A 144,179-nucleotide genomic window follows, 5' to 3' on the forward strand; every position below is an offset into this window, starting at 1 on the left:
GCTCTATATCTTTCTTCCTTATTTCCTGTTTCCTCCGCATTTCTTTCCCCAGTTTCAATCCTCGGGGCCTTTTTTCGCTTGCTGCCGCCTTTCTTCTACCTTTCCACCTTTTTTATTCCTTCCGCTCGGATCATGACTAGTTCTTCTCATCCTGAAGACCAGTCCCTCGGCCCATGGTACACCACCATGCAGTCCCTATTCGACCAGCGTGATTTTGATGTTCTAGGGCCACACAGGCCGCCGCGCGGAGCCTTCTGTGTCTTCCGCGACCAGTTTACCGCTGGTCTGCGTTTCCCTGTACATCCTTTCATTATCGATGTTTGTAACTTTTTCGGTGTTCTGCTCGGCAGTCTAGTACCCAACACTTTTCGCCTTCTTTGCGGGGTTGTTGTTTTGTTCAAAATCCACAACATCCCCCTCCGACCGGACGTCTTTTTTTATTTCTATTACCCCAAGCAATCCGAACCGGACACCTTCATGTTTCAAGCTCGACCCGGCTTAGTCTTGTTTAACAAACTGCCTTCTTCCAATAAACATTGGAAGGATTTTATATCCGTATGTCCAAAGCAGTTTACTGGACCAAGTGGCGTGTCGACACCCCCACTCCCGAAATGAAGAAATTCAAGACCGGCGGACTACCTCCATGTCCTGAAACATGCTAGGCCTCGCCGACATCAATAAGCTTCTTCAAGTGATGTACATCTTCGGTCTGAGTCCCATCGGACTCCTCTTCGAGTGAAGAATTTTACTTGGCGGCTTGCTGATTGCTAATGATTTTTCTCCTCTTTCTGGCTGGACATCGTCATGGAGGTAATGGCCAGCACCAAGAGAAAAGCGGGCGGCTCAGCGGTAGAGCAAAGGAGATGGGCGCCGGCATCGGCTCGCGTCGGGTGATGGGAAGCGCAGGCTTTAACACAAGATGTGGCACGGAGGACAAGCGCTGAAGAAGAAGGTTCCTCGGAAGAGGACAACCCGCCCGAGAGGAACTCCACCTCCCTTTCGCTCGCGTTCCCGAACGCGAGCTCCCCGTCGAACAAGTCATTAAGCGGTTGCCTCGACCGGACGTACCGAATGGGACGAGTCCAACCCTATTGAGGCTATTGCCAGCACCCCCTCTTCCGCCACCGGTCAGCGCGCTCAACCATTCATTCTCACCGCGACAGTCCTCTTGACCACACGGTCTGATGACCCGACCATGGCACTATCTCTGAGTCTCTTCATCTCCCGAAGAGTGCTGCCGATCGTCCAACCGTGCCGGCCACGCCATCACAGGGCCCCTAGCTGAAATGTGGGTTGGCCGTCTGTCCGCACAATGTAGAGCGTGTTTGTTTTCTTGATTTGGTATGCATTATCTCGCTCGGCCACTAACAACTTCTAATTCTCCCAGATGGGTGGAAGATAGCTGTCTCCAACCGCTGGCGATGGTGAATGGTGAGAAGGAATTGCAAGCAAGGCCCGTCGTCCGTCAAGGCCCCTCGTTGCAAAGCAAGGAGCTGATTGTTGGTTCGGCAGCGAAGAGCGATCAAGCCCATGTTTGGCGAGTCCTGACGTCAAGTCACTGGACACAAAAATATTGGCCACCACTGAAAAATACGGCCATTTCCGACTTGGAGAAGAACGTGGAGGCTCTGGGCCTGGAGCTGAAGGTAAAGGGGGAGGCGGCAGACTTGATAGAGAGAAGGAGGACGCCTCGACGGCGGAGAAATCCAAAATCTGCGAGATTCCTTACGCCTCCCAGCCCCTCAAAGAATATCAAGAGGCCGAAGGCCGAAAACAGAGAGGCTACATCCGCTCGATCTCTGAAAAATTTGACGAGCACTTGCACACTTGACTTAGCTGCCACCACCACGTGTCTCAAGTCTAAGGGTCTTCTTCGAGTCCACTACTATTATTCCGATCAAGTGACGCCTGGACAACATCCCCAAGGACCTTTATGATTACATTGAGTAGAGCGTCTTTATATGTAGTTAGGCGCTAGGCCAAAAATGATCTTTTTGTACTTAAGCCGCTCGGCCTAAAGTTTTAATTTTAATGCAACATTTCCCTTTTCGCCTTTGTCCTTTTGCTAGTTAATGTGTTGTCCGCTCGCCTTTTATCACGTCTACGGTATTTCACATTTCACATAAGTAATTTGGCGTTTCCGCTCGGCTAAATATGTAATATTTTCAATATGCAACATTCCGCTTTGATAGCGTAGCCGATTCGCTGAGAAGTACCTTAAGGTAAGGCGGAGCCAGAAACGTGAGACGTCGAACTATATTATTGCGAGTTTCTTGGGCGATTGCATCCTTTTATTGGCCTCATTCGCTCGGATGATTTATAGGCCCGGCTGCTCTCGATATTTAACGCCGGACTCTTCCGCCTTCCTACTGGAGATGTGATGATTTCATATCGCCGGCTTCTCTCTCATGATTTAACGCTTGAGTCGACGGTTCGCCGGAGGATTTATAGCTCGCTCGATCTCGATATTTAACGCCGACGTCGGTCTTCCGGGCCGATGATTTATGCCTCGGCATCATCGATTTAAACGGAGACGATTTTGCCCTTCTGATGATCGGATATCGCCCGCCTCGCCTCGATATTTAACGCCTGGAGTTCGACGGCCCTCTTCTCGAGTAGTTTATTAACGCCAGTCGACGGCCCTCCGCCGGATGACGATAGACGCCGCCTGCCTCGATATTTAACGCCGGAGCTCGGTTTCGCCTTCCGCTTTGGATGATTTATGTACCGGCCTGCCTCGAGCATTTAACGCTTGAGCTCGACGGTCTTCCGCCGGATGATTAAGTAGACGCCGCTCGCCTCTCGTTATTTAACGCTTTGAAGTTCGATTTGCCTCCGGCCGGATGATTTATGACGCCACTGCTCCTCTCGATATTTAACGCTTCCGGAGCTCGACGGTCTTCTCGCCGGACGATTTATAGACGCCGGTTCGTCTTCTCGGTTATTTAACGCCGGAGCTTTGACGGGTTCCGCCGATGATCGGCAGATCGCCGCCTGCCTCTCGATATTTAACGCCTTGAGCCTCGGACGGTCTCCTACCGGATGATTTATAGACGCCTACTGCCTCTCAAGATTAACGGCCGAGTTTCGACGGGTTCTCCGCCGACGACGATAGACACCTGTCACCGATATTTAACGCCGCACCGACGGTCTTCCGCTCGGAGCGATTTATAGACGCTTACTGCCTCGATATATTTAACGCCTGAGCTCGACGACCTTTATACACATTGTCACCGGCCGTCGGGCGAAGCTATTTGTCATCATTTTTATTTTATTTTGTCGCCACATTACAAGTACATATAGCTAACAAATATAGACAAAAGCTAGTTACATCCGTGCACCTTTCACCCAAATTTCGATAAGGTTGAGATGATTCAAGGCCCACCTACCGTCCGTAATTGCCGCCTGGCCTTCATCCCTCCAAATAATACCGAGCGAGTTTCTTCGATGATTTCCTCTCCGGACGTCAGGCGTCACGTACGGCTCACTTGCAGCACTCCGACAAGGAAGGATATTATCCAGGGTTTGCTTCATCCGATTCGTAGGTAGAGACAACGGACTGACGCCCCTCCTCAGCCTCCTCCTCCTCCAACTCCATGTTCCATCCGGGCGGCCATCATCATCATATAATTTTGGATTGAACTGGGACCACGCCGACCGATAGAATCAGCTTGCGCACACGACGTGAAGGAGGCGGGCGTTCTTCGGGGGTTTGGGCAAGATGGCCCATAAGACGCCGTACTTCATCTTCAAGCGCAGCCCGGGGCGAATCGGCGATGACCGGCTGCTCGGCTTGAGGGACGCATGCAAGCGCGTGCGTGACGTGCTCTACACGCCATGCCATAGCCATAACACAATCTTCGAGCATCTTTCCGCAGCAAGTTGTTGTATAGTTATCTCAGCAAATCGAGGATGCCGCCGAATCGCAATCGAATGTGTTGTTGCGACATTTCGACGCCGATGCCGTGCGCTAGGCCTACGGCCTCCCACACTTGGAAAATAATCAGCCGCCCATCAAAATTTTATTTGGTCTATTTATCACTCGCGGCCGCCAAGCGACCCACGACCACGATATATCCCACGATATTCTATTGGTCGATCGAGCAGCGATGGTGCATCAGCTCACTTCTTCACTACGGGTGAGAGAAATTATGATATTTTGATGCACTTGTCATTACTCTGTGCGTCAGTGAGTCTATCAGGTATGCAAGCCAATTGATCGCTGTCAGCGGCCGCTATGACGATCCAAGAGGAGAAAGAAAGCTTATGGAAGGATGATCGGCGGCGGGCCTAGGTACTCATGGGCCCGCGAACGCAGGCACGGAGGAACTGGTTGTGTCCCGGAAACGCCCTGATCGACGAGTGTGGCTCACTCCATCCGGCCGACGGCCGACGTGGGCCACAAACTTGTTGATCACTGATCAGCGTACGACGGAGTTGATTGAGTCGCGGTGTAGCGAGCTGGTGCGGCTCCATCTCCTTCCACCTCACCGTCGGCATTCTTGGCTTGATGGCCGCCTAGCTTCACAGCAGCCGCTAGCAAAGGGCTCTGTATCTGTACGTTAGTTCTTCTGTCAAAGCTCGCCCTACATGCGAAAGCTCGCTGCCATCTGGCGCATATTGAGCTTCACTACTACGACATTTATTGTTTCTGTATACTTTGGAATGTTAAGCAATAGCATCTGAACCGCGACGATACATGGCGGCCTAGTATCTGTGGCTTCATTATTAAGGCTATCGTTTGAGGACGGACGGAGATGCTGCTTCATTATTCGTAATATAACACCAATAAGCGCCCGATCTTCTTTGGTACAAACAAGGGCTGTACGTGCATCTCGAATGGTAAGCACTGGATGTCGCTGCTGCGCTGCTTGGTGAACACCACGCCAACTCAGGGCTGGTCCACGCTCGGCCGTCTGTATTCAATAGGGTGGGCTATTGACGAATTCCAATAACATCGTTTTATGAGTAGTCCGGACCAAACACTCTTCCGCCTTTATGTACGTCCAAATGAGCTAGTATTCTCTGACGAGGAGTGGGCGATACATGACATGATAGAGGCTTCGAGCTGTCTTATCTTAGATCTCAAAATGAAGATAAAGATCAGTAGATAAGTGAGGCTCTGGCTCGCCCTTACCCAATCTGAGGTCAGGCTTTCGTACCGAGAGAATTTAGAGTCTCGAATACATTTGGCGGCTGGTCACAGGGTTCGAACTTGGGATCTTGAGCCGATTAGTGTGAAACTTGGTGGCTTTACTTGAATTTTTGAAAAAAGCGGGAGCTCCGGTCGGCGGTTTTAGATGAATACAGGCGAGCGATTATCCAAGCCGGTCAGCTGTTGCACTTCCCTCAGATTTCTTGGGCTATCTTGTAAGGCTTTCACTTTGCTAGATTTGCTTCGATGCCCTTCGGTCACTATGTAACCCAAGAAACACCTCCTCCTTGTCTGCATACAGCAGGTTAACTTGACTCTATATTTCCGTAGCGTTGGAAAGTCTCTTCCATGTCTTCAAAGAGATCGAGTCGGCCGCTCGAGGAATGTCGCTCACGATATTTCCAGATTTCACCGATCACGCTTCTGAACACTTTGTTCATCAATCGTCGCCAATGAATAATGTTGATCTCGCCTGAAGTATTACTTCTATTTTCTTCTTCCCGGATGTGGACCGTTTCTAGTCATTCGATTCTCCCGCTCGAGAGAGCGATGCCGTCGGGAGTATGTTGTTTTCTCCTGGCTCGAGTTTGATCGGCTTCAGAGTTCTCGTCGCCATCGGATGAGGGCGATCGACCACCACTTCGGGAAGCGGGATGAGCAATCAAGGGAAGACTTCGACAATCCCTTGTGTTGTGCGTATTCGTCCGGTGGAAGGAGGCAAACATTGGGGTCTATTTCTTCTTTGAGCGGCTACCTCTTGCGTGGGACCTAGCACGGGGGCGGATTGCCACTCGATCCTCTGGGTGGTTGAGCGTGCGGCTTAGCTGTGCAGAGGAGAGCCCGCTCGGTTGGAGTTTCTTTTTCCGGGTTGGGCTTCCTCCACGTTGATGTATTCATTGGCCCGGTGTAGCATGTTTGTAGTCTCGGGCGCTTCCAAATGAGTGATCGGAAGAAATCCCATCCACTAGGCCTTGTGTGAAGGCATTCATCATGGTCTCCGAGGTGGCCGTTGGAATATCCATGGCCACTTTGTTGAACCGTTGGATGTAGGCTGGAGCGATTCGCGAGCTTCTGTTGATGGCAAATACACTAGTCTTGATCCACTGATAGCCCCATGATGGGACGTTCGGAAGTCTTTGAAGCTTGAGATAGATCCGTCACAATCTCGAAACCACCGGTTGAGCCGATCAGAGAGGGTGAGGAAACCCGACACTTCACCCCATCCGTATTGATGCAGGGTTGCCGTGGTTATCAAACTTGCCCGAATGATCATCCGGATCGGTGGTTCCATTGTATTCGCCTATCGTGGCACGTAATGCTTAGGGCGAGGGTCTCGTGAATAGCCTCGAAAATTGGCGATTTAGCTCGGGAATGCCGCGTCAGGGGCTTTCCTTCGCATCGTCTCGTCTAGGCATTTCATCCAAGAAGATCCCCAATCTCGATTAGTTCTGCGGCTTCATGGGTGTGGAATAGGGCCCGATGGAATCAGCGGTGGCCTATGGTGCTCTCGCGCCACGGATCGCTTGCTGCTTCTTTCCGCGGCCGCTCGTTGCTGCTTTTTGCTCCATAAGCTTGGCCTTCAACTCGATCAGGCGTCGAGTTCCTCCGTGGAAGCGTCACCGTGTTGTCCTCGGCTTCGTCCATTGCTTCCTCTCGGATGCGCGTTCCGGCGGCTCAAATTGATCTCCCGTCAATCAGCGAAAAATCAACGGACGAGGCGCTGGCTCGAAGTCGGACGTGGATCTCCGACCGACGGTCCTCGGCGTCGGCCGAAGGAGGTTCCCGGCGACCTCCGACTCAAGTCGAGTGCAAAGCTCAACAAGAAAGTGAATCCCAGGATGTAGAATGGTACCTCTGCAGGATGAGGCCTTTATAGGTGGGGGCGGGTGCACACATACCGCCGTGTCCTCATCCCATACCCCAAGCAGGGTCTGCTGAGCTTACGACCCATACCGCTAGCCCAAGCCGTCTCGGATGGGACAAGAACCCCCGCCATAAGATTTAGAGTATGGCCCTAAGTAGCACATGCCCGTCGGAGAAAGAGCGTCCTTGTCTTTTTCCCTGGTTCCCGTCATGAGCGTCCCGTGCCTTGACCTACGCCACCGACACATAGTGGGTCTACTTGGGAGATTCTCGGACGTTGCTTTGTAGCCAGATTGTGATACCTCATCTTGACCCTAAGAACATATCATGAGCGTCGGGCGCTGAACTCCCGCTAGCGCTTAGAACGGTCCACGGTAGACGTGTTCGACCAACCCATATCCGGTCGGCCAACTGGCCATTTGACTTCCGCGTGGCGTTGACTCCCCAGAACGGGGGTCCCCTGTTCTTACCGCCGGATCAATCTCCATTTGATTCGTTGCCTATTTCAGTTGTTTGATCGAAAATAATATTGTCAAGTCCTATTTGAGATGAGAATGAAGGAAATTGTGAATCGGGGATTACATGAGATCACTACAACAAAAATGATTTTTCATAGCGCGCAAATTCATTTTCCGCAGCACGCATTGCGCGCTGCACAATTAAAAGCTGTTGAAAGTCATAAATTATCCGCGGCGTGCTTTGTGTGCTACGGAAAATATTTTCCGCAGCGCGCAAACGTATGCTGTTGATGGCTAATTACACTACAAAAAATAATGACAAAAACAACAAATTCAAATTTTCACCATTTAGTGTAGATTAAACCATACAAAATTGTTAAAAGTTATAGTTTTTCATTAAAGACAAAAACTAAAGGTTTAAAACAAGGTATGAAATCTCTGACAAACTAGCAATTTCATAGACAACATTTCATCTTAGAATCTACCTTAATAATATGTCTTCAACAGCTTTAAACTATCTCGACAACGGTGAAAAACCTTGTCTTTTTAGAAAAAAATAAAAAATTAATACACAATTTTCCAATATTATAAATCATTCAAAATATTAAATTTTAAAATAAAATTTAATATACAATTTTCTAACATTCAAAAATAATATTTATAACATTCTGAAGAAATTTCATAAGCAACCAACAAAATTTCATAAGCAACCAACAAAATGATAACACTATTAAAACAAAGGTAGAACAATATAACACAAGATTTTCTACTTAGATGTCGGTGAAGAGGAGGGATTGCAGCTCCTAGTGCTCCTTAATTTGTTAAAGTCTCTTCATTTTTTTAGCTTGTCGGCATTCTTCCCAATACTCTTGCCCAATACTCTTGAGGACACCTAAAAAGAGCAGAATGAAATTATGCAATCCTGTGCACAAGAACTATGTAATTCTAAGTGGTGGATCATGTCTGTCACAAGTTCGCCACTAATTTTTTTGACCATTATGCACAGATTGTAGACAAGCATGAAAATAAGCAGAACCATAAATATAAGCGAATAAAGGATACCTTTCAATCTTCGAAATCTTCTTTTCTGGTTGGCCCGTCTCCTTTTCCTCTCTTCTTTTGTTAACTCTGCATCTTCTTTGATGTTTCCTTTTCCATGAAAAATCTCCTCAGGGGCAAGCATAGCCGCATCTGAGACGGCCAATTGAGCAACCTGCAAAACCATTGTATTTCAGTGACTCGAAACTGTTTTTACCATAAACTAAAAGACAACTCCAAAAGATATTTTTACCTCTTCCATTGCTAGAGCAGGTAAATTTTAGAAGGGAATCATATCACCTCTGAATATGAGGTAGCACAACTAAGAAGGGCTTTCATGTAGTTGGCTTGAATACTAAGAGCTTTGTTGCAATCCTCAACAGCCTGTTCGCACTATCCAAATTGCAGTAAAGAACAAGGTTTGCAGGGTCATACTTGAGTCCTTCCCGTAAGCTAAGCTTGCTTCCATAAATTTTCTTGAGTTAAAGAGTTCATTGCCTAATGCTCGTGCTCGAGATATAGCTCTTGTGTTGTTCAATAATGTATATATCTCCACATTTCTAGGATGAATCTACTTTGCTTTTTGTGAAGACATTTTCAAACCTGAAAATTATTCATTACACATTTTCAATGAACATAAAAATATTGAAAACTACCTTAATATTCAATATAACACTTTAACATTACCTTCCTCGAGTCATGTCCACTTCGACATTGACAGCATACAAGTATGAATTTGCCAGCATACCAAAAAACTTAGTATTTGAGGATGGTGAATTTACACTATCAAGTTTAAACACATTAGATATGACCATATCAGCTTCTTCAAGTTGATGAAGTCAAAGTTACGCTTCACATTTTGAAGCCATTACCTACAATTGTGGGCATTATAAGAATACATTATTGTATTCTCTTATAATAACATTAACATGACATCCAAACTAATGAGATTAAGTGCTAGTATGAGTTTACAAATGATGAAGCATTTGCTCCTTCAGTGAAGGCAGCATCACTCTCCTTAAGGTCACTCTTCCAATCTACAACCTTTCGGGCTTCTGCACACATGTCCAAATGTCTTTCCATTGCTTGAAGCTCCCTAGATTCAACGGAATATAAACTTAACCTAACAAGAGATGTTTCCTAGCATTCTCAACTTAACCTAACCTATTGACCAAAATAAACAGTTTTTTAGAAGAATGTATATTTCAGTATAAGATTTACTCATCAACATCATTTATCACAATGAGTCAAAAGAAAGAATAATGAAATTTAAAAGCTAAAACAAACTAAGCACAAAAAACAACAATTTCTTTTTCTTCTCAAGTTCTTGAGTTCATATAACATGATAAAAAACTTCACGTGTTATTATTTATTTCTCATCACAATATTTGTTGCAGTGTGGTCTACTAATCATATATAGTAAACAAAACAGACACTTGATTGTATGTCTATAATTCAATTAATCATAAGTGCATCCGGAGCAACATTAATATATGGTAATAACAATGTTATTTTTTTTCTTTTCGGCAACACAAGGATATATTTTAATTACTGCAATTAATGGCACTCCAAGGCTATCTACCAATATTGTGAGTTAAAACAGACGAATGTAAGACAAATATATGGGTAGTAATTTGTTTAAAGCTATTCAATCCTTGACAATTCTACAAAAAGATCTCTTTTATAATTTAGAATTGTGATCAAGCAAAATGACTGTAGTAAGGACAAGGGATTGATGTTGCAACTTTGAATAACAAATATAAACAATGCAAAAATCATAAGACAACTCTACCATAAAAAAAAGATGCAACCTTATCAATCAGAATAGAATTTGATAAAATTGAGATAGTTCTTCAATTATACCTATTAATTATGTAATAGAAGTATTCATAAATAAATTACATGTCATAATTAATAACAGCAGTGGGTGACTAGCTCCAAGGAAATGAATCATATGCAATTAAGCAATATCAATATCTCAGCATAACACTAGGACCAGTAGCAATCAATTTGCAAACTTGAATTAGAAAGAATGGAACATTTTTAAAGTGTTATAACCTTATAAGCAACGATGCCAACCTTTGGTGTGCACGCCTGAAAGCAGGATCCAAAACCAATGCCTCTTCACACTCCTTTATATAAAATTGAATTGGTAGTTTAATATGGGAGATGTGCTTATTGGTGGTAAATCTACTGGTATTGCATGCAGACTGATTTATTTCATTCTCATTCTTCCATTCATGTCTTCTATAGCACAATTTAATTACTCAAACATTTATAAAGCCAAGGAGATAGATAAAACAAAACAAAATTGAGCATCATACCTTCTTCAAGGATTTCAGATCTTTGAAGAACACGTCTGAAGAAGAAAATTGATCCTTCATACGTGCACTAGCATGAGCGCAATGACAACAGGCATCAAGACCAACACCCACCATCACAACTATGCCGTGAGAGGAGAAATTGAAAAGGGAAGGGGAACATGTGCCAACTAACAAACAAGGAAAATAGTTAGAAAAAGAGAAGGATGCAGTGCTCGCAACAGATCCTTCGGACGTGCTCCAGCAAGAGCGCTACAAGACCGTGCCATGAGGGGAAGAATTGAAAAGCGGGGAGGGGCAATCGAGGATTAAGACACAAACCTGTGAGAAGATGAATGTCGGGAAAGGAAAGACTGATCACTTTGACTCGGTGCTGCGTGAGGAAAAGGGCAAGCTTCCTACTAGTATATGGAGATGGAAAAGGGCGAGAGTTTCAGAAGAAGATAGCAATGTCGCTATCTTCAGATCCCAAATCAGACAAATCAGTAATAGTTATCTGATTCGTAAAAGAGGCGAAAAAAAACCTGGAAGAGATCTCGCAGGGATGCAAAGAGACGCCTGTGCGGATCAATAAGTGGGTGATCAGCCCATTTCAGCGCGAATCAAACCCAGAGAGAGGAGAAGAGGAAGGCGAGGAGTAGGAGGAGGAGGACGAGAAAGGTCGAGGCTTGAGGAGGAGGAGGCGGAGAAGATGGTTGAAAGTAGAGGCGGCGAGGATGGAGGTGGCGAAGAGGGCGGTGAGGAAGGAGGCGGCGAGGGTGGTGAGGAGGAGGGAGGTGAGAGGCGGTGAGGAGGGAGGCGGCGAAGAAGGCGATGAAGAGGGTGGTGAGGAGGGAGGCGCTAGAGAGGTCAGGAAGTCGAGAGTCAAGAGTAGGGTTTGGGAAAGAGAGAAAAAACAAGGCGTAAAATGGACAAATGACGAAGGAGAAAAAGTGGTGAAAGAAAAAACAATTGCATTTAACAACACTTTAATAGACAACGATTTTTTAAAACCGTTGTCGTAATCTAAAAAAGACATAGACAGCTTTTAAAAAGCTGTTGTCGCTACTTTAAAAACCGTTGTTGTATCCCAAAAAAACATAAATAGACAACGGTTGTTAAAAACCGTTGTCATAGGCCAAAAAAATTACTAAAAGACAACAGTTTTTGTTAAAACCGTTGTTAAAAGGCAAAAAGACAACGGTTTGGTATAAAACCGTTGTCGTTTGAGTGTTGTTGAATGACGTTTTTCTTGTAGTGATAATATTATCCGCAGCATGTGTTGCGCGCTGTAGAAACATCGATGTTTCTTTACATTTATCACTGTTACTTGAATCAACATTAATTCTTTTTGATTCATTTGATTGAATCCCTGGTAATTGAAGCGGATTAATTTCATGAGACGGAGCTTGCATGAAATATTGGTTATTCTGCCAGTATTTCGAGGGACATGTATAAAACGAAGCTCGAGTGTTGCTACTAAAAATTTGGATAACTTTAAAAATTATGATAATATGATGGTGTGTATGGAAAAGATTAGAAATTTTGTAGGTGTTGTGCGGGAAATGGAAATAGAGTTACCTTAACCAATTTCTATGTCAAAGAATCCAGAAATAAATGGTTATTTCTTCTTTGGTTCATCATAAGACTTTTCATTGACATCTAACTGAATTGAAAAGTAGGCTCTCATCTCCTAGTCAAAGAACGATCTAGTTATCCTTTCAAGTGAATAATGCAAATGTTCTAACATACGCTCATTCTAAGCATGAAGTGTAATGGTAGCTATCGTAAAACTAAATGTTTTTTTTACACAACAATATAAAATGTATTAAATATTACAAATATAATAGTTACATTTTTTACATCATCAAAAGGGTCCATAGCTCAGTGGTAGAGCAATTGACTGCAGATCAATAGGTCACCGGTTCGAAGCCGGTTGGGCCCTTTTTTTAAAAAAATAAATATTAGTTTATATTTTTTATTTTATTTAACATCATCAAAAGGGTCCATAGCTCAGTGGTAGAGCAATTGACTGCAGATCAATAGGTCACCGGTTCGAACCCGGTTGGGCCCTTTTTTAAAAACTTTAAAAAAAATTTATATTAATTTATATTTTCGATTTTAGATTCTTAATTCTCATTCTGTTTAATTTTCGTGGTGTAGTTGATTATTACGTTAGTCTAACACACTGAATGAAGGTCTGGTAATGCCAGTTTGTCATATATTCTATTCCTTATATTTTATATTTATAAATAAACATTAATTAAACTTTTAAAAATAATTAATATTAATTTATATTTTAGAAATTAGATTCTTAATTGTTTCTTTCATATGGTTACGTGGTGTAGTTGGTTATTACGTTAGTCTACCATACAAGGTCTCTAGTTCTAAGTGTGGAAGATGCCTAGTTATCATATATTTTATTCCTTATATTAAAAAAAAATTGGAAATTTGAAATGTGCATACCTTCCGCCGTCTCAGACAATTATTCCAATTGCACTCTTTCATCTTTTACCTTATTCTTGCCATCTAGACAATTAATAGGAGTGCATTTTTACTATATATTTTTGCCATTTCAATTTGCAAAGGCAAATTATGTAGAAGGTGAGATGTTGCCTAATTATCATAAAAAGTGATTATGTTCATTAAGGAATTAGGTCAATCATGATAAATTTATATTAATTATTAAAATTTTAAAAATAATTAATATAAATTTATATTTATATTTTTGGTTTTAATTCTCATTTCTCATTCTCTTTAACATGGTGTTGTGGTGTAATTGATTATCACGTTAGTCTAACACATTGAAAGTCTTTGATTCGAGTTTGGGCGACCACAGTTTATCACTTACATTTTATACTAATAATTTTTTTTAAAAAAAATTTGGATTTTAGAATGTGCTTCCTTTGTATATGACATACCTTCCGCCGTCTCAAGTAATCGGCTGACAATTATTCCAATCATATGCACACTTGTAGTAAAAATAATTATCTTCATCCTTTACCTTATTCTAGTAAGTCCGTTCTTCTAACCAATTAGACATCCTTCACAAATAAGTTATGAATCATCACAATGTTAGTGGGAAAGTAATTAATAGGAGTGCATTTTTGCTATCTCTTCATGACCATATTTTGTGTATAAGGTGAGATGTTGTCCTAATTATTAGGGGTGTAAATGAGCCAAGCCGCTCGTGATCTATTCGAAGCTCGATTCGATAAAAGCTCGTTTGAACTCGTTTAGTGAGACTCATTAAGATAAACAAACCAAGCTCAAGCTTCACAATATTCGGCTCGTTAGCTCGTGAACATGTTCGTTAAACTCATGAATCAACTTTTAAATAAAAAAAATAATAGTTTTGATATTGAATTTATAGATTTTACACTCTATTTATAAAAAATATAGACAAATATATTAAATTTATTTATTAGAATAAAATTATAAATTTTAACAAGAATATTATAATTTTTTAAAAATATATAATTTAGTTTTTAATGAATATTTAAATTTATAATTTATATTTATTAAGCTTGTTTAGGCTCGATAAAAGTTCGAATAAGCTCATGAGCCATGAATATATTCGTTAAATAAAGCTCGAGCTCGGCTCGATTATAAACGAGCCAAACTCAAACATCCAAGAGTTCGGCTCGGCTCGGCTCGATTACACCCCTACTAATTATCATGAAAAGTGATTTCGTTCATTTCAGGTATTCTTTACAGCTTGTTATATCAAGGAAGATAAATCATGAGGTAAATTTATATTAATTATTAAACTTTTAAAAATAATTAATATAAATTTATATTTTAATTTATATTTTAGATTCTTAATTCCCATTTCTCATTTATTTTAACATGGCGATGTAGTTGTTTATCATGTCAGTCTAACACACTGAAGGTCTCCGGTTTTAATTCTGGTGATGCCAATTTACTTATATTTATTTTAAAAAATGTTTGGATTTTGGAATGTGCTTCCTTTGTATATGGCATACCTTCCGCCGTCTCAATCATTCGGCTGACAATTATTTCAATGATGCACTCTTGTAATAAAAATAATTACCTTCATCCTTTACCTTATTCTAGTAAGTCCGTTACCTTATTCTAGTAAGTCCGTTCTTCTAACCAATTAGACAACGAAGACATTAATAAGTCATGAATCATCACAATATTAGTGGGAAGATAATTAATATGAGTGCATTTTTGTTATCCATATTTTTGTCCTTTCAACGTTCAATTCACAAAAGGCTCCATGTGTAGAAGGTGAGATGCTACCCATTTTTGTTATCCATATTTTTGTCCTTTCAACAATTTGCAAAAGGCTCCATGTGCACAAGGTGAGATGTTATCCTAATTATCGTAAAAAGTGATTATGTTCATTTCAGGTATTCCTCATAGTTTGTCTCCAGATTATACCAAGAAAGGTAAATCATGGGATAAATTTATATTAATTATTAAAATTTTAAAAATAATTACTATGAATATATATTTTATATTTTAGATTCTTAAATCTAATTTCTAAATTTCTTCAAAATGGTGTCGTGGTGTAGTTGGTTATCACGTTAGTCTAACACACTAATGGTTCAAGTTTGGCCGATGCTAGTTTATTTCTTTTTTTACTTTTTTTTTTAAATGTTTGGATTTTGTAATGTGATTCTTGTAGTAAAAATAATTACCTTCATCCATTACCTTATTCCAGTAAGTCCATTCTTCTAACCAATAAGACATCCCATGAAGACATAAATAAGTCATGAATCATCACAATGTTAATGGGAAGGTAATTAATAGGAGCACATTTTTGCTATCTCTTCATGAACATATTTTTGTCCTTTCAACGGTCAATTTGCAAAAGACTCCATGTGTACAAGGTGAGATGTTGTCCTAATTATCGTAAAAAGTGATTACATTCATTTAAAGTATTCCTCACAGCTTGTCTCCAAGTTATATTAAGGAATGGAAAGCATGGGATAAAGTTATATTAATTATTAAACTTTTAAAAATAATTAATATAAATTTATATTTTATATTTTAGATTCTTAATTCTCATTTTTCATTTTTTTTAATATGGTGTCGTGGTGTAGTTGGTTATCACTTCAGTTTTACACACTGAAGGTCTTCGAGTCTGAGATTCCAGTTTATCTCTCTTTTTATATGGCATACCTTCCGCTATCTTAATCACTCGGCAGACAATTATTCCAATCATATGCACTCTTGTAGTAAAAATAATTACCTTAATCCTTTACCTTATTCTAGTAAGTTCATTCTTTTAACCAATTAGACATCCCACGAAGATGTAAACAAGTCATGAATCATCATAATATTAGTGGGAAGGTAATTAATAGGAGTGCATTTTTGCTATCTCTTCATGACCATATTTTTGTCCTTTCAACCGTCGATTTGCAAAAGGCTCCATGTGTACAGGGTGATATGTTATCCTAATTATCGTAAAAAGTGATTATGTTCATTTAAGGTATTCCTCACCGCTTGTCTCTAGGTTATATCAAGGAAGGTAAATCACGAGAAAAATTTATTTTTATAATTAAATATTTAAAAATAATTAATATAAATTTATATTTTATATTTTAGATTCTTAATTCTCATTTCTCATTCTCTTTAGCATTGTGTCGTGGTTTAGTTGGTTATCACATTGGTCTATTACACATTGATGGTCTCTAGTTCAAATTTAGGTGACACCAGTTTATCTCTTTTTTTACTAATATTTTTTTTGGAAAAAAATGTTTAGATTTTGGTATGTGCTTCCTCTATATATGGCATACCAGTTGACAATTATTCCAATCATATACACTCTCTCTTTTATTACTAATATATTTTTTTTGGAAAAAAATGTTTAGATTTTGGTATGTGTTTCCTCTATATATGGCATACCATTTGACAATTATTCCAATCATATACACTCTTGTAGTAAAAATAATTACCTTCATCCTTTCTCTTTTTTTACTAATATATTTTTTTCGGAAAAAATGTTTAGATTTTGGTACGTGCTTCCTCTATATATGGGATACCAGTTGACAATTATTCTAATCATATACACTCTTATTGTAAAAATAATTACCTTCATCCTTTATCTTATTCTAGTTAGTTTGTTCTTCTAACCAATTAGACATTCCGTGAAGATATATATAAGTCATGAATCATCACAATATTGATGGGAAGGTAATTAATAGGAGTGTATCTTTTCTATCTCTTCATGACCATATTTTTGTCCTTTCTATTAGAGCAACCCTAATGGTCCGTGCGATCATGTATCTTGGTGTTTGGGTAAAGAATTTAAGTTAGGTTTACTCTCGTTATTTGATATGTGTATGTGAGTGTGCAGGTTTGCAGGATACACATATGACTCAACTTAATGGTTTCGGGTCTGGTAAAGAATGGAGCATCCGAGGGACCGTGGATAAGACAGCAAGGACAAGGGCCAAGGGAAGCAACTTCGAGGTATACGCAAAGGATGACATTGAGGATGAGTCACGAGCTTGAATGCATCCGAGGGATGAGAGCTAAAGGAAGTAGGCTTGAAGGCAAGAGGTCAAAGCTGCAAAGAAGAGTTAAGTGAGTCGTGAGGGTCTGAGTGTGAGAGAAATGTACTCGGGAAGAGAAACATTAGGCTTAGAGTTGTACTAGTCGACTGGTATAGGGGCCAGTTGACTAAGGGTGAGTACAGAGAGTTTTTGTGCCCGAACGGTTGGGATCAGTCAACTGGTGTTGGCACCAGTCGATTGGTAAAGAGCCGTTGGAGAGCCATTAGCCAGACACTAGTCTATTGGTGCAAGGACCAGCCGACTGGTAATGGTAAAACATCAGGGTTGTTTCTTCCCAAAACTCTATAAGATGGAGCTTGGGATGACTGGCCATGGTAATGAAATTGAACTTGGTTAAAGTCTAATTAGAGTCTCCAAACTCTCATTGCAATTTGGGTGTTCTTGATCGAGTTGTGGCGAGGTTTCTCTACCGACAAGAAGAATTGTGCTAGTCGGAGTTTCTGGGGACTAATCCATCGATGGATAGAGATCATCCATCTTACGGATAGTCGTGAACTAGGAGCTTAATCTCCGAACCACGTTAAACAACATGTAGTGATTTTCTTTCTTATTCTCGTCTTTAGTTTAACTTTCTGTTTGCTTGTTCTTTCTTATTTCCTTTAGGCTTTAGCTTTCATATTTGTATTTAGTATTAGATTTCCGCTGCACAATTAACAAATACGTAGGAAAGTATCGAGATGGGGGCAATGACTATTCAACCCCCCCTTCTAGCCGGCCACAAGATCCCTAACAATTAGTATTAGAGCCAAGGTTGCACTTCACCGGACTAACCGCCGAGAATAGCAACACTTAAGAAGATGACCGGCTTGATAGAACCGCCGAAGTATGAAGAAGGAAGCCTAGGGGACATCACATTATGGATGATGAAGATGGATGTCTTTTTTGACACGGATTGTGACACCATGATGATGATCAAGGAGCCGTTCGAAGTCCCAAAAGATAAGAAAGGGAAGAAACTCCGACCATGACATTGGATGGAAGAGAAAACCTCATGATCGGAGACAAACTCAAAGGTAATATTAATCTTAATAGATATATTTCCGTCTAATGTGATAAGTGGTGTAGGTGAATATGAGAACTCCCACGATTTATGGAGCAAAGTGAATATGGTTCTAGGAGAAGAACTTAAACCTACACAAGAAGAAGAAGAACCCAAGGAGATGAGTTTAATTGCTCAAGTTGAGGAGGAGCAAATGGAAGTTGAACCATGTTTAACATCTGAAGAGGAGAAGGATGAAAAAAATGTCATCCCTAAGTGTGGATGAGGAAACATCCTCAAGGGTTGAAGAAGAATCCAAGACAAGCGAAGAAGAAGTCTTGGAAGTCAACCTAGTGAGCACCTCCACCGAGGTGAAGTCAAAGGACCACATCATTTGTTTCGGGTGCAATGAGAAGGGACACTACAAGAGTAGGTGTCCATTGGATAAGAAAGAGGTAACTCCTAAACTCAATTCAATTCCTTTAGAATCTAATTTGAGTTGTAGGAAGAAGAAGGAGAAGAAGTACATTAGATGCTTCACGTGTTGTGAGATAGGACACTACCATACAAGATGCCCAAGGGAGGGAGAACTCAAGAAGTTGGAGCATCTAAAGAAATGGAAGAAGAAGAAAAACTCAAGTCGAGGGGGAGCTTCAAGGGTAAGGAGGTATATCCTAACTTGAATGTTAATTCAAATTTAAACTCCTCCATGCATGCTAGAAATAGTTTTCATTATTTACCGATGCAAAATTTTAGCTTTAGATACCATGGTAGGAATACGGTAAATATAGATCATAACCCTAGGAGATCAATTCATGATAACCCTAGACATGTTAAATTCCCATTACCTAAGGGGAAGAAGGTAATGGAGAACCAAGGCATTAATCTCAAGAAGGAGAGATATATGTCTAGAAAAATAAGTAGGTCTAGGAATGTCCAAGGTGGACCTATTGACTCTAGGTTTAGGAACCTAGAAAGAGAAAATCAAGTTTTGAAGGCAAAGCTTGAAAATTTTAAAAAATTCCTTAAGAGATTTAATGTTGGATATAAGGAATTAGGTATGGTGTTGGGTAGCCAAAGACCCAACAATGATAGATTAGGTTTGGGATATCGATCTAGTCCCTCCAAGGCCAAGGAAAGATCATATACTAGGGTGACATATAATATGGCAAGGATGATGTGTCCAAGGTCAAGAAGATAAGGAAATCTTCTAAGGGACATCATTGTGGTTTAGCCTCAATAGATGAGTCACCTAGGATGGTGGCTAAGGTTAATAGCTCTAGGCGAGCTCAAAGAGTAAATTTGGGACCCATGACAAATGGATCTCAAGTGAGTTTTACTTGAGAGTCTAGATTGGGTCATGAAATGTGCCAAGTCATTTTGGAGACGGACTGGAGTCTTAAACCTAGGGAATTGACACAATTGGACTGTGTTTCTTGCATATAAATATGACATTCAGGTTATATTTGCATGATAATTGGTTTTAGATGTATAGATTCCATATAAACCAATGCTAGGGATGCATTGTGGTTTAGTATGAGCAAATACATCAAGCGGAAGTCAAAACTAGGACTTTAGGTCAAGGTTCAATTGAACCATTTAGCTAGTTTTGAATTTTATGTCAATCTTAGGATTGGTGATAGATACATTTTTAAATATATTTTTTCCAAGTAAACATGGGTAAAACAGACCTCTCCATAAAATTTAGAGATTTTTGGATGTCTGTAGATTTTTTGGTGCATTTCTAAAACTAGGTTCAAAATGTTGTCTGGTCTGAAATAAAAGTACCAGTCGACTGATGTAGTTACTAGTCGACTGGTAATAGTATATTTAAAAAATAAAATGCTTCTGTGTGTTGAATTCAATAGAGGCAGTCGACTGATGTTGGAGGAAGTCGACTGATACCAGTCTAATATTATTTTTTAGCATTTGTTTTGACCAGGTCAACTCATGTAGGTGTATGAGATCTATGGGGGATAAATACATGAGTTTAGAGTTAGTTTGATGATCAAGTTCTCGACAATTAAGATATTGTTGGAAACTTTTTAATGTTAGGCAAAGGAGGAGAAGTAAGGTTTAGTTGGAAAAACCTTAAATACCTTTGTGTAGGGGGAGCCTTGTTATAGGTTCTTAAATATCCCTGTGGTAAAATTTCTAGCTCAATGGGGATCTTAGGCATAGGGGGAGTCTTGGGATAGGTTCTAATGTATGTTTTTTTTTTTCCATTCGGCGGTGTAAGCCCAAGTGTGTAGCCTTGGTAAGTCCATTCGGCGGTGTAAGTCCAAGTGTGTTGCCTTGGCAACGTAAGTCCATTTGGCGGTGTAAGTCCAAGTGTGTAGCCTTGGCAATGTAAGTCCATTTGTTATTAGCATTGTTATTTTCTATTCTATTTTTCTTAACTTAAACGTATTGCCAAACATCAAAAAGGGGGAGATTGTTAGAGCAATCCCAATGGTCTGTGTGACCATGTGTTTTGGTGTTTGGAAAAAAGGTTTAAGTTAGGTTTACCCTCATTATTTGATATGTGCATGTGAGTGTGCAGGTTTGCAGGATACACATATGACTTAACTTAATGGCTTCGGGTCCGGTGAAGGATGAAGCATCCGAGGGACCGTGGACAAGGCAGTAAGGACAATGGCCGAGGGAAGTGACTTTTTAGGCATACGGGAAGGATGACATTGGGGATGGGCCGTGAGCTTGAATGTATCCGAGGGACAAGAGCCAAAGGAATTAGGCTTGAAGACAAGAGGTCAAAGCTGCAAAGAAGAGTCAAGTGAGTCGTGAGGGTTCGAGTGCGAGAGAAATGTACTCGGGAAGGGAAACCTTAGGTTTAGGGTTGTACCAGTCGACTGGGGGTGAGAACAAAGAGTTTCTATGTCCGAACGACTGGGATTAGTCGACTGGTGTTGGCACCAGTCGACTTGTAAAGAGCCGTTGGAGAGCCATTAGTCATGCACTAGTCGGCTGGTAACGATAAAATAGCAGGGTTGTTTCTTCCCAAGCTCTATGAGATAGAGCTTGGGATGGCTGGCCATGGTGATGAAATTAAACTTGGTTAAAGTCTAATTAGAGTCTCCAAGCTCTCATTGCAACCCGGGTGATCTTGATCAAGTTGTGGCGAGGTTTCTCCATCGACAAGGAGGATTGTCCTAGCCGGAGTTTCCGGGGACAAATCCACACACGGATAGGGATTGTTCACCTTACGTGCATCCGTGAAGTAGGAGCTTAATCTTCGAACTACGTTAAACAATGTGTAGTGGTTTGCTTTCTTATTCTTGTCTTTAGTTTAACTCTTTGTTTGCTTATTCTTTCTTATTTCCTTTAGTCTTTAGCTTTTATATTTGTATTTAGTATTATATTTCTACTGTGCAACTAACAAATACGTAGAAAAGCATCAAGTTGGGGGAAACAACTATTCAACCCCCCTTCTAGATGACCATAAGATCCCCAACACTTTCAATGGTAAATTTGCAAAAGGCTCCATGTATACAAGGTGAGATGTTTCCCTAATTATCGTAAAAAGTGATTACATTCATTTCAAGTATTCCTCACAGCTTGTCTCCAAGTTATACCAAGGAAGGTAAATCACGGGATAAAGTTATATTAATTATTAAACTTTTAAAAATAATTAATATAAATTAATATTTTATATTTTAGTTTTTTAATTTTCATTTTTTATTCTCTTTAATATTGTGTCATGGTGTACAGATGATTATCACGTCAATCTAACACACTAAAAGTCTTCGGTTCGAGTCCGGGCGATGCTAATTTAATTTTTTAGTATTTTTTTTTAAAAAATGTTTGGATTTTGGAATGTGCTTCCTCTATATATGGCATACCTTCCACCATAACACTTGGCTGACAATTATTCCAATCATATGCATTCTTGTAGTAAAAATAATTACCTTAATCCTTTACCTTATTCTTGTAAGTCCGTTCTTCTAATCAATTAGACATCCCGCAAAAACATAAATAAGTCATGAATCATCACAATGTTTGTGGGAAGGTAATTATCAGGAGTGCATTTTTGCTATCTCTTTATGATCATATTTTTGTCCTTTTAACGGTCAATTTGTAAAAGACTCCATATGTACAAGGTGAGATGTTGCACTCATTATCGCAAAAAGTGATTACGTTCATTTCAAGTATTCCTCACAGCTTGTCTTTAGGTTATATCAAGGAAGGTAAATCATGGGGTAAATTTATTTTAATAATTAAAATTTTAAAATAATTAATATAAATTATATTTTATATTTTAGATTCTTAATTCTCATTTTTCATTTTTCATTCTCTTTAATATGGTGTTGTGGTGTAGTTGGTTATCACATCAGTCTAACACACTAAAGGACTTTGGTTCAATTTTGGGCGATGCTAGTTTATCTTTTTTTAAAAAAAATATTTTGGATTTTGGAATGTGCTTCCTCTATATATGGCATACCTTCCACTGTAACACTCGCCTGACAATTATTCTAATCATATGCACTCTTGTAGTAAAAATAATTACCATCATCCTTTACCATATTTTAGTAAGTTCGTTCTTCTGACCAATTAGACATCCCGCGAAGACGTAAAAAAGTCACGTATCATCACAATGTTAGTGGGAAGGAATTTAATAGGAATGCATTTTTGATTTCTCTTCATGATTATATTTTTGTCCTTCCAACGGTTAATTTGCAAAAGCCTCCATGTCACCATGTGTACAAGGTTAGATGTTGCCCTAATTAACATAAAAAGTGATTACATTCATTTCAAGAATTTCTCACAGCTTGTCTCCAAGTTATATCAAGGAAGATAAGTCACTGGGTAAATTTATATTAATAATTAAACTTTTAAAAATAATTAATATAAATTTATATTTTATATTTTAGATTCTTAATTCTCATTTTTTCATTCTCTTTAATATGGTGTCGTGGTGTAGTTGGTTATCACGTCACTTTAACACATTGAAGGTCATCGGTTTGAGTTTGGGCGACGCTAGTTTATCTCTTTTTTTACTATTTTTTTAAATGTTTAGATTTCGGAATGTGCTTTATCTATATATGGCATACCTTCTACCGTCTTAAACACTCGGCTGACAATTATTCCAATCATATGCACTCTTGCAGTAAAATTAATTACCTTCATCCTTTACTTTATTCTAGTAAGTTCGTTCTTTTAACCAATTAGGCATCCCGCAAAGACGTGAATAAGTCATGAATCATCACAATATTAATGGGAAGGTATTTAATAGGAGTGCATTTTTGCTATCTCTTCTTGACCATATTTTTGTCCTTTCAACGATCAATTGCAAAAGTCTCCATGTGTATAAGGTGAGATATTACCCTAATTATCATAAAAAGTGATTATGTTCATTTCAAGTATTCCTCACAACTTGTCTCTAGGTTATATCAAGAAAGGGAAATCATGGGGTAATGTTATATTAATTATTAAACTTTTAAAAATAATTAATATTAATTTATATTTTATATTTTATATTTTAGATTCTTAATTCTTATTTTTCATTCTCTTTAATATGGTGTTATGGTGTAGTTGGTTATCATGTCAATCTAATACACTGAACACTGAAGGTCTCCAATTTGAGTCCGGGCAACGCCAAATTATCTCTTTTTTATCTATTTTTTTTTACAATTATTCCAATCATATGCACTCTTATAGTAAAAATAATTATCTTCATCCTTTACCTTATTCTAGTAAGTTCATTATTTTAACCAATTAGACATCTCGCGACAACGTAAATAAGTCACGAATCATCACAATGTTAGTGGGAAGGTATTTAATAGGAGTGCATTTTTGATATCTCTTCATGACCATAATCTTGTCCTTTCAACGGTCAATTTGCAAAAGGCTCCATGTGTACAAGGTGAGATGTTGTCCTAATTTTCGTAAAAAGTTATTACATTCATTTTAAGTATTCTCACAGCTTGTCTGCAAGTTATATCAAGGAAGGTAAATCACATGATAAAGTTATATTAATTATTAAACTATTAAAAACAATTAATATAAATTTATATTTTATATTTTACATTCTTAATTCTCATTTTTCATTCTCTTTAATATTGTGTCATAGTGTAGTTGGTTATCATGTCACTCTAACAAACTGAAGGTCTCTGGTTTGAGTTCGGGCGACGCTAGTTTATCTCTTTTTTACTATTATTTTTTTAAAAAAATGTTTAGATTTTGGAATGTACTTCCTCTATATATGGCATACCTTTCACCGTCTTAAACACTCGGCTGACAATTATTCCAATCATATGCACTCTTGTAGTAAAATTAAGTACCTTCATCCTTTACCTTATTCTAGTAAGTTTGTTCTTTTAACCAATTAGACATCCCGCGAAGACATAAATAAGTCATGAATCATCCCAATGTTAGTGGGAAGGTAATTAATAGGAGTATATTTTTGCTATCTCTTCATGACCATATTTTTGTCCTTTCAATGGTCAATTTGCAAAAGGCTCCATGGTTACAAGGTGAGATGTTGCCCTAATTATCGTAAAAAGTGATTACATTCATTTCAAGTATTCCTCACATTTCAAGTATTCCTCACAACTTGTCTTCACGATATATCAAGGAAGGTAAATCACAGGGTAAATTTATTTTAATAAATCAATATTTTAAAATAATTAATATAAATTTATATTTTAGATTCTTAATTCTCATGTTTCATTCTCTTTAATATGGTGTCATGGTGTAATTGGCTATCATGTCAGTCTAACACACTAAAGGTCTCCGACTTGAGTCCGGGTTACACTAGTTTATCTCTTTTTTTTTAGTATCTTTTTTTTTAAATTTTGGATTTTGGAATGTGCTTCCTTTATATATGACATACCTTCCGCCGTCTTAAACACTCGGCTAACAATTATTCCAATCATATGCACTCTTCTAGTAAAAATAATTACCTTCATCCTTTACCTTATTTTAGTAAGTCCGTTCTTCTAACCAATTAAACATCCCGCGAAGACGTAAGTCACAAATCATCACAATGTTATTGGAAAGGTATTTAATAGGAGTGTTTTTTTTTTATTTCTCTTCATGACTATATTTTTGTCCTTTCAACGGTCAATTTGCAAAAGCCTCCATGTGTACAAGGTGAGAATTGCCCTAATTATCGCAAAAAGTGTTTACATTCATTTCAAATATTCCTTACAGCTTGTCTCCAAGTTATATCAAGGAAGGTAAGCCATGAGGTAAATTTATATTAATAATTAAACTTTTAAAAAAAATTAATATAAATTTGTATTTTATATTTTGGATTCTAAATTCTAATTTTTCATTCTCTTTAATATTGTGTCATTGTGTAGTTGGTTATCACACGCCACTCTAACACACTAAAGGTCTCTGGTTTGAGTTCGGGCAATGCCAGTATATCTCTTCTTTTACTATTTTTTTAAAAAAATGTTTAGATTTTGGAATGTGCTTTCTCTATATATGGCATACCTTCCACGTTATATCAAGCAAGGTAAATCTCGGGGTAAATTTATTTTAATAATTAAAATTTTAAAATAATTAATATAAATTTATATTTTATATTTTAGATTCTTAATTCACATTTTCCATTCTCTTTAATATGGAATGTGCTTCCTCTATATACAGTCTTAAACACTAGGCTGACAATTATTCCAATCATATACACTCTTGTAGTAAAATTAATTACCTTCATCCTTTACCATATTCTAGTAAGTCCATTCTTTTAACCAATTAGACATCCTGTGAAGACATAAATAAGTCATGAATCATCACAATGTTAGTGGAAAGGTAATTAATAGGAGTGCATTTTTACTATCTCTTCATGACCATATTTTTGTCCTTTCAACGGTCAATTTGCAAATGGTTCAATATGTACAAGGTGAGGTGTTTCACTAATTATCGTAAAAAGTGATTACGTTCATTTCAGGTATTCCTCACAACTTGTCTCTAGGTTATATCAAGCAAGGTAAATCATGGGGTAAATTTATTTTAATAATTAAAATTTTAAAATAATTATATAAATTTATATTTTATATTTTAGATTCTTAATTTTCATTTTTCATTCTATTTTATATGGTGTCGTGGTGTAGTTGGTTATCACGTTAGTCTAACACACTAAAGGTCTCCGGGTTGAGTCTGGACGACGCTAGATTATCTCTTTTTTAACTTATTTTTTTAAAAAAAAAATATTTAGATTTTTGGAATATGCTTCCGTCTAACTTCATCCTTTACCTTATTCTATTAAGTTCATTATTTTAACCAATTAGACATCTCGCGAAGACGTAAATAAGTCACAAATCATCACAATATTAGTGGGAAGGTATTTAATAGGAGTGCATTCTTGATATCTCTTCATGACCATATTCTTGTCATTTCAATGGTCAATTTGCAAAAGACTCTATGAGTACAAGGTGAGATGTTGCCCTAATTTTCGTAAAAATTGATTACATTCATTTCAAGTATTCTCACAGCTTGTCTGCAAGTTATATCAAGGAAGGTAAATCACGGGATAAAGTTATATTAATTATTAAACTTTTAAAAACAATTAATATGCTTATTGATAGGAGTGCTTAAATTATCACAATATTAGTGGGAAGGTATTTAATAGGAGTGCATTCTTGATACCTCTTCATGACCATATTCTTGTCATTTCAATGGTCAATTTGCAAAAGGCTCTATGCGTACAAGGTGAGATGTTGCCCAATTAATATAAATTTATATTTTATATTTTAGATTCTTAATTGTAATTTTTTCAATCTCTATAATATTGTGTTATGGTGTAGTTGATTATCATTTCACTCTAACACACTGAAGGTCTCTAGTTTGAGTCGGGGCGACGCTAGTTTATCTCTTTTTTTACTATTATTTTTTTTAAAAAAATGTTTAGATTTTGGAATGTGCTTATATGGCATACCTTTCACAGTCTTAAATACTCGGCTGACAATTATTCCAATCATATGCACTCTTGTAGTAAAATTAATTACCTTCATCCTTTACCTTATTCTAGTAAGTTCGTACGTAGGGATGGCAATTTTCCCAGCGGGTTTGCGGGGCCTAGTAAGTTCGTTCGTAGGGATGGTAATTTTCCCCGCGGGTTTGGGGCCCAGCGGGGAAATCCCGAAATGGGGATGGGGATCCCCGATTTTTCGGGGATGGGGCGGGTTCGGGGTGGTTATGGGAATACTATCCCCATCCCCGAACCCGCCCCGAATATTATTATTATTAATATTAATAAATAATAATATGATTTAAAAAAAAGTATTAATAATAGTGTTAATATTAATATTATAATTTTTAAAAATATGATTAATAATAATATTATTAATATTGATATTAATATTAATATTATCATTAATAATAATTATTAAATAATAATAATAATAATATAAACTAAATTTGGGAATGAAGCGGGGATGGGGGCGGGGTTGGTGATTCGATCCCCATGGGTTCGGGTTCGGGGAATCCCCGAACTTGAAAAAATGAGAACGAGGCGGGGATGGGAATGACAAACCCGCCCCCGCCCCGCCCCATTGCCATCCCTATTCGTTCGTTTAACCAATTAGACATCCCACGAAGATGTAAATAAGTCATGAATCATCACAATGTTAGTGGAAAGGTAATTAATAGGAGTGCATTTTTACTATCTCTTCATGACCATATTTTTGTCCTTTCAACGGTCAATTTGCAAATGGCTCCATATGTACAAGGTGTGGTGTTTCTCTAATTATCGTAAAAAGTGATTACGTTCATTTCAGGTATTCTCACAGCTTGTCTCTAGGTTATATCAAGCAAGGTAAATCACGGGGTAAATTTATTTTAATAATTAAAAATTTAAAATAATTAATATAAATTTATATTTTTGATTCTTAATTCTCAATTTTCATTCTATTTAATATGGTGTCGTGGTGTAGTTGGTTATCACGTTAGTCTAACACACTAAACGTCTCCGGTTCGAGTTTGACTTATTTTTTTTTAAAAAAAAAATGTTTAGATTTTTGGAATACGCTTCCGTCTACCTTCATCCTTTACCTTAATCTAGTAAGTTCATTCTTTTAACCAATTAGACATCTCGCGAAGACGTAAATAAGTCACGAATCATCACAATATAGTGGGATGGTATTTAATAGGAGTGCATTCTTGATATCTCTTCATGACCATATTCTTGTCATTTCAATGGTCAATTTGCAAAAGGCTCTATGCGTACAAGGTGAGATGTTGCCCTAATTTTCGTAAAAAGTGATTACATTCATTTCAAGTATTCTCACAGCTTGTCTACAAGTTATATCAAGGAAGGTAAATCATAGGATAAAGTTATATTAATTATTAAACTTTTAAAAACAATTAATATAAATTTATATTTATATTTTAGATTCTTAATTCAAAATTTTTCATTCTCTATAATATTGTGTCATGGTGTAGTTGGCCATCAAGTCACTCTAACACACTGAAGGTCTCCAGTTTGAGTCCGGGCGACGCTAATTTATCTCTTTTTTTACTATTATTTTTTTAAAAAAATGTTTAGATTTTGGAATGTGCTTCCTCTATATATGGCATACCTTTCACAATCTTAAACACTCGGCTGACACTTATTCCAATCATATGAACTCTTGTAGTAAAATTAATTACCTTCATCCTTTACCTTATTCTAGTAAGTTCGTTCGTTTAACCAATTAGACATCCCTCGAAGACGTAAATAAGTCATGAATCATCACAATGTTAGTGGAAAGGTAATTAATAGGAGTGCATTTTTACTATCTCTTCATGACCATATTTTAGTCCTTTCAACGGTCAATTTGCAAATGGCTCCATGTGTACAAGGTGAGGTATTTCTCTAATTATCGTAAAAAGTGATTACGTTCAGTTCAAGTATTCCTCATAGCTTGTCTCTAGGTTATATCAAGCAAGGTAAATCAAGGGGTAAATTTATTTAAATAATTAAAATTTTAAAATAATTAATATAAATTTATATTTTATATTTTAGATTCTTAATTCTCATTTTTCATTCTATTTTATATGGTGTTGTGGTGTAGTTGGTTATCACGTCAGTCTAACACACTGAAGGTCTCCGGTTCGAGTCCGGGCGACGCCATATTATCTCTTTTTTAACTAATTTTTTTTTAAAAAAAATGTTTAGATTTTTGGAATGTGCTTCCGTCTACCTTCATCCTTTACCTTATTCTAGTAAGTTCATTCTTTTAACCAATTAGACATCTCGCGAAGACGTAAATAAGTCACGAATCATCACAATATTAGTGGGATGGTATTTAATAGGAGTGCATTCTTGATATCTCTTCATGACCATATTCTTGTCATTTCAATGGTCAATTTGCAAAAGGCTCTATGTGTACAAGGTGAGATGCTGCCATAATTTTCATAAAAAGTGATTACATTCATTTCAAGTATTCTCACAGCTTGTCTGCAAGTTATATCAAGGAAGGTAAATCACGGGATAAAGTTATATTAATTATTAAACTTTTAAAAACAATTAATATAAATTTATATTTTATATTTTAGATTCTTAATTGTAATTTTTTCAATCTCTATAATATTGTGTCATGGTGTAGTTGGTTATCATGTCACTCTAACACACTTAAGGTCTCTGGTTTGAGTCCAGGCGACGCTAGTATATCTCTTTTTTTACTATTATTTTTTATAAAAAAAAATGTTTAGATTTTAGAATGTGCTTCCTCTATATATGGCATACCTTTCACAGTCTTAAACACTCGGCTGACAATTATTCCCATCATATGCACTCTTGTTGTAAAATTAATTATCTTCATCCTTTACCATATTCTAGTAAGTTCGTTCTTTTAACCAATTAGACATCCCTCGAAGACGTAAATAAGTCATGAATCGTCACAATGTTAGTGGAAAGGTAATTAATAGGAGTGCATTTTTACTATCTCTTCATGATCATATTTTTGTCCTTTCAATGGTCATTTTGCAAATGGCTCCATGTGTACAAGGTGAGGTGTTTCTTTAATTATTGTAAAAAGTAACTACGTTCATTTCAGGTATTCCTCACAGCTTGTCTTTAGGTTATATCAATCAAGGTAAATCACGGGGTAAATTTATTTTAATAATTAAAATTTTAAAATAATTAATATAAATTTATATTTTATATTTTAGATTCTTTATTCTCATTTTTCATTCTATTTAATATGGTGTCGTGGTGTAGTTGGTTATCACGTCAGTCTAACACACTGAAGGTCTTTGGTTCGAGTCCGGGCGACACTTAAATTATCTCTTTTTTAACTTATTTTTTTTTAAAAAATGTTTAGATTTTTGGAATATGCTTCCGTCAAACTTTATCCTTTACCTTATTCTATTAAGTTGATTATTTTAACCAATTAGACATCTTGCGAAGACGTAAATATGTCGCGAATCATCACAATATTAGTGGGAAGGTATTTACTAGGAGTGCATTCTTGATATCTCTTCATGACCATATTCTTGTCATTTCAATGGTCAATTTGCAAAAGGCTCTATGCGTACAAGGTGAGATGCTACCCTAATTTTCGTAAAAAGTGATTACATTCATTTCAAGTATTCTCACAGCTTGTCTGCAAGTTATATCAAGGAAGGTAAATCATAGGAAAAAGTTATATTAATTATTAAACTTTTAAAAACAATTAATATAAATTTATATTTTAGATTTTAGATTCTTAATTCTAATTTTTTCATTATCTATAATATTGTGTCATGGTGTAGTTGGTTATCATGCCACTCTAACACACTAAAGGTCTCTGGTTTGAGTTTGGGCGACGCTAGTTTATCTATTTTTTTCAATTATTTTTTTAAAAAAATGTTTAGATTTTGGAATGTGCATCCTTTATATATGGCATACCTTTCACAGTCTTAAACACTCGGCTGACACTTATTCCAATCATATGCACTCTTGTAGTAAAATTAATTACCTTCATCCTTTACCATATTCTAGTAAGTTCCGTTAACCAATTAGACATCCCTCGAAGACGTAAATAAGTCATGAATCATCACAAAGTTAGTCGAAAGGTAATTAATAGGAGTGCATTTTTACTATCTCCTCATGACCATATTTTTGTCCTTTCAACGGTCAATTTACAAATGGCTCCATATGTACAAGGTGAGGTGTTTCTCTAATTATCGTAAAAAGTGATTACGTTCATTTCAGGTATTCATCACAGCTTGGGTCTAGGTTATATCAAGCAAGGTAAATCACGGGGTAAATTTATTTTAATAATTAAAATTTTAAAATAATTAATATAAATTTACATTTTAGATTTTAGATTCTTACTTCTCATTTTTCATTCTATTTAATATGGTGTCGTGGTGTAATTTGTTATCACGTTAGTCTAACACACTAAACGTCTCCGGTTCGAGTCCAACTTATTTTTTTTTAAAAAAATGTTTAGATTTTTGGAATGTGCTTCTGTCTACCTTCATCCTTTACCTTATTCTAGTAAGTTCATTCTTTTAACCAATTAGACATCTCGCGAAGACGTAAATAAGTCACGAATCATCACAATATTAGTGGTATGGTATTTAATAGGAGTGCATTCTTGATATCTCTTCATGATCATATTCTTGTAATTTCAATGGTCAATTTGCAAAAGGCTCTATGCGTACAAGGTGAGATGTTGCCATAATTTTCGTAAAAAGTGATTGCATTTGATCCTGTCCGAATGCTGAATCAACGGACGCTGGGCACGTGGCGCTCCCGGCTGCTGACGTGGATCTTCGACTGGTTGCACGAACCTCCGGCGAACTTGCACAGAAGTCGGGCCGGGAAGGGGTTCCCGGCGGCGACCCTCCGACGCTCAAGTCAGGCAAGCAAGCAGTGGAAAAAAGTGGCTCCAGAGGTGTTCCACGCGTACCTCCGGCGAAGTATGCGACTCTTTATATAGAGCGGTGAAAGAGCTCCTGCACGTCCACCGAGGTGCATACGTGTTCGCAACCCATACCTCGGTATGTGTCTGTCAGAAAGCTTACCTGACCCATACTGCTACAGTCCAGGCATGTCCTTGATGGGACAGCGGAATCCTCTGTTGTAAGATCTTGCGTATGGCCTGGTCGTTGAACATACCCGCTGTCAGGAGATGTTCCCCCGATGTTTCCTTTGTCCTTGTCTCTTCTCGAGCTCCGCCGCTGTAGCCGACAGCATATACGTCCGACCGGGTGTTCTACCGAGAGTGTTCCACAACAACGATGCTTTATGAGCCGAGCTCGGCTATCCGCGCCAGTGACCTTTTCACTATGAGCGGGAAACCCGCCCATGGTCGGGTTGTCTTCCGTCCGCCCAGATCCTTCCGCTCGCCCGCATCCTTCCGCTCGCCATGCGCTCCGCTGCATCCTTCCGGGCATCCTTCCGCTGCCCGGCATCCTTCCGCTCGCATCCGCCTGCCCGCTTCTTCCTGCTGCGAACTTGGGGTTGACCTCCACGTGTCTTTGACCCTCCACCCATGAGGGTCCGCTCGGCCATATGCCTCTGTTCAACGAGCGTCGAAACCCCTAGTCCCGTCGGGTCGTCTTTGGTTCAGCTGTGACCCCGTTCGGCCGACCGGTCTCCGCTCCTCCCCGTGACGTTGACTTCCCCAAAAAAAGGGGGTCCCCCGTTCTTACCACCGGATCACTTGCCTCCCCTTCAAGTCTAGTCGAAAGAGGCGATTAGTCCGACTGACTGGACTATCAGTTCGGCCGAGCAGCGCCATGAAAATACCATCCGCTCGGACAAATATATTCTGCTTCGACAGAAGAGGTTAATTCACTGGATGTTGGTGAAGTATCTTTGGGTACTGGGCCGAGCGGAACACGTAGGTGGTCGAACGATATTGACGGCGAGTACGAGTCCCCTTGATCGCCTTTTTTCGCTCGGAGGTTTATAGACGCCAGCTCGTCTCTCGATTTTTAACGTGAGCTCTGAGGTCTTCCGGGGCTTTATACGCGCTCGTCTCGATTTTTAACGCCGGAGCTTCGGTCTTCCGGACGCTTATAGACGCGCAGCTCGGCGGTCTTCCTCCGATCGGCGCTTAACGCCGTCGTCTCGATGCCAGGCTCGGCGGTCTTCCGCTCGACGTTTATAGACGCCGCTCGTCTCGATATTTAACGTCGGGCTCGACGGTCTTCCGCTCTTCCGACGCTTATAGACGCCGCTCGTCTCGATAACGTCGGAGCCTGTTTCGGGCGATAGACGCCCCTCGATATTTAACGCTTGAGCGATTACGACGGTCTTCCGCCTCGACGCGTTTATAGACGCCGACTCGTCTCTCGATATTTAACGCCGGAGCTCGACGGTCTTCCGCAGACGCTTATACGCTCTCGCTCTCTCGATATTTAACGCGTCGACGCGCCGGACGCTTATAGACGCCGCCGCCTTCTCGATATTTAACGCTTTCCGCTTCTTCCTTCGATGTATGATCGCTCTCGATATTTAACGCCGAGCTCGCGGTCTTCGCTTCGACGCGTTTACGACCGCTCGCTCGATTTAACGTCGAGCTCGACGGTTCTTCCGCTTATAGACGCCTCGATATTTAACGCGCGGTCTGACGTGACGCTTTATAGCACGCCTGCCTCTCGATATTTAACGTCGGAGCTTTCTTATAGACGCCGGTCTTCCTCGATATTTAACGGTCTCGACGCCTCGCCTCGATATTTAACGCCGGCCCGTCTCGATATTTAACGCCGAGCTCGACGGTCTTCCGTCAACGATGATTTATAGACGCCGACGCTCGCTCTCGATATTTAACGCTTGATCTCGGGTCTTCCGCTCCGATGCTTATCGGCCTGCCTTTAACGAGCGACTTTGCTCACTGATGACGACGCCGCTGCCTCGATATTTCGCGGAGCTCGACGGTCTTCCGCAGGACGCCGCCTGCCTCTCGACATTTAACGCCGGAGCTCGACGGTCTTCCGCTCCTCGCGCCGGTTTGCCTCTCGATATTTAACGCTGAGTTCGATTTTGCTTCCACGGACGCTTATAGACGCCGCCGCCTCTCGCCTCGAGTCGGTCTTCGCTTCCGCCTGCGCCTCTCTTTAACGCGCTTAATGCCGGAGCTGCTTCCGCCGGACGCTTATAGTTCTATATTTAACGTCGAGGTCTTCCGCTGGGGCCGGCAACGCCGCTCATCTTCGGATATTTAACGCCGAGCTCGACGGTCTTCCGCCGGACGCTTATAGACACCGCCTGCTCGATATTTAACGCCGGAGCTCACCGCCTTCCGCCTGGACGATTTATAAACTTATGCACATCATCTCGATATTTAATGCCGAGTCGGAGCGCTTCGACTCTTCGTCCGGCGTTTAACTCTATAGACCATCCACCGTCCACTCCTCGATATTTTTAATGTGGGGCGGTCTCCGCCCGGACGCTATATGCCTGACGCCAATATGGTCTCCTCGATGAACTTACGCGGATCTCCGGATATTTAAAGTCGCTAGCTTGGCGACTTAGTCGGAGCCTACCGCTCGGCGCGATATTGCTAGTTGGGATGCTCCGCTCCGATCTATGATGACTCTCGTCATATATAGAGGGGCCTAATGCACGACGAATCCTTTCGGCATCATCTTCTTCTTCGGACGCCTGAGCCCAGGCGTCGAGCCGGAGTCTCACTGAGGAGGGTTTAGATGCGGCAACTACGTGCCTGGCTCGACGGTTATCCGGCTTCGACGTATCGTTTCCTATTACAAGGACAGGACACCCTCGGTCGCCCATAGGCATAGAACACAAAACATTGGTCGAGACAACCTAGGGATAATCTGCACAAGTTCATCAAGTAACCAGATTACAGACTTCATTTGGGCTGCAAGCCAATGAATTCTCCACTTGGATTTTGAGCTTCACATTCGCCTAATGCAAATAACGTAGGCGAAGACATAGTTAAAACATACTTGCTCTCGAATGATTGCCTGCACCTCATGGTTGATCAAGGACGACCTGCAATCATTTATATTTGCCCTATGTGATTGGGGAATGCGTGCCCCGCCGGATAGACGGAGATCTCCAAGACCGGATTAGGCCGATCCGACATGCGTACATTGCTCGTTGAAAATCATTGTTTGGGATTGGCATCGCGGCCGATAGCCTCATTGGTTGTTTGTTGGATTGCCTCCGATTCCTACGTGTTACCGGCCGAGTGAGTCGTTTCGCTTGATTTAGGCCACCAGATTGCTTAGCTAGCGCTCGACTTCACGGATCTTGGCATCACGGGCCTCCTGGCACATTGCTTCCATCGCCGCAGTGCCCCCGGGTAACGCCGCTAGCGGGATCTTGTCCAGCCTCGGACGAACACACTGGGCACGTCACGTGCGTACATTGGTTCCGGCCGGCCGAACTCTCCCGAACTATCTGCGGGCGGGAAGGGGTTCGCCAGCGCACACTCGGGCAAAGCGTGCAAGCAAGCAAGTGCGCGTGGAAAAAGTGGCTCCGGAGGTGTTCCACGCCCGACTTAGGCTTTATATAGAGCGTGAAAGAGCTCCGTGACGCCCACCCAGGTGCATACGCATTCAACCCATACCCTTTGTGATGTGTCCGCCGTAGCACTCGACCCATACCGCTATACCTGCATGTCCTCGGCGACGCCGGAATCTCCGCTGTAAGATCTCGCGATATTCGCCGCGAACATACTCATTGCTGTGAGATGTTCCCTCTGGCGTTTCTGTCTCCTTGTCTCTTCCTGCCTCACACAGCGGCAGCCCGCTTGCATACGTCCACCGGTGCTACCGAGAGGTTCCACAACAACGACAGCGAGGTTTACCGAGCGGCTATCCATTTCGCCAGTGACCTTTCACCATGAAGGCTTAAACCTTCTATGGCTGGTTGTCTTCGTCTGCCCGATCTCCGCCGCCCAAGATCCTTCCGCTCGCCCCACAAGCTCAGCTCGCCCGCAGATGCTTCCGCTCGGCCATGCATCCTTCCGCGTCAGGCTCCATCTTCCGCTCGCCCGCATCCTCCGCTCGCCCATGCTCCGCTCGGGCGTGAACTTGGGGTTGACCTCCACGTGTCTTTGACCTCCGCCCATGAGGGTCCGCCGCCATATGCCTCTGCTCAACGAGCGCCCGAACCCCTAGTCCCGGTCGACCGGTCTCCGCTTCTCCGGTCGGACGTCGGATACTTTGACCTCCCCGTGGCGTTGACTTCCCCAAAAAAAGGAGGTCCCCCGTTCTTACCACCGGATCAGCATTCATTTCAAGTATTCTCACAGCTTGTCTGCAAGTTATATCAAGGAAGGTAAATCACAGGAAAAAGTTATATTAATTATTAAACTTTTAAAAACAATTAATATAAATTTATATTTTATATTTTAGATTCTTAATTGTAATTTTTTCATTCTCTATAATATTGTGTCATGGTGTAGTTGGTTATCATGTCACTCTAACAAACTGAAGGTCTTTGGTTTGAGTCCGGGCGACGATAGTTTATCTCTTTTTTTACTATTATTTTTTTTAAAAAAAGTGTTTAGATTTTGGAATGTGCTTCCTCTATATATGGCATACCTTTCACAGTCTTAAACACTCGGCTGACAATTATTCCAATCATATGCACTCTTGTAGTAAAATTAATTACCTTCATCCTTTACCATATTCTAGTAAGTTCATTCTTTTAACCAATTAGACATCCCGCGAAGACGTAAATAAGTCATGAATCATCACAATGTTTGAGGAAAGGTAATTAATAGGAGTGCATTTTTACTATGTCTTCATGACCATATTTTTGTCCTTTCAACGGTCAATTTGCAAATGACTCCATGTGTACAAGGTGAGGTGTTTCTTTAATTATCGTAAAAAGTGATTACGTTCATTTCAGGTATTCCTCATAGCTTGTCTTTAGGTTATATCAAGCAAGGTAAATCACGGGGTAAATTTATTTTAATAATTAAAATTTATAAAAAATTAATATAAATATATATTTTATATTTTAGATTCTTCATTTTATTTAATATGGTGTCGTGGTGTAGTTGGTTATCACGTCAGTCTAACACACTGAAGGTCTCTGGTTCGAGTTTGGGCGACGCCAGATTATCTCTTTTTTAAATTATTTTTTTTTAAAAAAATGTTTAGATTTTTGGAATATGCTTCCCTCTAACTTCATCCTTTACCTTATTCTATTAAGTTCATTATTTTAACCAATTAGACATCTTGCGATGACGTAAATATGTCACAAATCATCACAATATTAGTGGGAATGTATTTAATAGGAGTGCATTCTTGATATCTCTTCATGACCATATTCTTGTCATTTCAATGGTCAATTTGCAATAGGCTCTATGCGTACAAGGTGAGATGTTGCCCTAATTTTCATAAAAAGTGATTACATTCATTTCAAGTATTCTCAGAGCTTGTCTACAAGTTATATCAAAGAAAGTAAATCATAGGAAAAAGTTATATTAATTATTAAACTTTTAAAAACAATTAATATAAATTTATATTTTATATTTTAGATTCTTAATTCTAATTTTTTCATTCTCTATAATATTGTGTCATGGTGTAGTTGGCTATCATGTCACTCTAACACACTGAAGGTCTCTGGTTTGAGTCTAGGCGACGCTAGTTTATCTCTTTTTTTACTATTATTTTTTTTTAAAAATGTTTAGATTTTGGAATGTGCTTTCTCTATATATGGCATACCTTTCACAGTCTTAAACACTCAGCTGACACTTATTCCAATCATATGCACTCTTGTAGTAAAATTAATTACCTTCATCCTTTACCTTATTCTAGTAAGTTCGTTCGTTTAACCAATTAGACATCCCTCGAAGACGTAAATAAGTCATGAATCATCATAATGTTAGTGGAAAGGTAATTAATAGGAGTGCATTTTTACTATCTCTTCATGACCATATTTTTGTCCTTTCAACGGCCAATTTGTAAATGGCTCCATGTACAAGGTGAGGTGTTTCTCTAATTATCGTAAAAAGTGATTACGTTCATTTAAGGTATTCCTCACAGCTTGTCTCTAGGTTATATCAAGCAAAGTAAATCACGGGGTAAATTTATTTAAATAAATAAAATTTTAAAATAATTAATATAAATTTATATTTTATATTTTAGATTCTTAATTCTCATTTTTCATTCTATTTTATATGGAGTCATGGTGTAGTTGGTTATCACGTCAGTCTAACACACTAAAGGTCTCTGGTCCGGGTGGCGCCGCCATATTATCTCATTTAAAATTTATTTTTTTAAAAAAAAATGTTTAGATTTTTGGAATATACTTCAGTCTAACTTCATCCTTTACCTTATTCTACGAAGACGTAAATAAGTCATGAATCATCACAATATTAGTGGGATGGTATTTAATAGGAGTGCATTCTTGATATCTCTTCATGACCATATTCTTGTCATTTCAATGGTCAATTTGCAAAAGGCTCTATGTGTACAAGGTGAGATGTTGCCATAATTTTCGTAAAAAGTGATTACATTCATTTCAAGTATTCTCACAGCTTGTCTGCAAGTTATATCAAGGAAGGTAAATCACGGGATAGAGTTTTATTAATTATTAAAATTTTAAAAACAATTAATATAAATTTATATTTTATATTTTAAATTCTTAATTGTAATTTTTTCAATCTCTATAATATTGTGTCATGGTGTAGTTGGTTATCATGTCACTCTAACACACTGAAGGTCTCTTGTTTGAGTCCTTGCGACGCTATTTTTTATCTCTTTTTTTACTCTTATTTTTTTTAAAAAAATGTTTTGATTTTGGAATGTGCTTCCTCTATATATGGCATACCTTTCACAGTCTTAAACACTCGACTGACAATTATTCCAATCATTTGCACTCTTGTAGTAAAGTTAATTACCTTCATCATTTACCATATTCTAGTAAGTTCGTTCTTTTAACCAATTAGACATCCCGCGAAGACGTAAATAAGTCATGAATCATCACAATGTTAGTGGAAAGGTAATTAATAGGAGTGCATTTTTACTATGTCTTCATGACCATATTTTTGTTCTTTCAACGGTCAATTTGCAAATGGCTCCATGTGTACAAGGTGAGGTGTTTCTCTAATTATCGTAAAAAGTGATTACGTTTATTTCAGGTATTTCTCACAGCTTGTCTATAGGTTATATCAAGCTAGGTAAATCACGGGATAAATTTATTTTAATAATTAAAATTTTAAAATAATTAATATAAATTTATATTTTATATTTTATATTTTTAATTCTCATTTTTCATTCTATTTTATATGGTGTCGTGGTGTAGTTGGTTATCACGTCAGTCTAACACACTGAAGGTCTCCGGTTCGAGTCCGGGCGACGCCATATTATCTCTTTTTTTTACTTTTATTTTTTTTTTAAAAAAATGTTTAGATTTTTGGAATGTGCTTCCGTCTACCTTCATCCTTTACCTTATTCTAGTAAGTTCATTCTTTTAACCAATTAGACATCTCGCGAAGACGTAAATAAGTCACGAATCATCACAATATTAGTTGGATGGTATTTAATAGGAGTGCATTCTTGATATCTCTTCATGACCATATTCTTGTCATTTCAATGGTCAATTTGCAAAAGGCTCTATGCGTACAAGGTGAGATGCTGCCAGAATTTTCGTAAAAAGTGATTACATTCATTTCAAGTATTCTCACAGCTTGTCTGCAAGTTATATCAAGGAAGGTAAATCACGGGATAAATTATATTAATTATTAAACTTTTAAAAACAATTAATATAAATTTATATTTTATATTTTAGATTCTTAATTGTAATTTTTTCAATCTCTATAATATTGTGTCATGGTGTAGTTGGTTATCATGTCACTCTAACACACTTAAGGTCTCTAGTTTGAGTCCGGGTGACGCTAGTTTATCTCTTTTTTTACTATTTTTTTTTTTTTGAAAAACAATGTTTAGATTTTGGAATGTGCTTCCTCTATATCTGGCATACCTTTCACAGTCTTAAACACTCGGTTGACAATTATTCCCATCATATGCACTCTTGTTGTAAAATTAATTACCTTCATCCTTTACCATATTCTAGTAAGTTCATTTTTTTAACCAATTAGACATCCCGCGAAGACGTAATTAAGTCATGAATCGTCACAATGTTAGTGGAAAGGTAATTAATAGGAGTGCATTTTTACTATCTCTTCATGACCATATTTTTGTCCTTTCAACGGTCATTTTGCAAATGGCTCCATGTGTACAAGGTGAGGTGTTTCTTTAATTATTGTAAAAAGTGATTACGTTCATTTCAGGTATTCCTCACAGCTTGTCTTTAGGTTATATCAATCAAGGTAAATCACGGGGTAAATTTATTTTAATAATTAAAATTTTAAAATAATTAATATAAATTTATATTTTATATTTTTAGATTCTTCATTCTCATTTTTCATTCTATTTAATATGGTGTCGTGGTGTAATTTGTTATCACGTCAGTCTAACACACTGAAGGTGTCCGGTTCGAATCCGGGCGACGCCAGATTATCTCTTTTTTAACTTTTTTTTTTAAATGTTTAGATTTTTGGAATATGCTTCCGTCTAAATTCATCCTTTACCTTATTCTATTAAGTTCATTATTTTAACCAATTAGACATCTTCGCATTAGTGGGAAAGTATTTAATAGGAGTGCATTCTTGATATCTCTTCATGACCATATTCTTGTCATTTCAATGGTCAATTTGCAAAAGGCTCTATGCGTACAAGGTGAGATGTTGCCCTAATTTTCGTAAAAAGTGATTACATTCATTTCAAGTATTCTCATAGCTTGTCTGCAAGTTATATCAAGGAAGGTAAATCACGGGATAAAGTTATATTAATTATTAAACTTTTAAAAACAATTAATATAAATTTATATTTTATATTTTAGATTCTTAATTCTAATTTTTTCATTCTCTATAATATTGTGTCATGGTGTAGTTGGTTATCATGTCACTCTAACACATTGAAGGTCTCTGGTTTGAGTCCGGGCAACGCTAGTTTATCTCTTTTTTTACTATTATTTTTTTTTAAAATGTCTTGATTTTGGAATGTGCTTCCTCTATATATTGCATACCTTTCACAGTCTTAAACACTCAGCTGACAATTATTCCAATCATATGCACTCTTGTAGTAAAATTAATTACCTTCATCCTTTACCTTATTCTAGTAAGTTCGTTCTTTTAACCAATTAGACATCCCGCGAAGACGTAAATAAGTCTTGAATCATCACAATGTTAGTGGAAAGGTTATTAAGAGTGTATTTTTACTATCTCTTCATGACCATATTTTTGTCCTTTCAACGGTCAATTTGGAAATGGCTCCATGTGTACAAGGTGAGGTGTTTCTCTAATTATTGTAAAAAGTGATTACGTTCATTTCAGGTATTCCTCACAGCTTATCTCCAGGTTATATCAAGGAAGGTAAATCACGGGGTAAATTTATTTTAATAATTAAAATTTTAAAATAATTAATATAAATTTATATTTTATAATTTAGATTCTTAATTCACATTTTCATTTTTTTTAATATGGTGTCATGGTGTAGTTGGTTATCATGTCAGTCTAACATATTGAAGGTCTCTGGTTTGAGTTTGGGCGTCGCCAGATTATCTCTTTTTTAACTTATTTATTTAAAAAAAATGTTTAGATTTTTGTAATGTGCTTCCTCTATATATGGCATACCGATTGACAATTATTCCGATCATATGCACTCATGTAATAAAATAATTACCTTCATATTTTACCTTATTCTAGTAAGTCCGTTCTTCTAACTGTTGGGATATAACCGATGCGGTGTGTACTAAAACTCGTTTCGTAAACATGCGCAGTAGAAAATAAAATAATAATAATTTTTAAATTATTATATCACATGCACCTCACGCATATAAGGAAATAACATGCTAAACATTATCGCATAATTAAGTTTTTATGAAAAGTAAATTTACGCAAGATGTACCTTACGAATGACCTGTAATGAGAAGGGCATCAATCGTAGTGATGTTGTCGAACCTCACCTTTATTCATATCCACACTGAGCTCCTCAGGACAACTCCTTGAGTACAAGCTTCTCCTTCGAAAGTTACTAGCCACGAGCGAAGAAGAGGGATCAAGAGGAAGAAGGGAAGCACACAAGGGAGAGTTTTCTCCCTTGCGGTGGTCACGACAACAAGAGGGGTTTCCTCTTGTTGTTGGCAGCAGGAAGAGAGGGGAGAGGGAGAGAAAAAGAGCAATTAGGTTATGGTTTTCCAAAAAGCTTATAAGCCAATTAATGATCTTGTGCGTATAATTTTCTCTCAACCATATCAATATATAGCCCTCATTAATGACTTGGATTAGAAAGCCCAAATCCAACCCACTATCCCTTAACCAAAAACTAGCCCATTAACCCCTTGGTTTGGTTCACAACTAAACCAAGTTGGTTTATGACTAATTCATGATTAAACCAAATATAGTGCAACTCTTCCATAAGAGATGTGGCTCATCCGCGCTTCAATTGTGACAAATATTTCTATATTTGTCTTATCTATAGTCCAACCAAACATTTATCTCTTGATCTAAGAATCTTATTCTTTAACTTATTTTTACGTCTTTTAGAGACTCGTTATTGTGTGTGACCCAATACGTTCTTGGTTTATCTTGGCCGTTCATAATTAACCACTTAATTATAGAATGATCATGAGTGACACCTAGTAGTACATCATGATCCTTAATTAGTCAAAAAATCATAATTGATCTTAGAATTAATTATAAACCCTTCAACAGCTACAGTGAGTTATGCCTCGTTCCTTTCACTCATCTTATACTCACTTGGTTCAGGACATGGTCTATGTGTCTTATCACCACTAGGATGACTATGTCACACCTAACCCAAGTAATACTTCCTCGTTCTCCGGATTCAAATTACTCGTACATGTGTACAAGAGTCTCACACTCTTAACATGTGATACTTTGGCCAAAGACTTTGAGTAATAATCCTAATGAGTGGTCATAGGGTATACATCTCCTCGCAAGGAGCGATGAATTCTCTGTGGGATATCCAAACACCTTCAGACACTTCAACTTATACCTAATCATCCTGGGTCCACACCTCAATGAGATGCTTGCTTAAGATGTTAAAGTATAAGTCTCCATGACTAAGATAACTTGTATACCTCAAGTCGAAGGAAACTTGTACTCGTGTTGCAGTAAGAACTTCACAGATATATCTATATATATGTAGAGAACCATATGAAGTCTTACAGCGAGTCACTCCAATAAACTAGTTACCATAACTAGCATCCATGTTTAACTCTCGATATCCTAATGTCACCAGCCAGTGAGAAAATAGCTGCTTGGCTGAACTAAGGAGTATAACTTGTGTTAGTCTTACCGAATTAATGATGTCAGAATGCATCAGTTCGACGACTAGGGAAATTTCAATATATTCATAATTGTACATGTAGAGATAATCAATAGTTGTGATCCAATCAAATTCTCTCATGCTATGAATTATATTATGGACATTTAGTAAATGAGTTTAAGACAATCAAACATATAATATGTACTTAAATAGTGAATATATACTTATCAAATAAATAGAAAAAATCATAAGGTGATTGCCTTAGGACATCCCTCAAATTCTAACACTCCTACTTGGCCTAAAGGCAATCACCATGGTGTCCTAAATCGTAAGCACAGACATGACTCTCAAACTTGCTTTGTGGTAGAGCCTTTGTCAAAGGATTCGCTAGATTCCTTTCAGTGAGAATTTTCTCGAGTTGTATTTCTTTTCTACTAACGATCTCCCTAATCAGATGATAACGGTGAAGCACATGTTTTGATCATTGATGAGACCTCGGTTCCTTTACTTGCGTAATGGCTCCAGTGTTGTTGTAGTAAACAGGTAATGCTTCAAGAATGGATAGAACCACTCCAAGTTCAGTAACGAACTTCTTGATCCAAACCGCTTCCTTTACTGCAATGTATTCCGGCTCACAGGTAAAATATGTAACAGTGCCTTGCTTGAAAATTTTCCAACTAACTGCGCCTCCATTTAATATGAATATGAATCTCGACTGGGACTTGGAGTCATCCTTGTTTGTCTGGAAACTAGCATCTGTATATCCGCGTATGATCATATCACCATCTCCATAAACTAAGAACATATCCTTAGTTTTTCTTAAGTACTTAAAGATCATCTTGACAGCCACCCAATGATCCATTCCTAGATCAAACTGGTATCTACTCGTAATACTCAGAGCATATGATACATCGGGTCTTGTACATGACATAACATACATGATAGATCCTATTACGGACGCATAATGTATCTTATCCATGAAAATCTTCTTCTCTTCTGTGTAGGCATATAGACTTCAAAAGTTGAATTCCATGCCTCATCAGTATGAAATCTTTCTTGGATTCAGACATGCTAAACCGTTTTAGCACTCTATCTATATATATCGACTGTGAAAGACCAAGAAACCTTCTGTTGGATCATAAAGTTCGCTAGGGGGGGGGGTGAATAGCGATCTTCGAAAATCGTTATCGAGTAAGCAGCTGAAACAGAAAACACAATGCTAACAAAACCAATTCCGAGGAGTTTTTCGCAGATCCTTCCACCTCTGTCGTGCCCTCCACATCAGTCGGACCTTCAACTTCGGCACCACCTTTCATTGAGGACAGACTCGCTCGGCTTGAGATTCAGTCCATTTAGACGCGACGGGTTGTTCTAGATAGCGATCGCTTCCTCCGATCCCTGCAATCCGAGATAGTTGCCAGATTTGCTTCTCTCCGGGGGGAGATACGTCGCCAGGGACAGCCAGCACCCGAGCAACCCCTTGTACCACCTCCAGCTGACGACCCTCCAGCTGATGACCCTTCTCTTTGATGCTACGCATTGTATCTTGGATTCTGGACACAAACTCTTTCAGTTCCTAGTCTAGTGATACTTATGTTACTCTGCTCATTTCTGATTACCAGTCTTTTGATATTATTATTCTTGGTATGTATTGGGTAGAATAGATATTAATTTTCAAACAAATTTCCTATAATCTTCACTTTAAAATTCTTATTGTTCTTCAAAAATGTTTTTTTTAATTATTAAAAAAAACTAGGAAAAATAATGTTTTCAAAATCCCAGTTTTCTTAGTTTTTTTTTAAAATCTAGATTTAGCCTAGGCTCTACCTTAGAAATCATGTTCCCCTAGAATTCAGCTAGAGCATCTCACAAACACCTAGGCTTACCTTGATTGTGCTTGAAAAACTTAGAATGGTGTGAGATGCATAGGGTACAGCCTGAACTCAAGAATGCTTATATCTGTGCATCAATATGAGTCTGGGCATTAAATACCTAATTTACAGTAATCAAGTCAAGTCATCCAGCCCTAGTCAAATCTAACTGGATTTATTGACTTAACTTGACTAACCAAGTGAAAGCTGTTGTCCTCTAGGCAATCAGCTAGTAGCTAGATGGTTAGACATGTGGCCAAGAAATTAAGTGTTTGATTTTTAGGGTTACTCAACTTGCACATTAGGGCTCTGATACCTTACTAAAAGAACTTAGTTAACTTGCAATCAATTTAACTCGACTCATGCTTGGACATTAAGGTTTAAATTTATTGCTCTTCCTTGGCCGTTAAGTATTTTAGAATTCATTATTCATTTAAATATTTTTTAAAAATAGTCTTAGACTTTCTTAATATTTTTTTTATATACTTTTCAAAGTCTTTTGAAAATTTAGTGAAGTTTATTTTTTTTCTCTTTCCAAATTATTGTTCAAAAAGCTTGTTCAAAATTAAGAAAATATTTACCAACAAAGCTTTTCGAATCTATCTAATAGAGTTTGAAAATTTATTTTTCCCCAAAGATTTCAACTAAGTTTCAAAATTGGCTAAAGTTATTTTTCAAAGTAATCTTTTTACTAGCTCTTTAAACTTAGTTGAAAGAAAATTATCTTTTTAGACATTTAGATAAGAGTTTTACAATGAAAATTAATTATAAAAAGCTAGGTGTTTGAAAATTTCTTTAAATTAGCCAAATATCCTTTCTTTAAAGCTAAGTGTTTTCTTTAAAAGTTTTTCCCAAACTTAATTCAATTTTCGTACTTAAGAAAATCCCTTTTTAAAAGACTTTTAAGTTTAATGAAAAATCTTTAAATAAAGTCTTTAAAAGCTTAAGTTTTCAAAATTTTGGCTAAACAGAGTTGTTTTGCACTTAAACTATTTCACTTAGCAAAATTTTACTAAGTTTTTCCTACAAAGTTTTCCCTACAAAGTTTTAAAAGCCAGGTGTTTTAAATGTTATTTTTGGGCTTCAACATTTTTACTAAATTTTTCCTATAAAGTTTTTTGATATATGACAAAGGGGGAGAGTAGGACAAAAAATTTAAATTAAGGATAAGAGTTCTCTTATTAAGGGGGAGCCTTAACTTTGAAAATTTTAAATTTACCTTAACTTTTATAAAGTTTAAAATTTCTTTAGCTTGTACTTAACTTGTTAACTTAAGTATGCTTACTTTTGTGCTTAAACTTCTTATTTAAAAGCATGCTTATGTTTATTTATGCATTTTGTTTTACTTAACTTTGAATTTGAGTTGCCATAATAAAAAAGGGAGAGATTGTTGGTGCGAGAAGCATTAGACGATCAAACCCAAGTTTTAATAATGACAAAAGGTTCAAAGTTAAGTTGTCTTGTGATCTAACAGTTTGAATGAGCTTGTAGCAAAAGTTCTAAGTGTACTTAGGCAAAGTCCTAGCTGCGATTAGGCAGGTGGAAAACCCTAGGGGGTGGTAACCCTATGCGGAAAGTCTTGGCGGGTCGAGAGCTTCAGGCAAAAGTCCTAGGGGATGGTAACCCTAGGTGGAAAGTCCTGGTGTCGTGAACCAGGTGGAAGACTGGACGGGCCAGGAAGCGGGAGTCCAACAGAAAGTCCGGAAGCTTTGAACGCTAAGCAAAAGTCCAGTCAATCTGGAGGATCGCACTGGCAACAAATAAATCTCCTGAGTGGAGTAGGTGAGGACGCGTTCCCCGTAGAGGGAACAGTAGGCGTCGGGTAGACCTAGGGTTTTCGGTTGGAAATCTGAAGTCAGACCCGGACAGTCCGATGACTGTCGACTATCATTTGTTATATCGTTTCTGTGCTAACTTTTTTTTTGCAGGGTATGTGTTTGGGACTAACATATTTTGTAGGAACAAAGAAGTAACTTTGGCCACGGATGAACAGTGCCTGAGGCGCCTCCATGGGCCTTGGAGGCGCCTCGGGTGCGAGCCAGCAGAAGTCTGCGCAGAAGACTTAGAGGTGCCTTGGACGTCGCTGGAGGCGCCTTGGACCAAGCGTTGGAGGCGCCTTGGAGCAGCTTGGAGGCGCCTTCAAAGGGATAAGGCGCGACTGGATCAACGCTTATCACCGCGGCGGACTCGGGGCTTGGAGGCGCCTCGGACAGGCATGGAGTCGCCTCCAGCATAGCATAAAAGAGGGGTCGAGGCAGCAGCTCAGTAGAACAATTTCTAAGTGATCAAGCTACAACGTGCTGCTTCAAAAACGCCCTGAAGTGCTGCTACAAGTTCCCGACGACCCGGAGATCCGAAATAACTATTCTGTCATCGGTATAATTGTTTTTTAATTACTGCATTGATTGTAATTCATTTATAACCTTTTACCGAGCTTATAGTTGTTGCCCACAGAAAGCGATCAACGATCACGGGCCTTGGAGTAGGAGTCGCCACAGGCTCCGAACCAAGTAAACATCCTGTGTTTGTGTATGTTCTTGTTTTCTCTTTTATTTCTGCTGCATTTAATTACTCGTAGTTTATGATTTCGAAACGAAATAGCCACGAGCGTTATTCTCCCCCCCCCTCAGCTGACAGCCTATCGGCAAAGAATGAGGCAAAGCTACAGCCGGCGAGTGATTCCTCGATCCTTTCAGGTCGGCGACCTAGTATGTGTTGGTTAGTCCTAGGAAAACGTACCGGTTCCACTGTACAAAAATTTTGTACAAGTGTCGAACCTTTCCTTAAATAACCTATTGTGTTCTTTAGAAGTTAAATTAGGAATCACAGACAGAACTTAACATCATTGATTCCAAATTTAACTTATCTGTTCTTAATGGTTTAGATTTGAATCGCAAGCGGAACTTAACACTATTGATTCAAATCCACCTATGTTATTAATTCCATTAAATATTAATTTCCAAAATTGGCTTCCAGGATTGCATGGCGAGGCACATGACCTTCTTGGATATGGGAGCAATCACCACCGCCTAGACAAAGCCTTTTAAGGAAAGCTAATATTTAATTTCCTTAAATAACTCTAGGTTAACCAAAAAGAACAATCGAATCACAAATTCGAAAACAAAGAAAACACAAACTCAAAAAAATAAATTCGAAAAACTAGATCTAATGCCTCTTGTGTTTGGAATTCATACAAAGAAAAATAACTAGTATGATGCGAAAGAAAATTGCTAGTTATACCTTCTCTTTGTATGTTAATGACCTCGAGATCTTCTGCCGTATTCCTCGCCTCACCTTGGACGTCGTGTGGGTGACGGTCCTCCAAGATGAAAACCACCCAAAGAGCTTTCGTCTTCCTCCTCTAAAATCCGGCCACCACCACCAATTTAGGAACCAAAGAGAGCAAGGGAAAGGGAAGGGGAGAGATCCGGCCATCATGAGAGAGCACAAGCAAGAGACTAGAATTAGATGCCTCCTCCTCCTCCTTCTTCTTCTTCTCCTTCTCCTCCTTCTTGTATCCGGCCACTTAAAGGAACCACAAGCAATATGTGGCCGGCCCTAGCATGATAAAGAGCTAGGGGTCGGCCCTAAGGAGGAGACTAGAGAGAAGAGAGAAAAAAAAACATTAATTCATGAAGCTTCTCCTCCCCTTCTTTTATAATACTTGCCCAAGGCAAATAAGGAAAAATTTTTTACAAAAAATTAAAATCTTCCTCATGTTTTTCATTTTCCCTTTTAATTTTTCCTTTTCTTTCCTCTTGATTGAATCAATCACCAATCATATATTTGATTGGATGATGAATTAATCCTATTGGTCGACCCCTTGCTTGGGCACCAAGCAAGGGTGGCCGGCCCTTATATGGAAGGAAATATATATTTTTTTTATAAAATTTTACAAGAAAAAATCCTCTTATAAAATTTTACAAGCTCTCTTTTAATTTCCTAAAGTAGGAGTTTAAAAAGGAAAGTTTTAAAAATTAAAACCATGTTTTAAAATTTAAAACTTCTCTTATAAAATTTCTTTTTTTAATATGGTGATAGAAAATTTAAATTTTTAAAACTTCTCTTCCTTTTTTTTTCTAAACCATGAGGATGGTTAAAAAAGGAAAGTTTTAAAACTTTTAAACTTTCTTTTAAAACATGTGGCCTAATTCAAATAAGGAAAGTTTTTAAATTTAAAATCTCTCTTTTAAAACTTGTAGTTTTCTACAAAGAGAAGATTTTAAAAATTCAAAAACACCCCTCCTTGTTTGAATTATTGTGGTCGACCCCCTCTAGCTTGGGCACCAAGCAAGGGGTCGGCCCCCTTAAGAGGATATGATGGTCGGCCATTGCTTGGTCACCAAGCAATGGACCGGTCCCCTTCTTGGACGCCAAGATGGGTCTTTCTTTGGATGGATTTGAGACTTTAATGAGGCTACGACAGGGACCTAGAGGAGAAATTGATTTTGGCCTTCTGATGAGCTTGAGTATCCCGTGTTCACCCCGAACACACAACTCAAGTTCATCGATAATAACTCATTCCACTAGAGAGTTATTATCGCACTACCGCACCAATCCCGAATTACATTATGGGCTCCTTCTTATCATGAGTGTGTTAATCTCCCGTGTTTTAAGATATCGATGCCCACTGCAATTAACTGCAGACAACTCACTTAATTAATATCTAGCTCCGTAGTACCACTCAACCTGTCATGCATGACTAAGTCCACCTGCAGGGTTTAACATGACAATCCTTATGAGCTCCTCTTGGGGACATTCTCAACCTAGATAACTAGGACACATATTCCTTCTATAATCAACAACACACACTATAAGTAATATCATTTCCCAACTTATCGGCCTTATTGCCTTATCGAGTTAAATCTCACCCATTGATAAGTCAAAGAAATAAATACTACATATATGTGTTTGTTATCATATTAAGATTAAGAGCACACACTTCCATAATAACTAAGGTCTAGTTCTTTTATAAAGTTAGTACAAAAAGAACTTACCTAAAATGGTCCTACTTGTTAGAGTGTATACTAAAAGCCTAGCTTTTGGTATAAACATTTATCTAGAAATAAGAATCACATTGGTCAAATGTCTACATTTGTGATAAATGTAGTTGTTCAATTAATTTATATTGTAGATAACATGGTGTGTGGTGTCACACACAGAAGATCATGTTATCAGTACCTTATAAATTATAAACAGTAGCTCACGACCATGATGGAAATGAACAAACCATTAGAAGGTAGTAGTGTAATTAGGTCTTAGTTTATCTTAACTATATAATTACACTAGTACACTAAGAGTGTATTGAGTAGGACCATTAGAGGTCGTTTCTTTTATACTGACTTTATAAAGGGACAAAGACCTCAGTTATTATGGAAGTGTGTACTCTTAATCCTAATATAATAACAAGCACATATATTTGATATTTATTTCTTTAATTTATCAATGGGTGAGATTTAGTTCGATGAATCAATAAGCCCGATAAGTTGGAAAATGATATCACTTATAGTGTGTGTTGTTGATTATAGAAGGAAACTGTGTCCTAGTAATCTAGGTTGAGAATGTCCCCAAGAGGAGCTCATAAAGATTGTCATGTTAAACCCTGCAGGTGGACTTAGTCCGACATGACGATGAAGTTGAGTGGTACTACTCTTGGAGCTAGATATTAATTAAGTGAGTTGTCGGAACTTACTTAATTAGTGGACATTATCTTTAAACACAGGAGACTAACACACTCATAATAAGAAGGCCCAAAATGTAATTTGGGATTGGTGTGAGTTCAATAATAGTTCTTTAGTGGAATGAATTATTATTGATGAAATTAAGTTGTGTGTTCGAACACGGGATGCCTAATTTCATCGGGAGACCAAAACCAATTCCTTCTCTCTCCCTATCGTAGCCTCTAGTATATAGAGATTTATACCCACCGATACCCACCTTCTTACCCATCCAATGGGTCGCCAAGCTAGCTTGGAACCCAAGCTAGGGTCGGCCAAGATCAAGTGGATGAGTATGTAGCCAAAGCTTGGGTCCCAAGCTTAGGTGGGTCGCCACTAGAATATTAAAAGGATTTTATTAAAATTATTTTTATGTGGATATCATGATTTTAAAGAGAGTTTAAAAATAAAAAATTTCCTTTTATAGCTTTCTACAAAAGATTAAGAGAAGAGATTAATCTCTTTCCTCATTTGTAGTTTAAAAGGATGATTTTAATTTTTGGTAAAAACTTTCCTTATTTGTAAATCATCTACATGTTTAAAAGAGAGTTTAAAATTTGAAATCTTTCCTTATTTATTGATTAAAGGAGGATTTTAAATTTTAAGAAAACTTTCCTTTTTAATCATGTTCATGATTTAAAAGAGAGTTTAAAATTAAATATTCTCTTTTATAAGTTTCTACAAAAGATTAAGAAAAGATTTGATATCTTTCCTTATTTGTAGATTAAAAGATATTTTAATTTATAGAGATAACTTTCTTTTTATCCACATGTTTAAAAGAAAGATTTTAATTTATTAAATTTCCTTTTTATAAACCAATCATGAAGGGATAAAAATTATTGAGAAATTTTTATAAATTTCCGGAAGCAAATAAGGAAGTTTTAATTGGTGTTTAAAATTTTATTTGCTTGGAGATTTCTTGGTGTGGCCGGCCATTACAAATTGAAAAGAACAATTATTTTTAATTAAATAAATTTTCCTTTTCAATGGCAAAAGAATTAAGGAAGTTTTTATTAAATTTTCCTTATTTGCCAAGACCAAGGATTATAAAAGAGGGGTAGAGGAGGCTTCAAGGTGAAGGACTCTATTCTATTTTTCTCCCTCTTTTCCTTGGTGGTGTGGCCGGCCCTTTCTTCTTCTCTTCTTCTTCTCTTTGTGGCCGAACCTCTTCATGCTCATGGAGTTTTAATTGGTGGCCGGATCTAGCTTGAGGAAGAAGGAGAGAAAGCTTACATCCCTTGGAGCTTGGTTGGTGGAAAAGATTTTCATCTTTTGGAAGCTTTGTGCTTGGCCGAAATTTGAAGAAAGGAAAAGAAGGTGCTTTGGTGGTTTCTCATCTCGGAAGATCGTTGCCCACACAACGTCCGAGGTTAGAAGAGGAATATGGTAGAAGATCAAGAGGTCTTTCTAAAATGTATAACTAGTAATTTTTCTTTCCGCATCATACTAGTTATTTTTGGAAATAATACCAAATACAAGAGGCATGCGATTCTAGTATTTCGAATATGTTTTTCGATGTTGTGTTCTTTTGTTTTTTTTTCCCTTGTGATTTGATTGTTCTTTTCGGTTAACCAAAAGTTATTTTAGGAAATTAAATATTAGCTTTCCATAAAAGGTTTTGTCTAGTCGGTGGTGGTTGCTCCCATATCCAAGAAGGCCATGTGCCTCGCCACATCAGTACTGGGAACCAATTATGGAAATTAATATTTAATGGAATTAATAACTTAAGGTGATTTGGGTCGAACGTGTTAAGTTCCGCAGGAGACCCAAGTCAAAACCTAAAAGAACGAATAGATTAAGTTTTGGATCAAACGTGTTAAGTTCCGCAGGCGATCCAAAATTTAATTTAAAAGAACACATGGTAGCTAGGAAAAGGTTCAGACCTTTGTACAAAATTTTTGTACAGTGGAACCTCTAGGTTTTCCGAGTAGCAACCAACACTACTCAATACACTTGGAGTGTATCAGTGTAATTTATTAGTTAAGATAAACTAATACTTAATTACATTACGACTACTTCAACGGTTTGTTCCTTTCCATCTTAGTCGCGAGCAACTGTTTATAATTTATAAAGAACCGACAACATGATCTTCTGTGTGTGACACCATACACCATGTTGTCTACTATATAAATTAATTGAACAAATTACATATAACAAAAAAATGTAGATATTTGACCATTGTGATCATTCTTTTAAAAAGGGGCCTTGCCCCTGACTCCTAACACGTGCCTCTCCTTTATCCTTGTTGTGTTTCTTCCTTATCTTTCGGTGAATCCCTCAATGTAGTAGAGTCAAAATCTCATCCGGGCCCTAATGCGAAACACCGAACTCAACTACTCGCTGAGAAGGAGGAATCCTTAGTGGAGGCATTGCAAGCCCTAAATCTCCATCACTCAAACCAGAAGGAACTCGAGGCATGTCTATTTGCTACCTAGTCTAAAGTCCGAGTTGAGCTTGCCATGAAGAAAAAAGCCTATATGGACTTAGCGCAAAGGACTACAAAACTATTTGACCTAAAAATGACACATGTTTCTGCGATCTCCCGCATGACTAGGGAGGCAAAGGCAAAGGATATAGCAACACTGTAGCAATAGCAGGAGTTGGACCTATGAGCGATCGAGCTAATCTCCCTACAAGCTGAATTATAAAGAACCAAATCTGAGCTAGCGTCTTCCTTGTAGGTCTACAAGGGTGAGTCAAACAAATGTTTGAAGACAGGGTGAGCGACCTATTTCTGTTCAGAATGTAGTTCAGCTATACTCTAGTCCCTGGAGTTAGAGGAGCACTCTGGAACCCCTGCGAGGAAGGACGCCTAACGATTGATCCACCTGATGAATTTTTTGGATCATGAAAGAATTGTAGGAGAGAAACTAGAAGTTACCTTTCCTGGGTTTGATTAATTAGACTATCTTTGTATTGTGTTCTTGTTGATGGAATATTCTCTTCCGTGTCAGCTTATTATTCTTAATTGCCGCTTTGTTTACTCTTTTCTTCTCTATAGAAAAATGATTAAGTCTCACGTTCGGTCGTTAATCAAATCGTGAATTAGGGATGTGGTGTTGAAGGATTACTGTTACACCCCAAAGGAGTGTCTGCCCAACAAAAGGAGAGAATCTCTCCCCTTATGACAATATATAGAACCTGAATACAATGCCATAAGAAAGTATAAGTATAGTGTCTACAGCCCACACAGCTGGAATAAAAACATAACCATGCAAGATAATAATACACAACCCACTTGGCTAGAATCAAACATAGCAGAAGACATAAGGTAAAACATATAAACCAAAATAACTGACTACGAGCTGGCCTGGCTTGACACAACAACTTCAAAGTAAATACAAGAAGCCACATGGATAAACTTCAAGTCCAAATCGAATCAATACAATTCCAAGTCTACAAATTCAAAACATAAATAAAGCAAAAAATAAAATTAGAAAATCATCCTTGGATGTGACATGGGACTGACATGCAGGATTTTTAAGCGACACAACACATCCTCTACCTCTAACCTATAAATAAAGGGAAATCAAGGGGTAGTGAGTACAAAATACTCAATGAGTATAAGAATATAATGCATGATACTATATATATAAAGAAATCAAAGGAAATATAATCTCAGGTAAAATACTTACCATAAGAGTAAGAGCACCAATATAATTATCTGCTAACCAAAAGTCTAACCAACAACATAAAACCCCACTAACCTTCTCAACCCGGTATAACAAATAAAAATGGAGTACATACAGTACATCCAAACCGACATAAACAAATTAATGATCGACATATAGCAAGCATATAACAAGTCATGACTAGTGTAACAATATGATATCATGAATAGGTCTCATGGGCAGTCAAGGTATATAAATAGTCACTGTCCGTGGCAGAACGCTCTACCACGGATGGTCCCATGAGTGGGCAGGATGAGGTAGCATTCTAGCTCCTCAGCCACTAACTGTAGGAGAACGCTCTACCATGAATGGTCCCGTGGGCAATCTGGGTAAGTAACCAACCACTACCCGCGGGAGAATGCTCTACCACGGATGATCCCATGGGTGGACAGAATGAGGTAGCTATCTAGCTCCTCAGCTATTGACTACAGGAGAACGCTCTACAACAGATAATCCCATGGGTAGTTAGGATAAGTAACTAGTTACTATCTGCGAGAGAATGCTCTACAATGGATGGTCTCATGGGCATACAAGATAAGCAACTAGTCACTGTTTGCAGGAGAACGCTCTACCTCGGATAGTCCCATGGGTAGATAAGATGGATAAGTGTACAAACCAAAAATGAAAAGTAAGCAGTGACAATCAACTCCAAGTGTAGACTCTGCTAGCTACACCATAGTATGGCCTCTCTAGCAAATAGTTAACATCCCAAACAACTAACAAGGGATCAAGTAGGATACTTAGCTATCTAGCTATGATCTACATGCGATAGATCCATAATACTATTTACTCTAATGGGTAGTTCAAATGCATAGACATGCAATAAGTGACAGGTCTAACGACATGTGCCTAAGTACCCCAACAATAAATACAATAGTAACAATCTCAACCAAGGAAAATGCTAGTCCTCTAATCATAATATCTCATCTAATATAATACTCTATAAGTACACTTCAGTGTAACCTCACTAGCATATAGACATGAGCCTGAGTAATAATTAAAAGTATAATATGATACTCGATACCCTATACTACGGTATAATGTTACTAAAGTATAGGTATGAGCCTACAAAATCAACAAGGTTTAGTAGGATATTCGATATCCTACCCTACAGTATCACTACATAAAGATACAAGTATAAATAGCATGGATATTAATGAGACTATATGAATATCAAATAGATCAAACTAAGTACAAACAGTTAAGTATTAACTCAAGACATAACTAGAATGGAGCTAGGGTAAGTAAGTAAATACTACCTAATCAATATATAAGCAAATATAATCATGCACTAAGATCAAAAATCTAAAGAAGACAAGCAGGAACTATCCGCCTTTATATGTAGTCCATGCTAAAACTATCAGTATATCAAAATGTTCGTCTCGCATCAGAGTCCTACAACATAATGTATGGTTTAACTAATTATGTTATGCTTCAACATGCTAAACCAAATTTCAAAACTAATTAGGTCATACCCTAATCGAATAATCATCAATTAACCCTAATTAATGATTAACTCCAATTAATATCGATTCCTTGATTGAATTAGGTCTAACCAACATCAACCCTAATTAATTCATCTTCTTTATTAGATTAAGTTTAACCCTCAATTATCCCTAACCATTCCATAATCTTCAATTGACTGATCATTTAATCCATGAGTTAAATTAATTCTTGATTATCATAAATCAGTTAACCCATTACCAATTAATTATTCATCCCCTAATCCCCCATTAGTTGAACAACTAATCATCATCAACTGCTATCATGAAATGACCTTGTTAATTGGAACCAACAAAATTTAAACAACCTTTTAATTCAATCAACTTATCAATGAAATGGTTAATACCTTCCTAAATCACTAATAGATTTATCCTCATGTATTACTGTAGGTTTTTCATAACATTTGAATGAACCGAGCATAGGGAATAAGGGGATTTCATTACCTATGGTTTCTTCTACGATAACAATGCACAGATGGAGGTCACTAGCGATGGCATAGCTATCAATGGTGGCTCACGGCCAGAGGAGTGGTCGACCACAGAGAGAGTGCCCAATCTGTCCGAAATAGGATCCAAAGGTGAGAGGTGTGTCCGAGATGATTGGAACAGTGGCAACCCTCCTTGGTGCCTGGTTGATGCTCAGCTTCCCAACGAGGAGGGGTTCAAATCGACAGTGGCTTGGGAGGGCCGACGACTCATGGGATTGGTTGCGTTAGTAAGGACAACAATGCATGAGGATGGCGACGTCAACCAAAGCAATGACGACGGGGACGTCACACGGACACAGTGCAATGCTAAGTCAAGGGAGAGGGGTGACTACTAAGGAGGATCACAGAGAGGATCGGCCAAGGCTACACTGGCAGTCATGTGTGCATGGTGGCGTGCACGGCGTCGCCGAGAGAGAAATCGTTAGCAGCATGAGTTGGGAGAAGAGATGAGAAATCGAAAAAAAAAATAAGTGGAAAAAACCTAGGTTTCCACTTATATACCTTAGGTTAATTAATCAAAAACTTATATTAATTATATTAAATAGCTCCCTTTTAAGTGATAATCCAAATAGGATTTCCTTAAGTCAATAGATATATCATCTTAAAACATCTCATATGGACTCTATTTAAATCATTAAAAATTTCTAAAAAATTCTATAAGAATATTCCTTAAATAACATTTATTATTCAATTTCCATATCTTACAATTACAATATGTGTATATTGTCAAGCATCACTATGATCATGTTAAATGTTGGTTAAAGTGATTATTGATATAAGAGCTAAGCAAAACAGCTATTTAGATGAGAGCCAGATAGAACGGTTGTAGAAATAAGAGCCGAGCGGAGCAGCTGTAGAAATAAGAGTTGGGGCAGAGTGGCTATAGAGATAAGAGCGGAACAGAGTAGCTGTAGAGATTATAGCCGAGTAGAGGGACTGTAGAGATAAGAGTCGGGTAGAGCGGCTGTAGAGATAAGAGTCAGATAGAGCAACTGTAGAGATAAGAGTTGGGCATAACGACTGTTGAGATAAGATCTGGGCAGAGTGGCTATAGAGATAAGAGCTGGCCAGACTGACTATAGAGATAAAAGTCAGGCAGAGCAACTATAGAGATAAGAGCCAGGCAGAGCAGCTGTAGAGATAAGAGTCCGATAGAGTAGCTATAGAGATAAGAGACGGATGAATTTTAATCCTAACTAGGAAGTTATAGGCGTGAGAGCCCTGCTTGCTTATAACTCATACTAGGGCAATAGTCTGGAATCTGACCAGACGGTCGTTGTCACGCGAGAGCCCTACTCGCTTATAACTCTCTTTGGGGCGAGATTCTAGAATTCTACCGGACAGTCATTGGGATGCGAGAGTCTTGCTCGCTTATAACTCACACTGGGGCAAGAGTCAGGAATCTGACTGGACGATCGTTGGAATGCGAGAGCTTTACTCACTTATAACTTGCACTAGGGTGAGAGTCTGGATCCGACCGGATGGTCATTAGAACTTGAGAGCCTTGCTCGATTATAACTCATACTAGGTTAAGAATATGGAATCTAATCGGATGGTCGTTGAAACATGAGAGCCTTGCTCGCTTATAACTCACATAGGGTTAAGAATCTAGAATTTGACCGGATAGTCATTGGGACGCAGAGCCTTGCTCGCTTATAACTTTCACAGGGGCGAGAGTTTGCAATCTAATCGAATGGTTATTGGGACACGAGAGCCCTGCTCGCTTATATCTTGCACAGGGGAGAGAGTTGGAATCCGATCGAATGATCATTGGGATGCAAGAGTCTTGGTCACTTATAACTCACACTGGAGTGAGAGTCTGAAATCTGACTGGATGATCATTGGGATGCGAGAGCCTTGCTTGATTATAACTCACACTGGGTGAGAGTATGGAATCTGGCCTGATGGTCATTAGAAAGTGAGAGTCCTGCTTTTTATAACTCACGCAGGGGTGAGAGTTTGGAATTCAACCGGATGGTTGTTGAAATACAAAAGTCTTGCTCATTTATAACTCGCACTGGGATGAGAGTCTGAAATCTGACCGGACGATCATTAGGATGCGAGAGCATTACTCACTTATAACTCGCACAAGGGTGAGACTGATGATCATTGGGACATAAGAGTCTTTCTCCCTTATAACTCACACAGGGGAGAGAGAATAGAATCCAACTGGATGGTCGTTGGGATGAAAGAGCGCTGCTCGCTTATAACTTGCATAGGGGTGAGACTCTAGAATCCAATCGGAAGGTTGTTGGGATGCGAGAGTCTTGCTCATTTATAACTCACATTGGGGCAAGAGTTTAAAATTTTATTGGACGGTAATCGGAAAGCGAGAGCCTTACTCGCTTATAACTCACACTGGGCTAGAGTTTAGAATCTGACCGAATGCTCATTAGGATGTGAGAGTCTGTTCACTTATAACTTACATAGGAGCGAGAGTTTGGAATTCAACCGGATGGCCGTTGGGATGCGAGAGCTTTGCTCACTTATAACTCGCACTAAGGCGAGAGTCTGGAATCAGACAAGATGGTCATTGGGATGCAAGAGCCTTGCTCATTTATAACTCGCACAGGGGCGAGAGTCTGAAATCTGACCGGATGGTCATTGGGATGTGAGAACCTTGCTTGCTTATAACTTGCATTGGGTCGAGAGTCTAGAATATGTTCATTAGATAAAAGTTAATACAGATAGAGAATGCTCCTCAATTATAGTAAGGCTAGAGGTGTTTCGCGCTCCCTAGGAGATCTAGCTTTTCACCTTTAATATTTTAGACCCAAGCCCCTTGAGGATTTTCTATGGCCCATCCTCATGGGGTATCAGCTTAGCTACATCTCTGACCAACACTATACGACTTTCCGATCGAGTACATGACATGTCTATAGAATGTCCCAGACGACGGCATTTCCCTGGTTCTCCTCCTCCCAAGTTTCCCTCATTTCCTTTCCTCTACCGCTTGACGAGCCACCCAGATCTTCTTTCCCTTGAGGTGGATTAGTCAGTTGGGTAGAGATGTTAGGGATGCTGGCCTACTGTCTCAGAAGTTGAGGCATGATTTCGGTTGGAGGCAGGCCTAGTTCGGTTGCATGGTGAGAATCCTGAGCGAACTGGAGACAATTTCCTGTGTCATGAGTGTGAGATCGATGGTAAGTGTAGTACCGGGCCTCCCATGGGGCAGACTGGTTGACAGGAGCTTGAATAACCCTGACCCATTATACCACCCCTTCTTCTTGAACCAAAGGAATATTAGGCTGAGGATCCTTAGGACAGATAGGAGGCAGTGGTGGCCTCCTCTCCGCCCGATCGGTTGGAGCGGGGGTCTTTATTTATTTCTTCTGGGAGGCTTGAGGTTCCTATGTATTAATGTATTTGGCCACTTTCCCTAGCAAATTGTCAAAGTCTTTTGCGGGTTTTCAGATGAGGGCTCGAAAGAAATCTCACTCTAACAGGCCTTGAGAAAAGGTGCTTATTAATATCTAAAGGTGGGGGAGGGGAAGTCCAGCATCACCTGATTGAAACGCTTGATGTATGCTCTCAAGGGCTCTGTAGCCTCTTGCTTGAGAGCAAATAGACTATGATTAATCTTCTGATATCTCCTACTACTGGCAAAATGATGCAGGAAGACGTTTTTGAATTCTTTGAAGTAGGAGATAGACCCGATTGGCAGTATGTCAAATCATCTTAGTGTCGAGCCAGAAAGAGTTGTCAAAAACACTCAAAATTTTATGGCATTGCCATATTGGTGCAGAAGAGCAACGTTCTAGAATTTTTAGAGATGATCGTCTGGGTCATTGCTACCTCTGTACTCTTCAATGGATAAGGGCTTAAAACCCTAGGAAGTGTCTTGTCTATCACTTCCTGGGAGAAAGGAACGCTGATTTATTTAGGCGTCTCCTGAATGGCTAGGCCTTTTCCCCTCTTCAGGTCCTTGGAGGGCGAGTTCTTGACCAAGGAGGCTTGAGATTGCTCCATTCTATTGCCACCCTCCCCAGGGACTCGATACAATGCCCGGGGGAAGTCACATGATCGATTCTGTTGGACCACCTTGGCCGGCTAGAAGGGGGGTTGAATAGCCCTAAACAATAAACATAAAATGTCATTCTCGAACTTATAACTTAAACACTTGCATAAAATTGAAAGCAATAAACTAAAAGAAGAGGCTCACAGACTTGACTTGGTTACAACCGGGAAGGTTGTTAATCCAAGGAGTGAATCACATTCTAAAAAGATCTCCTTCAGGCGGAGAAGCCTCTTACAGTAGTGAAAGTGCAAAAGAGAAGCTAAACTAGAAATGGAAGTTCACAAGTGTTGTATTGTTAATTCTTGTTCTGATATGAAGCTTCTAGACCAAGGTTATATTTATAGCCTTGGTCAGGGTGTCTGGAAGGGTTCCAGGCACCTGAGAGGGGATAAAACTTTATCCCCGACACAACGATCAACGCCCATGTTGATATTGATAAATTTGAGGTTCCAGGCGCTCGGAAGGGTTCTGGGCGCTCGGACCCTTAAAGTCAACCTCGTTGACCTTTTCGGTCCGGGCTCTCTACTCCGGTTCAGCTCGCCTCGGTCCGGGTCTTCCGCTCTGGCTCCGCTCGCTTGGGTGATCTCGTCCATCCGGAATTGGGCTCACCTGAACCCAACTTCCGGCCTTCTCGAGCAACTTTCCGCTCCGGCTTCTCATCCCTCGGAAAGGTCGCGCGCCTCCTTCTCATCCGCCCGCGTACTCTTCCGCAACACCTCATCTCTTAGGCGCACCGAGCTCGTTGGCTTTCTCCCGTGCCGTCCTTCTCGCTAGCTGCGTCTTTTGCTCGACTCCCTATGCTCCTAAGCTCCTACACACTTAGACACAAGGTTAAAACATCATAGAACCTAACTTAACTTGTTGATCACATTAAAACAACCTCGGGGTTCCAACATATTCCTCTTAGGCCTTCTGTCTGAGGTGGAGGACCTATCCTTCAAAGCCACAGGTGTGCGGCACGGATGAGAATCTATAGTCTATTTTTCTGAAGTCGATCGCATCTTGGTCTCCTTGAATAATTCATATTCCTTGAGCATCATAGTGATGTTGATTTTACTGGTATTCTCCCATTTCACATTCTGAAGCAGGTGCATATGTTCCCATATATGACACTAAATTTGATTCCATCTGGAAACTGAGTCACATGGGGGTACCGGTGATGATGGCAAGAATGTTGATGAAGAGAGGAATCTAAGGCCTGGGAGAGAGGATCGCTGATGGTACCCACGACCCTGCAAATGCCACAAACCAAGCACCCGAAAGTTAGAACAAGAACTAGGAAGAGGTCTTTGGCACAGGCCCTTTGACGCTCAAGTCAAAAGAGAGGTCGAGTGAAAAAAAGATGAAGAATAGTAAATGTGTGCGTGTAACTAAGACTACTGTCTAACATGTACCTAGCCAACGAAGAGGACCTCTCTGTCTTTTGTAACCTCCGCAATCATAAGACATCAGAGAATGTTGAATGTCAGGGTGTGTCGGGTGAAAGAATACGACGAGCTTCCATTGGGTAGAGGAAGGTTCCGCGATTTGTAGGTGGCAAAGTATTAGAATATTTCCTAATGAATAGCTATTATTCTTTGGCAAGTTATTACGATTCCCTGATAATGTTGTCCCCTTGGGGGTCTGACCGGTAAAGAAGTCAACTAGGAGTAAGGCTGGGATGATTCCTAGCAGAAGGGGACTAAGCCTTGGGTTTCTGACCGGCTAAGAGGTCGATCGGGAGTAAGGCTGAGACGATGCCCAAGAGAAGGGGACCGAGCCCTGGGGGTCTGACTGACGTTAAGCTAGCCTGGATTATATTGGGAGCCTTGCTCATGAGAAGTGAGGGGACTGAGCCCTAAGGGTTCAACCAACTAAGAGGTCGACCGGGAGTAAGGTTAGGATGATGCACCAAGAGAAGGGGACTGAGCCTTGGGGTTCCGACTGACTAATAGATCGACCGAGAATAAGGTTGGGCGGTGCCCAAGAGAAGGGGACTGAGCCTTGGGGGTCCGACCGACGTAAATCCTGTAGGGAGTAAGGCTGGGGGCGATGCCCATGAGATGGGGACTGAGCCCTAGGGTCCGACTAATGTAAAGTTGGCCGGAATTAGATTGAGAGTCTTGCCCATGAGAAGTGAGAGAACTAAGTCCTAGAGGTCCGGCCAGCATAAAGTCAATCGGGATTAGATTGGGAGTCTTGCCTATAAGAAGTGAGAGGACTAAGCCCTAAAGTCTAATCAACGTAAAGCCGACCGGGATTAGATTGGGAGTGTTGCCCATGAGAAGTAAGGAGACTGAGCCTTGAGGTCTAATGATGTGTGTAAATTATATAAGTTTTCTGGCATATTTTAAGGCACATCTATCTTGTATTTCATGAGAATAATGTATGTTTATTACATTCTATTTTATTATAATATCATATTTCCACTTCTTTTATTCGGAGATCTACTCTTTATATATTTTGATTGATACGATGCAATTTGAAGTGAAAACGGAGTAAAAGACGCACATTGGAGCAACTTGTGAAAATCCAGTAATCTGATCGTGCCAAAAGGCATGGCCGTGTGCCCTCTCCCGTGGTAAAGCAAGGGCAAACCGTGTCTTAAGGTACGGGTGTGCCTCCCATCAGCAACCAACTGAGTGGTTGTGTGAAAACACACTACCATGCCCTCTTTCCATAGCCAAGCCATGGTCTGGTTATGTCATTTAGAACGGTCGTGGCTCATTTGAGAGGTTAAGCAAGGAGGGGTTGTGCCAATTGGCACGGACGTGCCTCTCCACCCGAGGCTATCCATGCCACGATTGTGTCTCCAGGCACAACCGTGTGATGGAGAACACGAGGGGATCGTGTCGCGCGAAAATAGGGCTGAGTTGAATCTTGGCAAACTGTAGAGTTAGTTTGAAATGGCTATAATTTTGCGTTTGATTAGAGTTACAGGCTATTCTTTATATCGAAACGTAGCTAACTTCAAGATCTACAACTTTACTTCAAGTTAAATAGATAGAAAAGCAAGGTCTAGCCATGATAAAAGGCATGTTCGTGCCTCCCAACCGTGGTTGCATCGGAATATGTGCCCAGACTGCAGATCAAATTTTGAACCACCTTAACTTTCGGCTCCAGGGCTCAATCCAAATATTAGATTGTATATAATTTCAAAGGATACAACTTGGGTTCAGGGTGGATTACAAGAAAACTGGTTCAAGGGGTGAAAAACTTTATTTACCGGACCCCTGTAATCCTGCTTTTCCTGGGAAGTTTGGAGGTATAAAATGGGCAATACCCCATTCTTTGACTCATCTTGGGTTTGAAACTTTGTTCCTCTCCTTGGGGAAAGGTTCTTCCCTTAGGGAAAAACCCTAGGGCTTCATTCACCTCTATTTCTTGATCATCTGTCCATGTTCGGAGCAAAGAGGTATCCCCAAGATATTGGAAAGCTCGGCAAGTAGAAATATTGTACGGACATGACTCTCCGACAATTTTTATCAGACACATTCTTTAATATGGGTATGACATCTAGATAGAAACATTTCCTATAAAAAAAGCCCTATCCCCGCATGGCAAGGGGGGACAAAAAGAAATTTTTTTTACTACATACACTAATTCTTCATTATTTTATGTCACTATTTATCTTTTTCATTCTTCATTGTTAACATTGTCAGAGACTGACTTGAGTGTCGAAGTAGAAGGTTGAGACAGCCCAGTCTTCGTTCTAACCACTCATTCGCTCTTTTACTCTTTGCTAACTCTTCTGGTGATGGGGATAGCTCACCCTCTCATTTTCCTGATTTTCAGTTCGAAGTCTTCTCCCCCAATCAACTCCAATAGCACCTCACCAGCGTTCCATCTCTCACAACTTTAGGATAAGATCAGGGGACATGCTCCTTGACCATTCTAATGCCTTCTCTTTGCTTCCGATCGAGATCTAATTTCATGGATACTGCTATCGTTCTCATGCTCAATTATCAGGTAATCTTTGTTAATCGTTGATGCGGATATAGCTTAGGGACCTAAGAGTAATTAGGGAGGAAAAGAGGGGCATTTTCATCTTTTCACATGTTGAGGGTTTGGGTTTTTAGAGGAGCATTGTTCACAGAGGAGGAGGGGGCTTCATGTTTTTATCTACCGCCAAGGTCGCACGCAAGGGGGTATCCTTCTCTACGTCAACGTCGACACTGATGTCGACATCGTCGCCTATGCTCTCCTCCGAAGCAGGGAGGCTGCCTCCTCCCTTCTCCATACCGACTGAGGTCGACAACGTCGTTGCACAGCCACCTCTTCTTCATGCTACTAGGATCTTACTCACGCTGCTTCTCCCTCTCCTCTCCTGCAGGACACGCTGCCGCCGTTGGACGCAAAGGAGAGACCAGCAGAGCTTCTCCTCTCTTCTCCCTCAGATTTACTCAAGCCGATGACACTAACACCCCCTCTCCTCTTCTCTCTCCCGCAAGACATCGTCGCTTCCAGCGCAGTTGCCTTCATTGGCTACCCACAACTCACTCCAGCATCGAGGACATTGTCGTCGCACTTCACGGCCCTCACATTCGCGCCACAGCCCGGCGTTACTTCCTCTTCTCCCTCTCAGCCTTGACCGACTACCACACCTGCAAGAGCACTGCTTCATAGCCCTAGCAAGCAGCCACCAGCTGTCGACGTCGCTGCCAATATTACTGTTGGCACCCCCATCGTTGGATCCGACCAACTGGCACCTGTGTTAGCATATTTGACTTGCCGACGCCTCTGCCTTTAGATTCGACTGATTCATGTTTAGCGCAACCTATGTTATGGCATTCCGCTCGGCCAATGATTTACCCTGTCTACAACCATCGAGCCGTTATGTTTCGCCCTTCGCACTACTATGATGATTGTGAACTGTTGATATTATCCGGCTATGAGCGATTATTATGATCTGGCATTCGTGCTGCTATAGTATTATGGCCTGCGAGCCACTATTATAGTCCCTTCTGCATGTCGCTGTCATATTCCGGCAATTTAGATCCCATGCAACTCCGTGCTAATAGATCCCTGCCGCATCCGACTCTGTGTCATCAGATCTGGCTCCTCCGGCTCACATTCATATATTCTTCAAGGTTACGACGACTCGATCAGTGTCACAACTAGCTCATCGATCCACCAGATCCACCAGAGGGCGCCCACTTGGGCCAGGGTACGTCACTGTACTCACTTTTCGTTCATTTTATTATTCTACTATGTAGTCTACTTTTTATATATTTGTAGGATCCGCCTTAAGCATCGGGGTGTTAGGGATCAGGGAAACCCCGTCGCTATCTGTAAGTATCATTGACCAGAAATCTTCTGACAACTTGATCAACATAGAAGACGACTAATTATACTCTCCCCCTTCATTCCAGTCATATCATTCCGATCGTTCCGTGTTCTGAGCATCCTGACTGGATCAATCGTTAAACATATTGAAACGCTAGTTCGGCTTGGAAATTTTAGCGTTCCTTTGTATGTATTCACGCAGTTTATAACCTTCGGATTCGCGTACACGCCTCTTTACTTAGTGTGGGAGAAGGTGATCGGCATGCATGAGACGAAAAGCGTGTTCAAGAGGGCTTTGGCTCCCCGTGGTGATGATCCCTATATGTTTCCTAGCGATCGTATTCCCCTTCTTTGGCTCCATCAACTCCACCGTCCTCCCTTCTCGTTAGCTTCACAGTCTACATCATCCCTGCCGCAGCTCATATGATCACTTTCGCTCCCGCTTCAGCAAGAGATCGTCTCGCTTAATAGTTTTGGTCTGGTTTAATCCTCTTTAAATTTGCCAATTCTCTGCCATGGCGATCAACTGTTCGACAGAATGCCGTGCAGAGGCCTCGTCTTTCTAGGAAGCTGGGTGGGTCATTACTGCGTCAACGTATTTGTGGTGGCGTGGCTATTGGTCGTTGGCTTTGGATTTGGAGGGTGGGCGAGCACGATCAACTTCGTGCGCCAAGTGGACACATTTGGACTCTTCACCAAGTGCTGCCAGTGGCCTCCCGAGCACTGATCCAAATCAACTGATTTGATACTTCACTCGATCTGTATGCTAAGTTTGAGATCGTGCCTGAGCGTGTGGGAGTAAGTGCCTTTTGTATGGTTGGTTTAATCTGTTCTCTCATCAACAAGGCAAACAAGAAAGAAAAAATGTAGACAGAAACAGCACCAGAACAACTACGCAAATGACATTTGTAATTCGTTAATGTGATTCCTTATCCAATCGTGAACACGCTTCAAATCTATACAGATACAGAAGAATCAACGAACTGGTATCAATTGAGATTTAAATTCTGACAGAGAAAGAAAAGAAAAAGAAAAAACTTTAAAGAAATGTACTATCCGATTCTGACCCAGACGCCCTTGCTCGGCACACCCTCGTGCACCACGAACCAGAGATAGTATCCCGGCGGCGACACTGCTGGCGAGGGAGGTGTCATCACCTCCGTCTCGTACCCGCCTAACTGTCCCAGCGTCTGGGACGTCTCCAGCACGACCACCCGTTGGTTCATCCCCACCGAGTGCGTCTGGAACCCCGGCGACAGGGCCACCACCTCCACGTCCTCCAATTCCTGATGCCCCGAGCGGTGGAAGTGCCCCGCCACCAAGAACCTTACTGCCACCCTCTCTCCGTAGCCCACCTCAGCAGGCGCGGACAACACGTGAGGCCGATCTCCGGCGGCCGTCAGTAGGTAAGGCGGGTAGAAAGCCTCGAGGCTCAGCTCGGTCGGGAACATCACGTTGGTGAACTTGTAGCTACTGTGAGGGTTGCTGCCCCCAACGATCACCCGCCCGTGGGTGTCCAGCACTGCCGTCGAGTGGTACATCCGCGGGATTTGCGACTCGCGCAGGACGGAGAATCGGGTCCCTTCCGGCAGGTCCGGCCGGTAGAGGACCGGATGCAACACGGGTTCTCGCGCGAGCTCCCATCCGGCGGTGCCGGCCGCAGCGCCATTGACGATGAGGACGTCGCAGGTAGGGAGGAGGATCATGTCGCCCATAACGCGAGCAAGTGGCATGTCCTCCATTGACCAGGCCGGCTCGGGGTCCGACGGCTTGATCCGAGCGCACGAGCGGAGAGCCGGGAGGAAGTTTCCATTGAGCGCGGCCTGATAGGACCCCAAGGGCGCGCCGCCGCACACAAGAACCTCCGCTGCCGCCCCCGGGCGGAGGGGCAGGAGAACAGAGGAGCCCGAGCTGGGATAACTTCGTTGGCCGTCAGGGATGGGAGGCAGCCTGCGGATCACGCGCTTGCTGGCCACGTCGAGGACGATGGCGCGGTCGTTGGCGAATATGAAGAGGGTGCCGTCAGGGAGGAGGTGGAGGAACGGGTACAGGTTGCCCTCCGACTCGCGGTCGTACGTCTCAACCAAGAAAGAGAGTTGGAAAACAGGGGAGGCAGAGTACTGGTCTCGGGGGAAGAACTCGCCGGAGAACTGGCGGCGGCCTCCGATGATGATGACTCGGCCGTCGGGAAGGATCTGGTTGGAGGCGTACCAGCGGCGGACGGCCAGGTAGGAGGGCTGCTCCACCCAATCGGAGAGGGGGGAGGGAGAAAAGAAACGGATTACGCGGTCGCCGTCCCTGAAACCCCCGGTCTGGAGGAGGGTGCCGTTGGAGAGGAGAGTGCCGGAGGAGCACCAGGTGTCGGTGAGGATGGTGAGAGGGCGGACGGAGGAGGAGGACAGGTGGAATAGGACGGAATGGGCAGTGCAATCGGTGCTGCAGCGGCTGCCGTCGGGGAGCGAGATGTTGGAGTGTCCAGTGTCGGTGCGGTCGAACATAACTACCGTGTCGTCCGGCAGCAGCTGCATGTGCATTGCGGAGATCCCGACGCTGTTGCTGAGGAGCTTCCACCACCCGCCGCCGTCCACCTTCGAGAACGGCCTCTGCTGCGCGAAAATTCCCGCCGCAAGAACGTGAAGCAAATAAGAAAGGAAGAGGAAGAAGATACCGGCGGTGGTGGCCGCGCTTCTTGTTCTTGATCTTGGAGTCGCGGAGGCCATCGCCGCTGTTTCTCTTTTTGACAGCGTTCGGTGGATAGAATAGATCATTGCATGCGGAGCTCGATACTTATAGATCGCTTGCAGGGGTCGGATCGGGCCTGGTACGCGGGTCGGGTTAGGCTACGATGGTTCGGCCCGCGGATCAACTGATTCGATCGGATCGCTTTCCTACATTCTTTGAATCCTGATCCGCGTCCGATCCGTTTCAAAGCCAGCCCTCTTCTTCCTTCAACTCCGAGGCAAGCTGTTGTCTTCAGACTTCAAACCTTCGGCAGAGCCATCACGGCCGCGCGAGGGAAGCAACGGAGAGATCGAGGAAATCGTACGCTTGGGGTGCGGCCGTCGTAATCTTCGTCGTGTTGATGATCGTTACCCCGTCGATCCCTCAATCTCAGGAATACCATGACTTCGCCGATCGACGCGAGTTGTTCCCCGGTAACGCCACTCCGATCCTAGGGCTCTTCTTGGAATCGATTAGTACGGCTCTAATTTTCTTGGAATCGTATTTACTAGTATGTTTCACAATTAAGTTCTTATCTGTGCCAAGAAGCAATGTTGTTGTCAATTAGTTCATGGGGGCATTACCTCTTATTTATTTAAGTTCGGTGTCTTGATTTATATTCTGGAGTATGGTTTGTGGGAGACTTTGAATAGGTCGCATTTGGTTAAAATCAAGCTAAGACAGTTTGTGTATAATCTGTTCTACATGTGAACTGCGCTGCATGTGGGCTTGGATTATAAATTGTGTTTTACTCTGGAACGTGTTTTCTTTTCTGTACCTTTATTAGTTTTTTGGTTGAGCTTAAAGATTTATGGAAAAAACTTGACTGAATAAGCATTAATGTCTGAAAGTGCTTTCACATAACTTCTCAATAAGCAAGATGGTAAATTGTGAAACCAGAGAATTTCACTACCAAACTATTTTCTTGAGAATTCTTTTGGCGCATACTTTAAAAGAGTTTTCAGATAGCTTCTTTAATAAGCGACATAGTAAATTAAACCCTTGGCAATTTCACATTGGCATGCACTTGGCGTTGAAAGATTTTTCAGATATCTTCTCAGTAAGCAACATGGTGAAACCAGGGCCAATTTCACATGCAAAACTAATTTCTTGAGAATCCTTTTGGCACACTACGTCATACAGCTTTAAATAATGTTCTTCTAGGCTTATTGCGTTAAATGTCAGGTTTAATATATACACAGCTCCATCTTCCTTTACATGTCCAATATATACAGATTTTTTTATAATTTATGCCCATATGCACTTATTCAGTTCCTTCCATGTATTATTCAGCGTACTGGTTATGGACAGTAGGTCAGTATTTAGCTGTGTTGAACTCAATTATGATATGTTTGCTATATAGTTGCTAGGCAAGTCAGAAGTCATGTAAGGGAGCATTAGCAACCACAAAAAAAAAGAATTATACACAAAATCCATTGTCATCAGGCAAACCCCCAGGCATTGAAATTAGACAATTTGCAATTGGCATTAGCAATGAAGTTGTGACATTGAGGAAGGAGAGAAAAAAGAGATCGGAGGATGAAAGAGGGAAATCAATGAGAAAAGATGGTGAGATAGGATGAGGCAGTCGTGGTAGGCTATTACATTGGTCCATCAATTCCTTGGGAGAAAGGAGGGAGTGAAAGAGGGAGGAAGAAGAAAGAGAGTGGACAAATAAAAGCAGAAGCAAAAAAGTTAAATTAAAACTGAATTATTTTACCTTAAAATGTGGCATGAACACTCTAGTCATCTTTCCATTGTTGCTGCTAAGAAAATTTGATATGTACTTGATTGAAACACATATAGTCTCGTGAGTAGTTTGGCAATGTTGAAATTTTAGGGGCATTTTGTAGGAAAGAGTAGTTCAGGTGGCTATTTAAAGCTATTAAGGTTGATTATATTAATTGTATGTACAACAATAGTAAAAGAAAAGGTGAGAAATATTTAAATTTGATAGGGAATTTAATAAGTAATTGTTTTAGATATCTTGTATCTACTATTTTTCAATAAGATTGATGAAGATATTTTAAATTGGATAAACTAGGATGATACTTGATCCTGTCCGAGTCGCTGAATCGACGGACGCTGGGCACGTGGCGCTCTCCTCTATCTCCGACCAGCTGCACAGACCTCCGGCGAACCTGCACAGAAGTCGGGCCGGGGAGGGGTCCCCGGCGACGACCCTCCGACGCTCAAGTCAGGCAAGAATAAGACGATGAAATAGCTCCGAAGATCCGAGTTTTTTTATACCTCCGGCGAAATCTGCGGGCTCTTATATAGAGCTCTGAGGAGGCTGATGCACATACACCGAGGCACACACGTGTCCTCAGGCCATACCCAGTATGGGCTTGTCAGAGGAGCTTGCCTGACCCCTTACTGCTACAGTCCAAACACGTCTCTGATGGGACAGCATAATCTTCTAATGAGATAGCATAATCTTCTGTCTTGTCATTCTAGCCCTTCTGTTTCCGCACCGAGCGGCATGCCGCTCGGCAGTCCCATCACGTCCGACCGGACTAAGGTATACGTCCGTTCGGGGTATTCCTGGTCATGTGCTCTGGACTGTTCGCAGTGTTGATACTTTATTCCTTCGGCCGAGCGGGCCATCCGCTCGGCACTACTATACTGTTCATCATGAGCTTCGGAACCCCGACTTCCCGCCGGGGTGTATTGCTTCCGCTCGGAAGCTTCAGCCGGTCGTCACCATCATTATCCGCTCGGCCAAGCTTCTGGTTGGCCTTTTACCTTTCGACCTCCACGTGGCGTTGACTCTGCTAAATGGGGACTCCCATTCTTACTGCCGGATCACTTGCCTCCCCTTCAAGTCTAGTCGAAGGAGGCGATTAGTCCGACTGACTGGACTATTGTTTCGCTGAACGGCTCTTCCAGGAAATCATTATCCGCTCGGCCGATGAGGCGGTAATTACGGCCTCCATCAACGCCATCGTCCCTCCTTTCTTGTGCTCGAAAGGGGATTTCTGTCAAAGTATTTTTGATAAGCGAGTCGAACGGTCGTACGTTGCCTTATCCTTCCGCTCGGACGTTTATAGACGCCGGACCGTCCCTCGATTTTTAACGACGGGGCTCGTCGGCGCAGATATTTATAGCCGGTCGGCGCGGCTCTCGATCTTTAACGACGGAGCTCGTCGGCGCGGATATTTATAGCCGGTCGGCGCGGCTCTCGATCTTTAACGACGGAGCTCGTCGGCGCGGATATTTATAGCCGGTCGGCGCGGCTCTCGAACTTTAACGACGGAGCTCGTCGGCCTTCCGCTCGGACGTTTATAGACGCGCTCGTCTCTCCGGTTTCCGGAGGGTTTATAGGCGGGCCGTCTCGATTTTTAACGACGGAGTTCGTCGGCGCGGATATTTATAGCCGGTGGCGCGACTCGATCTTTAACGACTGAGCTCGTCGCGCGATATTTATTGTCGGTCGGTAGCGGCTCTCGATCTTTAACGACGGAGCTCGTCGGTCTTCTCGCTTCGGATTTGACGGCCGTCTCGGTTTCCGGGAGGGTTTATAGACGCCGGACCGTCTCCGGTTTCCCCGGAGGGTTTATAGACGTCGGACCGCCTCCCGGTTTCCGGCGGAGGGTTTATACCGGACCGTCTCGATTTTTAACGAGGGCTCGGCGATATTATATAGCCGGTCGGTGCGGCTCTCGATTTTAACACGGAGCTCGTCGCGAATATTTATAGCCGGTCGGGCGGCTCGATCTTTAACGCGGAGCTCGTCGGCGCGGATATTTATAGCGGGTCGGCGCGCTCTCGATCTTTAACGACGGAGCTCGCGGCCTTCGGACGCGTTTATAGGGCCGGACCGTCCCTCGATTTCAGGCCGGCTGTCGGCCGGATATTTATAGCCGGTCGGCGAGGCTCTCGATCTTTATCGACGGAGCTCGTCAGCGGATGTTTATAGCCGGTCGGCACGACTCGATCTTTAACGACGAGCTCGTGGCACGATATTTATGCCGGCCTCGGGCGCCTCGATTTTAACGACGGAGCTCGTCGCGCGAATATTTATAGCCGGGGGCGCGGCTCTCGATCTTTAACGACGGAGCTCGTCGGCTGGATATTTATAGCGGTCGTGGCGGCTCTCGATCTTTAACGACGGAGCTCGCGGCCTTCCGCTTCGGACGCGTTTATAGACGCCGGCTCGTCTCCGCTTTCCGGCGAGGGTTTATAGACCGGACCGTCGATCTTCTCGATCTTTAACGGCGGAGCTCGTCGGCGCGGATATTTATAGCGGTCGCGCGCTCTCGATCTTTAACGCGGAGCTCGCCGTGCGCGGATATTTATAGTCGGTGGCGGCTCGATCTTTACGAGCTCGTGGTAGCGAATATTTATAGCCGGTCGGCGCAGCTCTCGATCTTTAACGGCGGAGCTCGTCGACGCGGATATTTATAGCCGGTCGGCCTCTCGATCTTTAACGACGGAGCTCGTCGGCGGATATTTATAGCCGGCGGTAGCGGCTCTTGATCTTTAACGACGAGCCTCGTCGGCCTTTCCGCCCGGACGTTTATAGACCGCCGCTCGTCTCCGGTTTGCCGGAGGGTTTATAGGCGCGGATCGTCTCGATTTTTAACGACGGAGCTCGTCGGGGCTGGATATTTGGTCGGCGCGTCTCTCGACCTTTAACTACGGAGCTCGTCGGCGCGGATATTTATAGCCGGTCGGCGCGACTCTCGATCTTTAACGACGGGCTCGTCGGTCTTCCTCTCGGTTAGCTCGACGGTCTTCCGGTAGGAGGGTTTATAGACGCCGGACCGTCTCCCGGTTTCCCGGAGGGTTTATAGACCGGACCGTCTCGATCATTAACGACCGAGCTCGTCGGTCTTCTCGCTCGAGGGATTTATAGACGGCTCGTCCCGGTTTCCTACGGAGGGTTTATAGGCGGACCGTCTCTCGATTTTTAACGACGGGCTCGTCGGCGGATATTATAGCCGCCGTCTCGATCTTTAACGACGGATCTCGTCGGGTAGCGGATATTATAGGCCGGACGACTCGATCTTTAACGACGGAGCTCGTCGGTCTTCTGCTCGGGGATTTATAGACGCCGGCTCGTCTCCCGGTTTCCCGGCCGGAGGGTTTATAGACGCCGGACCGTCTCTCGATTTTTAACGACGGGGCTCGTGGGCGCGGATATTTATACCCGGTCGGCGCGGCTCTCGATCTTTAACGACGGAGCTCGTCGGGCTTTTAAGCCTAATTTGGACAACGTTTACCTGGCCGAACGGCATAGGGTCTTCGGAATTGAGCCTTTGGCTCGTACAATATACCTCCGGCTGAGCAGCTCGGGGCCTTCAGATACTATACCTCCGGCTGAGCAGCTAGGGGCCTTCGTCGTTGAGCGCTTGGCTCAGATAATTTTACCTCCCCAGGCACGGGCGCCGGATACTATACCTCGTTTGGCTGACTCGGGGCCTTCGTCGTCGGCTCGCGATATTTACCTCGTGCGGCGCCTGCAGACGCCGGAATACTCATACCTCGGTTTGGCGACTCGGCTTGATAATTTTACCTCTATGGCCCAAGCCGATAATTTTACTCGGCCAAGGCAGGCGCCGGATAATACCTCCATTTGGCGGCTCGGGCGCCGTCGTTCAGTTTTACCTCGGCTGGGCGGCACGGGAACGCGGGATACTACCTATGGCGGCTCGGGGCCTTTCGTCGTGGCGCTCAGATAATTTACCTCCGACGTGACGCAGCACGCCGGCCTTCGGATATATGCCTCGCAAAGCAGCGGGGCCTTCGTCGTCGGCGCTTGGCTCGACGATAATTTTACGGGGCCTTGAGATACCATACCTCGGCTTGGCGGCTGCGGGGCGCCAAATTGGTGTTGGCTTGGCGCGATAATTTTACCTCGGCCCAGGCGGCAGGCCTTGGATACTATACCTCCGGCGTTTGACAAAGGGCTTTAGTAATCGTCGGCGCTCGGATAATTACTCAAATGACAGAACCTCTCGGATCTATACATTGTGGCAGGGGCCGTCGTCGGCGGCTTGAATAATTTCTCCGTGAGGCAGCTCGGGGAAGATCCTCGGGCGGCGACTGGGGCCTTGATAAATCGGCGCTTGACTCCGATATATTTACCTCCCGGCGCAGCCATCTATACCTCCAAGTCGGCGTGGCTAAATAATTTACCGGGATGCGCAGGGACCGGATACTATACCTCCGGGCGGCTGAGGCCTTGGTGCGTCGGCGCTTGGCTGGAATAAACTCCGGGCAAGCAGCAGCGGGACGCTCAGAATCTTATACCTCGGCCGTCAGTCGCCATCGTGGCGCTTGGTAAAATATATTTACCTCCGGTGTGCAGGCCATGATCGTCAACGCTTTTCTCCGGGAATTTGAAAGCGATCCCGCAGTGGCGGCAGAATAATTTACGCAATGGACGACGGCTCGCTTCCGTGAGGCGCTTTGGATAATTTACTCCCGGTAGGCCGATCGAGCTCGAGGCTCGGTTTGCCCTTCGGGCGTACTAATTACGCCGGCAGGTTTTATTCTCCGGTAGGCACGGGTCCATCGAGCTGGGGCTCCTCTCCGGCCCGGCGGCCGCGAGTTTATCATCGAGCCTTTGGCGCCGGCTATTACCTGGTAAAGGCGGGATTTATCATCGAGCCTTTGGCTCGGTTTATTACTCGGCCATCGAGCCTTTGGCTCGGTTTATACTCGGTCGCGGGATTTATCCCATCGAGCCTTTGGCTCGGCTAATACTCGCCGGGGTTTTCCCATCGAGCCTTTGGCTCGGTAATACTCGCGGCCCGGGCTTCCCATCGAGCCTTTGGCTCGGCTAATACTCGGCCGCGGCGGCACGGGATTTATCCCATCGAGCCTTTGGCTCGGTTTATACTCCCGGCCCCCATCGAGCCTTTGGCTCGGTTTATATACTCCCGCGGGATTTATCCCATCGAGCCTTTGGCTCGGCTAATACTCTCCCAGCCGAGCGGTCCCATCGAGCCTTTGGCTCGGTTTATATACTCCCGGGATTTATCATCGAGCCTTTGGCTCGGCTAATACTCTCCCGGCCGACGGGGTTTTCCCTCGAGCCTTTGGCTCGGTTTATACTCTCCCGGCGCACGGGATTTATCCCATCGAGCCTTTGGCTCGGCTAATACTCCCCCGGCCGAGCGACACGGGGTCTTCCCATCGAGCTTGGGGCTCGGTTTATATGCTCCCGGCCGAGCGGCACGGGCTTTATCCCATCGAGCCTTTGGCTCGGTTTCTATACTCCCGGCCGAGCAGCACGAGCCTTGCATGGTTGGCAAATACACTCGCGGGCCTTCGCTACGCTCGGGCGTTTTACCCTACTCAAGGCACGGGGTTTCCCATCGAGCCTTCCTATATCTCTCCGAGCGAGCGGGATTTATCCCATCGAGCCTTTGGCTCGGCTAATACACTCCCGACCGAACAGCACGGGGTTTTCCCATCGAGCTCGGGGCTCGGTTAATATGATCCTGGCCGAGCGGCACAGGCTTCCCATCGAGCTCGGGGCTCAGTTTATTTACTCCCGGCCGAGCGGCGCGGGAGTTTTTACTCAAGAAACTACAAATTTATGAGCATCAGAAATAATTGAAGAACTGACCTGCCGACCAGCAAGGGATCTGACCCAATTTCTTGACTCCCGAATACCCGTGGAGTGAGAAGAATATATATACTTGTCGAAACTCATCAAGGCTTCCTCGTCGGACCGATATCGGGGCAGGCGTTGCTCCCACTTGAATTCCAGTCGGAGCCCCATTTTGCCCCCATTTCGCCTGTTGCTCCGGTCGGTCCGCTCAGCTGTGCTATCCGCTCAGTTTGAGCCTTCTGTTTCTGTCGCTCCACGAGCTTAGCTGCTCTTGCCTCAATTAGAGCGTCGGGCCTCTCCTGGGAGAGCATCACGGTGTGAGGTCATCCAGCCTCGTCCATCTATTCCGCTCGGATATAGGCGCGTTCCCACAGACGGCGCCAATTTGATCCTGTCGTGAGTCGGACGAATCGGGACAGACTTGCCGGCGCTCTCCTCTATCTCCGACCAATAGACCTCCGCGAACGAACTGCAGAGTCGGGCCGGGAGGGTCCCGGCGGCGACCCTTCGGCCGCTCAAGTCGAGCAAGAAGAAGGCGATGAAATAGCTCAAGATCAAGTTTTTATACCTCCCGTGAAGTGCGGGCTCTTATATAGAGCTCGAGGAGGCGATGCACACACCGAGGCACACACGTGTCCTCGGCCCATACCCAGTATGGGCTTGTCAGAGGCTTGACCCCTTACTGCTACAGTCCAAGCACGTCTCTGATGGGACAGCATAATCTTCTGATGAGATAGCATAATCTTCTGTCTTGTCATTCTAGCCCTTCTGTTTCCGCACCGAGTGGCATGCCGCTCGGCAGTCCCATCACGTCCGACCGGACTAAGGTATACGTCCGTTCGGGGTATTCCTGGTCATGTGCTCTGGACTGTTCGCAGTGTTGATACTTTATTCCTTCGGCCGAGCGGGCCATCCGCTCGGCACTACTATACTGTTCATCATGAACGTCGGAACCCCGACTTCCCACCGGGGTGTATTGCTTCCGCTCGGAAGCTTCAGCCGATCGTCACCATCATTATCCGCTCGGCCAAGTTTCTGGTTGGCCTTTTACCTTTCGACCTCCACGTGGCGTTGACTCTGATAAATGGGGACTCTCATTCTTACTGCCGGATCAATACTAGTTATGCTTCATATGTTGAAAGTATTAAGCAATAAAGAAACACTACAAAAAATAGAGATGGATGCTTCATACATTAATTAATAAAGAAAAAGTTTGTTTATAAGCAGGCTTAATACTTAGCTCAATAGAAGCTCATTTATATTCTCTCATTAATATATATACTAAAACAAACAAGCTTTAGTAATTGTGAACTCACGTGAACATTCATGAATAAAGTTTGTAAATGCTTTTGGATCAACAGCCTGTTACCTAGAGAATCCTTCAGCAACTACGTGCTTTTAAAATATTTGGGTGGACATGTTCTAAAATGACAAGAATCATGCTCTACCTTCGCCCATTTTATCTACTAAATGTAGCACAGAAATTGGTGCCTAAGCAGATTCTAAGCATGTCAATCTAAGAACCCTTCTGCGTTTCCAGAATTTTATGGGTTCGTAATCCAGCATGGATGAATTCCCATGTCAGAATTATTATTAACCAAAAAAAGCTGAATTATTACCTCTGGCCTCTTTTCTATTTTCTGGAACCAACTCTAAATTATTAATAAGGCAGTCTTTGTATAAGTGAGCGTTAACAGTTTCCAATAAATTCTGGATAAATCCTGCTGGCTCTCAGTCTCAGATTATATATAGATATATAAACTTTACATAAAGTATTCCCTTTTCTTTAGAGAAAAATATTGACTTTCAGACGTGCAGCATTTTATCTTTTGGCGAAAATGGAGGAAACTGAGGATGAGCAGATCTACAAACTGACACGTCAAGTTGTCAGTCGGCACACCCTTAAGCATCTATTTGCTGCCATGGTCGCTGTTTTCCTGGCATTCATGCTTGCCAAGCGAGAAATTGAACCAGACAGGTACAATTTTGTCAATATTGTTCCTTTATGTTGAGTGCTGATCTTGCTTGTTCCCCCACTTGTTTCTCATCCCAAGTTCAGTTTCGTGCAAATCAGTCATGTTTGAAGTTTCCCTGGATGAATTCATGCTCAACTTGTGATACATGAACTTCATTTTGCGAAATTTTCATTTTTATTTTTATGTGACTACTAAATTCCAGCAAGACACAAGGAATGCTCTTAAACAAATCTGTGTGTTCTGTCATAACCTTTGGACATTGTTTTCTTCGATGGATCTCTTGCTGGAACACCAGGCAAATTTATATTTTTAAAGCAGCAGTTGATTCCTGTCTGACCATATGACCTTCTGTGCACACGATGCAGGAAGATTTTGCTTCACAAATGGAAAGATTCAATGGATCACAATAAGAAAGAACCCGTTTAAGGCTGAAGTCATTGATGTGAATACTCTTCAGTTACTACCACAGATGTCTAATTTTCTCAAAAGGTGTGTCACCCATGTAAAATTTATCCTGTACAAGAGAAGCTAAATTAACCTTACTAACGCATTTTGTTGGGAACATTATAATTTAGGATTTTTTATCATGTAATTTTTTTCAAGATGATCTATAAAAGACATAGTGCGATAAGTACAGATGACCTTCTCTGAAGCTTACTCAAGGAACTACAGATAAAATGTTCATCCAAAACGATTCTTGGAGTCTGATAAACTCATTAGAGATTGATATAAATAAACTCGTTCTCAGTCACTAAACCTTGTATAATGGCATCACCTCATTTTCAATTTCACACTAAATCCATATATTCACCTCTAATTAAGTAGTCTTGAAGGCATCACCCAGATTAAAGTTTATGCTGTTTCTCATGGTCCTCCTTCCAACACCTCCGTTTCCAATTCCTCCATTGCCTTTTCTCATCATCGCTGTGAATTCACTGTAATCTATTTGCCCATCCTACAAAGCAATCGGGTAATATCGATAATTATAAACTGAATTATCGTACAGGCGATGTGCCTCAACAGCAAAAGGCAATGATGATGACTCACATTATCCTGATCAACTTCCTTAATCATCTCGTCAAGGTGAATGTCGTCGAGACCAAATTCTTTACATGCTTGTGAAAGTTCATCAATTGTTATGTAACCACTTCCGTCTTTATCGAAATATGAGAATGCTGATTTCAGGTTTTCTTCTCTCTCCAGCTTATTCATGTGAACCGTTGCTGCGAGGAATTCACCATAGTCTATTGTGCCATTTTTGTCGATATCAGCCTGCAATTTTGAAACTATCAAAAGAGATCAATACAATGACAGCATTAGTCAAGCATACCGCATCCATGAGTGCCTGTATCTCAGATTCCATGAGTTCGGATCCCACTCTTTTTAAACCCTCTTTCAGTTCATCAAATGTTATGGTTCCACTGTTGTCCATGTCGATCATCTTGAACAACTCTTTTAGACCACCGATCTCTTCTTCAGAGAGGCTTTCAGCGATAACCTGCAAAACGAAGAAACGCATACTTGAGGAACAGTAGTTTTAGGAAAATAAGCATGAGGCATTAAGACAATTCAGCTTCGTCCATAAAAAGGTTGCGTATAAAATTGTCTCGATCAAAGCTTAACGAATAGACAATAGCGAACAAAATCAAAAACTTTGAACTGCCTTAGTATTCTTCATCTAATAATGCAGAAGTAGAGTTTCAACTATTGCAATTTAAGGGCATACAACTATACGGGCATGATTTAAGCTTTCACCAATCAAAATGAAAAATGGCTATCATGCATCCCGAGACAGATAGCTCTCCCCATAAAGAAGCATCTACAAGCAAAAAAAAGTTCTAAACAGTGAAACAAGTGAATTCACAGGTATATATACAACCTTCTACACCTATAAAAACATTACCGCTACCCCATGTTTTTATGGAAACTGGTTGATACTCTGGTAACTATTAACATATGGTGTGCAGCATGCCAAATGAAATACTTTAATTAACTGGCAAAAATGCAATCGATATAATTACATAATAGAAGATTACCCGTAGCGCCATCTTCTTGAGCTTGTTCATAGCAGAGAACTGCTTAAGACGTGATAGCACGGCAGAGTCCAATGGTCTATCAGGTGCAACTTTGTCATCAACGATCCACGGGTGACCTTGAAGAAGAAACACCATACCAATAGAGAAACTAAAGACATTCCTGAAAGTGTACCCATAGAAAAAAAAAAAAAAACAGGATTGAAGTACTAACAAAGAACTTGATGTGCTGTAAATCTCTTCCTTGGGTCTCTATTAAGCATATTTCTTATTAGATCCTTTGCACTATCAGAAATACCCGGCCACGGTTGAGATTCAAAATCCAAATGACCTTGTAATATTTGTCTGAAAATCCCTGCTTCGGTTTCTGAGAGCGACAAGAAATGCAAATAAAACAATTTATTATTGACAATAAGAGAAGTAGATTTTTGGAAATTAGCTTGATAGAACCAACAAATCAGCATCAGTAACTACACACCAGCCCAGAAAGGTGGCACCCCGCTCAACAAAATGTACAAGATGACACCTGCACTCCACACATCTGATTCTGGTCCGTAAAGCTTCCTCAATACCTCAGGTGCAACATAATATGGGCTTCCAACAACATCAGAGAAGGTATCACCTGCAGAGTTCCAGAACAATCAGCTAATGAAAAACATTGTATTCAAGAGGCCAAATTTGATAATACAAAAATTTATGATTATAATAGCTATGGACTTTATGGTCTAATAAACCATCTTCAAGTTTAGCAGAGTACTAATTAAATATAAGCTGAATTCCCTTGCTTTGTCTAGCTACCAATTAATCCTTTGTGCTTTCTCTATTTATCATTAAATGGCAGTTGTCGTATGCCAGCAGTGTTCATAAAATCTGCAGTTTGGCTAACCAGTCTAGATTCTACTTCAGATTTTAACTAGTTTGGTCCAAAACAGGCGAACGGTTCAATAAACATACATCATAAAGAAGACAGAAAGGAAAAAGACAGTTGGAGAGAGATATGAAAAGGAAAAGAAGAAGAAAAATGAAAGTGAAAAGTAGAGGATAGGAAGAGAGAAAGTAATGGTAAAGGACAAAGCAAGAGATGATCACGCCACCACATATTTTGCATTAACTGCTTTTATGTGACTGTGACTTCAATCTCCACCTCCTCAGCTGCTGTCTCTGCACTTCAGCTTCTTCAGTTATCAATCTCAATGTCCCTTCCTCCTGTTGGTTCCTATGAGAACCAGCCCCTACCATGTGTCACTCTGGGTACGATAGTGGTAATCGATTTGAACGATTGCCATCCAATACGTGTACTAAACCAGCAATTCAGATAACAGTGTCAGTAAACCAGCAATTCAGATAACAGTGTCAGTATGCACCAATATGTATGTTTAATCATTGAAATTTAATATCAATGACTTCTACCTAATCACCTAAGCTGCATTTTAATTTATGAGAAAGAATAATAAGATCTTACTTGTTATCTGAAAGTAGACTTGTTCTATGATTTGCCTAGTTTTGTCTCTCCATAAAAGAACTATAGAAATTTTGACAAGAGAAATGCAAAGTTTCTTGCTAATGAAAAATTTCCATATCGCTCCATTTGGTTTTTACATGTCAATCAGACAGTATTCTGAGTTATATCAAACCATACCAAAAGGAGATTTGACAAGTATCATAAAAGAGAGTTCCCTAAGACATACTACAGGAATTAAGACATCCTAAGAAGTCTGCCGGACACATTAATCTAAAGCAAGCAAACTAATTATGTTAGTCTGTGCAATGAAGCAAAGCATATGATATTTCATGCTTCTGTATTTAATAAAAACACACTAAGAACTGTTTTGTCTATAGGAAATTAGCAATTCAAATTGATAAATTTGCCAAAGTGTTGCTATTAAGAAACAAATTTTCTTAGTGGTATTTTAATATAATGGAACACGGAGTGTTTTCTAATGAAATTTTATTTAGAAGTTATTTTCAATTAACAAATCTTCGTCATAGATATGAAAATAGTTCTGGTTAAAATCAGCCAACAATCAATTGTTCACTCTGCACGTGTATAATATGTACATGTGAAAAGAAAACTAGCAAGAAAGTGGATGATTAACCTGTATTAAAATTTTGAATTACGATGTCACATGTCAGTTTTACCTAATAAACTTCAGTCCAAAAGGAAATTCAATCTCCACACATATACTTTCTAAGTTCAAAGTTGGTACTATTTCAATGCAGGAAGTAATGTGTAAGTAACCAATCCCACGTAATTCATTCTTCTTTTTGGGGTTCCATGATTTCGTATGCTTGACATGAAGCAAGTTCCTAAAACTAAATTTTCAATGCTAGTCCAAGATATTCACTATTTGTCAGTACACTTCACTACTATATAAAACCATCTCAACGAGATATTCCTGCTTTATCATATTTTTGTTTTGTAACTTGCAACTTATTAAAAAAACATAAAATCCAAAATCTCACATATCTAGCTAGAATTTTTGCTCTTCTTCTTTTTTTCCCATACATGGATGTATTAGAGCATTGATGCAGTAAATGCTGTGTAATTGTGCTATTTCTTCGATTTTAATCTTGGTATCCTAGCTTATGTGGAAAAAAGACGTTCCAACTGTAATGAGTGATGCAGGAAGATGTGGATAATAAGAATCTTATGGCGTCCCCTTTGATTGTACAAAGGAAGAAAATATTCATCTGTGAGACTTATGAAGGATAATTCCAGATCTATTGTAGCAAACGATCATCACCAATACGGCAAAAAGAGCAACCAAATGACCATGGATGGTAATAGTTCAATGCCACATAACTACATAAGAACAACCATTGGAAATCCACATATAATATCTTACGAGAGTAATAGCAAGCTTCTTCAAAAACTTAAACAAGTGCAAATTTCTCATGTTCCAGAGAAAAATGAAAAAGAAAGAAAAAGGTAGGCACAGGGTTGGTTGAACAACATGAAACGATAGTTGTGTGCTAGAAAGATGCAATAAAATGCACAGCAAACCATTAACAAGAGTAAGGAGCCAAAGAAAGAGAAGTACTATCTCGAAGAAGAACAGACCTGGCTTATAGAACACGGATAGGCCAAAATCCGTCGCTTTAAGTGCCGCATCCTCATCGGTGCTGGCAAACAGGAAGTTCTCCGGCTTGAGATCGCGATGCATCACCCCGAGCGAGTGGCATGCCTCGACGACTCCTACGATGGTCTTCATCAGCAGCGCTGCTTTCCTCTCGCTGTAATGCCCTTTTTGGATGATCCTGTCGAAGAGCTCCCCGCCCGCGCACAGCTCCATCACCAGGTGCACGAAGAGCGCGTCCTCGTAGGTACCCTTGATCCTGACCACATTGGCGTGCTCCGAGAGATGGTGCATGATCTGGATCTCGCGCCACACGTCCTCGTAGTCCTCGCGGCAGAGAAGCTTGCGCTTGGGGATGGACTTGCACGCGTACTCCTTGCCATCATTCTTGTCGACGCACAGGTACGTGGTGCCGAACTGCCCCTGCCCTAGCTTCTTGCCGATGCGGTAATGGTCCCGCAGATTGGCGGTCTTGTACGGGAGGACGGAGGCGGGCTTGGAGGAGCGATGGGGAGGAGGATTGACCGAAGGCTGGCTCATCGGTGATGGTACCGGTTGCAAAGTCCAAATCTTGGGGCCTGAAGGATGATTCCTACACAGAAAGATTCGATTTTTACAGGGTTTGCATCAGCAAAATTCCATCTTTGTTAATTTTCCCCGGGAGTCCAGGCGATTGTGAGCTATTCCTAGGAGATTTTAAACCGTCCTCAGATAAATCAAAGAGAAACAGAAGAGACTAAGATGACCAGGAGAGAGCCAGGAAGGATGGGGGGAGGAAGGGACTAGGGAAGGGCATAGTTGAAGGAGACTGGAGCGACGGAGTCAAAGAAAGAACAGAGAGAAAGGGGCAGCCTCGCCGCTCCAATTGGCGGCGACAAGAACATGGAAAATTTCCATTTATTACTTTTAAATGGTTTTTCTTTTTCTGCTTTCCTTCTTCCTTCAAAACCATAGACTGGAATGGATCAGCAAAAACTCTTTTTTAAATGAACTAGAAAATAGGCAGAAAAATCTATAATCATATTTTGCCTATCTGGTTGTGTTCCATATCACGTGATTCCTGTCTCTTTATGTTTTTTTGAGTTTATGATGTCTGACAGCTGACCATGATCCAAAAAGGAAAAAAAAATTACATACCTTTGCTGATTCCAATTTCCATTTCCTCTGGGCTCAGGATGGGAAGAGGGAGTGATATTGGAAAGAGAAGTGCTTTTTAAGTATTTAATTTTTATTTCACTTTGACGCCAATGGTTTTTTATTATATTCTTAATTGGGATTACTTTTCTTCATCGTAAATTTGGAAGGAATTAAATATCTAATCTTTATCCGAATATACGTGGGTAAAAATTTAAAAGTCAATTCTTTATTATTATTTTTCATCAAAAAGTATTTTTTAAAAAAATATATATAATGAGGTGCATTATATTTTTTTATCCAAACTTATAACAAAATAATCTTTATTAATTTAATCAAAAGTATTTAAAATAATCAAAAATAACTTTAATAATATTGTAAGCCATAATTGTAATATTAGTGTTAAGCCTATTTTAATTAAATTTAAATAAAAAAATGTTTAATATATAATAATTTTTTAGTGTGATTTTAATATTTTTAAAAATAGAATATCATTTCAATAAGATTAATTTTTTTTATTTATGCCCCCCTCTCCAAAGACCACCCTCTGGACCACAAAATATAATTCAGAGAATGAATTCATTTACTTATAGGTAAAATTTCATGGACCCTATCAGTTATATAGGTGGAATCCATAGAATTCTATCTATGAATAATCCCTGATCCAAGAATCAACCAGGAGTCATGATCCAAAGGATACCAGCTTTAAAAAAAAAAAAACTTTGTAGGTTAAACTCTTAGTTTTTTTATGAGAAACACATTAATTAATATTTTAAATTGGAAAGAATTTTAAAAATTTAATGATTGACAAGTTGATTTATTTGCAAGGTTAAAATCTTAAATTTATGCAAATTAAAACGCGAGAAACTTCTAATGGTAAATGATAAATCCACTAGAATCAACTAACCAAATAAACATTTAAAGCTTCTTGTTGAAGAAGAGTGACTGAAGGTTTCAAATTGTGGTTAGTCATTGGAATCAGACGCGATCAATCGATCCGAATGTCGCAGTGAGCAACCGCACTGTCACCTGCCTCCTCTTTCTTCTCCTCTCCTTCCTCACCACCATCCCAATCTCGGCTACTTCCTCAACTCCACCTTAGCCTTAGCAAGGCCTCACCGCCATCTTCACTCTTATAGCATAAGATGATTACTAGACGTCCTCCTCCCACCTCCTTACCTCACCGCCATACATTGCTATTCTTATTTCAAGTGCGCAATCATCACTAGTCAGAGATTCACATCGCTATAACATTTTAAAAAATATTTCTAAATGAAAGAATAACGTAGTCAAATAACGCTATAATGCTCGAGCTTTCACTGATTCTACAAGCAAAATAAAGAAGTTGAATCAAAATTAAAGTTGGGCCATGTTAAACACATCCTCATGGCATTCTGCAATGTACATGATCTGGCTGCTCATTCCTATCGAGCCTTTGCCCATGTTTACAAAACAAAGTATGGATCGAACTTCAGCCAGCTTCTATTCCAACTAGAATTCAATCTTCAGTAGCAATTATAAATCCAAGAACCATTGCTGAAACATCCCAATGATCAAAACCGCTATAAACATTGAAAAAAGAATCCATACTGTAAGAGATGCCATTTGTCCGCAAACAAAAAGTAATCGAATTTAGCAGCAGTTATAATAATTAAATAATGTAATAAAAAATTAAGAATTTTGTTTTTTTTGGTGGATTTTGTGCTGAACATAAGCGGCTTATAATGACAATATGAGATGCCTTAGACAGTAAAAAGAATCCATACTGTAAGAGATGCTATTGTGTTTCCATTTGCCCCCAAATTAAAAGTAATCAAATTCATCAGCAGTAATAATGATTAAATAATGTAGAAATAACCCAAATAAGAACTCCATTTTTTAGGTAGATCTTGTATTGAAACATAAGTGGCACACAATGACAATATGAGATGCCTTAGGCAGCTTGTATGTGATGATGTACTTAAAATTTTTGCCTAGTTGGCTGCACCAAGTTTATAGCATCAGCATGTGGTTTGCCACCGTGAGGATTACTAACACTCCAGCATGATGGATTACTCTTATTATAAGAGTTGTCATAGATAGCCATGATTGAAAATATAATTGTCTTTGTATAAATGATGACAGCATACCCATTTATGCTCAAAATGTCACTTATGAAGGGTACCAGTGGTAGATTATTAAGTGCAGGAGAAAGTAAATGATCTTGTTCTATCTCTTCTTCTATGATTCCCTCTTTTTCATCTCATTCTTTTCCTTTAGCTTCTCGGGGTTCATTAGAACCACTTATTCACAAACCTAATCCAACTTACCTCCTCTATGCTAATCTAATTTCTCATGCAGTATATTATCTTTCAACCAACATCTCTTCCTATTTCACCATCTGCTATCCTTTTCATGCTCCTTAAAATACAACATCTTCTCTAATCTACAATATAAAATTTACAAATACAGTTCTTTCAGCAAGGTTTAAAATTTCGACCCGTGCCGAGGTTTCGGTCCTCGACCGAAACGATACGGTTTCGGTACCGTATCGTGCCATGTCGATATAGTTTCGATATTTTTTAAATATAAAATATATTAATTAAAAATTAAAATATTTAACATAAATATTTAAAAAATAAACAAGATAAAAATAATCTTTTAAAAAAGGAAAAGATATGAAAATAGATAAATAAATAAATAAAAATTTTATTATAATTTTTAAATTAAAATAAATGAAATATAAAATTAATTAGATAATTTTATTAGGATTTAATAAAGTCTCTTTAGATTATCTCTATCATAGCTAGGAGTTGATTAAAATAATTAACCTAAGTTTAATTAAAAAAATACTGAAATCCGACACCACTCGCTAGCCCGCACGACTTCGGCATTGTCGCGGGATTGCGCAACAAGTCATGGCCGCGGGGATTGCGTGACTCCTTCGGCGCGGCCACGTTGGTCGTGCGACCCCTCTGCAGTGATCGCAGGGTCGCACGATGCCTCCGCGGCGGCAACGGAAGGGTTATGCGACCCCTCCACTACTGTTGCAGGGTCGAGCGATCCCTCCGCTGTGACCACGGGGTCACGCAATACGTCGCACCTGTCGTGGGTCTGGTGCCGGGGTAGTGCCGGTGTCGGTCGCTGAGCAGAACGAGACATTTCGCCCGTTTCGATCGTTTCGGCACGGCACTTTAAACCATGCTTTCAAGTGCTATTTGTCTTCAACATAAAAAGTAACCGCATAGCAAAACATTCTTAAAATGCTATCAATGATGTTCAACCTCAGTTGTTAGTATCAGCTTTACATGAATATAATTAGGATAAGATCCATGTCATGACCTAAGTAGCCATCATCATTGAACAAACTACGTCATACAAGGTGTGCGTATTCAACCCAACTATTTCGAGTTAGCCACGTTGATGTTATCTAGCATTGAGCTCTATGTATTTGAAAAATACATAAAATATGGGACCACAGTCAACAATTTGTAAGGCCTATAGAATTAGGCACACACTTTCTTGAAACAACTACACATTTTTGGTTGATTGCACCACCATCTTTCTAGATAGAAGTAATAGCACAAGAGTACCATCTAATTTCTGAGATTACAAAAAAAAAAAAGCTTATCCTACACCAGGAAGAGCATGATTTTGGGTAATCAATTTTTATGTCAGTGTGAACTATCTGGTTTGATGGTAGTTCACTAGTTTTTAGTTTGTTATAACAGGTATCCGAATCCTAAATATGAACTGCAAATGTATCAACCAAAAAGAGACTAGGGTAACAATAGATAGAAAAACAATCTGGCTAGGTCGAGAGGTTCATAATACTGAAAAACAAATCCATGTAATGGGAGCATGTTCTCTACTGAAGCCATCAAACAGAAGGCAGTATTAGTAATTTTATTAGGTTATTGGTATGAAATTTTGGAACTAAGCATTTGAGAGCAATGTATATTGATCCAAGATGGTATAAATATGAATGCCTAAAAAGCTACCAATCATAGAGTAAACTAAGTTAGATGGTATTGAATATGATTTATATATTTTTATGGGCATCAGCCATCAAGAAAATTTCTATCTATGATCTCAGATTGTGCTCAATTGAGAAAAGAATGGAAAACAAGATAGAAAGTTCCCATATGAAATTAGTACAATATGTCTTCAGAACTCTAGATGCATGAAAAAGAGAAGAGGATCATTTCAAGTTTGTAGCAGAGTTTTGATCATTGAGGGAAAGAGATGATAAACACAAAGAGATCAACTTGTGTATGGTTTATGGACTTTTCCTTGAGGTTTATTTGGCACAATTCACAAATGGACTTCAGCATCCAGTTTATTACACAGATGGACTTCAGCTTAAGGTACTCAGGTATCTGTAAAAATAAAAACGCAATATCAAACTTAAGAAAAACAACTAATCAGGCTGAACTCAAGATTTATCAGGGGTAAAATTATGACTACTCCAATGAGTTACTGCTACCTATACTGACTCAGTAAGTGACAAACCTAAACCACTTGCCTAAAATGTTTAAGCCAACTCAAACGCAGTTCCATCATTTCAGTATTATCAATTCTCTCATCAGCTCCATGATTTCCTATATGGATCCAATCTAGGTAACACAATCTCCTCCCTTAAGGATTCGAACCTCAATCAAGGCCCAAAATATAACTCAAACCATCCTTAATATATAACATGTGCATCATAGTCTACCAATGTTGGCTCCGCCACAACAATAACCCTTTTCATTTGGAAAATTCCATCATTCTTAGTACTAGGTCTAGTTGCTACCAATATAACAACTTGCAAAACATGAGCATTGATCTATTAACTTGATAGAATAAACAGTTGGAACTTGAAACAACAATGCATAAGCCTAAGTCAAAGGTAGTTGCATCCTATATATCTTATCAGTGACCTTCAACTTCCATACAAGACAACTTGGCGGAGACTAACAAATAAGGAAGCAGTTTTTCCTAGCAGAATACTGTGATGATAATAATGATAAAACACATTATATATTCTAGTTTCCACAATGAACTTAGATTACAAAATGTTCCATCATGCAATTAGTTCAACCACTTCACAATAGCCTAACAGAACAAGGTAGCAGTATAATGGAACAAGAAATAACATTCTAAAACAAGAAAACAATTTTGAAAAAACTGCCATACCGAACTTATCAGATGCGAGTACACGAGGGGTCAAAGTCATCAGGTGCAACCTGAGCAATCCAATTGCTAAGAGTCTTCTTCACATCTCCGTGGTTGACATATGCTAGTTCATACATGCTGCAAAGATTCACGACCAATGTTTCATTCAAAGCTGCAGTTGGAACCCTCTCCAAAGCCCCCTCTAGAACCTTGATTGAATCGGACAGGTCTCTCGAGTACATCAAGCATAGAGCTTTATTGTTCAGTGCCACTACATCCGCAGGATCCCTTTCAATGCACTCCTCGTATTCTCTCACAGCTGCAGCATAATCCTTGACGACGATGAACTCCAGCGCCTTGTTCCTCCCGACAAGATTTTCCAACTCCACTGTTCGCTCCCCTGACGGATGAAGGTTCTCCAACCTCGCAAACGACGCCTTAGCACCAGTCAGGTCACCGATCTGGAGTTGGACATACCCGAGTCGGGAGAGGAGCAAAGGGTCGGATGGATCCCGCTCAAGAAGTAGCCTAACCAGCGCCAGAGCCGCCTCGAACTCCCGGTGGACGAAGTGGTTGCAACAGAGGGAAGCTATCACGAATACCTCCCTGCGTCGCCACAAGTCGGCAGATGCGGTGGTGGTCTCCTCCAGAATCTTGGATCGGACGAGGTCGAAGAGCGCGTAGAGGCGATCGACGGTGACGGATCTGGTACCGAGCCGCTGGGGAAGGTCAGCGTGGAGGAACCTGAGGGCGAAGGGGACCATGGAACCGGAACGTCCAGGGTAGGAAGACGGGTAGGATTCGAAGCGGAAGCGAGGGGAATCCAAAGGGGCGTCGAGGGCGTCGATCTCGGCGGCGGCGTCGGAGAACCGACGCAACTTCGAGAGGGCGAGGGCGGACACGGCGAGACACACGAGGTGGTGGTGCGGAAGGAGGCCATGGCTGCGGCGGGCCACGGCGACGGCGTCGAGGACGGCACGCCACTGCCCGCGTCTGGAGAGGGCGAGGAGCGACGGCACGTCGAAAGGGAGATCGAGGGGTGAGGTCGGAGGGGACAGGAGAGGATCGGCGATGGCCACGCTTGGGGGGTCCCTGCCAGCGTCGGGTTCTTCTCCAGTCATCGCTCGGGAAGGGGAAGCGGTCGGGAATGGTCAGGTTGAAAATTGCGGGCGTCGACTCGTTATAATCGCATGGAAATTACTTCATATGAAAAATAAAATAATAATAATAATTTAACAAATAATTTAAAATAGTTAAATAGATGATTAATAAAACTTATGAATTGTATTTGGAATAAACTCAAACAAATTAATAAGGCGTGAGCAGCCCTGCATCTGGTGCCACTTAGTTGAGTGAGTCTCATGCAGTCCATGAAGCTGACCTCTTTATCACGCGCTTCTTCCCCTTCTCCTCTTCAAGGGAGATCATTCCAAGGTGAGAGGGGTCTTCGAGCATCATTTTTGCCACCAAGTAGCCGGCGATAGACCATGTCTGATACTTCCTCGCTTGCTTGCCGATGTATCTTCCAAGCTTTCCGTCGTAGTATTCCGGCCAGCCGTCTTTCGACAACCTGCTCTCCGCAAGGTCAATGGCCTTCCTTGCAATCTGTGGCCTGCCGGTCTTGATACAGGCTGCAGTGAGTAGCCATAGAAGCACTGCAATAAACAAAAATAAACTACTTCCTTCAGACTTTCATCAATAAGAAATGAGGAAAATGATTTCAATTCACCTGGCCAAGATCCACCGTTATGATAACTCCATCTCGTGTTTTTAGGATCGCATCCTGTCACACTTCTCCATTCATGACCTTCTAAAGCAGGATAAGCTATCTTTAAGGGCATTTCACCAACTAGTTCCTCCCATCTCCCTTCGATGAGATCCATAATTGCAACTGATTGCTCTGGTGTAGCAAGGGATGATAATATGGCAATGCAGTTACCAAGGGCAAACCATCTGAAGTCCATTCTCGCAGGGCTAACATTTCCGACAAAGTAACCGCCGCGAGACGGCATGAAATCGAATATCCAATCTGGGATTGAATCAGGAATGACATTGAACTTATTGACAGCCGTATGAGAGTACTCTTCAGTCTTGTAGCAGTATATATCATTTAACTGTTGGAAGTCCAGCCAAAAATAACTTCTCATGTGATAACCTAAGGCGCGCAAACGCTGTACTATTCTCTCTATAAATTCCTCACCTTCTGCATCAGGTTTGAGCATTGCTAGTGCACATCTCAGTGCCATGAAAAAGAGGGATTGGATTTCTATGGGATAACCATATACACCCTAAATTTCCCCAAGAAGGAAAGCAATGTCAAGATGATTCAAAAAGTTATTATCTTATCAATGATTGAATATATACATAAATCAATCAGAAAAGGAATAATTATAAACAAACTGTACAATCAACTTCAGTAATGAAACTATATGATAGAAACTTGAAGTCTTGAACTTCTACATGAGTACATCTTTAGCACAACAATTCTCTTTCCATATACTTGATATCAAACTGATAGCTAACATCATTCTGCATTACCATAAAAAAAACACATGCTAATATATTCACTATAGAAATGGTTTTATTAAGAGTTTATGAACTTCAAGACCAAGCGTATCACTGGATGATATTGAATCCGCCTACCGGTATTGGAACAATCAACTATCAAATCCATTTTGGAACAGTTTAGTCAATTGTTAGATGAAAGATGAAACCAGATGCCACACTTCATACTTTTTTACTGCTGCTTAACAGTTGGAATATGAATTTTGTTAATCGGGTTCATTGATGTACTTAGAATGATAGAACAATGATTAGATTTCAAGCTGCAGTACATGCAAAGTCAATTGCTCTGTCTAAATAATATGATCAAATATTAGAAAAGAAATTTGAAGTAGCAGAAGTTGTTCACTGAAAGTAATGCCATCAGTTTTTTGCTATGTAACTCGTACAACTAATAAAGTCTGGAAATAATCTATCAGCTGAACTTTGCACAAAGCACAAGTTATTGTTGCATGCATAATGAAAATATATCTTGTAGTTTCAGAATTTGTTGAACTTACCATCCTACGATCTATCATGGAGCACCCATCGGCACATAGTAAGGTAGGGAATGTGTCAAAGCCCTCAGAGAGACATAAAGATAAAATAAGCCTCATCCCTCTCTGGCATTCTGGTGTTTCTGCTAAAGATAAATCTCCAGTAGATTTTGTATAGGCTCGAAGAAGAATAATCCACCAAAATCCAGAATCAACAGGTGCAACCCTACCAATTGCACTCCCACCAAAATCTGCTATTAGAGTCTCACTTTTCCTAGCAGGGTCATGGTTCACCTTGAAGCTTGCTGGTAAGACCCCTTCCCCAAGTTTGAAGCGATCAATTTTCTTTTCCCAGCTCTGGAGGAGGAGCGTCTTCAACAGAAAGTTTTTAACTATATCGGGTTCACCATTCATTAGAAAAGCCAAAGCACTTGGCACAAAATCACGCACAAAGACCTAAATACAAGATTAACAGACATAGAACCAAGGATTATGATATGAAGCTTTGATATAAACCAACAAAAATATTCATTTAACAAATGAGTGAATAAAAAGGGATCAACTGATAGGATCCTCATAGAATCCTGAAGAGATTAAGTTCAAGAAGATTCTATCAAGTTGGCATTTTAGGAAGGTAAAGAAGCGAGATGCAGTTGAAATCAATAGAACAAAGTCAAATATGGGATCTTTTTAAGGATCTAATAGGATATCTGTTCAACCATGTACCTGGTCATAGTTAAGGACTTCCTCCGAGGCGTGTTCGATGGCAGCCATGGTTCCAACAGGCTGCCGACGGAAGAGCACAATGGACCTTCGGAGAGCATCCCATGCCTCTGCGATCATCGGATGTGGACCATGCGGCTCAAACCAGTCTCGAGCCGATGAGGCTGGTGTGTCCAAAACTGACCTACCAACAGCAGGGGAGTACATGTCGTCAACCAGCCGAAGATTGCCCGAGAGCTCGCTCAACGACCGCTCGTCGAATGACAGCTTGCGCTCTATCTTAATCCTCGGCCGATCGAGCAACCGTGACAGGTGCTCGAAGTCGTCGAGCTCCGCGACGGAGCAGAGCGGCTCGACTCGCCAGAGACCCTCTTCGTCCGTCCCCTCCATTTCCTCGATCATTCTCACAGAAAATCCTTGTGAAATGCAAGTAAAACCCGCTTTTATTCCCTCAAACTTCCATTTAAGCAGAGTAAAACTTTATACCGCAGTTCAAATGAAGGAAACACATAAACACTTTAGCTCCAAAAAGGTTTGGAAATATAAAATAAAATTTGAATTCTTTTGCGAATAAAAGGATACACATTCTTACAGATTGCATCAGAAACTCGCATTTTTCTTTTTTTTTTTTCATTTCCAGAGGATGCTAAAACTTCATTCGAGCAGATTAAAGGGACGTAAAAGCGTAGATATCCAGACAAGAAGCAAAATTTGATCAAAAAAAAATTGGGAACAGATCTACTAACAATAACATAACAAGGATTAAGCACCAAGCAAAGAAAAGAAACTCAACCGATCATCAAAAGTTGGAAAAGAAACGGAAAAATCAGCAAAGGATGAAAAAGGGGAGTCACCTGCGTGGATCTAGTATGTCGAGAAGGTAAATGAGATCGAAGGGAGAAGAATCAGAGGGCTGCGCGGGCGCGGCGCGGCGGAGGAGCTGCAATGAAGAGAAAAGGAAAGAAGGGAAAAAAGAGCTAATGTGGCAGTAGCTGGGTACTTATAGCCGAGAAGGACCGACATGGTCGCCATCTTCCTCCTCCACCTTCAAAAGCGACCGGCTGCAGCCGGTAAGTGCCCTGCCGTGGCGTGCGAGGAGACCGCGTGGTGAGTTGCCGGTGCGCTGTTGGTTTGGTTTTTCGCCGTTCGTGTCTCGTACACCCAACTTGTTTAATTATCTTGAGAGAAATTTTAATTTTGCCCCTGATCACTTTTTTAAAATATTCCCAAGACATTTCAAATTATAATTTTACTCACTAAACTTTATTTTCAGTCAGTCATAAAAACTAACTTGTGCCATGTAAAATTATAGTTTCTGTCATTTTAAAATAAAAAAATATATTGTTCTAGTTTTAATGTCATTAAAATGAAGGGCAAAAACACAAATCGGTCCCTAAGAATGAAAAATTTCAGAGAGACCCCTATATTAAAAAATGTTCGTAATTAAATTCCATCCTATCTCATTAATAGAAATGACCGGGGCGAAAGGGAAGCCGAAACTTATGTGGCCAGTCGAGACGGTTCTAGGCGGGCCCACCCGGGGGCAACCCCACCTACGTCGCCGTCGTCGTTCGCTGCTCGTTATTAAATAGTCCTTCGGACTTGGCGGTGTTGACCAGATTGGGCTCGATCGAACGGTTGGAGTTTGGTGGCGTCGATGAAAGGCACCTTACGTGAACACGAGCGTCACCCAGATCCCACGAGCCACGTGGGGCTAGGCTATTGCCGTCCTCTAGCGGGAGATCTTCAGTACTGATTGATTTCATGGAGATTGAAATCACAAAGAACATGTCAAGATAACATAATATTTTCTTGTGGCATAGATAGATGTCTGCTACTGTAACAATTAGAATGTGGCAACTACAGACAATCTGTTACTGATTCACATTTATTCATATTTATCTAATTATGGGCGATAGTGGAAGCCTAATCAGGGAGTCAGAGTATCAACAGCGATCTCTGCCCCAGCGACGGCGGTTGGGGGGGCAGCTGATGGCGGCTGCGGTTGAACGGGCGTGGTAGGGACGGTGTCGGCGTCGCAGTAGCCGCGTAGGATGTCGGTCTCCTGGACGGTGAAGCCGAGGTTGGTGAACATGGAGGTCCAGCAGTGGTGGGTGATGACGCGGATGGCGCGGCAGCAGTCGAGGCTGAGGTACGACTCCCCGTTCAGGAAGAACAGCACGATCTCGTTGGTGCACGACCGCAGCTCCATGAGCGAGTTCCAGCACTCAACCAGCCCGCCGGCTTCGCCCATCCCCACGGCAAGTCGCGCCTGCAGGTCGGCGGCCTGGTGGAGCTCCACCGGAGAGAGCTCGCGGCCGCTGCCTGACGCGACCAGGAAGGCGAAGGCTAGCGCAAGGACTGCCAGATTCTGAATGGAATCCATGGTGCTGCTAATGGCGATCTAGACTGAGAAGGAAACTGGACGGTGCATGAGCATTTATAGTGCAAGAGCTCGCACGCACGGTGGAAGCTGAAGAGAGCAGGAGGCGAAGTGTCGATCGACGTTAACGCAGAGGAAGCTACTTAAATTAGCAGATTCTTAGTGGCTAATAATTACAAAGAATGCAAATCGAAATGTAACGTGCGACGCATAATTATTTTTGATTAGCTTCGGATTGAAGCAGCCGAATCATCTTGGCGGGCGATTCCTGTTCTTGTGAGTCACTGAAGAACCATCACGGAGCAAGCAAGCGCGGAGGGAGAAGGAAATCAGGAGGAGAACGACGTACGGATCAATCCAACAAAATCCGACCTTCAATTTAAGGAGCTTTAAGATTGCATGAAGATTGTGACCACTCCCTTTCTCAACTGTTCAGTTAATAGGATATAGAAATCTAACGGCATTATTAGAATAGATTAACAAGAGGAAGGATGCAAACAATAAACTTGTTATTATACTTTATCCATATGCAAGCGATACAATTTATAATGTGGTTAAGATGATCAATTGACCCATTAATAAGGAAAAGATTTAGTCTAATAAATATTATGTCCTAATATTAACTTAATTTAATCTGGTCATATTTAGCAATTCACTTTTATCCCTCGATAAATTCAACGGGAGATCTTTGATGTTAAATTTACATACTAGCTAGAATGTTGAAACGTTGTCTAGATAAAAACTTAGTAAAGATATCAACAATTTAATCTTTTTGTAGAAATATAAGAAACAAATAATTGTTGAATCACTACGCATTCTCGAAAAAAAATAAAAATTAAATTCCATATATTTTGTATGAGCATGAAATATTAGATTTGTTGTAAGATATATTGCTCCAATAGTCACACCAAATTTTTGATAGAATATTTGACGTAAGATGAAGTTTAGAAAAAAAGTGATTGAAGTCAAATAATTCCTGACGTTATATTGGCTATAACTTTATATTCAGCTTCAGTATTTGAATGAGATAATGTAGTGATACGGTGCATAATGGAAGGGTCCGATAAGGCCAGACAATCAGAAGTCAAGAGGGTGTGACAGTCAAAAGTTAAGGGGGCGTGGCAGTCAAAAGTCAAGGGGGCGTGGCAGTTAGAAGTCAATGGAAAGTGGCAGTCAGTAGTCAGGAGGGCGTGATAATTAGCAGTTAGGGAAAGAAAAAGTGGGACCGCTTGACGTCATCAGTCGCATGATCCCCGGTAGGGTGCTTACATATCAAGATCTCAGATCTGAGGCATGGGGCGCAACTGGGGGTAATGCCTGACCTGCCCTGACTGGTCGGATTTTTTCAGCTCAGGTTACATATCTAGACCTAGTACTCTCGGTAGGCCGACTCCCAATCGGGGCAATCCAAAAAGGAAAGATGAGGCTCTCGCCACAGCTCGTCCTTCTCATCAAGACTCAAGCCAAGTGTTATACCTGATAGATCAACCCGAGCTGCTCCTAGTCAAACCCGGGCTAGACAGAAGGCACTAGTTGACAACAAGGTCAGGGAATCGTAACTGCCTGTCAGAGAATAACTGCTGTATGTCAGAGAATATTCCAACGATCTGTTGTCATCTGCGAATGGAACTTTCTTCCAGTCCATGGGAGGGTGTCACGCGTCCTTCATCACTTGACAGGTCCTGACACCCGACATTTTCTGACATCAGTCGGGTTCCAGATGTACGCACGGTCATATAAAAAGGGAGGTCCTCTCCCTTGAGCGGGTACATTCTCTCACACATTCGCACTTGTCCTCTACAGTTCTTTTTCCTTCGTACACTGTTCTTCCGGACAAAAATCATCATCATCCTTCAGTTCCACATGGGGATCTGTTTTCCAATGCACATACGCCAAGTGTCCTCGAGTCACCTCTCCGACAATACCTCAGCCGGCCTTTGTCTGACTCGGATTCCGGACAGGATCATGTAGGTTGTTTTTTCAAATTCTAAGAGATAAGGTTTCGTCCAAGAAATATTGCATATCTACTAGGAGAGCGTCTATCTTCAAGAAAGCTTGCCCAATCCGCATCGCTATAGGCATGTAAATCTCAAGACGAGTGACGATATAAAAGAAAATCATGTAAAATAGTACCTTTGAGATAGCAAAGTATTCTTTTCACACTCTCCTAATTTTGTTCAGTGGGAGTATGCATAAATTGACAAGCACAATTTACTACAAAGATAATATCAGGGCATGTGATAGTAACATATTGTAAGACTCCGACAATACTTGATAAACCTGGGGATCAGACATCACAAAAGAGGATGAAGTTGTAGAAAAGTTGTTTATAGCAACAATTGGTGTAGAGATTGAATGTGCTCTATCCATTTTAGCTCATTGAAGAAACTCAATAATATATTTGCTTTGGGAGAGGAGATAACCTTCATCATGTGGAATAAATTCGATACCAAGAAAAAAATGAGTATTTTCCAAATCGAATGGGAAATTCTTGATTAAGAAGATTTAATATAGTTCTGATGTCCTTCTGATCAATGCCGATTAATAAAATGTCATTCACATAAATAAGAAAAAATATCATAGATCCATTATTATATTTGTATAATAGAGAGGAATTAGTCTTTGATTTAGAAATTCCTTGAGCTTGTAACAATTTAGATAATTGATGAAGCCATGCTCGAGGAGCTTGCCAAAGACCATATAAGAATTTCTTGAGTTGACAAACATGAGATGAAAATTGTGGACGAATAAACCTAGACGGTTACTTCATAAATACAGTTTCCTTAAGATGACTATGGAGAAGTGCATTAGAGATGTCTAATTGTCGTGCATGCCAATTAGAACTAATAATTATTGATAACAATAATCTAACAGATGTAATTTTGATGACTAGAATAAAGGTGTCATTGAAGTCAATACCAGATTGTTAACTAAATCCTTTGGCTACAAGTCGAGTTTTGTACTGTTCAAGAGAACCATCAGCTCGATGCTTAAGATGAAATATCCATTTAGAGCCCATAACATTCATGGAGGGAGTGTGTGAAACTAGGTTCCATGTTCCATTACGAAGAAGTACATCAAATTCTTTAGTCATTGCATTACGTCAATTAGGATCCTTGTTTGTTTTTATAAAACAAGTTGGTTCAATAGATTTTGAAAAAAAACACTAGAGCTCATGGAAGGAGATGTCATTGGTGGGCATCGTGCATATATTGTTGGAACCCCAAGGTGTTTTGATGTGATCAAACAAGCTAAGTTAGGTCCTGTGTTTGTTTAACCCTTGTGTCTAAGTGTGCAGGAGCTTAGGAACACAGGAAGTCGAGCGGAAGACGCGGCTAGCGAGAAGGACTGCACGGGAGAGAGCCGACAGGCACGGGAGAGAGCCGAGGGAAGGAAGGCTGCTCGAGGAGAAGGCCGGAACTTGGGTTCGGGTGAGCCCTATTCCGGATGGCCGAGATCACCCAAGCTAGCGGAGCCGGAGCGAACAAGACCCGGACCGAGACGAGCTGAACCGGAGGCGAAAAAGTCAACGTTGTTGACTTTGTGCTCCGGGGCACCCGGAGCAGTCCGGGGCGCCCGGAACCCTTCCGAGCGCCCGGACCTGGATTTTCAACTCACTTGTAATCAATTCTTTCTGTGCTTTCAGTTGTGTTCTTTTCATTTGTGCTGTCAACGTTGTAAAAATGCTTCTCTGCCCAGAGGAGATCATAGTGCGCTTACTTTCCTTAGATTAGCAATCCTCTAATTGCAAACCAAGTAAATCTTTGGTGTATGATTTCTTTACTTAGTCTCTACTTTTTATAACAAGTGTTTATGATATAGTTGAAATCCGAGAAAGGTTCGAGTTTTATTTTGTAGGGCAATTCACTCCTCCCCTCTTGCCGGCCTCCAAAGGGACCTACATATATGTCACCTAAAGGAAGCATGCAACGAGGAGTAATATTATTTGATTCACTTGTTGATGGTGATGAAAAAGTAGGTTGATATAGTGATTCTAATGATGACTTGTATTATCTGATGATCCAAAATTAGAGGATGTATTATCTATAGCTGGTGAAACTTCCAAAATTGGACATGGAATAGGTTCTAAAATATTGTCCCTTCTAATATTATCAGTACATTCTGCTCTTAATGGAGTAGTCACTTAGGGTGATTCTGATAATGTAGAAAACTTTGCAGAGAGCTCTGGAGCAAGACCTAGGATGTCATCTCCTCTTGAATCTTTAGTATGTCTGATTGGATGAGCGACCTGTGGGAACTTAGATGTGATATTAGGTGGTGTCAAAAAGATACCACATTTCCCTAAAGATAGAGTTGTTGTGGCTGCAAAAGGAAATAGAGACATGTCGAGAGTATATATATATGTTGATATATGTAGACAACGATACCTATGATGCAAATTACTATAACCGAGAAAAACACATTATTGAGAACGAGAATTTAGTTTATGTTTATAGTAGGGGTGTAGCCATGGATAATATGCTCAACCAAAGATATGTAAAAAGATGCAGTTGAGAGGCTGATTATAGAGTTTTTCATGGGACATTTATGTTGAAGCAATGGAGTCAGTAGACGATTAATAAGACAAAGTGCAGTTTGAACCACGTCATCCCAAAATTTAAATGGAACTGATGTATGATTGAGAAGACCTAAGGTAGTTTCGATTATATGACGATGTTTTCTCGCCGCGGAGTTATTTTGTTTGGAAGTGTGAGGAAATGAGACTCGATGGAGAATGCCAGAAGAGTATAAATGATAATGAAGTGCTTGATATTCTCCTCTCCAATCAGAGTGGAGAGAGAGTATTTTACGACCAAAGTAGTGTTCGACTTGCCTTTGGAATCGACAAAAGATATCAAAAATCATATTTTTGTTTTATAAGAAAGATCTAGGTAAACTTACTAAAGTCATCAATAAAAGTCACATAATAAAAAACCCCTGATTTGATAAAATAGGAGCAATACCTGAAACATTAAAGTGCATTAATTCTAAACGAAAACTAGATATATGAGAAGTAGAGACAAAAGGTAATTTGTGACTTTTTGCATTTAAACATGCTTCAAAAGAATGTGACGAGAATACCCCAGAAGTTGGTAAGTCAAATCGATTAATGATTTCTTGAACAGGATATAGAGATAGATGACCAAATCGTGCATGTTAAGAGGATTTGTTGTGTGTTCCCTAATGAGAGCTTTGGTGGAAGTAGGTTGAAGGTAATAAAGACCTTCTCTGATTTCTCCTCGGAGGAGGGTGGTTCCTATTATGAAATCCTTCACAAGACAAAAATGAGGATACAATTTAAAGAATACATTATTGTCAAGAGCAAATTGATGAACTGAAAATAAATTTTTAGTGATGGATGGAACATGAAGAGTATTGTGCATATGAAAAAGTTGACCAGATGAATGAAAAAATATATTTCCAAGATGAGCAATTTGTAAACCTTAGTCAGATTCATTGCCTACTTGTACTGTGTTATGACCATGATATGAGCAAGGTTCTATAAGAATGTCATAGTCTGATGTAACATGATGAGTTGCTCTAGAATCTGGATGTCATCTTAAGATTGAAGAATTTGACGTAGGTATATCAGGATTGCTTGTAAAGGAGAATGCACCTGGATGAGATAATGAGGTTTGGGGTGAAGCTTGATTTGAAGATGCAAAACCTTCGTAAAAGTTTGAATCAAATCTCTTATAACATTGATGAGCAAAGTGACCATGGTTGAAACATATCTAACAACATCCTCGATCTAATCCTTGACCTCATCCTCGTCCTTGTCATCGTCCTTGGCCGCCTCCTCTATTTCTTCTACCTTTATTTCTTTGATTTTGTTGATGATGAGTAGCACTATCGGTTTTGTGAGTCGTATGTGCTGTAAGAACGGTAACATCTGACATCCTTTAAGATTATTATTGTAAGAGTATTTCATGAGAGAATAAAATGTCATGAAAGGTATCAATTGACACTTGATCTATGTGAGTTGTTACGTTTGGAATAAATCTGTCATATTGAGGTCCCAAATATATATTAGTAAATCTGAGTATAAAATTAGATGTCCGATCTCGGTTAGATTATTGGCTAGATTATTAAAACATCTCTTATTTATAAAATAGCCAAATACATATATTAGTAAGAATAAAATAAAAAACATTTTGACTCGCAAAATACTCATTACTTATTTATTTTTTTTATAACATAATTTTATAGAGAATTTTTTAATATTTTATTAGTATATATATATTTAGCCCTAATTTAAAACATATATATAATTAGTGTAATGGTAAATTTTATTTTTATTTTAACACACCTCTTGAGTTCGAATCTTTGTAGGACTGAATTTATATTTTTTTTTCTCCTTTATTTTTTACATTTCAAGTAAATATACATTATGCATTTTAAAAGTTTGGAGAGGTTATTATTATATAATACATTTAATAATTATTTTCGTCATTTAGTATATCGGCCCAGCTCCAAACTTAAAATCCTAAATCTATCCTGGGCATGACCCACCTACTTCTCAATTTTAAGAGAAAAGAATAGAACTTTAAGACATTTTTAATATTAGAGTTCTATAAGAATTTTTTTAGTCTATAATATGTCACCTCAATAATACATCAAAAATATAAAAACATATCACTCTCTCCATAATTAAAGAAACTCTTCTTGTAATTTTTTATGGACCCTATATTATTAAATTTTTTTTGTACATCATTAAATTCCGATCTCACCCATATTATTGATTTTGAAACGAAAGAGCCTGTTTGAAATTTCACTATCATTCTTAAATTACAAATCTCAAATCATCCATAATTGTTAGAGTTTGTTTTTCAATTTTTTTATTCATAAACCTCTTTAAAATCTCTTATTGGAGATGAGATTTTTAAAGAGGGCTATGAAACCCAAAAGTTAAAAAAAAAAAAACCTTAAACCATAGTAAGACACGAAGTCTGAGGTTTTTATTTTAAGAGCAATAGAAAATTTTCAAAGCTATCCTTTTCTTTTAAAATTGTGAATGTGGGTAGGCAACTTGATCCAATACTAATTAATGATATGATATAAAGATGTGTGATTTGCTAATATAGAACCCCCAAAAAGGTCTTTGGGAGATTTTTGCAGGTGTTTATGTTTTTTATGTGTAGCATATTGCGGAAAAAAAAAATTCATTCAGAGCTATAACTATTGAAGATGCCTTGAAAATAAAAATTTTAAACCTACTGCTCATAATGATTCAAGCTTTTTGGTTTTACAAACCTATTCAAAATTTTGCATTGGCGTTGCATAAAAAAAACGAAGCTTGACCAGAATTAATTACAATATCCACTGTAATTGATATATTCAAATTCACCCTCAGTTATCTCAATGTCGTTGCAGTTCTTGAAGGGAGACGAAAAGATCGAAAAATATGATTTTACTTTTCATTTTCTTCCACCCTAACTAAAATTACATAAACCACTCCTTGTGGCATTATTCCATTAATACATTACCTCCTCCGTGTTGACCTTGGGATGAATTGACGGAAACACTGAGGACGAACATATTCATCTTTTATCACAATTATTCCATTAATACAACTAAATAATAATAAAAACCAAACAAACATTGAATTGCCTTCGGTTCTTTACAGTGTCACAGCTGCAATGCTTCCAAAACGTACAATCAATGCTCCCATCCTACGTCCGTTGATGCATTGTCTGTTTGATTTTTCAATTATCATGATTTATCTTCTCTATAGTGATTTTAGGATGGATTAACGAAAGTCTCCGGGATCATAATATTATGATAGAATATTCAGATTATCATCTAGATACTCATGATTTAAACCTCAACTACGATGTATTTATAAGAATTTTTCTTTCAAATGAGGAGCGTAATCAAAGGATATTAAATTTCTGAACTGATCGTTACATGCGTTTCCTAATTTATTTGATGATTAATGAAAAAATTCTATAAGATCAGACTGTTCATTTCAAAAATAATAAATGAAATTAACTAAAATTATTATTTTTTAAGACGGACTAGCAGAAACATTGAAACCTATCATATTCAACTTTTGTCAACAACGCTCTCGCTCAACTTTGCTTTCTCCGACCTCGACTCACGAAGCTGCCGCGGCCCGATTTAATACTTTGCCCAAGAAAAGGCGCCTCGAACTCACTGCGTCCCACTTGGAAACCGATGCCGCCTTCGCTCCATGGACCAAACCCCACCGGGACACAAACAAATAACCTATCACGCTTTGTCAATTGTCTCTGCAGTAAAATAGGAGCTCTCGGAACTAAGAGACTGATTAAAGTAATCATTGCACAATTAGTCTCCCATCTCAATTTTGCCATCCTACTTACTTTTCTCTCGTTTGAGATTCTTCATAGAGCAGCTCGACTGTCGAAGCCTCCTCTCTCCTGTCCTGTTTCCCCCATTGAAGTCTCTCACTGTAAAGCCTCATGCCGCACTGCTTTCGCGCAGTCTACGGCATGTTGCTCTTTGCCAGCGTCGGCTGCCTTCTCTTCCTCCTCTTTCAAGCCTCTCAAGCCATGGACTTCCCGGAACTCCCTGCGTTCCCTGCTCCGGCGCCCACTTCCGGAGCCGACTTCGTGGTCTCGCCGACATCAAGAACTCCGCCTGCCTCCGGTCCTGCGCCGGCGCCGCGGGTGGACTCGAGGCCTCTGGAGCCCAAGGAAAAATCGGCTCCGGCAAGCTTGATCCCGTTCATCAGCAGCAGTCCAGCTGTACCGCTCCCGGTGGGAGAGACCGACACGGCCACCATCCTGACATTTCCGACGCAGGGGTCGGACAACCGGGTGCGTATGCTTTTCCTAATTTGCTGTTTCTTTTTCAATAAAGATGACGACGACGACTGAGAAGTGAAATTACGTTGGGCAGGCGGTGGGTGCGTCGTCGTCGTGCGACGCGGTGCGCGTGTCGTCGCTGCTCATCGTGCTCGCCTCTGCTTTGCTCTCGACTCGTGCTGTTTCTTTTCTTTGATGTCCCTTTTTTTTACTCTACTTTTTTGTTGCTGTTTTTTTCTCATCGCTTTGGCTCTTCCACTTTCGAATCCATTTTTTTTTGTTTTTATTTATATAATTTGGTTTTCAAACTGTTCCGATCAAAATGCTTGTGCTTTGTCCTAATCGTTTTCTTACATATTAGTTCTTTCCATTCAATTTTATTTTTCAGATGGATAAAAAACGAAGATACAAACGACATCGTTTTCCATTCAAGAACATTAGTTGAATCTTCTTTAACGCTAAATCTTCTTTAACGCTAAATCTTTGAATTTCCGGTTTTCTTCACGACTTCCTAATTTATGAATATGACATCACAGTCAACTCTAACAATATCTCTAACCCTTGGCCGTCATTTCACACCCTATCCTCGTCTTCTTTTGCATTATTGATTGATACCGCCAACTTTTATCTTCCATTATAATTTGCAAACATTTGTGACAGAAGAGGCAAACCGAGGATAGATGTAGATACAAGGATGTTACATGAACACCCAAGATCACATGCAATTAACAAGATCAGTCCTAACAACAGCAAGGATTTTTTTGAAAATTTACAACTAATGTGATAGATTCTTGACAAGTTTATCCGCAAATTATTTGTAAAACAAATCAAATAGTTGACCATATCAATATACCTTGTAAGGATTTTTTTAGTAATTTATCAAAGAGTGCACTCACATTTTCAAATTGATGTAAACTATTTTGATATTTATCAAATAATTATTTTGATATTTAACAAATAACGCATTCAATTATATGTTCTTTTCAATTTACGCTCTTGACAAATTTAATTTTTTTTTCTCTGTTTTTTTTCCTTCTTCTCTTTCCTCTCTACTATATACAACCTATCTCCTATTTTCTCCCTCACTCTTCTCTTTCCGTTTTCTTTTGCATGCCTGCATAGCGTGGATTTAACATGCAAATTATATAAGACCAACAACATTTCGAATTTAATTAATTTTTTAATAATATTTTAATACCTTCAAAAAAACAAAAATTGAAACAATCAATTAAAGGCACGATTGAACTCCTTATAATTTTAAAAATCTACGAAATCTAAAATAATTGTAATCTAATATCTCTAAATCGATCAGTGAATTTTTATCGAAACTCATTGATAGACTTAGTCAAATTCAATTAAACTCATTTCAAATTCTATGAATTTCTAAGATGGTAAGTAGTCCAACAACCCTTCATTACTTATTTCAATATCTTCAAAAATGTTAAAATATTATCAAATAAATCAGCCCAATGTACGAGTTATGAATGGGAGTCCTTCAATCCATAAACACATTCATTCCATCTCCAACTAAAACCAACCAACCGTACCATATTAGAACAAATTCTGCTAAGCTTGGTATGATTCTATATCATGCTCACATTAAGAAATAAACATTGGAGGGTACTATTGAACTCCCTAGACAAGTCCGATTAAATCTATTTCAAATTCTATGAATTTATGATATTGTAAGAAGTCCAATAATGTCCCTCATTATTTATTTCAATTTTTCCAATGATGCTAAAATATTATCAAAAAATCAACCCAACGCGAGATTGATATGAACAATGGGCCAGATATGGATGGAACCATATCAAACCCTATTAGGTAAAAGAAGTCAATCAAATTTAGGATCTTTCCATCCATAAACACGTTCATTCCATCTCCAATTGAAACCAACCAACCACTCAATTTCATCTCTTTCTTTTATTTGTTTTTGAATTTCGTGTAAAAGAAAACTCTTCACATTAATGACCACCCTTTCTTTCCGTGATCTTACAATGAACACGAGTTTTTTCATTGTAAATGAGTACGAAGCAATCAATGAATTCCAATGGTATGGAATCATATAAAACCCACGTTGGGCTAATTTTTCCGATAATATTTTAACATTATTGGAGAAGTTGAAATAAGCAACGTAGACACCGTTGGACTCCTTGCAATATCAAAAATCCATATAATCTGAAATAAGTCTAGGTCCATAAGTAGATTCCCTAGTCTCCTCTCCTCTTCCATTATTGATCAATGTCCACGGTTCTTCTCATCTATTATAAACATCGTGACAGAAAAGGCATACTGAAGATAGATACAGATAAAAAATGGTACAAGCACCCAATATGGCAAGCAATCGACAAGGTTAGTCACAACAACAGTGTGGATTTCAAAAAATTACAGCTAATGTAAAAGATTCTCCACAAGTTTATCCACAAAATATTAGCAAAACCACAAAATATTAGCAAAACAAATCAAATAGTTGGCCTCATCATTATCTTGCAAGGATTTTCTACATAACAACGTTAATAACTTTCTTATATCTTTATGGAAATGATGATCTTATGCAAGGGCGACAGGTCTCCCTTTCCTTATTCTTCAATTATTCTGTATTCACTAAGCTTTGGATTTTGGATAGTGGAGTCACTCGTCATGTCACGTTGGATCTCTCTTTTTCACTAAAACACAATCACCATTGATACCTATTGTTAATTTACCAACTGGATCTACATTTTCAATCACTTCAATTAGGATCGTACCTTTCAATTCTGACATTACATTAGATGATGTTCTAGTGTTCCTAATTTTGCTTTTGTTTATTGAACTTTCAAAATGAAATTCCTAACCAGGGAATTTCTGTAGAGTAACTTTCAGCACAGAATATTGCATATGCATCAGATACTCACAATGCCATAAAGCGAAATTACATGAACCCAATGTTTCTCAATGCATATGATCAAGGAGTGACGCACCTGATGTAGATGGTGTCAAGAAGCCGGCGGGTCCCAGGTATTATTATCGGCAACTCTTCAGTATGCCTCAGATCAGTCTCTTCCGCTGTCGTTGCCACCCCAAAGAACGCCTCTTCCTGGAAAAGGCCCGGCGAGGACGACGGAGAAGGAAAATCTCTTCTAGGAACGCTAATCCATACGCCAAAAATGGACATGGCGGTCTTCACCACCTCATCTTCCTCGACCGCTACCAGCACGACACCTGTGGTACTGGTTGAAGAGGATGAGGAGGTGGAGGCCAACATCGTGTTTGTCAGATTTCTGGAGCATGAATTAGGGTTTTAAAAAGGATTTCTACTCTCCTCGATCTGGCGTTGTGTGGGGTAACCTCGGCGTCGGAAGTGCCTGACGAGGTTGGGATCGAACGGTCTTGTCGATGGAGAAGCGATTCGAGGGTTTGCAGGCGAAGGTGGAGAAGATGTCGTCAACGGATCGACGAAAAGAAAGTGGCGGCGATGAGGAAGAGCACGCCGCCTGTCAGAACCCTAACGAGCATATATATATCCGCTTGTCAAGGTCTCACCGTTTCGCCTTAAATCGGCTTCACCGTTTCGCCTTAAATTAGGTTATTGTCTTCAAATGATATTTTTTACGACAATAATTATACCGTTTATATTCTTGATAAAACAAATAAGACTTCCATTTATATAAAATTTCATATTAACTCATGTTCCATTTATTTTATTATATTATATTATAAAATACTTTCATTTCTATCAAATTTCATATTAACGCATGTACATTTAATTTATTATATTATAATATTTGAGATCCTCATGAAATACCCATGCTCTCAAATAAGGCTATAAATTAATTTAATATCTTAATAAGTACTTATTTATATTCGTTATGTACATATTGAATTAAATGAAGAATATATACGTTCGCTTCATTAATATTTGATCCGGTCATGAAGGGCCCGATCAATAGGGTGGTCAATGATATGATGGAAGTTAAAATCAAGCTGAGCAATGCCCCGTATCGATGACTGATCGAACGATCCACTTGCCTGACTGGCTCGAAGGGCAGCTGAGTTGATATCAACCCGATGATTACCATAGTTCGGTCGCATACCGAACTTCCGACGCTTAGAACAAGATACACGTCGAGTGGTCAACCCGCTCAGACTCACATTGAGGCTCAGAACCAGTGATCACTCTCAGATATAGCTCAGACAGTGGAGTGTTGGCCGAGCGGCCACCCCTGCTCGACCAAAGGGACAAACCCGCCGAACGCCCACCCCGCTCGACCCACTAACAGACAAAAGGAGGATCAACTGATATCCTCGTGGGGACTTGTGCCATCGACAGACGACATGGTGGGCGGCATGGACAGGCAGAGGATCGTACGACGAAAACTTCCACTGTCATATCAAAGATATGCATGGGTCATTAAGGTATGATTTTCTGACACGTTTTTTCAAGGTATGCTTTGAGAAGCGTACGCGCCTCGAGAAGCGTGCATGCGCTCCCCGAGAGTCATATATAAAGATCCTCAAATTTCGACGGAGGTATGCATAATCTCTACTGTAACTACAGTTACCCTGCCATTTTACTTCCTTATTTCTTCTACATCGTCGGTGGTTGACTTGAACGTCGGAGGGCTATCGCCGGAGAACCCTTCCCTGGCTCGGCACTGACGTTGCTGTGGTTGCAGATTTCACTGACGAGAACTCCACCAACGGTCAACAAGAGCGCTACGTCCCCAGCATCCATCGTCTCGACTTTCGGACAGGATCAAATTTGGCACCGTATGTGGGAACGTACTTGCATCCGAGTCGAGAAGATGGAGGGCACTGGACGACTTCACACCGTGACGCTCACTCAAGAGGAGCTCGACACACTAATACAAGCGCGAGTGGCAAAGATAGTCGAGCAACAATAGCAAAAGGCACTAGCGGACCGACTAGCGCACTAAGCAACGTCGACCTCTGGAGGCTGAGCGGCTCACGACGATCGACCGGAGCAGTATTCTATTTGGGGACAAAATAGACTGCCGACCGGCACGCATGGAGAAGCTCCACCCGTGCCTATTCCATTCCACCGGGCTTTGTTTCAGACGCCCTCAGAAATCGCACAAGCGAATCAAGAGCGGAGGTCCTCTTTAGATGAAGCGCCTGTGCGGGACGCAAGGAAAGGCAAGGCGCCCTGAACCGACGCGTCTCCCGAGCGGATCAACCGCCAGTTCTCTGAAGCAATACTTCAAGACCCATTGCGAAGGCACTACGCTCCATTGGCAATCGGAGAATACAACGGATCGACTGATCCAGATGATCATTTAAGAAAGTTCAACAACGCTGCTACACTTCACCAATACACATATGAGGTGAAGTGCCGAGTCTTCCTTACCACGCTCTCCGGCTCGGCCTAGCGATGGTTCAGGAGACTGCCGGATGGATTAATACAAAGTTTCAAGGATTTTCGAACGACCTTCCTACATCATTTTGCAAGCAGCAAGCGCTACCAGAAGACGACCGTCAGCTTATTTTCTTTGAAGCAAGGGTCGAGAGAAACCCTCCGAGCGTACATACAACGCTTCAATCAGGTAGCAATGGATATCCCCTCGGTCTCATCTGAGACCATGATGAATGCCTTCACACAGGGGCTCGCCGAGAGAGATTTCTTCCAATCGCTCTCAGGAAGCCGCCCCGCGACTACGACCACATGCTCAAGAAGGCCAACGAGTACATAAATGTAGAGGAGGCCTAGATGGCGAGAAGGAAGGAAGCACCATCCGAACCCTAAGCGATCGAAGGTCACCACGAGCCCACTCCACTAACCGCCAAAGGGCGGCGTATAGTTGGCCGCCAGAGACGAGGGCAAATGTCATAACATGTGGCTTCCAATGATCGAGCGCCAAAAGGCAAGGTATGGACGCTTATGTTTTGTTCCTTCTACTACCAAAATACTCGTGACTATCGCGGTTATTACATCGATAGCCCGCCGGCCGCTAAGAGGCTATCACGCCGATCCGCCCATCCACCGATAGCATGCACCAATCTGCCGAATGTGAGAGGACACAAGAAGATTCAGCCGGCACCATCGCCATCCCGAAGGAAAGTGTCGATCTTCTCCCTGCCTCGCGAGTGAAAAGCCATTCGGAGAGGAGGAGATAAGCATCATCACTCGGTCGACCGACCATCGAGACTCTTACCGACGAAATCAAACGCTGACGGAAATAGGTCAGGCTGTAGAGGACGAGCGATCGAAATCGAATCGCCCGAGGAGCCTCGATGGAAGCCCCATAATAACGCCTCATCATCCGAGCGATAATCTCCAACTATACACCACCAGATTTTTGTCGACACAAGGAGCTGGTGAATATAATTTTCAAGAAGGCTGATCAGTCCATCATCGATCGAGGCTAGCTTGATGACAATTCCCACTATACGGGTTCACCGACGACGGTTCTCGCCGACCGGCCAATCAAGTCGGATCGCGAAGCCACTCGGAATGGACCACAAACTTCATTGTGGTGCATGCATCTCCTACAACGCCATTCCACACCACCGACCCAACGACCGATACTCAACGCATTCGTACCGTAAGATCAAGGTTAGGACCGTAGGAGAGGTTTGTTAGAATGTATACTAAAAGCCTAGCTTTTGGTATAAACATTTATCAAGAAATAATCACATTAGAATTACATTAGTAGTTCAATTAATTTTATGATAACATAGTGTGTGAGTCACAGAAGATCATGTTATCGATTATAAATAATATAGTAGTGTGCTCACACACGATGGAAATGAACAAACCATTGGAAGGTCGTAATTAGTGTATTATCTTAACTATATAATTACATTAGTACACTTAGAGTGTATTGAGTAGGACCATTAGAAGTCGTTTCCTTTATAATGACTTTATAAAGGAACAAACTGTTATTATGGAAGTGTTTTAATCCTAATATAATAACAAGCACATATTTGATATTCATTTATTTAATTTATCAATGGGTGAGATTTAGTTCGATAAATCAATAAGCCCGATAAGTTGGAAATGATGTTACTTATAGTGTGACTTATTGATTATAGAAGGAAAGTGTCCTAGTAATCTAGGTTGATAATGTCCCCCAAGAGCTCATAAAGATTGTCATGTTAAACCCGCAAGTGGACTTAGTCCGACATGACGATAAGGTTGAGTGGTACTACTCTTTGGGACTAAGATATTAATTAAATTAGTTGTCAGAGAACTCACTTAATTAGTGGATATTCGACATCTTAAACATAGGAGACTAACACACTCATAATAAGAAGGAGCCCAAAATATAATTTGGGATTGAGTTCACTAATAATTCTTTAGTGGTATGAATTATTATTGATGAAGTAGTTGTGTGTTCGGCCAACACGGGAAGCTTAATTTCATCGGGAGACCAAAACAAATTCCTCCTCTCGGTCCCTATCGTAGCCTCTTGTATATAAGATTTACACCATATACCCACCTTCTCACTCCATTTTTGTGTTAGGTTAGTCGAACCCAAGCTGCCCAGACCCAAAAGTCAAGAGTTGGTGTCGTCCAAAGCTTGGGTCCCAAGCTTAGGTGGAGCCACTAGAAAATAAAAGGAATTTTTATTAAAATTATTTCTTATGTGGATATCATGGTTTTAAAGAGAGTTTAAAATTTAAATCTTCCTTTTATAGCTTCTACAAAGATTAAGAAAGATTTGAAATCTTTCCTTATTTGTAGATTGAAAGAAGATTTTAATTTTGAGAAAACTTTCCTTTTTAACCATGTTCATGTTTAAAAGAGAGTTTAAAATTAAATATTCTCTTTTATTAGTTTCTACAAATTAAGAAAAGATTTGATATCTTTCTTTAGATTGAAAGAGATTTTAATTTTTAGAGATAACTTTTTTATTATCCACATGTTTTAAAGAAAGATTTTAATTTACAAAATTTCCTTTTACTAACCATGAAGGATTAAAATTATTGGAGAATTTTTATAAATTTCGGAGATAAATTAGGAAGTTTTAATTAATTAAAACTCTTCTTGTTATAAGGGTTTAATTACCATTATTATTAAGAGAAAAATTATTTTAATTAATTTTTTTTTTCATGGCAAAGAAATTAAGGAAGTTTTTATTTAAAATTTCCTTATTTGCCAAGACCAAGGAATATAAAAGAGGGGGTAGAGGTGCCTTCATGGCTAACGACTCTATTCTATTCTTCCTCTCTTTTCCTCCTTGGTGGCCGGCCCTAGCTTCTCCCTCTTCTCTTCTTCTTGTGGCCGACGGCAACCCCTCTTGGAGCTCTTGATGGTGGCTGGTTCTAGCTAGGAGAAGAAGGAGAGAAAGGAGGTTTTGTTTCATGCATCCCTTGGAGCTTGGTGGTGGTGACCAGACCTCTACTTCTCTTGGAGAATTGTGGTGGCCGAAACCTAGAAGGAAGAAGAAGGTGCTTGGTGGTTCTCATCTCGAAAGATCGTTGCCCACACAACGTCCGAGGTTAGAAGAGGAATACGGTAGAAGATCAAGAGGTTATTTGCTTACGAAGAAAGGTATAACTAGTAATTGTTTTCCGCATCATACTAGTTTTCTTTGTATAGTTATTTTTGGAAATACCAAACACAAGAGGCATATGATTCTAGAGTTTTCGGATTTATTTCGATTTTGTATTTCTTTTGTTTTATTTTTCGAATTTTTGATTCGATTGTTCTTTTTGGTTAACCTAGAGTTATTTAAGGAAATAAATATTAGCTTTCCTTAAAAGACTTTGCCTAGGCAGTGGTGGTTGCTCCCATATCCAAGAAGGTCATGTGCCTCGCTATGCAGTCCTGGAAGCCGATTTTGGAAATTAATATTTATGGAATTAATAACTTAGGTAGATTTGAATCAATAGTGTTAAGTTTCGCTTGCGATTCAAATCTAAACCATTAAGAACAGATAAGTTAAATTTGGAATCAATGATGTTAAGTTCCGTCCGTGATTCCTAATTTAACTTCTAAAGAACACAATAGGTTATTTAAGGAAAGGTTCGACACTTGTACAAAAAATTTTTGTACAGTGAAACCGGTACGTTTCCCTAGGACTAACCAACAATTGGTATCAGAGCTAGGGTTTGCCTCTGTGTGTTTGGTTTTCAAATTAGGTTATGCACATGTCATACATAATTTAGGCAGGATAATAGTAGATGTTGTGTGTGATTGGACCCTTGGACATGTCAAGGGCATTATTTTGTGTGTGCATGATTATATGTAACTAATACAGCAGGAGCTGTATTAGCCCTAGGATTTTAGAATTTTATTTTCGATCTAGATTACATGTACATTCCCTCGTGGAATATAGGATCGATATATGTAAAATTATATTTTTGTTGCGGATCGGATTCTTGCGAGGCGTGGTACTTTTGGAGCACCATAGGCGCAGCGGAATAAGAAGCAAGATGGATGCGACAACTCGACCCGATGGCGGTGGCTAAAGATGGCAGCAGCTAGGGTTGGAGCACATAGAGGACAGTAACAGGAAAAGGCCATAATAGTTGGAAAATAATTTCCATATTTATTGTTTTTATTTACTGTGATGTGTGTGTATGCATATGATGTATGCTAGGATAGTTTAAAATTCCTCATTTTAAATAACTAAGCGGGAGAGGGATTTATTTTAATAAATTCCATGGTCTCCATTACTGGTTTGTAAGTGATGCAAACAAACTTGCGCGTTGGCTCTGAGTGCCTTCCTCCATATCGGATGAATTTGTTTGCGGATCACTAGATCAAACTTCCATTTAGGATGACTATAGGAAATTAATTAAGAGCATATGATCTTCCCCGTCGGAAGGGGCACAATCTTTTTAATGGACTTAGTGTCAAGTAATGGTATACACTTAGGCACGTCTAATAGTATCCTCCCCATCGGAGTCACTGCTATTATTTGTGTGACGAAAGGAAAACCAACTATTAATTTGTCAAAAAGATAAGTTGACAAGATAATAAAATTAAAACCCCCTCTTACAAATGTCGAGTTTTTATATACGTCCACACTATCGTGGCATACAAAATTCACGATGTATGAGGTAATTTTACTTGTCAGGATGACAAGGAAATAAAATTAATGGGAAAAACCCCTCTTACAAATGTTTGGTTTTGTATACGTCCACACTATCGTGGCATACAAAATTCACGGTATTTGAGGTAATTTTATTTGTCATAAAGATTCATTGACAAGATAATTAATGGGTAAAACCCTCCTTTTACAAATGTTCAATTTTGTATACGTCCACACTATCATTGCATGCAAAATTCTCGGTGTTTGAGGTGTTGGTGAATTTAAATAATATTGTTTAAGGAATCAATGTTATTTTAAATTCAAAGTTTTGACCAAAATATTTGATCAAAGATATACCAACTATTAATTTTATTTGTCATGAAGTTAGAATGATGAGATAATAAAATTAATAGACAAAATCTCTTTTTGTATACGTCCACACTATCGTGGCATACAAAATTCACGAGATTTTAAAGCGTTGGTCTTGACCAAATATTTTTGTGATTCTTAGGTTTTCAAATGTTAGTTAATCCCTTAGCTGTTATACTATAGAATAGACTTAGTAGTCCCAATTGTAATGATTGGAAAACTTGGACATTAAGGTAGACTGTCCTCTCAGAACTGAGAACAATAATGGTGTATTTTATTTGTTGAAACATATTTAGTGGTGTTATCTACCGGTACCTGGTGTGTAGATACAGGAACCACTGATTATGTCTGCAATTCATTGCAGGGGTTCCAGGAAATCCGACAACTATATAAATCACCGTCCACATGGGCACTGCTGTAAAAAGTAGCAGCTGTTGCAGTGAGAGATGTTTATCCTTTGATAGGAATAAAATATGGATTTTCAGAAATTGTCTTTACATACTAAGTTTAGAAAGAATCTGATTTCGGTTTCTAAGATATTAAAGAATAGATATTCTGTCTATTTTGATAACAAACTTGTTATCAAGAAAAATAGGGAAGTTATCTGTTCTGATATGTTGATTGACAATTTATAATCCAATAACTCCCACGATGCAATAAATGGAAATTATAACACATCTTCTAACTTTAATATGAGAAAGCAACCTTCGGAAATGAACCAATCATATTTTTGGCATCTAAGGCTAGGTTATATTAACTTGAGTAGGATTCAAAGGATAATAACCAATGAACTCTTGGGTTCATTGGTAGTGGAAATCTTTCCAACCCGCGAGTCTTATTTGGAAGGAAAAATAACCAAGAAGCTTTTAAGTCTAGGGGGTATGGAGCCAAAGATATGTTGAAATTGGTTCATTCTAATTTGTGTAGACCTTTGACTATCCAGGCAAGAGGTTGTTTCGAATATTTCGTCTCTTTTATAGACGACTATTTGAGATAAGGATACATTTACTTGACACACCGTAAGTCTAAGTGCTTTGATTAGTTCAAAGAGTACTAGGCTGATGTGGAGTAATGTCAAGGTAAAAGTATCAAGACACTACGGTTAGATCATAGTGGTGAGAACCTCTTAGGAGAGTTTAGGAGTCACTTATCAGAAGACGGGACTCAATCCCAACTAACTGCACCTGGTACACCCCAACAGAATGGTGTAGAAAAAAAAAAGGTATAGGACTCTTATAGAAATGAGTAGATTGATGATGAGTTATTCAGAAAATTACCAAATTCATTTTAAGGATATACTCTGGAAACGAAAGTAAACATAGTACCTTCCAAAGTCAGAACTCTCTACTCATATATAATTGCTAAATAGACGTAAGCCTATTTTAAAGCATATTCGGATTCGGGTAGTCCAGCACATATGCTGAAGAGAGACAATGATAAGTTGAACAAGAGTTCACTTGTTTGTGGGTTATCCTAGATAAATGAAAGTAGGTTTATAGTCTTAAAAATCAGAAGGTCATTGTTAGCATCAATGATCGATTTTTAGAAGAGGACTATATAATGAACCACAAGCCCATAAGTAAATTTGTTCTTAAGAAAATAATAAAGGACACGTCTAATCTAGTACCAACTGTACAAGATGAAATATCACAAGAAACTGCAACACGTATCACAAATGATACACAATTATAGACAGTGCCTTGTCTTAGTGGGAGGGTTGTCAAGCAACCTAAAAGATTCATGTTTTAGGAAAGTCTTTGGACTTGATTCCTGGTCAACATGAACCCAATCCCCAGACATATGACGAAGCACTCCAAGATAAAGATGCAACATCTTGGCAAAGAGCGATGAATATAGAAATAGAATTTAGTATTCTAATAAATTTTGGGAGCTTATAGAATCACCAAATGGTGTAAAAGCCATTGGGTGAAAATAAGTCTACAATAGAAAAAAGGGATAGATGGGAAAGTGAAAACTTTCAAAGCAAGGCTTGTTGAAAAAGGGAAACCTTTTATCGGTAGTCATGCTTAAGTCTATCTGGATTCATTTATCTATTTGGCAAGTGGATGTCAAGATAGCATTCCTTAATGGAAGTCTTGAAGAAAGCATCCATATAAAGCAACCAGAAGGGTTCATTGCAAAGGGCAAAGAGCATCTTGTGTGCAAGCTCAATCAGTCTATAGACTGAAGCAAAGCTTCAAAGTCTTGGAACATCCGGTTTATCAAAGTAATCCAAACCTATGGATTTATTTAGTAACCAGATAAGTCTTGTGTATACAAAAAGTGTGATGGAAACGTAGTGGTATTTCTTGTACTATACGTAGATAACATTTTTGGTAGTTGGAAACAATATCAAAGTGTTTTCAGAAGTAAGGGTATGGTTGTCCAAACAATTCGATATGAAGGACTTGGGAGAATGTATATATTCTTGGGATTAAACTAATAAGGGATCGCAAGAAAAGAATTTTTACTTATCCCAAGCTTCATATATCGAAACAATCCTTGCTCGTTTTAAGCATGCAAAACTCTAAGAAAGGTTTCTTACCTTTTCATCATAGAGTAACTTTATCTAAAAGAGATGTCTCCAAAGACATCAAAGCAGATAAAGGACATAAAAGCAAGTTACTTATGCTTCGGTTGTTGGAAAGTCTAATGTATGCTATGTACGAGATCGGATATCTTTTTTACTCAATGCATAGTTAGCAGATATTGAAGTAACCCTGGACAAGGACATTGGATTACGGTAAAGTATATATAGAAGTACCTTAGAGGAACTAGAGATTATATGCTAGCTTACATTGCAGATAATTTGCTCCCTGTGGGTTGCACGGATTTTGACTTCCAATCGGATAGGGGCAATAGTAAGTCAACCTCGGGGTTTTGTGTTTACTTTAGGAGGTGAAGTCATAACTATGGAAGAGTGAAAAGCATAGGTGTTTTTTCGGACTCCACCATAGAAGCTGAGTATATGGCAGCCTCTGAGGTAGCTATAGAAGCTGTATGGCTTAGATACTTTAAGATAGACTTAGATATGATTTCTGGTTTGCCCAAAATAATTTGGTGCAGTAGCAAACTCGAAGAAACCATAAGTCCATAAGGCAAGTAAACATAATAGAGCGCAAGTACTACCCAATACGAGAAATCGTATAACGAGGAGAAGTTGTTGCCACTTAAATTGCATCAAGTGATAACCTGGAAGATCCTTTCACTAAGGCCCTTAAGGCAAGAGCTTTTTATGGGCATGTTAAAGGGTTGGGAATCAGATGTATGGCAGCAGATATGGCAGCTTAGTCTTTTAGTATAAGTGGGAGATTGTTAGGATGTATACTAAAAGCCTAGCTTTTGGTATAAACATTTATCTAGAAATAAAAATCACATTGGTCAAATGTCTACATTTATGATAAATGTAATTGTTCAATTAATTTATATTGTAAATAACATGGTGTGTGGAGTCATACACAGAGGATCATGTTATCAGTACCTTATAAATTATAAACAGTAGCTCACGACCAAGATGGAAAGGAACAAACCATTGGAAGGTCATAGTATAATTAGGTATTAGTTTATCTTAACTATATAATTACACTAGTACACTTAGAGTGTATTGAGTAGGACCATTAGAGGTCGTTTCCTTTTATACTGACTTTATAAAGGAAAAAATACCTCAGTTATTATGGAAGTGTGTGCTCTTAATCCTAATATAATAACAAGCACATATATTTGATATTCATTTCTTTAATTTATCAATGGGTGAGATTTAGTTCGATAAATCAATAAGCCCGATAAGTTGGGAAATGATGTTACTTATAGTGTGACTTGTTGATTATAGAAGGAAACTGTGTCCTAGTAATCTAGGTTGATAATGTCCCCAAGAGGAGCTCATAAAGATTGCCATGTTAAACCCTGCAGGTGGACTTAGTCCGACATGACGATAAGGTTGAGTGGTACTACTCTTGGACTAAGATATTAATTAAATTAGTTGTCAGTAACTCACTTAATTAGTGGACATTCGACATCTTAAACAAAGGGAGACTAACACACTCATAATAAGAAGAAGCCCAAAAATGTAATTTGGGATTGGTGCGGTAGTTCAATAATAATTCTTTAGTGGTATGCATTATTATTGATGAAGTTAAGTTGTGTGTTCGGGGCGAACACGGGAAGCTTAATTTCATCGAAAGACCAAAACCAATTCCTCCTCTCGGTCCTTATCGTAGCCTCTTGTATATAGAGATTTATACCCACCATATACCCACCTTCTTACCCACTTTTGGCGGTCGGCCAAGCTAGCTTGGAACCCAAGCTAGGGCTGGCCAAGACCCAAAGGTTGAGCCAAGTTGGTGGCCGGCCAAAGCTTGGGTCCCAAACTTAGGTAGTCGGCCACTAGAAAATTAAAAGGAATTTTTATTAAAATTATTTCTTATGTGGATATCATGGTTTTAAAATAGAGTTTAAAATTTAAATCTTTCCTTTTATAGCTTTCTACAAAAGATTAAGAAAAGATTTGAAATCTTTCCTTATTTGTAGATTGAAAGGAAATTTTAATTTTGAGAAAACTTTCCTTTTTTAACCATGTTCATATTTTAAAGGAGAGTTTAAAAATTAAATATTCTCTTTTATTAGTTTCTACAAAAGATTAAGAAAAGATTTGATATCTTTCTTTATTTGTAGATTGAAAAGAAATTTTAATTTTTAGAGATAACTTTTCTTTTTGAAAATTTTCCACATGTTTAAAAGAAAGATTTTAATTTATAAAATTTCCTTTTTACTAACCACGAAGGGATTAAAATTATTGGAGAAATTTTATAAATTTCTGGAGACAAATTAGGAAGTTTTAATTAATTAAAACTCTCCTTGTTTATAGCTTGTGGTGGTCGACCATTATTATTAAGAGAAGAAAATTGTTTTTAATTAAAATAATTTTTCTTTTTCATGGCAAAGAAATAAAGGAAGTTTTTATTTAAAATTTCTTTATTTGCCAAGACCAAGGAATATAAAAGTGGGGGTTGAGGTGTCTTCATGGCTAACGACTCTATTCTATTCTTCCTCTCTTTTCCTCCTTGGTGGCCGGCCCTAGCTTCTCCCTCTTCTCTTCTTCTTGTGGCCGGCGGCAACCCCTCTTGGAGCTCTTGATGGTGGCCGGTTCTAGCTAGGAGAAGAAGGAGAGAAAGGAGGTTTTGTTTCATGCATCCCTTGGAGCTTGGTGGTGGTGGCCAGACCTCTACTTCTCTTGGAGAATTGTGGTGGCCGAAACCTAGAAGGAAGAAGAAGGTGCTTGGTGGTTCTCATCTCGGAAGATCGTTGCCCACACAACGTCCGAGGTTAGAAGAGGAATACGGTAGAAGATCAAGAGGTTATTTGCTTACGAAGAAAGGTATAACTAGTAATTATTTTCCGCATCATACTAGTTTTCTTTGTATAGTTATTTTTGAAAATACCAAACACAAGAGACATATGATTCTAGAGTTTTCGGATTTGTTTCGATTTTGTGTTTCTTTGATTTTATTTTTTGAATTTGTGATTCGATTGTTCTTTTTGGTTAACCTAGAGTTATTTAAGGAAATAAATATTAGCTTTCCTTAAAAGACTTTGCCTAGGCGGTGGTGGTTGCTCCCATATCCAAGAATGTCATGTGCCTCGCCATGCAGTCCTGGAAGCCGATTTTGGAAATTAATATTTATGGAATTAATAACTTAGGTAGATTTGAATCAATAGTGTTATGTTCCGCTTGCGATTCAAATTTAAACCATTAAGAACAGATAAGTTAAATTTGGAATCAATGATGTTAAGTTCCGTCCGTGATTCCTAATTTAACTTCTAAAGAACACAATAGGTTATTTAAGGAAAGGTTCGACACTTGTACAAAAAAATTTTGTACAGTGGAACCGGTACTTTTTCCTAGGACTAACCAACAAGGTTAAAGGCGACTAGTTGGCCGCTCGGCGCTGTTATGTCGAGATGGTTAAAACCGAAGCCAAGTCCGCTCGGAAGACGCCCCGACTAGAGGTAAGCACCATCACTGAAAAGCCTCATACTCTAATCTATGAAGAAAAGGAAGAAATACAGATCCACCCCTGCCAAGCGGAGGCAACAACTTTCATCGCATCCGACCTGGGAGCTGAGCAGAAGGCGGAACTGGTCGCCTGTCTCCAACAAAACCACGATGTATTCACGTGGTCGACACACGAGCTCCCTGGGATCCCACCTAGTGTTGCGCAACACGAGCTTCACGTCCAACCAAACGCTCGACCGGTGAAGCAAAGAAAGAGGGACTTCAGCGCCGAACAAAATTTGATCATCCGAGTGTAAATAGAGAAGCTCTTGGAAGTCAGCCACATACGTGAGGATCAATTCCCAAGCTAGCTTGTGAATGTAGTGCTGGTCTCAAAGTCGGGCAACAAGTGGCGAGTCTGCATCGACTTTTGGGACCTCAACAAGGTGTACCCGAAGGACTTCTACCCGCTACCTCGGATCGATCAAATGGTAGACTCCACTACCGGGTGAGAGCTAGTATGAATGCTGGATGCGTATCAAGGGTACCACCAAGTGCCGCTCGCCCGAGAAGATCAAGAGAAGGACAGTTTCATCACGACTGATGGAACCTATTACTACAATGTCATGTCGTTCGGACTAAAGAACGCTGGCGCTACTTATCAGACGTTGATGAATAAGGTGTTCCGACGGCAGATCGACCGTAACTTGGAGGTATATGTCGACGACATACTAATTAAATCCCTCCGAGCAACTGTCCTATGTGCAGATATCAAGGAAACCTACCAGACACTAAGGACATACGGAATCAAGCCGAATTCAAGCAAGTGTCTGTTCAGCGCAAAGAGCGGGTGATTCCTGGGTTACATCATCACCGAACGGGGCATCGAGACGAATTCCAACAAAGTGAAAGCACTATAGGATATGCCACCGCTAAGAAATCTGAAGGAAGCCCAACGTCTCACCGATCGGATAACAGCACTATCTCGGTTCATGTCCAAATCAGCCGATCGGAGCTTGCCATTATTTAAGATATTATGCCGAGCCACCAAGTTTCAATGGGATCCGGAGTGTAACCGAGCATTCGAAGATCTTAAGGAGTACTTCAACTCACTGCCTGTACTAGCTAAGCCAATTGTCGGCGAGCCACTCCGAATTTATCTATCCTCGACCGAGCACGCGGTCGACTCAACACTGGTTAGGTCGAGCGACGAGGAATAGCCAGTGTATTTGTTAAGTCATATATTGAAACACGCTGAATCTCGCTACACCAATCTTGAGAAGTTGGCTTATGCGTTAGTTCTCGTAACTCGGAGGCTCCACTCGTACTTCTTCGCACATTCCATCATCGTGATGACCAATAGTCCTTTGGGGAGAGTACTCCTCAATCTAGAAGCATCCGAACGGCTGATCAAGTGGACGACGGAGCTCAGCGAGTTCGACATCTAGTACCAACCTCCGACGGCCATCAAAGTGTAAGTCTTGGCGGATTTCATCACTGAGGTATAGAATCCTGAACCAGAAGCTGTTTGGAAAATATATATAGATGGTTCGACCACTCGGCAGGGGAGGGGGATCGGAATACTGCTCATCTCCCCCCAAGAGGAGCGGATGCGGCTGTCCGATCAGCTAGGCTACCAGGCAACCAACAATGAAGCCGAATATGAATCACTTATAGCTAGCCTACAAGCCGCCCGGCACGTTGGAGCCATCAAGGTCCTCATCCACTTGGATTCACAGTTGGCCGCTTAGCAACTGGATGGGACATTCGAGATAAGCAACACGCGGCTCAGGCTCTACGCTGAGGCTTTCAAAAAGCTGAAGCCAACTTTCGGGAGGTTATAATACAGAAGATCCCCCAAGCAGAGAACCAAGCTGCAGACGAATTGGCCAAACTAGCCAGCTCGTTATTGCCGATCGTCATATCGCAGCCGATCGAGCAGGTGTCTTTAATGACCCACATTGACCGGATGGATGGAGGTACTTTCCTTCCCAGACGATTGGAGGATGACGCTGACGGAGTTTCTGCGATCGGGAGCTACACCGTCTGACCGGAAGGAGGCCCTCTTATTAAGAAAGAGGGTTGGTCGGTTTACCCTGATCGGAGATCAGCTCTACAAGAAGGCTTTCTCTAGGCCCCTACTTAAATGCATCTGGTCGGAGGATGCCGACTACATACTGCAGGAGGTACACTAAGGGTCCTGTGTAGGACACCCGGACGACCGCTCATTGGCAAGGAAGATTATACTTGCCGGATACTTCTGGCCGACCCTCCAAGAGGACGCCGCTCGGACAGTTGCCACCTGCTTGTCCTGCCAGAAGTATCACAACCTCTCGCACCGACCGACCAAGGAGATGAAGGCGTCCACAGTGGCTTATCCATTCGACCAGTGGGGCATGGACATCGTGAGACTCTTCCCCATAGCGACGGGTCAGAGGAAGTTCCTGCTCGTCGCGGTAGACTATTTCTCCAAATGGGTTGAAGCCGAGCCGTTGGCGAGGACAACTGAGCAGATGGTCATGAAGTTCATTTGGCAGCACATCATTAGCCGATTCGGGATCCCGCACGGGCTCGTCTCCAATAATGGGAGACAATTTGTGGGTCAGAAGCTAGCTCAAGGAGTGGTGTGAAGGGTACGACATTCAGCAAGCCTTCACTTCGGTAGCCTACCCTCAGAGCAATAGGTAGGCGGAGGTCTCCAACCGTGAAATACTTCGGATCCTGCGCGTGCGGCTCGACCACGTCGGAGGGAGCTGGGTAGATGACCTCCCTAGCGTGCTATGAGCGATCCGCACGACTCCCAAGGAAGGGACCAGGGCAATGCCCTTCCACTTGGTATATGACGCAAAGCGATCATCCCCGTCGAAGTCGGGGTTGAATCCAACCGGATACAGCACTACAACGAAGACAACGTCATTCGGAGGCTTCTGGAGCTGGACTTGGTGGACGAAACGCGCGCTAAAGCGGTCGTCCGACTGATGACATACCGACAGAGGATGAAGCAGAGCTACAATCGGAGGGTTATTCCAAGATCGTTTCAGGTCGGCGACTTGGTGTGGAAGAAAGTAAAGCCGGTCGGCGACGTCACCAAGATAGAAGTCCCGTGGGCTGGACCCTTCAGGGTCATGGAGAAGCTCTGTTCGAGCGCCTATTATTTGGAGGATGAGGATGGACAACGACTGGAGCGGCCATGGAGCGCTAACCATCTCCAGCCTTACCGAGCCGAGTGAAAAGTGTGCCGATGTAACAGTCAAATGTATCTTTATATCCCTGTGCTCTTGGTGTGCAGGGCAGAAATGAAAGACTCAAATTTCAAGCTCTGTGTTGAACGGCCTAACAAATCGTCGAGCGGCGACGTTAAACCTCTGTCTTCACCAAATCCTCGAGTGGCGACGTTAAACCCCTGTCTTCACCAAATCATCGAGCGGCGACGTTAAACCTCTATCTCCACCGACAGTCGAGCGACGACCTTAAATCGCAGTCTTCATTAAATCGTCGAGTGGTGACGTTAAACCTCGGTCTCCACCGACGGTCGAGCGGCGACCTTAAACCCAAGAGAAGGTATGAACCTTATTGAATTCGTCAATGGCCGATCGACGACCCGCAATTCGTCGGGGTAGACTGAAGACACGCCATGATTATTGTCGAGCGGAAAAACTGGTGCCAAGCATGGAAACAAACAAAGCATAAAGAAAAGTCCCGCTAAGCGGGCAAACCGTTCATTTCACAAAAGGATACTACCGAGCGGCAGGAATACATTTAAGCTTTTCAACTTTTACAAGACTCCAGCTCACTCTATATAGTCAAATACATCATCAGGCATGAAGTCGTTCAGCTAATTGCAGTTGACAATGTCGTCCGTCAATGGCTAGCTCGAACGCTCGGACAATCCGCCAGACAACTTTGTCAGTAAACTGGTCTGAGCGGAGATACTCCTATTTCATCACTGCAAATCGGCTCAACTCGTCCTGTTGATAGATCGTCAGGGCAGAACTGGAGGCCTCTAGGGCAGCTTCGGCATCCTGGAGCTTCTTATTCAAAGACTCCTCTCTAGCCACTTGGCAGGCCCGCTCGGCGATCAGATAGTCCTCAGCTTCTTTAAACTTTTGGACGAGCCACCGAGCCTCCTGGTTTTTCAGCTCCAGGTCGACGATGGCTCGCTGTTTCCTTGTGGAGGCCATCTCGAGCTTTTTTCGTATGTCTTCAATTGTGTCTCCATCTGGCCCAGCCTGATAGCCTGATCTGTTGACTTCTGCTGCTCGACCACCAGGAGTTGTTGGGCCTTCTCCAGATCGGCCTTTAGCTAGGCGATCGGTGGCCCCTGGGAGGAAGAGGCGCAACTAGAAATCTTGAGCTTCTTGAACTCATCCTCTACAAAACCAAGGCGTTGACACATGACCACGCTCTCCACCCAGTACTGCAGATCAAAAGGCAAATGTTAAGCGCCGATCAGAGGTAAATTCTGAAATGATCTACGTACCCCAGTGGGTATCTGCAGGTGATTGTTCCCAAGCGCTCCTGGCAGCATCGTCGTCGCTCGGGCCCTCACTTCCTCCCAAACACCGACGAGTTGCCCACAGATCAAAATCTTGTGTTCAGGGATGGTCGGACGGGCGCACTGTTCAAGGTAGTCCTCCGTCGGAAGGTTGAGAGTCGCTGTCACCGATCGGCGGCTGCTCAGGTCTGACGAGGAGGAGACTGCCAGACCCGAAGGAGCGACAGCAGACGGTGGATCGAGCCTGGACACCAGTGGTCTTTGTAGGGTTTGGGGCGGCGGCAAAAATGAGACCGGGGGAGCAGCGGTGACCTCTTACGGCAGCTCGGCCAGAGAGGGTGTCCGATCGGACGAAGTGGCTTCCACTGTTGGGACAACCACAGGGGAAGAAGTGCCAACTCGCTCGGCGGTACCCACGGGCGAGGTGGTAGATCGGGAGGTTTGCTCCGTACGACGCCTCTTGCGCCTGACGAGTGGCACCCCATCATATGAAGATTCGGTATCTTTGGTCCGAGCGGTGGGCTGTGCTTCGAGAGTGGGGAGCGGCTCAACAACTTCTTCAAGGCTGGCTGTCTGAACGGCGGTGGGGGTCTCCTCGCTCTCGGCTTGGGTGCCTTCGTGGGGATCGATCGGCGTCAGACCAAGGCTCGACATCTCCTTAGCAGCGGCCACCTCAATCTCAACATCCTTCAACTTCGTCAGACCGACCGCTCATGCTCGCATCATGATTTTGGCTACAAAAGAAAAAAAAAAGTAAATCAGTTAGACTCAAAAGAAAGGAGCCAAGAAATTGCATACCTAAGCCGCTCGGGAGCCTCGCGTAGATCGGACTCAACCTAAAGATATACATAACACCCTCCAGTAATAGCTTGTGGATGTCGTATTTCTGACCGGCTAGCATGTTTGATGCATGAAGATAATCCGGTCGGCTCCTGTACTTCTTCAGATTCGGCTGAGGAGGTAGTCCAACCTGCTAGCGCGTCCGGAAGCTTGGCCGCTCGGGGAGTTTCATAAAGAAAAAGTACTCCTTCCAGTGTTTGTTGAAAGTGGGCATCTTATCAAAGAATACTAGCCCAATCTGAGACTGAAAGAGATAGGTCCCCAGCTCGGACTGCTTAGGATAGTAGAAATAATGAAAGAATTGGGGGGTCAAAGGGATGCCGTGCAGTTGAAACAGGACAACAATGCCACACAACAGACGAAAAGAATTTGGTACTAGTTGAGGGAGAGGAACGCAGAAGTAGTTACAAACTTCAAGGACAAAGGGGTGGATAGGAAATCGCAGGTCGGCCACAAACTGATCTCAGAACAAGCAGATGGTGATGGTCGGCGGGTAATTTGGCCGATCGGACAAAGAAGCCAAAATAATCTCATAATCATAAGGGATTTCAAAGGTGTTTCTAAGACTTTCAGCGTCACCCACATCGGACCGTCCTTTTATTGCGTTGGTGTTTTCTTGACTACGATCTAAATTTATTAGTTTTAATAAATTTATTTAACTTCCTTACCAATAGTGTCGCTTCAGTTTTATCGATAGATGCTTTAGAATTGGGATCGTCCATCTCGGCTTGTAGAGCAACATTAAGATTTGCCTTCTCTATTTGTTTAGGTTCTGCAATTCGAGACTCGTGAAGTTCAAATGTAGAAAATAAATTGTCCTTAGAGATGTAGTATCCATCTACTAAGGACGCCCATTCTGGAGATCTTGGGAAGACGTTGAGCGCGTACCGGATCGAGTCTCAGTTTGTTACCGATTCTTTGAGGTTGTTCAGTTGCGTTATCAGCTCCTTAATTCTTGCTTGAAGTTGTGCTACCTTTTCGCCGTTATTCATCCGGAGATTTGTAAACTGAGTCCAGAGGATGTCCCGCCTTGCTAACTTCACTTCTGAGGTGCCTTTATGGAGCTCCAGGAATTTCTCCTAGAGGTCTTTGGTGGAGTCATAGCTTCCTATCCGACTTACCTCCTAGGGCGGCAGAAAACTGAGCAGATGAAACTCGGTCTTTCCATTGGCCACGAAATCGGCTTGCTCCTTCTTCGTCCACTGATACTCTTCTTTGTCTTTTGGAGCTGTAAAATCAAATTTCATAGTTAGAAGAATGCCAAAATTCATTTTAAAAAATACCTCCATTCTTCGTCTCCATGTAGCGAAGTCTCCGTCGAATTTTGGGGGATGAATGTTTGTTCCGGCTATCGTCTTGATCTTGATGCTTCAGTCAGCGGTCAGTCCTTCTGATGTGGTCTGGCTCTGATACCACTTGTTGGTACAGCGGGGCCGACAAGAGGGGAGGGGTGAATTGCCTGCAAACAAAAAGTACCCTCCTCAAACTTTCAACTCTAAAATAATAGCAACAAGAATAATAAGAAAATAAAAAATAAAGTAGAATAACAGAAAAGAAAGAAGACTCAGCGATTTTGACTTGGTTACAACCAAGTAGGTTGTTAATCCAAGGCGGTTGGAAAGTGCACTAGAAAAGTCTCCTTCACTATAGGCGGAGAAGCCTTTTTACATACTAAGAAAGCACAATTGTTGATAGGAATTGAATACTGAGTTGAATGAATAATTACCTAGCTCCAGGGGCCTTTATATAGTTCTTGGAAAACTTATCTCGAACCTTGAGGGTGCCTCCAACGAGGTTGAGGGCGCCTCCAGCCGAGGTGAGAGGATAAGACTTTATCCGCGCGCAAACGGTCAAGTTGACCCTGTTGAGGGCACCATCAACAGTGTTGAGGGTGCCTTCAATGTTGAGGGTGCCCTCAACAATGTTGAGGGTACCTTCAATGTTGAGGGCGCCTTCAACGACTTCTTCAGCTTGTCTTCATCTTCGCGAAGGTTTCCGAAGTTCCGATTGCTTGGGTGATTGCGGCCAACCGAAATAGGGCTCACTCAAACCCAATTTTTGGCCTTCTCCTCGAGCAGGCTACCGTCCCGGCTTCTCATCTCTCGAACGTCGCGCACGTTCTTCTCGTCCATCGGTGTACTCTTCCATAGCTCTTTCATCCTTCGGACGCACCGAGCCCGTCAGTTCTCTTCCCGTGCCGTGCTTCTCGCTGGCTGCGTCTTCCGCTCAACTTTCTGCGCTCCTAAGCTCCTGCACATTTAGACACAGGGATCAAATAACAAACAGGACCTAACCTAACTTGGTTGATCACATCAAAACAACCACGGAGTCCAATATCTATGTGCTTAATTAAGCATTCTGAGGATAAGAACCTAACCTTATATCAGAAGCACACAATTGACTGATGCTAAGGAGATTGTATTTGAGATTTTCAACAAGTAATACTTTCTTAATAATAAAATCAGTTTTGAATTCAATATTACCTATCCCAATTACCTTGAGTTTGTCGTTGTTTCCAAAGGCAACTGTTCCTAAGCTTTTGTATCTTAATTGAGTGAATTTAGTGTAATCCCCAGTCATATGTTTGAAGTAACCACTATCCAATATCCACTTGGTTTCCTCATCGAAACCTTAAGAAATGAATACTGACTTGTGGCTTGATTCGGGTTCAGAACCGTCTTTCGATTCGTTCTCTAATTCTGTTTCGTAAGCCATCAGCGCGAGGTAGTTGGAGTGCTTTGGTTCTCCGCCATCTGATTCATCTCTTGACGATTCATCCCATGTTGCTTTGAGGACCTTCTTCTTCTTTAAATTTGAACAGTCAATCTTGTAGTGCCCCTTCTTATTGCATCCAAAGTGTTGGGGCAATTTCCCTAGGTCAAGTTTGACCAGTTTGACTAAGCTTGAGTTAGGTCAAGCTTGAGTCGGGATTTGAGTTTTGATGTTTGACAATATATGGAGATTGCTAGGGTAATCATCCGTTTGATAATATATAGAGATTGCTGGAGCAATCGTCCGATCATGGAGATGGTCAAGGGATTGACCAGGTTGATGAGAAGACAAGTCAAGTGGGTTAGCATTGACCGGATTGACAGAATCGAGTTGGTAGGCAAGGGTAAGTCCTAAATGGAGTTTAGGCATCTGGAAAAGTCCTAAGCGGAGGTTAAGCGAGAAGAGTCAAGGTCAAGGTATGAGGAGACTTGACGGTGAAGTCTAAATCGGAGTTTAGGCAGTAGGAAAGTCCTAACGAGGTTAGGCAGGAGAAAGTCTTAGCGGAGGTTAGGCAAGAAAGGTCAAGTAGGTCAAGTGTGAGAGGAGACTTGGTCGAGTCTAGAATCCCATCGACCAAAGGTTGGCAGAGGAGAAAATCCAAGTAGGTCGGGTTTGACGACTTGGTGGTGAAAGTCTTGATAAGTGAGATCAGAGATTGGAAAGTCCTAGTATAGGCAAAGGAAAGTCCCGGTGAGGGCAGTGGAAAGTCTAAGTGTGATATTGGCAAAGGAAAGTCACGGTGAGGAGGCGAGCAATTGAAAGTCAGTGTGTGATCTTGGCAAGGGAAAGTCTGGTGAGAGCAGGTGGAAGTCAAGTGTGATCTTGGCAAAGCAAGTCCTATGGCGATTTGGCGAGGAACCCGACAACTAGGATGATGGAAGCCCCGAGGCAAGGCGTGAAGATGAGGGAGATATCCGGGACGCAAGGGCGGCGATGGAGGAGGCTAGTTGTTGAGGTGGGCCAAATGGTATGGAGACCCAACCGCACGGTTGGCGAGAGTTGGGTTGGGAGTTTGGACTTGAGTTGAGTCAAGTCGAGTCGTTTCGATGGGTCATCGATCGAATGCCGGTCCAGTCGATCGATCAGTCGAGATCGGCTCGGATCTTCTTGGGTCGATTGGTCGATTGGGACCATTCGTGAGACCACATTTGTCTCGCAGCCATCGATCGTCGATCGCGATTAGGTAGGGTGTCGGTGAGAGCGATCATGTAAGGATCTTCGCTTCGATCGAATGCTACCGATCGATCCATAATTGATGGAGTGTTCCCAATTCGGCCGATCGTTGACCAGTGTCGAGATGCGATCCATGTGTGACGGTGATGGAATTGGCAATCAATTGGTTGATGCGCAATGTGATCTATAACAGTATAACATGGGTGAGCTTTCTTCGCTAGATCTTTGCGATCTTCTGCTCGATTCTTCTGCGACTTTCATAGCGACTTCTCTACAGCTCTCTCTGCCGATCTTCAGGATTCTTGGAGGCACGTCCAAATCAAGAGGCGAGTCACAACAAGAAGAAGAAGCTAGGATTCGGGTTTACTGTACAAATCTTGTAAGATCTCTCTTGTATTTGCTTCTCTTTATATTCTTGTTGTATTGTGAGCTTGTAAGGCTTCTCCGCCTTCGGTAGTTACTGTAAAGGAGTGATTTTCATAGTGGATGGTGTGTAAGTGTGTGGATCTTTGGACTAATCACCTCTTCTTGAGGTGGATACCAAGTAAATCTACTTGTTAGCGTTGTGTGTGTCTTGTACTTGTATTTCCGTTGCATATCATCATCAAGACGACGCAAGGAGCGCGACGAAACGCTATTCACCCCCCTCTAGCGGGCACAAAGGTCCTAACAATTGGTATCAGAGTGAGGTCGCTCTTCTACAGACTAACCGCCAAGAGAGCAAGAAGCTAGAGGAAGAAGAAGATGGAGAGTGAAGGACCTCTCAGATGGGACATCCGGATTCCTCCGCCATACGACAAGGAAGACTTTGCCTTTTGGAGGAATCGGCTGGAGACATGGTTCTAAATGGATTGGAACCAATGGGTTGTTTTGAGTGACCCATTTGAAGCTCCTACGGACAAGAAGGGTAAACGCCTCCGACCTCAGCATTGGACCGAAGAGCAACGAGAGCAATCGAAGGCGGACAAGGAGGTAATGAAAATTTTGCATAATTTACTACCTTCTAATATTTTGTTGAGTGTAGGTGAAACTACAAATGCAAGTCATCTTTGGAAAAAGATCATTGTCTATCATGAAGACCCTACACAAGTCCAAGGAGTGGAAGAGCCCAAGGAGAATGACTCATTGGTCCAAGAAGAGAAGGACCAATCCGATATTGACACGAGGTCAACATCCGAAGAAGAGGAGGAAGAAAAGAAGCAATCTGATGTTGGCAAGAGGTCAACATTCGAGGAGGAAAAGGAAGAGAAGGAAGAAGTGGAAGAGGAGAGATCTTCTACATCCTCAAGAGATGAAGAAGTGGAGGAGTCCACATCCTCAAGCGAAGAGGAAGAAATAGAAGATGATGCCACCTCCACAACACAAGATAAATCAAATGGAGGATTGAGTGCTACCCCTACAAGCAAAGGTATAGAAATTTACATTGTAAATAATAAAAATCATATCATTTGTTTTGAGTGTAGGGAGCATGGGCACTACAATGGTAAGTGTCCCAAATTGGCCAAGAAGAAGGGCCAAGTAGCACCCAAGGGCAAGGAAAAGCTCAAGGAGACAATCCTCACAACAAAGAGAAGCAAGGAACACATTGTGTGTTTCTTGTGCAACCAAAATGGACATTATCGAAGTCAATGTCCAAAGGGGAAGAAGTCGGTTAAAGTCAAAGGAGGAAGCACAAATCAAGGGGGAGCTTCTAAGAGCAAACCCAAGGTAACTTTTAATAGTGCAATTCCTTTGAGTCATGATAAAATGCATGTTAGAAATAATTCTTATCACTTTAATGTAAATTATCATGAAAATAGAAAGCATGATAGCTTTAAGGGAAAATACATTCATCCTCATGCTAGAACTACCATACCTAAGGTTAGGAAGGTAGATAACAATTTAGGCAATAACTTTAAGGATTTTAGATACATGCCTAAATATAGAAATATTCAAGGATTCGATAAAAAACCAAAATCTAAGGATTTATGGAGTGAAAACCAAGTATTGAGGACAAGACTTGATAGTTTAGAAAGGACCTTAGTAAGAATGGAAAACATGCTTAGGGTTCAAAATGAGCATCACCTAGGGAGAACTAGACAAGAGCCATCCAATGGCTATAGAGGTTTGGGATACAAATCCAAAGCCAAGAAGGATGTGACTTCCTTTCATAGGGTTCCACATAGCTATGGAACCAAACCTAGGACTAGTGGTCAAGCTAAAAGTACAAGAGAAGTTGTCCCTAAGAGTACTTTTACAAAGACCAATGTGACTAAGACTTCTAAGAAGTCTAATAATGTCACAAAGAATGTCACAAGGGAGGTCATCCCTAGAGTTGACTTAGTAAAGGTGACTAAGGCTCCAAAAAGGCCAAACAAAGTCACAAATAAAGTTACAAGGGGAGTTAGCCCTAGGAGTGACCTAGTAGAAGTGGCCAAGGCTTCTAAGAAGCCTAGAAAGGTCCTTAGGAAGGTATCCCTAGTGAGTACCTAGAGCATCCAAGGAGCACCAATAGGTATTGGGTTCCTAGGAACATATTCTCTACACCCTAGATGGGTTTAGAGAGTGTCAACTCCAATTGGAAAGCTAGTTAACCCAATTTTGGTAAAGTTGACACTTGAGAGAATTTTCAAAGTTATTGTTAACTTTTGAAAATGAAAAGGTTTATTGGGTTACTCTTTGAACTAAATTGGCATACTTAAGAAAAGTATAAGAAAAATTGAGTTAGAATTTTGATACTTTCTTAAGGAATTAAGAGAAAACTCATGCTTTAATCAAATGTGATTAAGCCTTGAAGGGCAAAAAGGTGGCAAGTGTGAGGATTTGAAATTAGGTTAAATTAGCACACTTGAGAAAACAAAAGTAATGCCAAATTTGAAATTCGGCATTTTCTTATGGAATTAAGAGAAATGTAAACCTTAATCCAAAATTATCACTCTTGGAAAGAGTAACAAGTGTCAAATCTTAAGGAATTATGGTTGAATTAAATTGGCACAATGTGGAGAAACATAAGAAATACCAAATTGGAGTTTTGGTATTTTCTAGGGTAATTAAAGGAAAATCTAGGTCCTAATATAAGATGTTTACTCCTTGGAAGAATAAGTTGTGCCAAACTTTAAGGAATCACACTTAATGTAAGTTGGTACACTTGGAAAAATGATAATTAAGAAATGTCTAGTTGAGATATTAGTATGTTCTTGAGGGATTAAGAGCAACATTAAGTTTCAATCTAAATGTTTGATCCTTAAGAGGAGTAATTTGTGTCAAAGCTTGAAGAGTTGAATTTAATTTAAATTGACACATTTAGAAAAGGATAAGAAATGTCAAGTTGGGATTTTGGTATTTTCTTAGAAGGTTAAAAGCAAATCTAAACCCTAATTTGATTTCATTTACTCTTTGAAAGAGCAAAATGTGTCATACTTTGAGGAATTTATTTAATGTAAAATGACACAAATTTAGAAAGGGAAAAAAGAAATATCAAAATTAGGTTTGGCACTTTCTTGATGAAATTGGGCAATCTAGGATTTAATTTTAAGGTTTAGCTAAGGTTTAAGAATACTTAGATAGATTATCTAGGTATATTTTGTTTATGCTAAAATGTCATGATTGTTTGCCCATAATATGTCATGACATCATATTTATTTTTTGCATTCATGATTATTATGAAAAATACAAAAATACCATGTCATGTCATACATACATCATGTAACTATAAGAAATTTTCTTTTGAGAATTCTTTCTTTTTGATGTATGTCATAACATATCATGCATTATGTTAATTTGCTTGTAATTAAGGACAAAAGGCATTTACTAAGAATGGTAAATATCCCAACAAGTGGGATTATACCAAATGACATCCTAGGTAGATGATCATAAGTTTCATAATGCCTAGATAGATATGCATGATCCCTTAGTTTAGGGCAAAACCAAATATACATCTCACAAGAATCATAAGGTGACTTGTGTGTGTTTTAATACACGTTAGATACAAGTGAGATGTTAGGATGGTGAACAAAAATCAAGATGTTGATTTAGTGCATCTTGTTGAGTTTTAGGTTCATCAAAACACATAGTTATGTGGCTTCCAATCAGTGGAAAAGCTAATATACAAGTCATGTGCATTGAGCCCAAAGAACATGGTTGGATATTGGTTTTGAAAATGATTTCAAAATATTTTTAAAAAACCTTGGTGAAGACTATCTTTTGATAGTTATCATCATTGAATAGTTAGACACAAACTTGAAGAAAACACTAAAGTTTCTACAAGTTTTCAAATTTGTGTCAATATTTGAAAATAAGAGATATTTTCATATAAAACAATTTTTCCTTGATAAAGTATACCCTAAATAAGTTCTACATGAATTTTAATGATTTTTATAATTTTATAGAATTTTTGGGAAGTTTTTAAATTTCGCTGAAATTGAATTTCAGGAAATCAGAAACCCAATTGATCATTCGATCGATTGGGATGGGTTCGATCAATTAGCCGATCGATTGGGAAGTGACTTCCCATGAATAGAAGGGTATTGAATCGATCAGCCGATTAATTAACCCAGGCTGGATCGATCAGTGGATCGATTCAGAGGGTATTTCTGTGAGCAGTAGCTTGCGGAATCGATCAATAGATCGATTGAAGTGATTTCAATCGATTGAGTTCCAACTTCAATCAATTGGGAAGTCTGATTTTGGCTTGGAAAGCCTGATTTCAGTAGTTCAAGTCACTTCAAGTTCCAATAACCATTCTAAACCCCTTGGAATACATTTGTAGACATTTAGGAAGAGTTTTCATGATGAAAACAAGTATGGATTGGTTAAAAGAAACTAAAGTGAAGTTTAGGATAAGGTTTAGTTTCAATTATGAATTTTGGAACCTTAAAACTTCAAGTTTTGGTTTTCAGGGGTCATTAACTATTCCTAGCCCTATGGTATACACCTGTATACATTTAGGGGGAGTTTTCATGTTGAAAACAAGAATGGATTGGTTAAGGTAGACTTAGGTGAAGTTTAGGTTGATGTTTAGTTTCATTATTGAATTTTGAACCTTAAAACTTTGAATTTTGGTTTTCCTAATTATTTAGGAATCCCAAGTCATTGTTGGAATAATGATAGAAGTTTGACCATGTTTTTAGGGGGATTACTTTTTGAAAACATAAAAATCTTTTCAAAGACCTTGGAAGGTGGGTTAAACCTTTGTGATTAATTAATACTCAGGGTCGAGTATTGGGGAGCAATGGAAGATTGGTTATCTTCATTGCTAGGATGATATATGCTCTCGGATGAGCATTGTGGAGTAGATTAATGCTCAAAGGGGAGCATTGGGTTAATGAAGGGGATCAGACCTTCATTGGTAAAATGAAAATTACTCTTGGATGAACATTGAGAAGAAGATTACTGCTCAAGGGAGAGCATTGAATACAATGAATGGGAGTTCATTGGGAAGTTGATGCATGCTCTAGGATGAGCAGTGTGAAGTGAATTAGAGCTCAAGGGGGAGCTTTGACGGCAATAAAGAGTATGAGATCTTCATTGTGGGGTTGTTAACAATATATAGGGTTGTCAACAACGTAAAGTTAACTCTTAAGGAGAAGAGTTTGTTTTCAGTTTTTGATGTGTGACAAAAGGGGAGAATGGAAGGTTAAGTTAGACCTTCATCCCAAGTAGGGGGAGTTTGCCTAGGCCTTCATCCCAAGTAGGGGGAGTTTGCCCTCTAGGAAAGAGAGAGAATGAAGGAAACCTTCATTCATGCCTTGTCATGAAGAAGTTAAGGCTATGAGATTTAGCCTTTGATAAAAAAGAGGTTAAGGCAATGAGATTTAACCTTGGTATAAGAAAAAGGTTAAAGCTATGGGATTTAGCCTAACTTAGAGAAATTGTCAAATATCAAAAAGGGGGAGATTGTTGGGGCAATTTCCCTAGGTCAAGTTTGACCAGTTTGACTAAGCTTGAGTTGGGTCAAGCTTGAGTCGGGATTTGAGTTTTGATGTTTGACAATATATGGAGATTGCTGGAGCAATCGTCCGATCGTGGAGATGGTCAAGGAATTGACCAGGTTGATGAGAAGACAAGTCAAGTGGGTCAGTGTTGACCGGAGACTTAACCGGGTAACTCCTAACTGGAGTTTAGGCAATGGGTAAGTCCTAATTAGAGTTTAGGCATCTGGGAAAGTCCTAACTGGAGGTTAAGCAAGAGAGAAGTCAAGTAGGTCAAGGTTGACAGGAGACTTGACTGGGTAAGTCCTAACTGGAGTTTAGGCAATGGGAAAGTCCTAACTGGAGGTTAGGCATCTGGGAAAGTCTTAACTGGAGGTTAGGCAAGAGAGAAGTCAAGTAGGTCAAGGTTGACAGGAGACTTGACTGAGAAAGTCCTAATTGGAGATCAGGCAAAGGTAAGTCCAACAGGAAGGTTGGCAAGAGTGAAAATCCAAGTAGGTCAGTGTTGACCAGACTTGGTGGTGAAAGTCTTGATAAGTGAGATCAGGCAATTGGAAAGTCCTAGTATAGCTAGGCAAAGGGAAAGTCCTGGTGAGGAGCCAGGCAACTGGAAAGTCTAAGTGTGATATTGGCAAAAGGAAAGTCCTGGTGAGGAGCCAGGCAATTGGAAAGTCCAAGTGTGATCTTGGCAAAGGGAAAGTCCTGGTGAGAAGCCAGGCAATTGGAAGTCCAAGTGTGATCTTGGCAAAGCAAGTCCTATGGCGATTTGGCTTGGAGAACCCGACAACTAGGATGAGGCCGATGGAAGCCCCAGAAGGCAAGGCGTGAAGGATGGGGAGATATCCGAGGGACGTAAGGCTGAAGGAGGAGGCTAGAAGGCTAGTTCGAGGTTGGTCGGGTGAGGCCAAATGCTAGGCATGGAGACCCAACAGGTCACGGTTGATCGAGAGTTGGGTTGGGAGTTTGGACTTGAGTTTGAGTCAAGTCCAGGCTGGTCAATCGATCGAGCGATCGATTGAACTAGGGTCCAATCGATCAGTGGATCGATTGGAGTGTGCTGCGAAGAAAGGAATGGCCCAATCGATTGGTCGATCTATTGGAACCATATTTCGTGAGCACAGAGCCCTTCCCAATCAATTAGGCGATCGATTGGGAGCTGCCAATCGATCGGTCGATCGATTGGGCAAGGGTGTTCTCGCGCGATCGCGAGAAGCACAGAATGCTTCTGGATCAATCCACCGATCAATCCAGATGTTCCCAATCGATCGGTCGATCGATTGGGATTCGACCGTTGCGCAGGTTGCAGGTGATGGACGGCTAGGATTGTGCAGATGTGACGTGGCAATCGATTGGGGTTGATCTCAATCGATTGGGAGCACTGTATATAGCCTGGGCGGAGCGTTTTCTTCGCTAGATCTTTGCGATCTTCTGCGCAATTCTTCTGCGACTTTCACAGCGACTTCTCCACAGCTCTCTCCGCCAGTCTTGAGGATTCTTGGAGGCACGTCCAAGTCAAGAGGCGAGTCACAACAAGAAGAAGAAGCTAGGGTTAGGGTTTACTATACAAATCTTGTAAGATCTCCCTTGTATTTGCTTCTCTTTATATTCTTGTTGTATTGTGAGCTTGTAAGGCTTCTCCGCCTTCGGTAGTTACCGTAAAGGAGTGGTTTTCATAGTGGAGGGTGTGTGAGTGTGTGGATCCTTGGACTAGTCACCTCTTCTTGAGGTGGATACCAAGTAAATCTACTTGTTAGCGTTGTGTGTGTCTTGTACTTGTATTTCCGCTGCATATCATCATCAAGACGACGCAAGGAGCGCGACGAAAGGCTATTCATCCCCCTCTAGCGGGCACAAATGTCTTAGCACAAAGCAGGTCACATTTTTATTGTCAGAGTTGGAGATGGAGTTGATTATCTCTTTGTTACTTTTGCATCGTTGGTTCTCTCGTGCAGTTCTATGAGCTTGTCCCAAAGTTCCTTTGTGTTTTTGTGTGGGTCGACGCGGTTCAACTCTTCTTTTGTTAGCCCGCACTGGATTATGTTGAGGGCCTTGAAGTCAATTTGTGCTTTTTTCTTCATTTCTGGATTCCCATTTTCCGGGTCTATTGGAATTCCGGTGTTGTGGTCGACTGGAGTTTTGTACCCTTTGACGATGTTGAACCATTAGTCATAGTCTATTTTAGGTAGACCTCCATCCGCTTCTTCCAGTACGAAAAATCATCCCCGTTGAAAAGTGGGAGATGTACGGTACTGTACCCTTTAAGTTGGGCTATTTGAATACTATAGATAGAAAACTAAAAAGGAGGTGTCAAGACTTGGTCTTGGATTAGAAGAGTTTGAGATTATAAAAAATATTGAGGGACTTGAGCAGTGTTGCACCAACTTTGAGTTAAAATCAAACAATCGAAAAAAATTTTATCTGAATAGGTAAATTTTACTAATTTAAATAAAAAATTAAAATTCCCCCGGCTTGATTGGTGGTTGCACCAAATCAGAACAAAATCTGCTCTGATACCACTTGTTGGATCGATCGCACGTGAGAGGGGGGTGAATCACGTGGTTTTCAAAAACTCACCTTTTAGGTTTTAAAATCAAAGTACGAACGCAGCGGAAAACTAAGAAGAATTAGAACACAAGAAGACACGAATGATTTACTTAGTTTAGAGCATTCGTCGACTCCTACTCCAAGACCTAGGTCCCGCGGACCTATCGACGGGTAATCCACTAAAGGCCTCTTCCGGTATCTCCGGAAGAGGAAATTGAGTACAAAGAAAGTTTAACAAGTGCAATACACTGCACTTATCCTTTTGCAGTAATTAATTACAAATGAAAATTACCGACACTTTAAGATTAAAGTGGGAGCGCACGTGTCGATATCGGTCTGCCGGTCGCGATCAGAAGTCCTCGGAGCAGTCGTCGGGCGCAGTAGCTTTGCAGCAAAGTCGTAGCATGAGCCCGGAGGAATAGAAACTTTAAATGAACACGCAGTAGCTCGTATAAGTGTTGTACTTCAATGCCTTCTCGAGACAGTCTTATAAAAGGCATGGAATGTGCCTTCCATAGCCATAGAAGGCACCTCCAATGAGACAAATTTGATCCTGAATATCCCGGTGCTTATCCACGATTTCGACCAAAATTTATCCTGCGGAAGGTACCTTCCATAGCCATGGAAGGCGCCTTCGATGAATAGTACGAAGGCACCTTCCATCTCCGTTGAAGGCGCCTTCGGATACTATTCATCCGAAGATAATTTTCTCCTTTTTACCCTGCAAAACAATGTTAATCCAAAATACCCTACAAAACAAGTATTAGGACAATAATAATTAATAAAATGTAGTAATTAGTTCCTGTCCCTTTAGGACCAGGAACTAGTCAAGGTCTCAGTTTAGGGATCCCAAATGGACCTAAATTGGACCAACGCCTACTGTCCCTTCAATCGGGGCGTGTCCTCACTTGGTCACTCTCCTCTAGTGACTCACCTTAACTTACCATCTTGTCAGACATCCGGTTAGCCCGTCGACCTATCTGGACTTCATGCCAGCTATCCGGTCGGCTCGTTGACCTAGCTGGACTTCTTGCCAGATATCCGGTCAACCCGTCGACCTATCTGGACTTCGTACTAGCTATCCGGTCGGCCCATCAACCTAGCTGGATTTCGTTTCAGTTATCCGGTCAGCCCGTTGACCTAGCTGGATTTCCTGCACACTTAATCAAGTGGTTAGATCATAACAAAATCTAACTTAACTTACTTATCATTCATCAAAATATGATCTAGACCGTTAGTGTAAATTGCACCAATAAAGATGGAACCTGTAGGTGTGATGTGGCTATAATGCTGACCTAATTGTCATGCCCCGGAGGGGGAGGGTATGATGAGTTGTCTTCTATGTCGACCAAGTCGTCAGAAGGTCTCTAGTCCAAATATGACCCTATCGAGAAGCTGAGAAAATGAAACTTGTTGGTGTGATGTGGCTGGAATGCTGACCAAATTATCATGCATCGGAGGGGAGAGTATGATGAGTTGTCTTCTATATTGACCAAGTCGTCAGAAGGTCTCTAGTTAATGCTACCTGCAGGCAGGGTCCGGGTTTCCTCGGTCCCTGACACCCCGATACTCGAGGCAGATCCCACAAATATATAAGGAGTAGGATAATAGTTAAACAAGAAAATGAATAAAGAGTGAGTACGGTGACGTACCCTAGCCTAGGGGGTGCCCTCTAGTAGACCAGTGAGCTAGTCTTGATGCTGATCGAGTCATTGTGATCCAGAAGAGTAGATGAACGTGAGTTGGCTTAGGAGCTAGATATGGGGGTGACTACCCAGAGTATAGGCCGGAATACCCCAGTGGCTCGAAGGCCGAAACACAGCACACGACATGCAAGCCGGAATATAACAACATATTGCAGCTGGAATGCAACAGTGACACGAAGGTTGGATCGTAATAATGGCTCACAAGCCGGATCATACCAATAGCCAACAATCATAATGGTGGTACAAAGAGCGAAACACAATGGCTTGATGGTCGAAAACAGGCTAGGTCAGGGCCAAGCGGAATGTTGAATCATCAGATCCGTCGACACGGGTGCTGGTTAGTCGGATTCGGCGGCGGAGCCGCCGACAGTGATGCCAACAATGGCGTCGGCGGCTGGTGGCCATTCACAAGGGCTTTGGAGTGGGCGAGAGGCGGCGATGTGGTGTTAGCATGGAGAGGGAGAAAGGGCTGCCAACGCTACGGAGGCGGCGGTGGCGATCTCAATGCTAGAGACGATGTCGGCGCTGAGGCTGCTCGCTATGACTGCTAGCGAGAGGAGCTGTCGACAAGAAGAGGAGAGGGGGCTGCCTACGTGTGGTGGCGTGCGTGAATCAGTAGATGGAGAAGGCGGCGAGAGGAAGATGACTGTGGCTTCCGCGTGGAGAAGAAGGAGGAGGGAAGTGGTGGCCTGCATCAGAAGCAGCCGGCGGGCGACTGAAGAAATAGTGACGTTCCCCCCTCACAGCGATGTGTATGCGACAGGCGGCTTGGCTGGTCTAGTGGTGGCGATGTCATCCCCCGACATGAGGAGGTGTGTGCTATGGGGAGATAGATGCGGTGCCGACGTCGACCCGTCCGTGAGCATGAGAGGGGGGCAGTGACGATGAAGTTGGACAGAGCTAACTTGAGGGAGATAATGGCGTGATGCTCCTCGGCGTGTACGACTCCGACTGCTGCATCAGTGAATGGCCGGAGGAATGGGGAAGAGGAGCGGCGGCGTGCGTGGCTCTATTGGCGGGGCGGAAGAAGCGAAGAAGATGTCCCCTCTGTGAACAGTGCCTCTTCCTCTACAATACCCTAACAGTGAATTCTCCAAAATGCCCCTCTCTCTTTTCCTAATTCCTCTCATGTCCCTAAGATATATCTGCATCAACAATGCTTGAGAACCCCAACAACAAGTTATCATAACGAACTCTCCCTTATAAAAAATTAATTTAATTTTTTATATTACATATTAAACTAATAAAAATAAATACTACACTTGATCTTAACCAAAAGGCACATAAATTGAATTTAATAAGGGTGTGTCAGGACCATAAAGCGATATTCAAGAACCCATGCAATAAGTTACTATAATGAACTCTCCCTCGTATATAAAAAATTAATTTAATTTCACACTTGTTCCTAGCAAAAAAAAATTAAGAAAAATATATTTTCTAATGTCGTCAATCCAAAATATTTATAGAAATTTATCCACTTATGGTATTGTCAATTTTAAGATGTGAGACTAAAAAAAATAATGACAGTACATATTCCTTAATAGATTAATGAAAAAAAATTCAATAATACATCGCTCTCATCTCAAACTCTAAATCTTTGATTAATAAATGATAAAAATTCTAATAATATATTACAACTCAGTTTTGAACTCTAATCCCTATGTTTATTAAAAGTACTAATAAACTTTAAAATTATTTTCATTTGATAAGGAAAAAAAATATTAACGTAATTTAATTTTAAATTTTATAAGATTAATTGAAAGTTAAGTTGATAAAAGGTATATATTCTTAATAAAATAATAACATGCTATTACAAATTTGACATTATTTAGCTGTCACAACGCATTTTTTTTAATCCTAATATAACAAAAATACCTCAACAAAATAGATAATTTGCTAATGCACCCTCTACTAGTTTCTCAATGAGCTTATACCAAACATATTTTCTTCTGTATTCTATACCAAATAAGAAAATTTGGGTATCAAGAAACGTCATTGCACAACTAAAAGTTGCAACGGTGCGAGTCAAAGAAAAATACTCAGAATGGAGCTAATAATGTGAACACTGAATATTTGATCCTCGTGTAGTTAGGGATGAATAAAAATTTAGTTAAATAGATCAAATCGATCGAATTTAAAATTTTAATTTAATTTATTTGAAAATTCAAAAAAAGTTTTCCAAAATATCAATTAATTCGATTCGAGTTCGATTTTAAATTTTTTTATTCGATTAAATCGAATAAACCGAATTTTTTAACCAAATAATTTTTTGACATCATAAATTTTATACCGAACTAAAATTTTATTAAGTCAAATCAAATTTTTAGAAAAAATCGATTTATTCAGTTTGTTCGATTCGATTTGTTCAATTTTATTAAAAAATAGGTTCGATTTTTATCAAAAATCAGTTCGGTTCGATTTGTTTGAAAAAAAAATAATTCGATTCAATTCAATTAATTCAGTTCGATTTGATTTGATTTTGACCGAATATTCACCCCTAGGTCTAGTGTATAAATGAATCTTCTTTAACTGTAGAACTTTGAATTTCCTGCTTTCTTCAAACTACCTAATATGCTATCGATCAACTTTTCCTTGTCTTCTGAATTTGAAACAAAATTATATCTTTTATGAGACCGTAATTTTGGCTTAATATCAACCAAGATCTCGGGTTTATTTGTAGCGCAATCTACGAGACCATCAGGAACCACAGCTTGTTCCACTCCACAACCATCTTTGCTACTTTTTTTAAGACCACCTTCCTTGCTACCATACCAGGAATCAAGAATTTGAATAAGAGAGCTTTCCTCTCCACATCTTTGAGATTTCTCTACTACATCCTGCAATGGGGGAGTGCCCTCTGAATCAGACAATTCATCGTCTGAAAGAGAATCATCATATGTTACTTCTCTATCCTTAATCGGAGCAGCCATAAGATCCTCACGCACAATTGTCTCATGCACAAGGCCCAGCTCCTCCATTCTTCCCATGCACAATCTTCAGAAGCACTTTCCCGGCTAGTGTTGATACCTGCATTGCCTTTATTATCTAGTGAAGTGAGATCAAGTGTTCCAATTGTCAGTTGATTAGTAGAGCTAGAATTTGAGCGGAACCTTTTAGTAGGGATCACAAAACTGGACTCTATCCTCACCCTTGGCATTATCTCTAACAATGAAGCAAGATTGGGATAGCCAAGCGTTTCAGACTCTAAAACATAACCATGCCTTTGTAGAAAAGCTGGTTTGAATATGCTCATGTCGAAACCATCAGGATATTCATCAAAAAGCTCAACCAAGAGCTTTCGGCAATCAAATAATATCTTTTCTCCGCTAGGAGATGATTTTATTTTCTTATTCTCATAATTGTCATCATTTGCACAAACTTCAATCAAGCTTTGTAGATCCGGATAGCCATAGGAGGAAGGAACAAGTTTTATGCTGAACATGCTCTCAAACATCTTTTCTAAATCTTCAGGTTGTACATCCTCTTTACGTGTATAGGTTTTCTGAAACCAAGATTTGAACTCCAAAACGTTTTGGGGTTGATTAACAGAATTAGTCACAGCAAATGAACTCCCCAGGGAACCAGACTTGTGACCATATGTTTCCTGCTCAGGCTGTCTGTGTATGCTAGATTTTGATATTTTGCCAGTAAAAAGTGAACTTAAACCATTGGAATTATAGCAATGTGATGTGGCACACTTTTGTTTGGCAAGAGTAAGCCTAAAAGGGAACATCTGCAAAATTGATTCTTCT

The 144,179-nt window shown here is 40.8% G+C and overlaps 7 protein-coding genes, 7 non-coding genes and 2 pseudogenes across 16 annotated transcripts in view; 9 read left to right on the forward strand and 7 right to left on the reverse strand.

Annotated features, from left to right (window-relative positions):
- Positions 1-11,526: 11,526 nt before the first annotated feature.
- LOC122025571 lies at positions 11,527-66,941 on the forward strand (annotated as a pseudogene).
- TRNAC-GCA lies at positions 12,688-12,759 on the forward strand. The gene has a single exon. It is a non-coding gene; the product is annotated as a tRNA-Cys (tRNA).
- On the forward strand, positions 12,817-12,888 carry TRNAC-GCA. Its single transcript has one exon. It is a non-coding gene; the product is annotated as a tRNA-Cys (tRNA).
- Positions 29,324-29,397, forward strand: TRNAV-AAC. Its single transcript has one exon. It is a non-coding gene; the product is annotated as a tRNA-Val (tRNA).
- Positions 30,472-30,545, forward strand: TRNAV-AAC. The gene has a single exon. It is a non-coding gene; the product is annotated as a tRNA-Val (tRNA).
- TRNAV-AAC lies at positions 37,226-37,299 on the forward strand. Its single transcript has one exon. It is a non-coding gene; the product is annotated as a tRNA-Val (tRNA).
- On the forward strand, positions 39,478-39,551 carry TRNAV-AAC. Its single transcript has one exon. It is a non-coding gene; the product is annotated as a tRNA-Val (tRNA).
- On the forward strand, positions 40,631-40,704 carry TRNAV-AAC. Its single transcript has one exon. It is a non-coding gene; the product is annotated as a tRNA-Val (tRNA).
- Positions 66,942-67,125: 184 nt separating the features above from the next.
- On the reverse strand, positions 67,126-68,793 carry LOC122025662 (aldehyde oxidase GLOX-like). The gene has a single exon (XM_042584533.1). The coding sequence runs from the start codon at positions 68,791-68,793 to the stop codon at positions 67,126-67,128; it is 1,668 nt and encodes a 555-aa protein (XP_042440467.1).
- Positions 68,794-78,941: 10,148 nt separating this feature from the next.
- On the reverse strand, positions 78,942-84,398 carry LOC122049446 (calcium-dependent protein kinase 28-like). Its single transcript, XM_042610834.1, has 7 exons — positions 83,429-84,398; positions 80,846-80,989; positions 80,582-80,734; positions 80,371-80,486; positions 79,665-79,832; positions 79,382-79,606; positions 78,942-79,289 (listed from the first exon to the last, which is right to left on the reverse strand). The coding sequence occupies exons 1-7, from the start codon at positions 83,982-83,984 to the stop codon at positions 79,152-79,154; spliced, it is 1,500 nt and encodes a 499-aa protein (XP_042466768.1). The 5' UTR covers positions 83,985-84,398; the 3' UTR covers positions 78,942-79,151.
- Positions 84,399-85,851: 1,453 nt separating this feature from the next.
- Positions 85,852-90,894, reverse strand: LOC122049475 (trafficking protein particle complex subunit 12-like). Of its 2 annotated transcripts, none has more exons than XM_042610858.1 (2): positions 89,736-90,894; positions 85,852-86,140 (listed from the first exon to the last, which is right to left on the reverse strand). In XM_042610858.1, the coding sequence occupies exon 1, from the start codon at positions 90,833-90,835 to the stop codon at positions 89,744-89,746; it is 1,092 nt and encodes a 363-aa protein (XP_042466792.1). In that variant the 5' UTR covers positions 90,836-90,894; the 3' UTR covers positions 85,852-86,140; positions 89,736-89,743. The 2 variants fall into 2 exon arrangements, with proteins under 2 accessions (XP_042466792.1, XP_042466796.1); XM_042610862.1 differs by lacking the exon at positions 85,852-86,140 and adding an exon at positions 87,319-88,936.
- Positions 90,895-90,991: 97 nt separating this feature from the next.
- LOC122049458 (probable alkaline/neutral invertase D) lies at positions 90,992-94,542 on the reverse strand. Of its 2 annotated transcripts, XM_042610842.1 has the most exons (5): positions 94,330-94,542; positions 93,479-93,891; positions 92,777-93,208; positions 91,444-92,002; positions 90,992-91,369 (listed from the first exon to the last, which is right to left on the reverse strand). In XM_042610842.1, exons 2-5 carry the CDS (start codon positions 93,875-93,877, stop codon positions 91,074-91,076), a joined length of 1,686 nt encoding a protein of 561 aa, XP_042466776.1. In that variant the 5' UTR covers positions 93,878-93,891; positions 94,330-94,542; the 3' UTR covers positions 90,992-91,073. The 2 variants fall into 2 exon arrangements, with proteins under 2 accessions (XP_042466776.1, XP_042466782.1); XM_042610848.1 differs by lacking the exon at positions 94,330-94,542 and having other exon boundaries at positions 93,479-93,895.
- Positions 94,543-95,405: 863 nt separating this feature from the next.
- Positions 95,406-95,861, reverse strand: LOC122025745 (egg cell-secreted protein 1.2-like). The gene has a single exon (XM_042584648.1). It carries the CDS (start codon positions 95,859-95,861, stop codon positions 95,406-95,408), a length of 456 nt encoding a protein of 151 aa, XP_042440582.1.
- Positions 95,862-104,268: 8,407 nt separating this feature from the next.
- LOC122038498 (classical arabinogalactan protein 5-like) lies at positions 104,269-105,714 on the forward strand. The gene is made up of 2 exons (XM_042598312.1): positions 104,269-104,659; positions 104,742-105,714. Exons 1-2 carry the CDS (start codon positions 104,303-104,305, stop codon positions 104,841-104,843), a joined length of 459 nt encoding a protein of 152 aa, XP_042454246.1. The 5' UTR covers positions 104,269-104,302; the 3' UTR covers positions 104,844-105,714.
- Positions 105,715-141,567: 35,853 nt separating this feature from the next.
- Positions 141,568-141,719, reverse strand: LOC121995153 (annotated as a pseudogene).
- A 1,314-nt stretch (positions 141,720-143,033) lies between these two features.
- The window catches only part of LOC122049493, a 9,789-nt gene continuing 8,643 nt past the window's right edge, over positions 143,034-144,179 (reverse strand). The window contains exon 3 of the mRNA XM_042610872.1: positions 143,034-144,179. This exon is cut by the window's right edge and continues 111 nt beyond it. Coding sequence (XP_042466806.1) covers positions 143,327-144,179 — 853 coding nt within the window. The 3' untranslated portion in view covers positions 143,034-143,326.

This window comes from Zingiber officinale, chromosome 1B, assembly GCF_018446385.1.
Source record: "Zingiber officinale cultivar Zhangliang chromosome 1B, Zo_v1.1, whole genome shotgun sequence".
In the NCBI taxonomy this organism is placed as follows: Eukaryota; Viridiplantae; Streptophyta; class Magnoliopsida; order Zingiberales; family Zingiberaceae; genus Zingiber; species Zingiber officinale.

Excerpts from the sequence above, each read along its gene's own strand:
- LOC122025662 (XM_042584533.1), bottom strand. The coding sequence starts at position 68,793 with ATGGCCTCCGCGACTCCAAGATCAAGAACAAGAAGCGCGGCCACCACC.
- LOC122049446 (XM_042610834.1), bottom strand. The coding sequence starts at position 83,984 with ATGAGCCAGCCTTCGGTCAATCCTCCTCCCCATCGCTCCTCCAAGCCC. Across the intron at positions 79,833-80,370 it reads TCAAGAAGATGGCGCTACGG|GTTATCGCTGAAAGCCTCTC; the intron begins GTAATCTTCTAT and ends TTCGTTTTGCAG. Across the intron at positions 79,290-79,381 it reads AGGAAGTTGATCAGGATAAT|GATGGGCAAATAGATTACAG; the intron begins GTGAGTCATCAT and ends ATTGCTTTGTAG.
- LOC122049475 (XM_042610858.1), bottom strand. The coding sequence starts at position 90,835 with ATGACTGGAGAAGAACCCGACGCTGGCAGGGACCCCCCAAGCGTGGCC.
- LOC122049458 (XM_042610842.1), bottom strand. The coding sequence starts at position 93,877 with ATGATCGAGGAAATGGAGGGGACGGACGAAGAGGGTCTCTGGCGAGTC. Across the intron at positions 92,003-92,776 it reads CCATGATAGATCGTAGGATG|GGTGTATATGGTTATCCCAT; the intron begins GTAAGTTCAACA and ends GGGGAAATTTAG. Across the intron at positions 91,370-91,443 it reads TAACGGTGGATCTTGGCCAG|TGCTTCTATGGCTACTCACT; the intron begins GTGAATTGAAAT and ends TGTTTATTGCAG.
- LOC122025745 (XM_042584648.1), bottom strand. The coding sequence starts at position 95,861 with ATGGATTCCATTCAGAATCTGGCAGTCCTTGCGCTAGCCTTCGCCTTC.
- LOC122038498 (XM_042598312.1), top strand. The coding sequence starts at position 104,303 with ATGCCGCACTGCTTTCGCGCAGTCTACGGCATGTTGCTCTTTGCCAGC. Across the intron at positions 104,660-104,741 it reads CGCAGGGGTCGGACAACCGG|GCGGTGGGTGCGTCGTCGTC; the intron begins GTGCGTATGCTT and ends TACGTTGGGCAG.